The following is a 144179-nucleotide window of genomic DNA, read 5'->3' as shown; positions in this document are numbered from 1 at the left end:
ATGAGGTGAGTTATGTACAAAGTACTTACTCTGTTTAAGGTTGCATATCTTTTTTTCCCCTCTTATACTTTTTAAATGAAGAACCCAAAGCTCAGACAAGTCTTGAGAAAATGCATTAGCCTTATTACAGAACTAAACCTTGAGATTGTGATTTTGACTTTAAATCCATGTTCTTTCTTTGGGGTGGAACAGATGGGCATATTTGGTGTTATGATGACTACAAATAAACTGCTTGAGAAATGGACTTTGAAACACTCACCTCATCACTTGAGGCCTGCACCTCAAGAGATGGTTGGATTAAGAGTTGGTGTTTGCTGGACTGGTTAAAGAGGCAAAGTTCCCAGTAACACTAAGACTTTTCGTTATATGAAGTGCTGTATACAGGTTTAAGATCATGGCTGTATTATTCACCCTAACAAAGGAGCTTCAGAGGTGAGGACAAACAAGCACAACCTAGTTTCTGATGGTTAGAGGAATTTTGGTTGAAAACAAATGAGATGAAGACATCATATTGAACTGTTCTGTTGAGAGGCATGAGATGGAAGTGTGCTTTGCAGAACAACTCTGAAAAACACTGGTTACTTCTTTCTTGGTCAGTGGTCCATGAAAGCTTCCTTGGGGTGGGGTGGGGTGGGGGAGGAATTTGTGGAGTCTCAAGTTGCCTTTGCACCAAGGCTATGGTAGAGCTGGACTAGAGGTTGCCCCCTGGAGGGCAGCCAGACTGGGCTACAGAACCACTAACGGGAAAAGGTTCACACTGAGCTCCATAAATATCAGCAATTGTGTTACTGTAATCAGCCATCGCCTGAATTGACAGGGAGCCAGCGAGGGAAGGAGTGGCTGTGTGATGATATATGGTCTTTCAACTCCTCACCATAGCAACAGTATCTATTTAAAGCAACACAGATAAATGAGGGATAGATCCAATGTGCTGTCATTCATTATTACATTTTCCTTTCTTCTGGACTTTTTGCCCAGGTGTAATGCATTCTACCGTAGAACTAACCTTATAAAACACCCTTCTCTCTCATTAGAGATCCTCCAACCTCAACTAGGTGCGTCTTTCTTTGAAAACTATGCAGCTGTGATGTTAGCTTAAAATTATTTAAATTATTATTTATCAAATATTATTTATTATGTATTAAATTATTATTAAAATTATTTGTAAACAAACAGTTCCGTGGGACTCATAAAAGACTTAATTTTATGCATTTGTACTTAAACATAAATTTAAATTCTTGTCTACCACACTGGAATTGTTGCTTCCTAATATTCCTGATAAGAAGTGTCAGGCCATACGATATGCGTGGTTCACGCGAGGCATCTTACATGCACCTTTAAGAGGATAGGTATTGATTTAATGCATCTTTCTATTATGTCTACAGCCCATAAGCAAAGGCAAGCAGCTTCTTAGTTTTCATTTACAATATGATTTGAGGGGCTGGGCATATAGGATGTGTACAGGAGATGCTTACGCATCATACAATGTAATGGATAGTCCTATGCACAAAGAGTTGACCTCTTCAAATACCATCATGCCCTCATTAGGAGATTGGATGTGCTCAACCAGTGAACATGATAGAGGCTCACAGGCCTGTGTGAAGAGCATTCCAATAGTGTCTCCTTTGACTTTATGCATGTAGAGCTGTTAGAGTAAGTCTGGTATTGAGCAATTTCACACACTTTCTACTCTGTTACAGCCACTCACATGATCATAGGTCACAGTACGGTTCACTCTTTAGGGCAACCAAATGCACTAAGATGTGTGTGAATCACCACCAAGTGCATCACCTACCAGGCAGGTGGTGCACTGCTCTTAAGGCACAGGCTGCATTTCTATTTTCTCCTATTAAACCACTTAATACAGAGTCAAAGAAATTATCATTTTACATTAAAATGTTAAAGATAATGAAAATATTTTAGAATTATCGTTGCATTTGAGTACTCACTGTAAACGTATCTGACAATGATTCTTTTTTAAAGTTCATTTGGACTTGGACTACAAACTAATAAATTTTACTTTGACATTTTCGTCTGCATATATCATTACACTTTCTTGTTTTGCCCCTGACAAAAATTCTTAGATGACATCAGAGGTGAAAGTTAAACAAGTTTCACCAACTATCCATGGTGCTTTAGATGAAGGAGGGGTGCTCATACCACAAACCTGCCCTTTGTTATGTTTTAAAGGCCTCTACATTTCTTTAGAAACATCAGTTTTATGGTGGATCAATAAACACGATCTCTGGAATACTGTAAAATATGATTGTGTTTTTTTGTGATACAGGAGGAATCCATTGTCGGAGGAATTTTAATGCTTAGTAAGCACATTCATTGGTGATAAAAATAAAACTAGAAGGGACAAACTTGGGGCTAACAGAAAGAAGGCCAGAATAAAAGAAAGTGATTTATGTATTTAATCCATTTAATTACAGTCGCTTGGGCAGCACAATACTCAAACAACAAAGACTATTCTTCTCAATCTGTGATCCATGGCTCCTCTTACATGAAAACAAAAAGCAAACTTAGTCCGCAGGCCTCATTTTTATTGATTCTTATCCTCTCTTTTCATTGACGTTATTTTTACAAAGCTACCCTAATGGTTTTATTTTTTTAACTTTCTTTTAAAATGCAGAATAAATTAAGATTTCCAATTAATTGAACTATCTTTTGATTTGAAGAAGTTGAGAAAAGCAGGCACTCCTGATACTTCCAGACTATTGTTCAGACCAGTTAAAACCTGAAATTGTACTTGCTTTTCTCACAACTCCAGAAAATACCTGATCAGAATAGAGATCTTGATAATAAGTACCTAAAAGTTTCTCAGTGGACCTCTCTAATATGAGTGAATTTATAGCTGTGCAGATTGTTTGATCATGGGCACATATATGTAAAAGCTACTTGAGAATACACAGGAGGAGATGCACCAAGAAGCGTACAATCTGTTGCCAAGTCAACATTTACGATCTATAAATAAATAAATTTGATAATTAACAAAAGAAGAAAGAATATTCTGAAAAGAAGAAAATAAGTTTGCTATTGCCAAAGTTGGCATTGTGTTTGGACTTACCATGACTTAAGAATAATTATCATTCAACCAGTCAAATAGTGTGGTGAAAACAGCCACTATCTCACTATAGAACACTGGTCACATGCTACCCATTCTTTTGAACTACCTCTCTTCATTCTCACATAGGGTTTGTATTCTACTTCAGCAGACACAGCTTGACTTATTGAAGATAAAACCATTAGTCCTTCGAACCCATAAAATAGTATTTTATTAATACATTTTGTTTATTAATAAGTTGTATTAAATCTTATAGTGTAAGTAATAAGTCAGAGCCCCATTAGTATGGCTAATTTAGAAAAAAAAAGATATAAAAATAGTTTTTCCTGGTACTGAAACTAGCTTTTTCATACAATACATTCTAATTAATGGTTTTCATCCTCCTAGTCCCCTCATTCCTCCCGACTCCCTCCCATCTGGGTCTATTCCTTTTCATTACTCATTAGAAACCAAACAAGCTTCTAAGGGGCAATAATAGTTTGTGAGAGAGCCACATACTATGGCTTAGGAATTCTTTTAGAATAAGTAGTAAAACAAAATTAAACAATGTTTCTGGAAACTTTTTAACGTAAAAATTATGAAAATTCAAAGATTGTAAAGGGAATCGATTGTTTTAACTGAAAGAATATTTTTAAATGCAACTTGGGAAAAGTATGGACATGAACCAGACTATGCACTCAGTTCTGAGCATTAAGCTCTGCTCTCTCCATTTTCTAAATTGATTTTTTAGTTTGTCAGAATGATGACAGCCTCTACTTATTATACATGGTTTGTTAAACTATCACTCTTTACCAGAAATGTTTTGAAGTTTCTTGCTTATGGGTTTTGTTTGTTTGTTTCTTGTTTTTCTTTTTGTTGTTGTTGTTTTTCATTCACCAAATGAAACCAGTTTTTTCTTTTCTTTTATCCTTTTCTTTTCTAAACACGCAAAGAACTCATGCAATATATCTCTGTTTTACTTACCTAAAATTAAAAAAATAAAATAGTTTATACTGTCTATGGATTAATTAAGCAATAAATCTGAAAGTTTGGGTGCTGTGGTTTGAATGTGTAATGTCCTCTATAGGCTGGAGTGTTTTAATGCTTGGTCTCCAACAGGTGGTGCTGTTTGGGAAAATTCCAGAGCCTTTAGGGGTGGAGCCTTGCTGAAGAAATACATCACTAGGTGTGGACTTTGAGGTTCTATAACTTTCCCCCACTTCCTCTGCTTTCTTTGCTTCCTTAGAGTAGATTCGATGTTAACAGACAAGTTCTCGGTCTTGCAACCACTCCTTCTCAGACTGTTGTCCTTCCCCACCATGATGGAGTATAACCTCTGGAGCTGTAAGCCAGAACCAACCCTTCATTCCATAACATTTTTAGTCAGAATATTCTATCAGAATTACAAAAAGTAATGAATACACTGTCCTATGCTGTACTACATGCAGAGTGGCAAAGCAATGTCCCAGGGAAGGTGTTCAGTGCTGCCATACAGAACCACAGTATATAGAGTTTTGCTAACTGACAGGCGACTGATTCTCAGCTCCAATCCCATTGGTAGTTACCTTCCCACAAAGCAAAAGAAAACAAATGAAAACAAAAACAAAAAAGCAAACAAACAACAAGAAAAAAACCCTACTTGGGTAAAATATAGAATGCTAATCAAGAGGGACACAATGGCACTGCTGTCAACAAAAGCTACATGGAAAAAGCAGAAAAGGGCCATTTGTGAGGGACTAATGCCAGACAGGTAGGTTAGAGAAAACTGATTAAAGCAAAACTGCATGCTACCGATAAAACATGGTTCTAAATAAACTCTGAGTTATGGCAGAAGCTAGAAATAAAATGACTTTTAACAAGTGAGTTCTATAACAAAACATGATCATCCCAGACTATGTAGTTGAGGGCTTTCCATCTGGGCTTATATACTACAGTTGATACAAGGCCCCACGACTAATGGGAGAGACAAGCAGTCCAGGAAGAAAAGGGTTAGCAGAACCCAAACAAGAGAGTAAACTAAAAATATAGGTGAAAGAACATAGCAAAGTAAGAGGACTTGGGAAGAAAATGGACCTTAGTTTAGAGGACAAGGCAGAGGAATTGGAGAAGAAAAAATGTCTAAAATTCATTATACTCATGAATGAAGTCAAAGAATTTAAAAATGGAAAAAATAAAAATATACATGTATGCCCCACCCCCTGCAGAGAACAGGCATCCAAGTTCCTCATGAACTGGGGTAGATCTCTAGTCTTCATTTTGGCTACTAGCTGCACATGGCTGCTACTGGGAATTTGAAATATGTTAAGATCTGAATTCAGAAGTGTCCCTAAATATAGGATAGCTAGCTTTCAAACTGAAGACCACAGTTATAAACACATATGTGCATGCATGCACACACACACACACACACACACACACACACACACACACACACACACCCCAGGTAGATCAATACTTGTTCCAACAGATACAATTACTTCAGTTAGGCACAGCTAACCTCATGATGCTGTTCTTGAAGAAGCAAAGACACCTGGTCTTGCACATCTCTCATGGGCTTGTTTATCTCGCAACACTTCCTAACCAGCACCTACTAACGTGTTCTCATCAGTGTTGGGTCACTCCTTCTTAATACTCTTTTTTCTTTTTCATAAAATTCATTTTTCCTCAATTTTTGTTTGAAATTGTTTTCTGGGTGACTTGCTCACTATCTATTGGTTGTAGGGATATTTCTGGCTTGCAGATTCAGCCTGAGAAAAAAATTTCCCTATCAGTACAGCTATAAGACATTAAAATCACTTAGAGACAAAATTAAAAACTGTCAAGAAAGGGGCTACAGAGACGACTTAACAGTTAAGAATACTGGCTTCCTTTCCAGAGGATCAGAAATCAGTTCCCAGCACACATGTCTTCAGCTTATAGCCACCTGTAACTCAGCTCCAGAGGAATTTAATGCCCTTTTCTGACCTCCAAAGGCAGCTACAAGGATGTGTATACACACACACAGACACACAGACACACACAAACACACACACACAAACATACACACACACAAACACATACACACACAAAATAAATAAATAGTAAAATAAATCTTAAAAGCAATTAATAAGGACTATTATTTAGGCTTATTCATTCATTGTATTCTTCTATTCTTTTCTGGTAACTCATACATTTTACCCAATTATCAGGTTTTTTTTTTAGATAAATAATCATTAGCTTTATCATGAAGCTTGAAACATAGGCTGAATATATAAATACTGACTAAATACTGAAAATTTCCCGCTAAAATCTAGGTCTGAAAAGAGGAGAGCAAATAGTTTGGCTCTCTGCTGTAGCATGTATACTTACTCAACAGGACACAGTGACCCAGGGCATAGAAGGACAGAAATATTTTAGGAAATTTCTGTTTTGAAAAAATCACCAGACTCGTTTGCAGCCACTGACCGTCTACCATGACTTCATCTGAGTAAGTTACAGGGAAAATGAAGCTTGTAAAATATATTATAAAGGTGTGGGATAATGCTTCGTTGGATGTCATGTGCTAAGATCACAAGGGGTCTTAAGTATCAACTGAAAATACTGCATTTACCACACACCCTAGGACACAGGACTCTCTTCTGATTTCTCTTCAATTTCATTTATCCAAGCCTTTGACCAGCTAGCTGAACTGCTTGTTCCAGGTCATCAAACCCTCTAGTGACTGAAACTTTCTATGTCAGACTGAGAAAGGACACGGCTGGGGCCAGGATGCAACTCAGTTGGTAGACTGTTTACACTGGACATTGTCCTCAGCACTGCATAAACCAGGCACTATGACAAATGCCTGTGGTGCCAGCACTTAGGAGGTGGAGGCAGGAGAATCAGATGTTCAAGACATCTCTGGATTTACAGACAATCTGAGGCCAGCCTGAGATGTAATGAGACCTTATTGGAGAGAAAAAAAAAAAAGGGATACAGCCTCAGACTTCTGTCAGTTTATGTGGCAGAAAAGAATGCCTCATGGACACACGTGACCGCACACACCAACCACTCACATCCAAAATTCTTTAAAAATGCATTCAAGAAGCCTCCGCTTATGTTACGTATACGCAGCAAACACTTGGGACACAGGACTTGGAGGAACAGAGCTGTTACTGACCCGGAAGTCTCCACCCTGAAGACTAGCTCTCATTGTTTGTAAAGATGTAATGCAAGCTTCATAGGGAGGAGCTTCCACCCCTTCCTCTTCAGAAAAGAGAGGAGTCCAAGAGATGATAAACTGGATAAAACAAAGTACAATCCACAGCACTACTCAGCTATAGCCTGTGAACCAAAGTGACCAGCCTCAAAGGTGTAACAGTAACACTGATATCTTGGGATAAGCAAGAGCAGTTCATTAGATTCACTAAATAGGAGGAAAATTAAGCTTTTTGTTGTAAAGCTATAGAGTTCGCTATCTGTGGCTGCTGAGGACCTACTACTGCCACTTTCCCAAACCAGCGCAATCTATATCTACATTCTACAGGTGTTCCATATATCCAAGGTAAGTAAAGCTATCAGTCCTGAGAAGGAGTTTTTTGGACAGCAGACAGAGGCACCTCTAGTTGGTAGTAAAGCAGTTGAGTGGTTAAATCCACATGTCAATAATAACACAGTCTTTTAAAATTGAAAATAGGTTATTCTCTCATGAAACATACCCTGACCAGTGTCTCCTCCCTCTCCTCCTTCCCACCCCACTTCCACCCTTTCTTCCTGATCCAACAGACGACAGCCAAACAGGATAAAACAAAGTACAATAAGACAAGGCGGGAAACTCATATTGAGACTGGACAAGGCAACCAAATAAAAGGAAAAGAGTCCCCAAAGCAGGCGAGATTCAGAGACACACAGGATCCCACTTTTAGGAGTCCCACAAAGCACCAAGCTAACAGCCATAACATGCATGCAGAGGACCAGATGCAGGTCCTGATGGATTCTTGCTTGCTACTTCAGTCTCTGTGACTCTATGTGAGCCTCGTTTAGGTAATTTGGTGGGTCAGGTTCTCCTGGTGTCCTCCATCCCCTCTTACTTCTACAACCTTTCTGCTATGCCTTCCAAGGTTGCCTCATCTTTGAGGAATGGACTCTATGGAGACCTCCAATTTAGACTTTATCTTCACATAATGTCTGTCTGTGCATCTCTACACCCACTCCCATCCTGCAGGAGGAAACTTCTCTGGTGACTACTGGACAAGGCACTGTTCTTTGAATTGAATAGCAGAATTTGATTAAGAACCATTTTATTGTTTGTGTGCATGCCTGTGCATGTGTGTGCACCAGTCATGTTGATTCTACCCTAGGTCTCTAGGCCATCCACAAAACTTATTCTATTTCCATTTCCATGGAGGTTCATGCATCCTCTGTAGCTCCTTCCTCTTTACCTAACCTCTCTGGTTTTGTGGACTACAGCTTGGTTATCATTTGCTTAACATCTAATACCCATTTATAAGTGAATACATGACATATTTGTCATTCTGGGTCTGGGTTACCTCACCCAGGATGATTTTCTCTAGTTGCATCCACTTACCTTCAAATGTCATGTTGCCATTTTTTTTAAAACAGCTGAGTAATACTCCATTGTATAAATACACCGCATTTTTCCCATTATTCAGTTGAGGAACATCTAGGTTGTTTCCAGTTTCTGGCTATTATAAATAAAGCCTCTATGAACAAAATCGAGCAAGTGTCCTTCAGATACGATGAAGGGTCCTTTAGGTATATGCCCAAAATCAGTTTAGCTGTGTTTTGAGGTAGATTGAATCCCAGTTTTCTGAGGATACATTATGTTGATTTATGAAGTGGCTGTACAGGTTTGCTCTCCCACCAGCAATGGAAGAGTCTTCCCCTTTCCCCACATCCTTGCCATCATGAGCTGTCACTTGTGTTATTGATCTTAGCCATTCTGACAGGAGTAAGATGAAATCTCAAAGGAGTTTTGATTTGCATTTCCCTGACAGCAAGGGATATTGAACATTTCTTTAAGGGTTTCTCAGCCATTTGAGATTCCTCTATTGAGAATTTTCTGCTTAGTTCCACTTTTAAGTTGTATTATTTGGGCTTTTTAATACCTAATTTCTTGAGTTCTTTATATACTTTGGATATTAGCTCTCTATTGAGTGTGGAGTTGGTGAAAATCATTTCCCATTCTGTATACTACCCCTTTGTCTGGTTGACGGTGTCTTTTGTCTTACAGAACCTCAGTTTTATTTCACTTTCAAATTTGAAATTCTTTACACACTTCTCCATGTCCCGCCACTTTTTTAGAGCTCTCTGAGTCTCTGGATGACACATGGCCCTACATTTCTATTGTCTTTAAATGAGCAACTGGGATAAGGGGTCCCTGGGTGGTGGGGGAAATGGGGTAAGGGAATAAAATCTGAAATGTAAATATAATATCCAATAAAAATTATTTTAAAAATGAGCAACTGGGAAAAAGGATGGTCGGTGGGTACCATAACTACATAGGAGAATAGGATGGACTCTTTGCAGAGGGCTCAATCGAATGACAGACCCCATCTCAAATATGCTTCTAATACAAGTCAGATAACTTCCACCCACAAAGGTGGTTTAAAAATGTTTAGACTCACATGATAAGTCCTATTGTAGAGACTAGAGTGTGTCTCACACAGGCCAGGGGATGGCTTCAAAGATCAGGGAAAGTGATTGATTTGGAGCTATTACAAGGGCGGAGAAGCAAGGGGTCTGACAATTGCTGGTGTGAATAGAATATGGGTCCCATCACTGTATCATCAGAACTCCCCTGCCTCTGGTTTTGCTCTCTTAACTGGATATTTTCTTCATTGGCTGTCTTTAACTTTGGCCTGTATTGTAATGCATTTGCTGAGTCCTACTGAGACTTTGTGTAGGTTAACTGACCTAAGTCAAAAGTTATAATTGGCATTTAAGGTAAAGTATAGTACTAATGGCCTCACTAACATGACCCTGCTTCATGTGTCATCCCAGATCTATCTGTGTATGTGGACTATGTATCTTGATTCCAGCATAAGTCATGTCTGGTAATAAATTCTAGGGACACTTATTCTGGGCTTCTAATTGACTGTATCACCCAATGTTAGCTCTACTCTTTGGAGCACTCAGGAGAAACACTGATGCCCCATGAGATACAATGGCCCATTGGGTAGCCACTGGTGTGGAAGAACAGTTACTATGTGGTATGCAGATATCATACTCCTAACTGCAAATGGCTCATTGTGATCTTATAACATTGCATTGGTGCACCTGTTCTCTGTGCCTCTGCCACCAACACCAAACCAGACCCTCAAGAATATGTGTGAAACACACAAAAAACACTGGTGATAGCCAATGGTTTACACACTTACTAGCAAGAGAAAGGCTGGGACGCAGACTGGTTCTCATTTGAAGTTCCTTTGAAGAAGCGAATTGTTTGAACAGGGTAGAGGCAACCACTGACCACTAAAATAATCCAGTGAGTATCAGAAAGGAGGGAAAGAGGGAAAAACTGAAGGAAAGATGGAAGGAAGGAAGGAAGGAAGGAAGGAAGGATAGAAAAGAGGGAGGAAGGAAAGAAAGAAGGAAAGGGAGAATAGAAGGAAAGAGGAAAAAGAAAAGAAAAAAACTCATGATACAGTAAGTCTAAAACACACAGACCAGCAAATCAGTGATGGCCCCCAAGAATAATCTACAATTGGAACCAACTAGAAATTCAGAATTTACTAAAATAATCTCCCAAAAGATGTCTTGATGCTGATCAGCTTTTGAGTCTCTTTAAAATAAGCTCCAAAAATAACTTTAATACCTGATGAAGTGCACAGACTATTAGAACTCGACCGTCTTCATCCACAATGCAGTTTACATTGCAGTTTCATCTGGAGAGCTCATTAAATGTAGACATGGCACACTGTCCTCTGAGGGAAGCATAATATAGGGAACAGAAGAATGTCCCACCTTAATTGTTGCCAGACTTCCTCATGATCAGAAAAGCTTTTACCTTAAAGCAGTTCATTATAGGTGTAGATGCTTAACCCAGCAAGTAGCAAATGAAAATTAAAGTGTTAACATATACAGTAATATATATCAGAATGGCTAAGATCAAAAATTCAAGGGAAACCAGATGCTGGCGAGGATGTGGAGCAAGGGGAACACTCTTCCATTGCTGTATGTATAAGTTAGACTTATACATTGGGAGTTCTAACTTATATAACCACTCTAAAAATCAATTTGGCAGTTTCTTAGAAATTGGGAATAGCTATACCACTCCAGGGCATATACCCAAACGATGTTCCACCATCCCACAAAGCATAGCAGCTTTATTTGTAACAGATAGAAACTAGAGATATCCTAAATATCCCTCAATTGAAGAATGGAAAAAGAAAACGTGGTTCATTTACAAATGGAATTCTATTCAGCTAAGAGCATAATGAATTTTTCAGGCAAATGGATGGAACTAGAAACTGTCATCTTGAGTGAGATAACCCAAACCCAAAAGCACATGCATGGTATGTACTCACAGATAAGTATGTTTATAAGTATTTGTTACCATGTTACAGATTCAGAGATTCAAAAAAGGAGGCCCCAAGGGAAACTGGTTGAATCTTTCTCAGAGGGTAAATAAAATAGATATTTGGCAGTGGATGAAGGGAGGGATCTGGGTGGGACAGGGGACAGGGAGGAAATGAAGGGTTAATCAGATGTAGGAAGATTGAACAGAAATTGGAGGTGGGTGGAAGGGGACATCTCTAGGACATACCAGAGACCTGGAAGTGGGGAGGCCCCAGGGTGGCTATGGGGGTGACTCTAGCTAAAAATCCTAAAGTTGTAGAATATGGGTTCTGAAGTGGTCACTTCCTGTGGCCAGGAAGGACTCCCAGCAGAAGGATAAGGACAGCAATTCACCCACAAATCCTTCAACCTAAAGTGTGTCCTGCCTGCAACATGTGCAGGGACAAAGATAGAGCAGAGATAGAGGGGGTGGCCCCAAATTGAGAGCCAGTCCCATGGGTAAGAACTAATCCCTGACAATATTAATGGTACTCTGTTATGCTTACAGACAGGATTCTAATATAATTGTCCTCTGTCCACCCAACAACTGGCCAAACAGATGCCAAGACCTATAGCTAAACATTAGGTGGAAGAGCTGAGGGAAGATTAAGGTACCCAAGGACAGGTATTCCACTGGAAGACCAACAGAGTCAATTAACCTACATCTTTGGAGACTCCTCCAGACCGAATCACCAACCAAAGAGTGAGCATAGACTGTACCTAGGCCCCCACACATATGTAGGAAGTGAGAAGCTTTGTCTTCATGCCGGTTCCCCCAACAGCTGTGCCTGCATTTGTTGATTGCCTATGGATTCCATTATCCTACCCGGACCACCTTGTCTAGCCTCAGTGAGAGAATGTGCTTAGTCCTGCAGTGACTGGATGTGCAATGGCAAAGGGACACCCAGGACTCCCCCTTCTCAGAGGAGGATGGGAGGGAGGAATGGGGAGTAAGGCTGTGAAGGGGCAATTGGTAGATCTAGTTGATTTGAACTGATTGGGAAAGGCTTTGCTTCAGTTGTTCACAGGTAGGGAATATGCCTCTTAGCTCACACTTCAGAGCTCTCCTTGGCCTGCGCATCTTAACAGGCAGTCCTTCAATGTAGTAGGAGAGACAGAAAATTCATGATCATGTAACTGTTCCAGATTCTGATTTTTGCATTCTCGGGAATTAACAAGCGGTATACCAACCTGCTAGGCAAAATATGCCCATTGGTACAAGCATGGCTCAGCTGAGGTACAGCCATGATATAGCAGTGGGACAGCAGTGGGACAGCAGTGGGACAACAGTGGTACAGCCATGGGAGAGCCAGCCGTGGGACAGCCATGGGACAGCCATGCAACATCCATGGGACAGCAGTGTGGTAGCAGTGGTTCAGCAGTGGTACAGCATAGTATAGTCATGATACAGCAGTGGGACAGCTGGGGGACAGCACAGTGGTGGTATAGTGGTGGTACAGCCATGTGGCAGTGGTGGTATGACTTTTATCAGGGTAAACAACTAGTTTTTACTAGAAGGATATCATTCATTTTTATGTGTTGCACTCATCTCTTGTTCACTTTGTGCTACTTTTTGTTTTGTTTTTAGAGCAGTTAATGCTATTCTTCCAAAATGTCCCAGAGTACTTGTAAAATTACCATAACAGATGCCCTTTCAAAACCATTTGTGTTTTCATTCTGATAAACTGAACACAGTTTAAACACAGCCTGCTTTCCATTGGAGGGAGAAAGTGATGTTTGGCTTGCTGTTAATTGTTACAGTTTCAGTCAGCATTGCATCATGCTGGGATAAAGCTTTCAATTATGTAATTATGGCACCAAGCTTCTCGTGGCTGTATGGTTGTTTGTCTTGTAACCACTAAGCTCCCAGTTAAAAGAGCAAAATGGGCAAAATTATCTTAGTAGTAACAATTCAAAGAGCCACTCTGAAGAAAGCAGGTAATGGTCTGGAGTAGAATAAATTGAAAACGATTCAAAGCACACTTACTGATATCTACTCTGAGGGTGACATTGTACCTGTTTCTTTGTTTGTCATGCTCTATCCATGGGGATAAAAGGTTACAAAGCAAAGTACTACATGAAATTATCCAGAAATGTTAAACAGGAAATGCCAAGGTGACCTCTTCATACTAGTAATCTCTCAGAACACATCTCCTAAGAAGGACAAATTTATTACTACCTTTTAGGAGTGGAAAAAATGAAAAAAAAATCAATTTATGTGATTAATTCAACCAATGTCCTGGTCAAATGGCTAAACCTCATTTCTATCCCACTCAGGAATTTAAAATAAGCTCAACAGCTGGAATAGAATCACCTGGAACGTCATATTCATTCATATGCCTTGTGATTGAAACCATAAGGACTCAGACTGCTGAGGTCTGGGACAGCCTGAGACCCTTCAGTGCCTTAGCCTCTGTGTGGTTTCTGAATGACAAATTAGGATCTATTGGGAGGCTAAATTGTCAACTTGACACAATGTAGAATCATTTGTGTCTGGATAGATGACGCAATAGTTAATAGTACACCCTGTTCTAGAAGGCCTGAGTTTGGATCCCAGAAGCCATGTGGGGCTGCTCAAAATCATATGTTAACTTCAGGTCTAGGAGATCTAACACCCTCGTTTCGTCTCTATGAGCACCTACACATAGGTGGCTATACTCAGACATATACATGGAAAAAAATTAAATAAATAAATCGTTAGAATTAGCCTGAAAAGAGAGTCTCGATGGGAGATTGTCTAGTTAGCCAATGTGGGCTTGTCCTCAATGTGCTAACTGATGTGGAGAAACCCAGGCCCTAGGTGGGTGGTGGCATTCCCTGAGTTATGTCAGACTGTATAAAAAGGGGGACACTGAGCTTGGCACAGGCACACATGCATCCTGCTCTCCTTTTCTGAGGACCGATGTAATGGGATTACATCACATTCTTTGAAATTCCTGCTGCCTCAGCTTCTCCACAGTGGCAGAGTGTGACCTAGAGTCCATTCTGAATCCCCTAAACCAATGTGATTGGGGTATTTTATCACAACGTCTGGAAGAGTAATGCAGATTACATGCTCAACCTTGACCCTAATAAAATGCCTGAAAGAATGACCTCTTACGACTGTCTTCAGAAAAAAAGCAGGGGGAGGAAGGATGGGATAGGCAGTTTCCGAAGGTGGGGGGAAACTGGGAAAGGGGATAACATTTAAAATGTAAATAAATTTAAAAAATCCAATTAAAAAAAAGGAAAAGGAAAAGGAAACAAATACTGGTAATGAATTGGTATCTATACTTGCTGCACTGTATTCTTAATTTCAATAAACAAACCCAAACCTAAAGGTACAATTCAACACCAAAAAAAAAAAAAAAAAAAAAAAAAAGGATACAAGCATCTTAAAGAGTTTTGAAAATGAGTAAGATATTGGCTTATTTTTGTTGCTATTGTAATACATAAGGCAAAGTACTTAATTAAAAAATAGGTTTATTTGGGCTCACGGTTCTGAAGGCACAAGGTCTAGGTAGCTTATTTGTGGACAGCCTTATAGCTGGCAGGTTCTAATGGCAGTGTGGAACATCATGTGGCAGAAATAGAGTGTGCTTGTGAGTCTCTCTAACTCCTATCTCCCCTTACAAAGCCCCAGGGCCCAGTCTTGCAGACTCTGTTGTCCTGTTTTCATCTAATCGTAAGGACCTCCCACAGGTTCCACCCCCAAACACTCTAGCCATATTGTTTTAATCTTTTTAATATTTTGTATTGCATTTTAACCCATAAAAGTTTGAAAGACATACAAATTGCATCAAACCATAGCTAGCAAGGGCATCAAATTGTTCTTCACTGTAGCTGATGTGGGTGTGAAGGGGAGGGGAGGCAGTGTGTGGGAAAACACTGAAGCACAGCCATGCTATGTAGAAACAGAATGATGCAAATGGTTTGTAAAAATGTAAGCATCCTTTGTGAAGCGATCTCATTCTATAAGGACTTTGTTTGAATAGTTCCACTATTTCTATAAGGATCATTGGAGTGATGATGATGAATTTGTGAGTTTTTATAATTTCAATAAATAGCTTACCCTCCCCCACCCTTGAAACAAGATTTCATGTGGTCCAGGCTGACCTTGGACATAGCTCTAGATGACTGAGCTTCTGGTCCTCCAGCCTCCATCTGAGTCACAGGATTACAGGCATCACAACACTGAGCTGCAAGTGCTAAGAACTTGTTTCAGCTCTCAAGGCAAATAGTAGAGTATCCTCAGGGAGCAGCTGTCAGGAAAACAATACAGAGTGAAGGGAGGGAGGTATGTGGGGAGGATAACGTTTCTGACTTGGAAAAAAAGAAGAGCTACGTATGAAACTGAAGAATGAAAGTATCCAGATAAATAATCAACTAGGAAGTCAAAGATAAGTGACTGAAAGAAAGAGTTATCACTAAAGTTTGATCTTCCTCACCAATGTAAACAGCACAGTCTGGAGGGAAAAAAAGGAGAGATAAGTTACCAGAACAGTTCCTCTGGTAAAGTCTAACTGGAGTTATGTGCTATAAGAACAAAGACCTAGAAAAGGCATTTTCTCCAAAAGGAAAAATTTAAAGACATCAAGCATATTTGTTAAATACTTTAAAATTGCAACTTCTGTCATCAAATTACTTGTGGGATCTACAAGGCCTTTTTACAGTGTGCAGCAGCAGGATTCCCACCAATGACAGTGTGCTAGGAAGCCAGGTGTTATTGGCTAATGAGGCTTATTCAAAGTCCTCTTGTATGAATTAACCTTTAAGTGACATAGCAATACATGCTCCATGCAGCTGGTTTAGATGGATGTGGAAGAGATTCTAGGCAGACTAGACTTCAGAAAGCAGTCTTACAGTGAGGGCTTTATAGTTTTCTCATGAAAGTATCACATAGCTAGCAATGTTAAAACAGTGAATAGCAAATTTGGCAAGATGTGTCTCATGTCACATGTAGAAAACAACTAAGATTTTAAAACATTATTTGTTCTAATTTAATGTTTAATGACTACGTGACAGGAGCATGTGGGCAGTCCACGGCTATTTACACGAGAACATCTTCAGGCCCCAAAGAAGCCTTGCAAGTGTGTACTCTGTCACACTGCCCCTGTTTTCATGTGCTCCATTGCTGCCTTGCCGACTGCTCAAGTGATATAGTGAGTCACAGAGGTTATGTGACATCTGACACTGCATCTCTGTCTCAAAAGTCAGCACACTGCCTAGGCAGTTAGGTAAAATAGGAGGCTAAGAATTTGGTTAGAATTATAGATTCTGAAATGCCTAATCACATATGCAAAAGCACTAGCTCCTAAGAGGGTCAATAATAAAGGCCCAGCTACTCATACAGGAGGAAATACATTAACCCCAGTAACTCAGGAGGTGCTCTTAAGAGCACAAGATAAACTCTTTTTTTTTTGTAATTTATTTTTCTTTCCTCAAAAATTCTTTCAATAGATAATACTGGTCAATATAAAACTCAGATTTATAATTCATACTGCTTTGAAATATTTGTGTTTTTCTCTCATGTGTGTATGTAGGGTATGCATGAAATGCTTCCGTGACACATACATATGTACACATATGTGTATGTATATGTCTCATATACACTACTCTTCTTTCTTATCAGTCTATATAAAGAAATAGATTGTTATATATTTCTTGTTCTTCTCCTCCTACACACACACACACACACACACACACACACACACACACACAAATCTTCCTATAAAAGAAACAGTCAACCTGTTATTACTTTAAAAAAAAATCTATTTAAAACATATCTTTGAATACTGCAGAAATGGGAAGGTGATTAAGAGCACTGGTTACTTTTCCAGACGACTGAGCTTCTTTAAATAGTCATATGACAATTCAGAACCATTTATAGCTCCAGTTCCAGGGCATCTTGCATCCTCCTCTGGCTTCCAGAGGCATCAGGCATGTACACGGTGCACAGACTTACATGGGGGCCACATACCCATACACTGGAGTTAATATATTTAAAAAGTAATAAAATAGTTGGTCCATAATAAATGGCTACAAATTACTCCAAATTCACATTCTGATTATAGGAAAAGTATGATTTTGCAGCCATGTAGTACTAGAGTGTGTTTTAAGTTCCCTTTGAAATCAGTTCTTGGAGTGAATTCAGTTTTTCTTGATAACACATTTTAAATGAACTAATGCATATACAACTGTGTAAGTTCCTGGTGAGATAAAAAGCCTGTGGCATACAGTATGCTGCACTGTGTAGACCTGCGCAGGGCCATTTGCCGAGTTCTAAGAATGCAGATGATCCAGGAACCTATACTGCACTGTTGTGAAAGCCTTCCCTTGTAGAGCACTACTGTCGCTGTCCAGTGTCTCCTCTAACCTCAGCCATCTGGCTCCAGTTTGAAGAGAAGCCACTCAGCAGTTTCCTCCTCTTAATGCTATTTTAAGGAGAGTAAATTGAAGGAAGATTGCAAAGTAATTTTCTTGTTGGTATTTCAATGTTTCCCAAATGTCCCTATGCTTACAAATTTGATAAGATGATACAAAACCAGAAGTCTATTTTTTAAAGTGAACAACTATGTTTAGAAGGAAGAAAATGGAAAGATCTATATATTCTTGGCTGGTTAGACACACACACATAATAAACATACATTCCTTATAATTATATAGGTGTATTATATATTATATATTTCTTATAACTAATCCATAATGCTTCTTTCTCATAGTTTAAAAGAGTATGAAAATCAAGACATAGTTTGGAACCCATTCAGTAAAATGAATCATTATAAGTAAGAAAAATATTCTATCTTGATTATTGTTCCAACATCTAATGGAAAGAGATCTAGAGACTCAGACCCAAACAGGAGATGGAGCTTGGGGAGTCTTATGATAGAGTTAGAAGAAAGATTGAGGGACCTGAAGAGGACAGGGACTCCACAGGGAGACCAACAAAGTCAACTAACCTGGAGTGATGGGGGCTCCCAGAGACTGAATCACCAACCAATGAGCGAGCATGGGCTGGACCTAGGCCCCCTGGTGGAATGGGGGCATGGGGGTTGACATCCAGTGGGGGGCTTCCCCTTCTCAGGGGAATGGGGACACTACTTATGTGAGGGGGGTACTGGGAAGAGAGGAAGGGCTAATATTGGGTTGAATAAATAAAGAAATTTAATTAAAAATCAAAAGAGAGAACAAGGGAGGGAGGGAGGGAGGGAAGGAGGGAGGGAGGGAGGGAAAGAGGGAGGGAAGGAAATAGGAGGGAAGAAGGGAGGGAGAGAAAAAGAACTGGGAGAAATATTCTAGCTTGATTTTCTATGAAGTTATCTAATCCCAGCGTTGGTCAGCATGCTATGATCCCACATCACAGAAGAATATGAAGGGCTTTGGATTTGCAGATACTAGTTTTTATTAGTCATATTGCACTTATACAGGTTTTCAACTTCATAATGCCTAAGCTTTGTAAAGAAAAAAAATGAAACCTTTAGTATTTAAAATATACACTATAAGGAAGACACAATCAGAAAGAAAAGGAAAATAGATTTTGTGGATCTTGGGATGTAGGCCAGCTAGGAAAAAGCTTGCTTAGCACAGCCAAGGCCAAGGCTCTGATTCCGACACCACACAACCAGGCCTGGCAATGCGGGGCTATCATCCTTGCTCCAGATGTCTCAAGGAAAGACTTTTGTTTGTCTATTTTTGTTTTATTAAACTCACTTAAACATTTTCTATAAAAAAATTTTAAAAATTAAGAACACTTATTCAAAAACAATGATGAAGCCTTGATCTTGTTTGCTCCTTACATTTTTAAAATCTTTTTTATAAGTATGTTCAACTCATAATCAATTTAATTTACCTGTTCAAAAAAGGCAATATATACTGTGATGATATATATATATATATATGTATATTTATGTATGTGTATGTATATATATGTGTGTGTGTGTATGTATATTATACGAATGCCTAGTGCCTTTGTGGGGCATGTGATTTCTGTCATCCAGATCAACCCTCTACTTAATGTAAGGGCTGAGGCATGAGTCTTGTGAAATGAATTAATTCAGCTTTCCTTCAACCCTCCCAATGCCTGGTTCTCAGACAGTATGTGTGGCCAAGGCAGGGACCATGCTGAGCTCGTATGTCTGCTTCCTGATGTCTGGTTTGGGGGTCCAAGACTTTTCCATTTGGAGGCCTCTCTTGCCCTCCTGTATTCCTACCTGCCTTCCCCCAGAGTCATCCCGGTTTATCAGTCCTGCTTTGACCACGTTACGACAGGCAGGAGAGGGAGCTGAAGTGTATCTCAGTTCAAGAACATTATTAGTTTTCTCGGTCTCTTAAAAAGTATCCCTTTATTTTGTGTTCACAGAAGGATGAATTAGCGTGTTGAGTGACATGCTTGTATTCACGGCTCGTGTTAAATCCTACTCACAGCAAGCAATACATAGCTCTTGCCTAGGGTGCTTATTTTAGTATCTGGTCAGTGGTATGGAGCTGAGTTACAACAGTAATGTGAGATTCCTCTGCTTCTCAAATTTTGGTATCCCTGATGCAATTCCTAGGCTTCCTCCTCAAAAACAAAACTATAAAACTCTTCAAGAACAGTGTGTAACAGAACGTGGTTAACTCTGCATCATAAATTCCCTCCTAATATCAGTGTAACTTACTTATGTTATCCCTACTTAATCCACCCTTAAGGCCATTAAAATATAAAAGATGATTCAAATGTTTGTTTGGGTGTAATTCATTATTCATTTTTCTCCAAAGATGAAAACAGTTATGTTATTTCCAAACAAAATTCGTACATTCAACCAAGAGTACAATGATCAAGATCTGAAGTTGGTCACTACAGCAAAAGGCAAATGCTTCGGCATGGTTTAAAGCTGTTGATTCATGCTCATGACACAAATCAGGCTCTTGTTTATGCACAGAGAAGAGATAACTCAAATTAGCTAGGGAGATATCTCTAGCTCAACACAGACACCAAGAACTGTATCAAACTCTGTATCAAAGCACATTTATTAATAATACATTACATAGCTTTGATAATGTTAACAAGACTAAGTCTTCACTCCTACTACAGAGACTAATGTCCTAGAAGATATGTATTGGTAATATGTTTATTTTTCACTAATATTTAACCTTGACTTAATGACTCATTTACTAAGATGGAAAATATTTCTTCAACAGTATACTACTTATGTCACATTTTCAAAAAACTAAGTGGCATACAAAAAGTTAGAAATTTTCCTTTTTAAATGAAATAATTCTGATTATAAGTGTATTCTAATTAATATCCTCATATCTTAAAATTTTAAGGCATCACATATTGATTAATGTGATTATTATTTATACTTAAAGACTACTTAATGATTACTCCTAATTTGTTTTTTGGGAAAAATTGATACCTCATGTGAATTTGTAGTGAACTGTAAAAATATGAAAAGTAGAGAGTTTTGGAAATTATGCCATAGTAAAATGAAAAGTTTATGTTATCCAGCACTTACTCTGTATTTGATAAGACTTACATTTTTCCAGTTATGCCTATTATTTGGGGAAATAACTGTACCATTTACACAAGTGGGTTCAGTGCTTAGTAAACAAGAGTAGCTGTTCTTCTTGGATCTGTAGTTTGTGTTACAGCAAGATAAGGACACTGCAGGGAATTAATCTAATTACACTTAAACTGACCTTGTTTGTAAAACAAAACAAAGCAACCCTGAGGAATGATTGCCTTATTGTTTGCAAACCCTGGCTTTACTGATGTGTCTCAGATGAAGCGCTATGATGCACACAGGGCAGCAGCTGCTTATCTTGGCATTCGAGTTTACATGAAAAAACTATTACACACATTGTATCATTATCAGCATGATACTCTGTGCTGACTCAAACTCCAGCTTTTGAAATAGCAATACTCTATACCATCCATCCACACTCTGCGCCCACAGGAATCTCTCCCTACCTGATGCCAGTGCTTTTCTAGTCCACATGATCTACTGCTTGGATTATGTCCACTGACAAAATTTACACTTATTAGACACATAAAATGCTACCTTTATTATCTTCTGGTGGTCCTCAATGCACTTTTTTCAAGCAGGCTAAACTTTATTCCTATAACCTTTCCCATTCAAAAATAGTCCCATGTCTGTATTCACAAGGCTGAGGCAAAAAAAGCTAATAAAAAGGACAAAACTTTCAAAACAAACAAACAAACCAGAGTCACTACTGCTTGTGTTTTTAAACATCCATGTGGGCTACAGGAAGTACTAAAGTTTCATTTGCCATGTAATCCTCTCTCTGTCTTCACCCACATCCTTGGGTTGTCACCAATCCATGTTCAGTCATAAATGATAGGTTCCTTGAGCAATTCTAAACATCAGTTTGAAACCTTGTATCTTGCTCTGGTTTAAGTTTTCATTTAAAAAAAAAATTCATGTACATGGTAAATGTTCCTTGGAAATTATGGCTAATTTAAATAAAAGGATGTAGTAAAAACAGACAAATGAACACAAATGATTATTTCCAAAAACATTACCAGTTTATTTTTTCCAACATCTCTAGTACTAAAATACCGCATATGTCAAACAACTGGGAAAGAGAAAAATATGAAAGTTAGATGACAAACGAAAAATACTTATGATTTTATTTGGATTTAATTGGCTAGTTGGTTATTGGTCCAAAAACAAGCCATGTGATAGAGGAGCAGAGATTCCAAGACTTTCTTTAGTTTCTCTGAAGTTTTCTCACAGGTTCTGCAGAGTGAAAAATTATAAAGACCATTTTATGAAATATGTAGACTTTTTCTTTGCCCTTAGACCTGGGCAGAAAAAGTGCAGGTTCTAGAACACGGAACTGAAAATAAGATTTCAGGCCTTCACTGTCCCAGGACACATTCCAGGTTGAGGACATTATCCCTGAATCAGAGGACACTTGCTGGATTACATTCCTCAAGCCTCAGGGAGTAGACCCCACCTGTGGGTAAGAAAAGCCCAAAAGGCAGGAAGACACATTCCTGACCACAGAGAAAGATGCAAGCCATCTAGGTGGGGCTATAGCCAGAAGAAGTAAAAAATAGTTTACCTGGAATAGTTGGTAATGATCGTTTAGGGTGAGTACCTCTGAAATGTTCCACTATTTTTATCTTTTGTATCCTTGACAACCCCTCACCCCCTTCCCACTCCCCTGGTTTGTGGTTTTTCCCTTTAAAGCCCTCCTCAGACTGGCTGGCGGGGTCGAACTCTACTCCTGTGTGAGTACGTAGTCAGACCACTGGCTGCCAGCTCTCCTCCCTAATAAACCTCTGCTGATTGCATCCAGGTATGGTTTCTTGTGATCTTTGGGTGGTCGTGATTTCATGAGACTCGAGGAAGGGTCTCCCGAGTTTGGGGGTCTTCAGTTCTCAAGAATTCTTCTTACATAGCTTCATTCATGGACCATGTTCTGACAACATGCAAAAACCATGGTGAGTGTATAGAATGACCAGACGTCTGTGGTGTCTCCCAGAAACCCTGACATGACTAAGGGAAGCTGTCAAAACATTTGTGCACACACTTTTATTATTTTATAATAAACACATGGGCTGACAAAATGACACAGTAGGAAAAGCCATTCTCTGCCAAGCCAGAGTGCCTGAGTAAAATCCTCCAAACCTACCTGGTGGCAGAAGAGAAGCAACTGTTTCAAGTTTCAGTCTGACCTCCATATGTCTGTGTGCCATGTATGTGCTCCCCACAAATAATGAAGTAATAAGGTAATAAAAATTATGAGCACACATATAATTTATACAGTTCCAAGATTCACTCACATGACAATGTACACAGTTAGCTTTCCTTGTAGGATTTTTCTTGGATTCCTCATTTTCTACAGTTTGTGTGTTGAAGAACATTTCATTGTATCATAATTTACTTTAGAAATACAATTTTTTTCACTGCTTTGGTTATAATACTTGACAGTTACAAGCAGTGCCAGCGTGTATATATATTAAGCCCCTCATGATGTTAGATGTTTTGAAATAAGTTTCTATTTGGAATGGCCAAGTTAAGCCATTTGACATATGTGTCATTTCATAGACTTGGCATTGAAGAAACATTGCAATCTACTCTCAGTGATTTTTCAAGAATATGAAATATTACTAACTATAGTCACCATGTTACATAATAGAGTCTTTAAACATATTTTTGACTTATTGGAGTTTCATATTGTTTATTTATTTTACTTTACTTTTTGGATTTTCAAGACAGGGTTTCCCTGTGTAATCCTGAATGTCCTGGAACTATCTTTGTAGACCATATTTTCTCTCTCACCTGAGCTCCTAATTACAGATGTTCTCTCAGTTTCTGCCAATTTTTCTTCTATATCTTTGTTAAAATACTTCACATCAGTGGGGTTCTATTTCATCCTCACCAACTGTAGAAGAATAAATATAATAAAAAATTAAACAAAAATTATTCAAAAAAATCTAGTCAGCTTTACTGAATTATTATAGTGGCAAGAAGCTAGATATAGGAAATCCATGGGATATGTAAAGCATGCCGACTGAACCAGCAGTGCATGTGTGACTGCTCATGTTCTAGTGAGTATATGTCATGGAAAGCTCAATGCATGCCATGTGCAAAGCATGTTGACTGAACCAGCATTGCACGTGTGACTGCTCATGTTCTAGTGAGTATATGTCATGGAAAGCTCAATGCATGCCATGTGCAAAGCATGTTGACTGAACCAGCATTGCACGTGTGACTGCTCATGTTCTGGTGAGCACACATCATACAAAGCCAGTACAGTGGGGATGGCAGTCTGTAGACTAGTCATAGGATGTTGCTTTCCTGTCAGTTCAGATTATTTTCTTTCCTAAAGTGCAATCCCATGGTTCCCTAATTTCATATAATGTTTTTATCAAATGCTTACACTATCAAGTTTATGGTGACCTGAATTCTTGATGTTCTTTTTCTTGGCAAAGTTGGTTATGATTAACACTATAAGCTGCATATATGGCTTGTTTTGATTCTCCAGTGTTTGGAGCTTCATCTTTTCTGACATCTTTTTGCCCACATTTGTCTTCTGTTCCCAGCTGAGAATATGGCCCATTTGGATTCTGTTTCAGTATCCTCCATTTTTTCCATGGGTTTTTCTTACTGTCTCACTATTTTCTGCATACATTAATTATGTGACAATGTGATTAGATTGGTTTATCTTTCTCAAGAACAAGATGGTCACAATAAACTAAAGGACTTAGTAAAATTTTCATATAACTATATTAAAACATAAGTTTATAGTGTACTTCAGGAAGGAGTAAAAACAACTAGGGAGTAGCAACTTGAAGTATTGAAAATCTTTGGTAAAGATTTCTTTTTGGATGTTATAAATGTGGAATTGAAGCAATAAAGTCAACTAATCATATCATATATTGAAGATTGGTATTGATTATCAACTTGACTGAATCTAGAGCATCCAGGAAACAAGCCTCTAGGCATGCCCGTGATAGGTGGTGATGGATTATATTGATTGGCTAAATTGAATTGGGAAGACCAGCTTTAACAGCGGGGGCACCATTGGTAGGTTTGGGGTTAGAAAATGGAGAAAGCAAGCTGAGCATTATAGTCATCATTCTTTAGTTCCTGACTGTGGATGCCTTGTAACTAGCTGCCTCAAGCTCCTCATGCCAGGATTTCCCTGCTACGATTTACCCTTGAACCGTAAGCCAAAATAAACACTTTCTCCTTTAAGTTCTTTTTGTTAAAGTATTTTATGACATTAGCAGGAACAGCTCAAAACAAACATCAAATTAAAAACTCACAGAGGAGCTATTATGTTCCCTATGGATATACCTAGGCATACATAAATCAACTGATAATGTTACATCTGATATTAAAAGACTGACAACATAATTAAACTTTATATTTTGTGGTCACCTCTTATCTATAAGCAACATGCTCTAAAATACTCTAGTGGCCACCTGAAACTAAAAGTAGCACCAGGATATACGTGTGTGTGTGTGTGTGTGTGTGTGTGTGTGTGTGTGTGTGTGTGTGATTTTAATTATAGATCTCCAGCTCCACATACATTCTTTGTCTCATTTAAGCCTACAGCTTTTGTCTTTTCACTTACTTAAAAAATTCACTTTATGCCTTTTTTTAACATCTCTAAATTTATAGCATCCTGCACTTTAATGTCATAATTTAGTAAAAATAAGAGCCACTAAAACATAAGTACTCCGCTACTGCAACAGTGAATTGGACAACTAAGAGACCTTTGTAGTGATTGCACTTGGGTAGTATACACAGAGGTAATATACTGAACACACACACACACACACACACACAGAGAGAGAGAGAGAGAGAGAGAGAGAGAGAGAGAGAGAGAGAGAGAGAGAGAGAGAGAGGAATCATGTCCTGGACAAGACAGAGAATGTAATTTCACTATGCTCTTAGAACGGAACACAATTTAAAACTTATTAGGTTTTTTATTTTTGGAACTTTCTGGCTAGTATTTTTGGATTATTGTTGACTGAAGATACCCAAAGTCATAGATAAATGGAGATAGTTCTAGCCACAACTTATTTGCATAGATGAGATCTAAGCTATACACAAACTCTTTGATGAATCAAAACCAAGGATTATCAGTGCTAGCTTTGTGTCTTATTCTGCCTTAAAGAACTGTTGTGAATCACTTTATCTTGATCTTATGCATCCAACAAGGGATTCTTAAGGATGTTTTAAGCTTCCTATCTTGCTTCAAGGATGAATTAAACATTGGTTTCATCTTTAAAAGAACTGTGATTATATAGACATAAATTTAAACACATTTATGTTTTCCTGTGACTTGTTCTGTGCTTAAAGATCCAATTGTCCATTGACCATTATTTCAAAATCTAAACAAATCAATTCTTATATTAGCAAAAAAAAGTACAGAATACTCAGAATTCAATCCACAGAACTCAAGGTTAACAAGCCAAAGGGCCCAACTGAGGATGCCTCAATTCCACTTGGGAGAGAGAAGAAAGAAATCATGGGGCGGGGGGAGCATATGGAGGAAGAGACATGGATGAGAGAGGGGATGGAGGGGGGAGGAAAAGGGGAACATGATCAGATATTGTGGGAAGGAAACAGGAGGACCAGCAGAATAAATGAAAATATGCAACCTCGAGAGGTGCTGGGACCCTCCAGAATGTACCAGAGACCTGGGTGATGAAATACATATCAGGACTCAAGGGGGGGGGGCATCTGAGATGAAATTCCCAACAGTGGAGAAGGGAAACTTGTAGAGTTCGCCTCCAGTAGAAAGACAGGGCATGAAGTGGAGGGATGGGGTTGCCATCGCACAGTCAAAAACTCTGACCTAGAATTGTTCCTGTCTAAAAGAACTACAGGGACAAAAATAAAGAAAAGCCTGAGGAAAAGGAAGTACAGTGACAGGTACAAGTTGGGATCCATTTCAAAAGGAGGCTCCAGGCCTGACACCATTACTGATGCTATGGTATACTTACAGACAGGAGCCTAGCATGGTTGCCCTCTGAGAGGCCCAACAAGCAACTATCTGAAAGAGATGCAGATACTTACACTCAACCATTGGACTGAAGTTGTGGACCTCTGTGGTTGCATTAGGGAAAGAATGGAAGAAGCTTAGAAGGAGGGTGACCCCAGTAAAAGACCAGTAGTCTCAACTAACCCAGACCTCTGAGATTTCCCAAAGACTGAGACACCAGCCAGGTAGTATACACAAGCTTGTCTAAGTTCCTCAATACATAGACAGCAGAAGACTTCCTTGTCTGGCCTCAATGGTAGAAGATGTGCATAATCTTCATGAAACTTGAGGCCCAGGGAGTGGTATGGTCTGGTGGGTTGGGGAGGGATAAGGAGGTAGGAAGGGGTGAGGATGGGGAGGGGTGGAGAGGAACAACCTCTTGAAGACAGGGGAGGAGGAATGGGATGAGGAACTGTTGGCGGGCAGACCGAGAGGAGGATAATGACTGGGCTGTAAAATAAATAAAAAAGATTAAAGATAATTTAAAAAAATTCACCTAGAGGGGTTTAGCAGGTAAAGCCATCACCAACCTTGCTCTTGAAGAGAACCTACACTCATTTCTTAGCACCCACATGGTGGATTGCAACTGTCTGTAACTTTAGTTCTAGGGGGTCAGATGCCCTCTACTACCTCCTCAGACACTGGGAATAATGCATAAAATGAAAATAAGTAAGTCTTTATGCAAATAACTAAGCTCTAACTCATTCCTTATTGAATCAGTACAACAGTATAATAAGTAAGAAAGTAAATACTCATCTTCAGAATTTTAATGATCAGTCAAAAGACTCAGAAAATCTTTCGGACTAAGACTTTGGAGGACGAGTCATCACCTTGTTGGTTCTATTAAATCAGAGCACACACTTCACTTGCACATCCCTTGCCTGTTCAGTACAAAGCAGAATGGATGGCACAAAGAAGAAACGTAGTGAATGGTTGTTGAATGACTAAGTAAATCATATACTTAGCTACACGGCTTAACACAAAAGCATCTTCACACGGCATCATGCTTGTAGTTCAAGCGAACAATTTGCTGTGTTTACAACTTTTAAATTGCTAGAAACTATCTAAATAGTATAGAAAAGAGGTACTATATACCTGAGCATAGCAGGAGTAAGAAGAACCTATGAAATAACTACTTAGGACATAAGCCCTTGATAATAGTTTAGATGCAAGTGGGAGAAAGGGTGTGTTCTAGTTTCACATCGCTCGACAAAAAACCAACTTGGTGAGGAAAAGAGTTTATTTGACTTACAATTTTAAGTTATAGTTCCTCATTGTAGAAAAGCCAAAGCAGGAGCTGGTCACATGACAACAAAGATCAAGAGCAGAGAAGAACAGATGAACATAGACTCATTTGCTTGGTTTGGGGACTTAGTTTGAGCTAGGTTTCTCTGCTCATATAGTTGAGGACTTCTTGGCTAGAGAATGGTGCTGTGCACAATGGGAAATCTTCCCACATCAACTAACTTAATAAGATAATTTCCCCACAGACCTAGCCCATAGGCCAATTGAATGTAGACAACACTTTATTGAGGCTCAATTCCCAGGTGATTCTAGGTGCTGTTAAGTTTATAATTAAAGATAACAACCATAAAGGGTATTATAATTAATTAGTTTCAGTACTTACTGATTATCTCCCACATATGCTTAGTGCTGTGCTCAGCAGTATATAATGGTGATCATGCATTTTAACCTTGACCCTGAGAAAGAGTAATGTTGAGTTACATGAGTTAGTTGAGAGCATCTGGGTCTCTGGCGTATATTCTTATGCTCACTCCTTGTCAACTGGTTACTTGCACTAACTCTTGACTTATAGTTGACTTTTACTTCTTTAGCCTTTGTATACAGAAAGCTCTTGCATTAAAGGTGTGTGCTAGGGCTGAGCCACACCACAATAAGTAACAAGTTTTTCCACTTCAGAATCTCAGGGTTCACAATGTGATCAAATATCCTGCAACAGGCATAGATCCCTGAATAGAGGACAATGTTGCTCGCAGAGTTACAAAATGCATAAGCCAACGGGCAGACAAGATAAGAATATGAAATATTCCTCATCTAAATATAGAAAATCCTGAGCCAGAACGCAGAAATGTTTTTACTGACTTAGAGGTTATAAACACAAGAACTCCTTAAGCCACATTGGTCCCAAGGATCAAACTCATCATCAGACTATGCAGCCCTTTCACTAGTGGCCAAAGCAATGTCTCCTTTCATTTTAAGCCAAAGAAGAATTCATCAGTGTATAATTTAGAGAACATTACTCATAGACTGCCTTAAAGTTATCCCATCCCACAATCCTGTAGCTTCTGAATGAGCTCTACACTGATCGATCTGATGTCTATGTCTGTTGGGGTCATTCTCTCAGAGCGTCCTCATTGTGCAGAAGAAGCAAGACACTCAAGACATTCTTCATAGCTTTTTTTTTATAAAGTCTCATTATCTAATTAATCCAATGCCCCACCTCTTACCATCACAGAGGTTTCAACACTTAATATTTGGGGAACACTAATATTTACAACACAGCTCCAAATAGCATGTAAATAGCTCATAATAAAACTGAAATAACTAATTTAACTTCTTTAAATGAATGTTTAAGGTAAAGTGTCCTTTAAGATAACTTTTTGGTGATAATTTAATCTTTATTAGCCTGCAAAAACTCAGAACAAATGCTTCAAATTAATGGGGAAAATATTTTTTTTCCATTTCCAAAAATATTTCTTCTCTTATTATATTTTATTTTTATTATTAATTGTTTTATTGATTTGCATTTCAAATATTGTCCCCCTACCAGTCCTCCCTGAATAGTTTTCCCCCGTCTCCTCTCCCCTTTACCTCCAAGAGGGTGCTCCCCTCCCTGGGTATGCCCTAACCATGAGGCACCTCTACAGGATTAGGCCCATCCTCTCCCACTTAGGCCAGACAAGGTAACCGTCTTCTTCACATGTGCCCAGGGGGTGGGATGGGGAGTATTTTAAAAACTTCAATTTCTTATTGGACTTTTGAGTTCTTAAAGGGAATAATTTCTACTGAGGTGGGTTCAAGTTTTGAATTCCCTGGAGTGGATTTGAAATATGTTCTGCCTTGCTAATTTTTGAGAGTCACAAATATCTTCAAAAATCCAGCTCTCCCTGAACTAGTGCTAAATTCCAAGGCATAGCAGGGGGAGTGATTAAAATGGGACGTACTGAAGTGACTTACCTATGGAAAGAGACCAAAGTACGGAGCCTAAAGGAAAATTGGAATGACCGAGAAGCAAGAGTCACATAGATCTATAAAAAATGGTGAAACAGGTTAACTTGAGGTTGCCTATCACTAAAGTTGTCTAAAATACAGAACGTTTTATTCAGTAGGAAAAGACACATACCTTAGGCTGCAAGATGACTCCGCATATAACACACTTCCTGCCAAAACTGACTATGTTACCTGAGTTCAGTCTATGGCTGGGACTCCAAAAATTTGTCTTCTGACATCCGTGCATGCAGCCATGGTATACATGTACACAAACACACACACACACACACACACACATGCGCACAGACAAATCATGTAAGAATAGTATTTAAACAAGGCATTTCTGTGTAGGTGCTAAAGGTCTGCCCTAAAGGTGTGTTTGAGGGAACTGTCATGACAATTGTGCAGAGAAGGAAGTATAAATAGGGAGACTATAGGCAGGGATGCTGATGCTAGGATACAGGCTCTAAGAATCAAGATCTGAGCAGGCAGTCTAGCATGGAGAAAAGCAGAGCCTGTGGTGGGATTGAAGTGAAGCATTCCATAAGATTGTGCTCATTTTATAGGGCTCCCAAGGGACTAATAGGAAGATATCATTCTTGAGTGCTTCTCCTCCACACAGACTGCATAGCAAAGCATCAGGATGCTGAAATCATCATAAAAAAGCCTCAGAGATCTGAGCCCTGTGAAGCAGCACACTGGCAGAAGGAAAAGTGGTAAATCTCAGGTGTTATCACACTGTGTGTATATGAGACCCTTTTAATATCACAGTAAAAGATATCATATTAGCTAAAATGTGGTACAGTCATAGAATGCTATGATTGAATTATCCATGCATAGCCATTATTGCCTCAAAAAAAAATTAGCTTTTACAGATTACTAAGAGAGGAAATGGGAACTTTAAAAACAAACATATAACGTGGCCTAGAAATAATAACATTCTCTCATGGCCAAGTGTCAACCTTCTGACGTTTATGAGATTACAGTTAAGCCAAGGTTCTCATTTAATCAAGCTATGCTTGTTCAAGGGGTCACAGGGATCTGACAGACTATGGTGTTTAATTTTAACATAAATATGACTATGGTAATAAGTGTTAGAACTACTCTAGTCAGGAAAATGCCTTCCTTCATATAAATATTATCTCCACAAGTGGTCAGCTCTAGAGAAATACACACACAAGTAATGCTAAATAGAAAGAAATAGGTTCTACGTGTGTGTGTGTGTGTGTGTGTGTGTGTGTGTGTGTGTGTGTGTGTGTAATAATAGTGAAAGAGGCATGAGCTTGAAGGGACACAGGAGGTGTTGCAAGGGGAGAGGAAGGGGTAACAATGATGTAAATATAGTACTCACGTTTAAAATCTTCAAACATTTTTTTCTAAAAAAAATAAAATATTTAAACTTTTTGTTATTAGCAAAGAAACAATGTAGACAAATAATTGTGAGTGCTTTTGGAACAAGATCAAATGAATCCATGTTTACATGAGCTGTGTTGTTTAAACACATACAGGGCAGAAGTGACACCATTTTGTTGTCTTTAACATAAATGGGCTTCGTGCTGGCCAAGTTTATGATGTGCATAGCAGATGAGAAAAAAAAAAGAAAAAAATTTAAAAATATTTGACATAGCAATATGATCATACAAAAATATATATCTTACCAAAAAATATCTGCCTAATGTGGCTACTTTTAGAGATCCCACTGAGTGTTCAAAGTGCAATGTGCATGCTCTTGAAATAAACCTATGTAACTAAAATTGAAGATGTGAGACAGGAAAAATATTCTTCAGTGGCTATTGACAAGCACATAGAATCACACTGTTGGATGCCTGCCGTTATGTCAGAAAAAATAATTGTCAAGAAATTCCTAAGTGAAACTATTAATCCCTTGTTAAGTGTCACAGTTTGGAAACATTGTTGCCATCTTCTTAGCTGCCTCTTGACACATTTGATTATGTATTTCTTAAATTACATAGCAATTTCATGGGCTAACAGAGTCATTTGTTTTGTAACTGATGTCTGTATTTTATGAATCTTTGATAAAAATTTATTTTTCATAGTTGTATCTTAAAGCACATAATTTCTTCCTGATGCTTTGCCAGTTCATATCTTTTGTATAGGTCTTTTGCCCATTTGGAGTTGATATTTTTGTAAGACGAGGGAGGAAAGAGCAAAGTTTATGTCATTTATTCAACAGACCTACACTTTTTAATTAGGGCATTTATTCTGTTTATGTTCAATGATTTTATTTACATAACATCACCTGTCAGCTTCTGTCTGTACTGTTCACATGCCTCTCACCCTTATCATGCTTGTCTTGGTGGTTTAGTGGCATTCTGGGTAATGTTTGTTTCCTGTTTTTCTTCTTCATGTTCATATTCTGGGACATTCTTATGCTGGGTTTTCATGACTCCTTGTTTCTAGATACATCGTAACGCTAGTCCAACGGGAATGAATTCTTCAATTTGCTTACCTTGGGAAGACTTGCTTTACTGGGTTTATAAAGGGGGAGCTTTGCTGAGCTCAGTACCCATTACTGCCACGATGTTTCCTTCTTCCTTTTAGCGTTTTGAGAGTGCCATCCTCTTGTCTCCTGAAAACTCCACTGTGGTTTTAGTGGGGATCTTTGTAGGAAGCTGGACTTGGTATTGTTCTTTTGCTTAGCACTCTTTCTCTGTCTTGGACTTTGGACAGTGAGAAGGACCTTTTGTCGTCCAGAGGCTGTTCTATTACTATTTTCTGTCAAGTCTGAGGTCTTCTGAGCCTGAAAAACCTAAATGTTCCTATCTTTCTCGTAAGCGGGGAAGTTTGGAGATATTCCATTGCCTAAGATGTGAAGGCCTATTTCATCTGTTCTAGACTGCCCACGACGTCAGTCTTTGTTGAATACATCATATAGGGTTGGGGCTTTCTTCGTTTTTTTGCTTGTCTTTGCATTTTGTGCAACTTGATGTATTTTAGGAGATTGCTTTCTAGTTCAGGAAGTCTCTCTTCCACTTGAGCTGCTCTGTACTTAAGGTCCTGGGCTCCATTTTTAAATCTTAGCAGTGGAGTTCTTCCACTTGAGGACTCCCATTTGGCTGTTTTCAGTGATCTCGATCTCACAGCTGGATTTCTTATTTGGATCATGAATCACCTTCCTGATTTACATGAAATGGCTTTCTTCTCAATGCAGCACGTTATGTTTCCTTAGAATTATTGCTTTGATTTTTATCATATAGTTGTTCCATTTTCTCCTGCTTTGGGGTCTGGGCGATGGTGACCCTTGAGAAGCTTTTAATTAAAAAAAAAAAATCCTTGTTTTAAAATTTCATATTTTTGTGGTCCTTTAGTGATATTTGCACATCATGATCTATTGTTTCTATCAACTTTATAGTACGACTTTTGTAGTAAAGACTACTACAACCTGTTTTAAAATGACACACTTGTACAATGTGTTGGTCTACTTGCAATTGGGCTCAGTGGTACCATCTCCATTCGCCTTCCACACACCGCAGCCAGTGGCTTTGGATGAATGAATATGCAGTAGCTTTCCGAGAGTGTGAAAGAATGACCACATAGAATGCACCTCAGCATCTTATGTAAATGTAGCATGGCCCATACTTAGTAGAACATACTACACTAAACCATCCCTAAATTCCAATTCTGTGGACTTGAAGATTTAGAGAAGCCTAGAGAACTGGAGCCAAGGGTCGGGGAAGCTTAGGGAACTGAAACTTTCTGGGGCTGAAATCCACATCTTCACATCACAGAAGTCCCGATCGTTTCAATCATCCTTTGAAGTGCCTTCTTCAAAACGCAGGCCATAGTTATGTTGTATGTCTGATCCCACATTCCCTGAGCTGCCTCTTCTTGCAATAATGACCTCTTCATGTTGCAGAGGAAACCTACTGGTTTGTTCCCTGGATTTCAGAGAACTATATATTGGTCTCAGTCTTTCCTTGTTGCCAGTGTTGAAGGAATTTGGCAAGAGCCATTTATTTTTAATGCCCTTGTAATCCCTTTTTTCTTTTTGTATTTTATTTTACAGTTACTGGTATGCAGAACAAGCTTCTTATTCTCTTCTACAAATTCACAAGCCTAAGATCACATGAGCAGGAGTTTTAACTAGCCGACAGGACTACCACACACCCAGAATCCCTGGCAATCAGGCCCTGAAAGGAGAGTGCTAATTCACACTCTCCTTTCAGGAGACAAAAATTCACCTGTGATGTACATTAAACACCAAGGACCAAGAAGATAAAGACGCTTATCATGTAATTCTAGACAGACTCCAGATAAGAATGCTCACCACACTTCACAATTGTCCATGATGAAGACATGGTCAAAGCATGTAATATACATCATTGAATATCTGTTTATTTAATATACTGTTAAAATAAAAGGAGTGAAAAACCATTCTTAAAAGAAGAAAAGAAAAAAAAAGTCACAGAGTCATGGGCATTTACAAGCTGTTCACCAAACTTACGACTTATTTTTCTTGTGCATTTAATTCTACCACTTTCCCCAGCCTGCACTACCATTTGATATGGATAATTAAATAAACTCTGAATGGTGTAAGGTCAGCATAAAGGAGAATTCCTAGATACAGATTTGGTCCATGTAAAACTGCCCATATTCCTTACGAACACTGGAGGTTAAATCCAGAGGACTCAGAGGCTCCAGAGTCCAGAATGCACCCCAAGGTATAAGGAGACGGTGTACAGAAAGCCTGTGAGGCACCCTGTCCACCAGTAACAGACTTCTGGTGAGAGTGAGGTTTAGTTGGAGACACTCTAGAATGTGGTGACTTGTTCGCAACGATAGCATTTTCCTGATATTTTGAAGGTCATGTGTACTGTAAAGTGATTTTTTTTCCCTCTCTGGGGAAAACATACATATAGATGAATAGAACAAAACTCATCAGGAAGAAAAGAAAAGAAGAAAAAAGCAGTATATCTCTAAAGCAAGAGTGAGTCATATTTAAGTTAGTTTGAAATCATCAGGGGAAGACCCTTTAAGTAAAATGAATCCGTAGAAATGTATTCAAGGTGAGTGAAGGTGCCTACTGAAATGCATTAAGCAGAGACAATTGTGAAGAATTTGACAAAACTTATCTTCAGTGAGACACTTTCCCAAGATGAGAACAGAGTGGCAAGGGGACACCGGGACTGAAGTTCTCTGTGAACTGTACTGTAGACGTTTCATTTAACTCTGGGGCAGGATCACTTTAAAGCACTTTGCCTAGTCAGTATATTGCCAGAGTTTCCTATACTGTGCAGGATTTTTTTTTTAAGAAAAAAAAAAAACTCTATAAATTTTCCATGCAAATAAATGTAAATGTGCTTCTTATTACCTCAGTGAAGCCAAAGGATGTGCTCATATCAGTACTAAATCATAAGATGAAGTAGATGTTCTAAGACAATATCAGATTTACAGTAATTGTGTCTTCTTCCAATTTCATTACCAAATCTATTATTTACAAAGACATTTTGAATTTATTATTTACTAGTTTTTGGAAAAATTAGTTAACCTTCATTTTTTATGAGTTTATTTATTTATTCACTTTATATCCGAATCACTGCCACCTTTCTTCCCCTCTTCCCAGTCCACCCTTATAAATCCCTACCTTCATCATCCTCTCCACTTCTCCTTGGAGAAGGGGAAGCCCCCTTGGGTACCACCCTGCTCTGACAGTCTTGTTAGAGGAAGGAAATTCAATGGCAGGAAAGAGTCAGAGACAGCACTTGCTCCATTTTTAGGAGACCCACATGAAGACCAAGCTGCACATCTGCTGCAAATGTGTCGAGAGCAGGGAGCTAGATCTGGACCCTGCATACTGTTTGGGTGGTGACTGAGTCTGTGTGAGCTCTGTACATCCAGGTTAGTTGACTCCATGGGTTTTGTAGTATCCTTGACTCCTCTGTCTCCCTCAATTTTCCCCCTACTCTTCAACAAGACTCCCCAAGCTCCATGTAATATTTGACTTTGGGTCTCTTCACCTGTTTCCATGAGCTGCTAGGTGAAGCCTCTCAGGAGACAGTTATGTTAGGGTCCTGTCTGCAAACATAGCAGAATATCATTAAGTGTCAGGGGTTATCTCTCTCAGATGGATGGGTCTCAAGTTGGGCCAGTCATTGCTTGGCATTTCCTCAATCTCTGCTCTATCTTTATTCCTGAGCATCTCCTAGGCAGGACAAATTTTGGCTTGAAGGTTTTTGTGGGTGGGTTGGTGTTTTTCTCTCATCACTGATGTCCCATTTGGCCACTTCACTCTACATATCCTTTGCTGGTAGGAGTCTCATCTAGGGCCATCCCCATAAACTCCTGGGAGCCTCCCTTGTCCTACCAAGATCTCCTGCTAATCCCATCCACCAACTTCTATCCTCACTCCCAGTCCTCTCAGCTCCCCCACCTGATCCCCATAAACTCCTGGGGGCCTCCCTTGTCCTACCAAGGTCTCCTGCTAGTCTCATCCACCAACATCTATCCTCACTCCCAGCCCTCTCAGCTCCCCCACCTGATCCCCATCCCTGTTCCCCTCCTCATCTCTCTCATCCAGTTTCCTCCCTCCATCCACCTTGTTGTCTATTTTATTTCCCCTTCTGAGTGAGAGTCACACACCCTCTCTTGGGCCTTCCTTATTACTCAGTTTCAATGAGTCTGTGGATTTTAGCATGGTTAGCTATACTTTTGGTTAATGTATACTTATAATTGAGTACATACCATGGCTGTCTTTCTAGGTCTGTCTTATTTCACTCAGTATGATAGTTCCCAGTTCTATCCATTTGCTTGCAAATTTCATCATATCTTTGTTTTTAGTAGCTGAGTAGTATTCTGTTGTGTAGATGTACCACATTTTCTTTAGCCATTATTCAGTTGAGGGACATCTGGCTTGTTTCCTAGGTATTGGATATTATGAGTGGGAATAGGAAAAACTAGCTAACTTTTAAATATGGGTATTTGTGAATTGGGAATGTGTCATTATCTTTTTGAAATACCCTTAATTATGAAAATCTAGAACCTTTATAGAAAAGAAATACCTTCACATTTCTTATTACAAATTGCTCCTCCCTACTGATGCCAAATTCTCCTGACAGAAGCAACCCACAGGGGAGAAAGCTGTAAGCCCTTGAAGGAAGGTACATGTTTTACAGAGCTCATGGAAATTCATCTACTCTCCCTGCCTTATACAATAGCTGCTTCTTAGTTGGGGCTATATTTGGGGTTGTCAAAACAGGTATTCTAGTCTGTCAGCCAAGCAGCTAGAGGTTTGATTTCTCTCTGTGTTTTCATTCAGAAACTCTACTTGAGTTTTCCTCTATACATATGTCTTATTGTTCATCTAAAAGTCTTGAGTTTCCTTGGTTTAAAAAAAAAAAATAGGAATCAGATTATTAAGAAACTGAAGGAATAAAAGAAAAACTATATTATCAGAGACTGCTTAATAAAAGAGGTATGGTATTAGGAAGTGCCTTAGTTAGGGTTTCCATTGCTGTGAAGAGACACTATGACCAGCTCTTACAGAGAAAGAATTTAATTGGGGCTGGCTTACAGGTTCAGAGATTCATTCCATTATTCTCATGGCAGCATCCAAGTAAACACGGTGCTGGAGAAGCTAAAAGTTGTAGAGCATTTAAAGTGAACAGAGAACACTAACATTAGAATAACTTTGGTTAGAATTTATTTATTTATTTATTTATTTATTTATTTATTTATTTATCTCTCTTTCAGTGTGTGTGTGTGTGTGTGTGTGTGTGTGTGTACTCTGGAGTGTGAGTGGAGCTCACAGAGGAGCTGGCATGAGTCAGTTCTCTCTGTTCACCAAGTGGGTCCCAAGGACTGAACTTTTGTTGCAGGTTTGGTAGCAGGCACCTTTACCTGCTGAGTCATCCTCCCTAGAATATCTTGTGCATCATTTAAATAATTGACTATTTTTCTAGGCAAGAAAATAGTTACTATTCACTTAATCTCACTTATATTGTCATCCAGGGGCAAGCCCCTCTGCATAAACAGGAAGCTGTGGAGTTGAATATACAGGTTGTCTGAGGTGGTGTGGTTGGCAACACATCACTTTTCTTACTTTGCTTTGGCAATGATGCAATTTTATTTCAAAATCTAACAGTAGAAGAAAACAGATGCCTAGTGAGATTGGTACAGGAAAAAAAGTATGTTAATATATGATATTAGAATGGTATCTGTAGCCGAGCCCAGCAGAAAAACGGAAGCTCAGTCCTAACCCCTTCTAGAAATCTTCTGTTTGAGTGATCCCTGATACAGAGGTCTCTGCTAACATCCCTGTCTCTAAAGCTTCCTGGAAATAGCCAAAGCTAGAAAGTAACATGTTAATTATCAAACCAGGCAAGGAATAAAGCAGAAGCAACAGGATTACAATCTGTGTGTCCCAGCAGAAGGAAAGGGTTACTCATCACGGAGTGAAGGCTCCACTTGAAACTTACAAAGTGAACAAGTGAAAATGGAAGTCCTGCCATGCAAAAATCCTGGAGGGTATGGGACCAAGATGGAGTTGCAACCAAAAACAGAGAGGGAGATCTACAAGGGGAAGTGAGGGAGGCAGAAAAACCATTGCTAAGAGTTCAGCGCTTGTTTTTACTGCACACAACATGGGCTGATGGCTTCACTGGATTCCAAGTAGGTGGATGAGAATAATAAGAATGCAAAGGAAAACCAAACACTGTTCACAATAACTACAGGCTACAAGCAGGGGGAAATCTTGCCTTCTTATTGTGTTGGGAGTAGGATAGTCTTGTGAATATAAGACCTTAGGTGAGTTTAATAAGGCTGAGTTTGAAAAAAAAAAAAAAAAACTGAGTGTAAACTGATATTCAGTTTGCAAACTCTGATTGTAATATCATCTTATTCTCAGATCTGGCAGGGGTTAACTTTTCTTTCTCTTATGTTTTCAGTTTCTTATCTCCATAGGCCTCTTTGCTTTACACATTTTCAAGTGTCTCTATTCTTTAAATAAAAATAACACAGAACCTTTTCCATTATTAGTATCTTCTTTTCTCAATCAAAACTCTCCAAGTGATAATCTTGGTCCCCTTTGTTTCTTCTGGATTGGATGTTAAGTGCCTGCTGGGTGCTTGACTGTGTCTTCTGTTATGATTTTCTAGAACAGGACCTGTTTGTATATTTTTCCTTCTATGAAAAAACAACAACAACAACAACAGGGTATTAAACAGAGACGCAGAATTAAATATTTGCAAGGCAGTCCCAGAGTTGAGGAACATGTTTTCCACACATTCTCATCTGGCTTTCAGCTCTAAACCTGGTAATATTCAAGCCAGTTCACCTTAATTTCATATAGTCAGCCTTACCAATGTCTTAGAGCATCCTGCAAACACCAAATTTAGTGAAAAAATTCAGCCTTTGTGTGTGTGTGTGTGTCTGTATGTGTGTGTCTGTATGTGTGTGTGGTTGTGCGCACACGGGTTTTTTGTTTATTTGTTTTGTTTTTTGTTTTTGTTTGCTTCCTTTGACATTATTGTCTGTAAACACCTGTCATTTATATCAGTGGCATAAGTTCAGAAAGTGATATGACAAACAGTATTTGGACATTTGCTGTGAAATATGTACATGTTCTCTCTCTCTCTCTCTCTCTCTCTCTCTCTCTCTCTCTCTCTCTCTCTCCTTCTCTCCCTCCCTTCCTCTCTCTGTGAGTGAGTGTCTGTAATTGGCTGCCAGGAAACGCAGGGTTCCTCCAGGCTGGAAGTTAGGCACAGAGGCTGTGGCTCAGTAAAGGCCTCTTCACGGCTTCTCACGGCATAGTCCCAATGACACAAGAAAGTACATGGGTTTTTACAGGCTTTAATGTCATGGCAGATGGAGGATCGATCTGGATGCATCCCCCCCCAAAAAAAAAAATCCAGGGCAGACCTGAGTTAAATAGGGAGGGAGAGAGGGGAGAGGGGCTGGGGAAGAATGCTTAATTAGTTCCACCTTCTGGCCTTCAGGTACCTCATTAGTATATAAATCTCTCTAGGGCCTGAGGCCAGTTCCTCCTGACTGTTGGCCATAGACCTCTCTGTGGGAGGGGTTGTTGGAGGGCTGAAGCTAAATGAAAAGAACCAGGGCCTGGGAGAAGAGCTGAACTCCTGCCTCCAGTAAGGTTCCAGGGTTCTAAGCTTGTGCTTGACCAAGCACCCAACTGATCCTCACAGCCTACCTCCCCACGTATAAGTGAAAGGGGAGAGAGAACAGAGAAACTGTGATTTTGCCAGAGAGAAGGAGAGAAAGAGAGAGAGAGAGAGAGAGAGAGAGAGAGAGAGAGAGAGATTCAGTTACATTGTGGGTGAGTGATTCAACCTAGAACTTGGTTGGAGGGGACACATTAGGGAAGCACCTACCGTTTTACTAATTTTTACCAGGTATTACATCAATTCCAGGCTCTCAGTGTGGTCTTAAAGCATCTTAACAGGTATTTACTAATCTACTTTGACAATAAGTGAAGCCTGGCACAACATATTTAAATAACCACGGAATAAGGAAATGAAAGGTTTTAAATGAAGTTCTAATTCCCATCAAAATGTTTATTTCAACATAGCTAGGAATCATGCCACTAGTTCAGAAGATAATGTAGAAGGAAATAAAGATGATGGAATAACAATGGAAGATAGTTTTCAAGAAAGACAGAAGACAGAGAAACTATCTTCGAGGTACAAAGTTTGCACATATGTGTTAAAAGCAGAGCTAGTGGGAAAGCTTTGCAGAAAACCTGGCATGTTCGAAGTCCACAGCAAATTATAGGCTTGTGGAGTGACCCCTAAGTCATATAATACATAAGCATGCCTACAAGAAAATCCTGCTGTAAATGATAGTGCTTGCCCCAGACTGCTTCTCTGTTGTCATAAAACACTGATGAAAAGCCATGCTGGAAAGGAAAGGGCTTGTCACATCTTAAGGGCTGTGATCCATCACTGAGGGTAACCAAGGCAGGAACTGAATCAGCAACCGCAGACCAGTGTTCATTACTGGCTTGTAGCATGCTCCTGCTCAGATACTTTTCTTATACAACCCTGGCTCAACTGCTCAAGATAATGCCCAACAGACATGCCCACAAGCCATTCTGATAGAGGCAATTCTTCAGTTGAGGTTCTTCTTCCTGGGTAACTCCAGATTGTGTCAATTGACAAAAACTCGATAGCCACACACACAAAAGATGGGCATTTCCTCAATGGGTAGCTTAGATACACCAGATCAGAGCTACCTTGCCCAGATCAGAGCATCATCCGAGTGGCAGATTCAATTTCTGGTGAGAGTTTTCTCTTTGGTTCATAGATGGTACTTCTTACCATCTTACCATGGGGCAGGAGCCACTAAGCAACTGTCTGCTATACATCACCCTCTCAACAGCCCGACCTCGGAGGATGGTTATGCTCGCAATGCAGAGGCAGTGTATGAAGTCCATGGAGATCACAAGCAGGCCACAGAAGACATAAATATATCTTTTTCACTTCTGAATACTTATCTAAGAAAAATTAAAATATATGTATATAAAGACAGGCATACATATAGTAAATTTCTAGCAAAGTATAAACCATACAACTGTCAACTGTTTGTCAGCACAGGCAAAGACAACATGCTATATTCATTCACTGTATTTCTAATTTGCCAATAGAGTAAACTGTTGATGTATGGTACAATAGAGTTGAAACTCAAAGTATTATACAAAAAAAGAAGTACATATTATATAAACTGGAATGGAAATCTCCATTTCTATTACAATTTTTTTTTTTCAAATAAGTTAACTCAACTCCAAGGAGAAATGGCTGATTCTAGGAGGGTAGAGGTAGCACGCAAATCGTCTCCAAAGAATCTTTGGAGAACCAAAGAGAACTTTTTTTTTCTGGCTCCAGAGAATCAAAGACAGGGTTCAAAATCCTTTACTCCTTGCCCGTGCATCGTTGCCACACATAATAGTGAAGCATGTCAACTGGCACAGAGGATAGCAAAGGAGCCTCCAATTCTCAAAGCTAAAAAACACTTAGGAGCAAAGCGTATCCATAGTGGTATACACGAAAGACAGAATAAAGTGGTAACAGGGCTGAAGTGTGTTTTCCCATGCAGAGATACAGATAAAGCTTTCAGTTAATCACTCCATCTTGGAGTAGAAAGTGTTACTTCCTGCCCCCATACATTCCCACTCATAATGACTCTTATTGCTCATGGTGACTTCCTTCCAAAGGGTGGAGCTAATTAATACCCATGTGAAGGACCCTGAGAAACACTGCTTCACACACAAGGCCAACATCATACCATAAGCCCTGTTTAGTGTGAATCCTTTATACTAGGTAGCGAAAACAGAACTTGCTAAGTTTAACTTTCTTTCCCAATCCCATGAGCCATGACTACATATAGAATGTCACCCTACAAGAGTCCTCAGGAGTATCAAGATCATGGAAAACAAGGGATGTCTGAGAGCCATCATAACCCAGAGGATTCTGGGAAGCCATGATAACAATGAAACAAGAAGTCTCTAGTGGAATGTTATCAAAGAAAACAGATATTGAAAGGAAACTGTATACACTCTGGGCATTAGTTAGCAACCATGCACCAGCCTGAGCTCACTAATAGAAACATACAGGAAGCTGCATAGAGAGCATTTGGTTCTTCTTTTCACTGGTAGATTTTGCTGTCAATCTAATAATATTTAAAAGGGATGCCTGTCTAAGACATAGAGCATAACTTGACAGAACACCTAGTAAAGCAGCCAGGAACCTTTCGAGTCCTAGTGTACAGTGATAGAACGCAGATCGCTGGTTAATGTGTGGGTAGTAATGCTTCAAGGAAGAGGGGGAAGGGACAGTATGTAAAGGAATGAACACACTTTTGGAGGCAAACATTCTATGTCTCACGCTGTCGTTAGTCAAGGTTCCCCATATACATTATACATGCATATGCTTGTATAGGGGGCTACCTGCTAGCCTTGTTTCTTTGCTTTCCACACTTATTCTATGCACTGTCTGAATACCCACCCCCCTGCAGTTCCCACACTCCATTTTTACCATTTGATGCTGTAAGGACATACAATAACTGCTTCCTTGAATTCTCTTCTACCTCCCTAATTCTCACACATCTAAAATTAGTCAGCGATAACTCCTTGCTGGAGTAGCCCACACCCAAACCCAATGGTCTAATGTAACAGAGGCTCACGTCTCCTATGTAGTACCTCCCTGGTGAGTCAGGCATCCAGGCACCTTGCCTCCAGCAGCCCCACCTACTCTGCAGTTTTAGAGTCTTCCACGGATCTCAGACCTGGCTGAGAATAAGTGCAAGGCATCAGCATAAAAAGGACCTGGGTTCAAAGACACTTCCCAAATGACTAAACTCAGTTTTGAATAGGGCATGCCTAAGACAGTGTCAAGACATCTGCTGATCTTGAATTGAGCATGGATATTAGCTTATGACTGTATATAAAATATATCATATTACTTTCTCCCCTTCACAGTGTCCTCATGAATTTAAAGGTGATTTATTTTTTTTTAAAAGCTCAATGGTAATTATTCTAAGAGTAGAGAAACATTCAGGGGAAGAAAATGCTGTTCAGCTTTCCCAGTCTTAAGATGTGATGCAGGATATTTAGTAAGGACTGAAGGGAACCTCATGAAAATATAGAGATTTATTCATTAAGACAAACAATGGCATTCAGCGTCCAAACTCCCCATGCAGGCAGAGATGTGTTACCAACTGTCTTCTGTCCTTAACTGCCAAGTCACATTGGTGGCCCACTTGTCAAAAGAATAGTTTGAACAAGTTAGAGGCAGGATGGACAGAAGGTCAGTCAGGGTGCTCAGTGCTGAACTCAGGATGAGTTCTATCTCTAGAATCTGCATGGTTCAAAGAGGAAATCCACTCCCTGGGGCTGGTCTTGAACTACCATATTCACACTGTCACATGCAGGTGCTCACGTGTATACACACAAGAGCGCTTGCTGCTCCGTTAGAGAACCCCGGTTAGGATCTCAGCTCCCACATCAGACTAGTCAAAACCACCTGTAACTTCACCTCTGGGGGCTCTCACCCTCTCTGCTGTCCTCTAAGCAACTCTGCAACCATGTGACATACACCCACAGAGACATATACACATAATAAAAATGAACATAGTTGGAATCATTTTTATACCTTTTATAAATAAAAAATAATGGCACCATATGTCATTGTCAGTGTTGAATCTTTACAAATTTCAAATCTTGAAATATTTACAACAATTTTACTTTTTATTGGCTATAGTTTTTCTCCTCAGTGGGACTGGTGTACTTAATTGGCTGTATAAAGTCTGATATGTTTAGAAGATTTCTTCTCAAAGCATCTGATATTCCAGGTAGAATCAGACTAGCAAGTAGCAGGAATGCCCACTCCAGAGTTTTGGGTCTAGCCGGTGATTGGCTAGGGAGGGGCTTTGGGCGGGCCTTCCTAGAGCGCGGAGGCTTGCTAGAAAGCTATGGAGCCAGTCTAGACTGTCACTATCAGGCTTTGTCCTATTTACTGGTGTGAGGATTCTGCCATTCGGCTAGCTTCTCTTAGCTTTACCAGAGCAACCTACAACCAGAACTCGCTGGGATTGTAGAGAGCCCAGGGAGCTGCAGCAGGCGAATGACTGAGAATGGGCTACGTCTTGGCCCCAGGGTTTTGGTGAGGATTGTAATGCAAACTTCCTATGATGTCTAGGTTTCAGTCCGGAGATATCGAGAGCCCTTTTTGCAGCACCGGCCACTCCAGCACCGGGTCTCCCATTCAAGGAGAAACACGAAAAAAGTCTCCCGAATAACTCTCAGTTCTGAGACCAGCTTGCTCCAGCTACTTCTTCCTGTCCTCACCCCACCGCCACCGGGACAGCGCGACTACCACCCTTCCTCTGCGTCTGGGTGGAGAGGGTAAGGACAGGAGCTGACCAATACCGCCCCTCCCGAACAGGAGGTGGAGATCCCACGGGTCCTGCGACTCAACACCCACTTCCCCCTCCCTCTGCCCCTATATCACCGGCACCCCCTCCTCCTTTTCTTTTCCCTCCTCCCAGGAGACAGGGGAGGAGAAAAGGGGAGCTCCGGTCGTCATGACTGAGCTGCAGGCAAAGGATCCGCGGGCTCTCCACACGTCTGGCGCCGCGCCCTCCCCCAACCACGTCGGGTCCCCCTTGCTTGCACGCTTGGACCCGGGTCCCTTCCAGGGAAGCCAACACTCGGACGCGTCGTCTGTAGTCTCGCCTATATCGATCTCCCTGGACGGGCTGCTTTTCCCTCGGTCCTGCCAGGGTCCGGAGCTCCCAGACGGAAAGACACAGGACCAGCAGTCGCTGTCCGACGTGGAGGGAGCTTTCTCTGGAGTCGAAGCCACTCGCGGGGAAGGAGGTAGACATCCCAGAGCCCCGGAGAAGGACAGCAGACTCTTAGATAGTGTCTTAGACACGTTGTTGGCGCCCTCGGGGACTGAGCGGAGCCACGCCAGCCCTCCAGCCTGCGAGGCCATTACTTCTTGGTGTCTCTTTGGGCCAGAGCTCCCCGAAGACCCCCACAGTGTCCCTGCTACCAAGGGGTTGTTGTCCCCGCTCATGAGCCGGCCAGAGAGCAAGGCTGGCAACAGCTCCGGGACAGGAGCGGGGCAGAAGGTGCTGCCCAAAGGGCTGTCACCACCCAGGCAGCTGTTGCTCCCGACCTCAGGGAGTGCTCACTGGCCCGGGACAGGGGTGAAACCGTCCCCGCAGCCAAATGCGGTGGAGGTGGAGGAAGACGGTGGCCTTGAGACCGAGGGCTCTGCGGGCCCGCTACTGAAGAGCAAACCTCGAGCACTGGAAGGCACGGGCAGCGGAGGAGGAGTCGCAGCCAACGCGCCCGCGGCGGCCTCAGGAGGCGTCACCCTGGTCCCCAAGGAAGATTCCCGGTTTTCTGCTCCCAGGGTCTCCTCTGAGCAAGATGCTCCGGTTGCCCCCGGGCGCTCCCCACTGCCCACCACAGTGGTGGATTTCATTCACGTGCCCATCCTGCCTCTGAACCACGCGCTCCTAGCCGCCCGCACCCGGCAGCTGTTGGAGGGGGACAGCTACGACGGCGGGGCCGCAGCGCAGGGCCCTTTTGCCCCATCTCGAGGCTCGCCCTCTGCGCCATCCCCGCCGGTGCCCTGCGGTGACTTCCCAGACTGCACCTACCCTCCGGAAGGTGATCCCAAAGAGGACACATTCCCTCTTTATGGTGACTTCCAGCCGCCTGGCTTGAAGATCAAGGAGGAGGAGGAGGGTACGGAGGCTGCTGCGCGCTCGCCGCGCCCCTACCTGTTGGCCGGAGCCAGCGCCGCCACCTTCCCAGACTTCCCGCTGGCGCCGGCGCCGTCACGAGCGTCATCCTCCAGGCCCGGAGAAGCGGCAGTGGCCGGCGGCCCCGGCAGCGCCGCGGTGTCGCCTGCATCCTCCTCGGGCTCCGCGCTGGAGTGCATCCTGTACAAAGCGGAGGGCGCGCCGCCCACGCAGGGTTCGTTCGCGCCACTGCCCTGCAAGCCCCCGGCCTCCGGCTCCTGCCTGCTACCCCGGGACAGCCTGCCCGCCGCCCCGGCCGCCGCCGCAGCACCCACCATCTACCCGCCGCTCGGCATCAATGGGCTCCCGCAGCTGGGCTACCAGGCCGCGGTGCTCAAGGACAGCTTGCCCCAGGTCTACCCGCCATACCTCAACTACCTGAGGTGAGCGCCTGCAGGCCCTGCCCTGCTCCATTCCCCCAGCATCTCGGTGTAGCAGGGTGGCACAGGAGGTGGGGGCTGGGGGGAGCTGGGCTTTGGAGACCCGACACCCACTGTCCAGTGCCTCCCTTCTTCTTACATTTTTTTTTTTTTTTTTTTTTTTTTGGGGGGGATGGTGGTAAAGTGGGTACAGATATACCATTTACCATTTTGTTCTGTACCTTTCTCCCAAACATTGCCCGCAAACTTCCTGAAGCTGAAGCACTCAGGTTCAAAACCTGAGGTGTCACTCTCATATCTTTGATTGTGCTGAGGATTTGTTGGGGGTTTCATTAAATACTTTGTGAGAAGGACATTGCCCCGGGGTGGTGTGTGTGTGTGTGTGTGTGTGTGTGTGTGTGTGTGTGTGTTGGAGAGGCTGAGGTGCAAAAGCCCAGTTTTTCTGGGAGGGGTGGGGCTTCAGAACTGAAATCAGAGACACCTTAGGGATCTGGCCCAGTTTTCCTGGGAACGTGAAGAGTGAGGTAAACTGCAGGAGGGAACTTGTGTTTAAACACCAAGTGCAGGGCAGACGGAGTGTAGACTCCTCACACACTGGTGCAGACACCTTTTCTTTTCTCATAGTGTTTTCAAGAATGTTACCCCACATACTGAAGTATTGGACGTGAAAGGGAAAAAAATGGTCAGGGTTTGGAGTCTCAAATGCAGTGACTAGGCAAAATAATGTCAGCGTGTTAACAATGCCTAAAAATAACATCTGTATTTATATGTTGGAGCAGTCAACCATTCCAGGGTTGAGTTTTCAAACCGGAATCGGTGCTAATTCCAGTTAAACTCCTAAAGCTCAGCCGTATTTGTTGTGACCCAGCATTCAGGAAGGAGGTCATATTTCACCCACCAAAGGCAAACTTCTGTTTAAGGAGCTCTTTTTAAAGGAGAGTTTCTCGCTTTTGTGAACATGAAAGGAAGCACTGGCTCTCCTTTTATTAAGCTCATGAATGTTAATGATTTGCATGTCCAAGGAATCCATTATAGGGAGTTTATGAAATCAAGCACCAAGTTTAGTCCACTGACGTTCAAATATGTGTGTATACGTTTGTATATGTATATGCATGCGTATATGTTTGTGTATGTGTGTTTATGATCCTAGGACTGTGGGTCAGTTTCTAGAAACATTGCTTACCTATCATACACTGAGCCCAGAGCTCTATCCCCGGCATCTTATAGCATCTTATAAACTGCGAATGGTGGCAAATGCCTCTGCTCCCAGTACTTGGAAGCTAAAAGTCCATGAGTTCAAGGCCAGGCTTTCGTATGAAACAAGTTTCAAGCCAACCCAATTACATGAGACATTTAGCACAAAACTAAAACACAAACAAAAAGCCTCATAAATAAACACTATGGTTCTATTTAAAAAAAAAAAAAAAACTCTGTTCTCATTGATAACAGTTTAAGAAAGCTTTCTTTATCAGGTAGCAGTGTACCTAAAACTAAACAGAATCTGTTTGCATTTCAAGGCCAGATTCAGAAGCCAGCCAGAGCCCGCAGTATGGCTTTGACTCCTTACCTCAGAAGATCTGTTTAATCTGTGGTGATGAAGCATCTGGCTGTCACTATGGCGTGCTTACCTGTGGGAGCTGCAAGGTCTTCTTTAAGAGGGCGATGGAAGGTAGGAAGCTTTCTCCTCCTTCTTCCTCTCCATCCCATTGTCATGGAGACCACCTGATACTTTATGTGTTTTAGTTATGCTTGTTTCTAAGAAATGGTCACATGTCTTTACACCTTAAACTATGATGCTATTTTAACCGTATGTGTTGCCTATAATAACCAAGGGGGAATTTGGTTGGCTATTATAAATTTACACTGTGACTCATCCTTTCGATAGTACGCAAGTCATGACATTGGCCAGAGATTCTTTTCCTCTCTCACGATACAACTTTAGTGATGTATTTCCTGTATAAACAAGGCACTGAAATTTTAGTAATTAAAGCCACATATGTGTGCATATTTGTATATTTGTGCATACATAATTATGCATGTTACATGTTCACAGTATATGTGCTGTGAACATATGACATATATAACATATAATGCAATTGCAAATTATCTGCATGTCTGTCCTTTCCATAAATGCATTTTGATATAATAATGACATAATAATTCTAAACAAAAGTTTAGTTGGTCTTTTTGTTTAGCATAGCTTCATGTGTATTTGAGGACAAGAATAATTGCTTGGAATAAATGATCAATCTGAATTTCACAGTAACACAATTTCCCCAGAACTGTCTTGCTCTCGGTAAAACCTGCACATTTTTAAAGAACATTTCATTTGCATACTTAGCCAATGATTTCGTAATAGTTTATAGGGTATCTTTCAGACTTTACTTTCCAGAGAAACATTTTAAGATTCCATTCACCTCAGTAAACGCCAAGCCAAACATGCTTGTCTTTGAAGATAAGAGTGCATTTACAGATCAAGTCACAGTTTGATGCTGGAGATAAATATATTTTCTAAGAAGCTGACATGGAATGCAGAGATGGTGTGTGGGTTGAATGTCAGTGGTAGGCTCTCATGATTCCCAGGGTTCTGAGTTCTAACAGCCTGTAAGGGGCTGGAGCATTCATACTTGAGAGGCTTCCAGTGAGGCTCTTCTGGAAATTCTTGTGCTTTGTTCACTTTTAGAGGCTTATTTTGGTTTTGGTTTTGTGTTCTGATTAAGTAACAAAATATTTAATTCATATTGAATGCATGCAGCTTCAAGGACCTGAGTTCACTGTGCACTATCCAAGAGCTTATGTGAGAATTGGGGCAAGTGAGAGGACTTTAACTTTCTAGACTCATAAGTGGAGTCTTGACTCCTTTCATGTTAAGATTCCTTGTATTATATAGTAACCCTAGAACATTATAAGCTTATAATTGAGCAGCCCCTTTAGAATTCTCCAAAGGCCAATTCATCTATTCTACTTTTGGTTTACTGTTAAGCAAGTCTAAAAGTCATAAATATGGGTAACTGGCAGCTGATTCTTAGTGGTTATATATTAAGTGGATACATATTAAGTTGATATATATATATTATACATATTAAGTGGATATATATTAAGTGGATACACATTAGATAAATACATATTAAATGGCTATATATTAAGTAGATACATATTAAGTGGATATATTAAATAAATACATAGTAAATGGATATATTAAATGGATATATGTTAAATGGATATATATTAAATGGATACATATTAAGTGGATATATTAAATAAATACATAGTAAGTGGATATATTAAATGGATATATGTTAAATGGATATATATTAAATGGATACATATTAAGTGGATACATATTAAATGAATTATATTAAGAGGATACATATTAAGTGCCTTTAACTGCAATGCCCTAAGTTAGACGGTGTCCACAATGTATGCTGTTACTTTTCAGAAGTTACTTACTCCCTCAAGTGCATACTCAGAATGAGGATCGCCTAACTGTAATTGTCATGGGAATAGCATCCCAGTTTATTGTCATGGAAATAGCATCCCAGTTTACTTTCAAAAGACATTATTAATAAGACCCTATTTTAAAATGAAGTAGTAGAAACGAAGTACCATTATTTAGCAATACATACAAGGAACAACTAAATGTAGATATTTATAAATAATTCATTAAGTTAGAGCAAAGTTGTAGTACTCTGTAGGCAAATCCATCCCTGTAGCAATTACTTGTGTGCTTTCTATATTTAGAGAAAGGTACTCTTCTGTAACTTCCTCTCCCTCCCTCTTGAACAGAAAATGAGGGTAATAATGGCAGATACGTTTTCGAGTACAGATTAAATGAATTCATACCTACGGTATTCAAAGACTACCCTCAGTGATGGTTTCACCACTAAGAAGCATATAATACAGCTGAAGGGTTACCATATGCAAGAATGAAAACTTACACTAGAGATTGTCATTAAGTACCCAGATAAACAGTCATGAAATTTAGGAGATTTATATGGTTTCCTGTGGGAGCAGAGGGGAGTGTGTGTGTGTGTGTGTGTGTGTATGTGTGTGTATAGATCAGAGGACTACTTGTGTAGTCAGCTTTCTGCTCCCACTTTTGCATAGGTTCTGGAGATCAGACTCATGCTCTCAGGAGTGCATGGTCAGCACTTATACTCCTGAGACATGTTGCTGGACTGTGAGCTGGGATTTGTAGGTTCTAGTACAATAACGGAGGCCTCTGTAAGGTCTGAAACTCAGTTTGCTCAAGGACAAATGAGGTGTCTAAGCATTGAGGAAAGGTGTCTAATCACACACTAGGGGAAGAGAGAGAGTTAGGGTGCTAGGGTTTGGATGAGTTTGGAATCAGTGAGCAAATGCAAGTGAATAGAGTAGACAGAGCCTTCTAGGAGTTCCCAGGAATGAGAGATAATCAGAGGACTTTAGTGGCTGGGAAGAAGCTGTAACAGAGCTAGGTTGTGAGTTAGTTCAAAGGAGAGGACTGTGTATAAGCCAGGAGGACCAGAAGGGAGTACAGGTGAGCTAACTGAATCAATGATGTGACTGCCAACCTTGGCATTACAAAGTGCTTCCTACAATCTAGTGTCCATTTCCTAGGCCCCACTGGACTCATCCTAGCCCCACAACAGAGGCAAGTTATTACTCACTCTTTACCCAGGAGGAAATCAAGCCGCCTTCATGACAGTTAGGAAGTGGTAAAGTCAGGATTCAAACCCAGATGGTGCGCTCCAGGTCTCAGCCCTCAACCACAGTGCTTCCTTTCTCATAATAGGAAATACAGTCACACATGTTTGCCAAGTGAGGAAACATCTAGAATGCTAAATATGAATATCAAGAAAGAATGTAAATAACTGAAATGTGTGATATAAAAATATACACCACATTAACTTCACATTTGGTGAAGTACCCCAAGAAATGGCTTATCCAAGTGCCAAGCAAGTGTTCTGAGTGTGCCTTTCCCAGGTGAGAAAAGTGGGAGACAGAGTCAACAAGGACAACTGGTTTTAATTGGTTTTACCTGTTTTACTAGGAAGAGAAAAGAGAGGGGAAAAAAAAAAACCATAACACTCAGGAAATAGAGAATATAAATGGGGAGAAATGTCTTCCCGTAAGTAAATGAATCCAGTTGGTTGAAAAGCCTATTTCACTCCTTGGACAAGACATTGACAGAGTCAGTATGAACCAAGACATTGTCAGGACTTACACAATGTCTAGCAGAGATGAAAATATCACTTGCAAGTTCTAATTCAGTCCAGCAACTTGGTCTTGTGGGGGACAGAGACATTTTACTTAGCTGACTTTAACATGCCCAATGATCAGAAAACTATTAAACACTCAGTAAATAAATATTTTGCTCTGTAAACTGATCATCATAACTACTTAGGCTGTATTGTTTGGATGAGTCACCATATGGCATCGTTGGTAGGGTAGACATTGTATGCAATATGATTAAACAAATATTATAACATAATAGAAATGCATTATTTACAATACTCAAGACTGTAACATGGATGCATTTGTAATTGTTTTGTAATAATTCTTTTATTTGGGTATTAATTATTTACAAATTAATTGCGTGAAGTACCTTAGCTCATGCACTAACTTATTGACTACCTGTCATACCCAGGTCCTAGGCTAGGTACAGGTGGGAGACTAACGAAGCAGAATACACACCACAGGCCACTGTTTGAGTGGTGACATGCAGAAAAGGACATGCCACCAATAGATGGCCACAATTAATCACATCTGTGCTAAGTGATGGAGATGCAGTAATGCAGTGCCTGAAGCACTGACCCTTTGTCAGAAACAAGGAGGTTTAGAAAACTGTTACAGGAAAATTGTCATGGATAGACCACAGTGAAAATAGGACTGAAAGGAAATTGCTTTTATTAAGAATGTGTTTCTTGTAATTGGTGATAACTGAGCATCTAAACAAGACTGACTTAGAGTCAGACTTTCCCACAACACCATTTCATGAAGAGAAATGAAAATAGGCTGCCCATTAACAGCTGCGTAAGATGGATCGTCTCTGCCTCTAAAGTTCAGGAATGCTTTATCATCTGCAGTCCACAAAATTACCCAACAATCTCCTCCACTGTAATTTGTGGAATTAGCACTTAGGCTCTTGAGAAGATAATTCACCAATCATCGTGTTTGGTTTAATGTGCTCACCAAAAGTTTACCCTGGGTAGTTTTCCCATTATCCTAAAAATAAATGTGTAGTAATTCACTGGTCTTTCATTTCAAAACTCTACAGCTAATTTCTTCTCAAGCTGGAGGTCTTTCTGTGTAATGCCGAATAGAAATAAACACAGGTAGCACTACGACACATTGAAGGAAAGAGGAAGTAGGAAGATGCATTGTGTGGCACATGGTTGACAGTTTCTAATGGCCCTTTGACCTGTATGTCAACACCACTGTACTGAGGAGAGCAGAAGTAGCAGAAATCCATGTTTACCATGGCAGCTGTACTCCTACTGAGCCCACTGACATCTCAATTTTCTTCTAACTGCCCAAGGCATATTTCAGTACATTGTACTTTAAAAAAAAATCATTATTGATAAAGCTTAAGTCCTCGTGCTCAACACCTAATGTTCCCCTATCACCGATTCTTCAGCCTCTACGTTAATGCTTTACAATATGTGCGTATAATATCAGGAACTGTTAAAGCATATGCACCATCATTGACTAGATTGTATGTGTTATTCAATCATCATTCATAGTGCTTTCTTTCATCTAATGGTGTGTGTGCACTTGCATATGCATGTGTACATCTGGACATGTGTGCGTGTTTCTGTATGAATGTGTGTGTGCATATGTGTACCTGTATGGGGGTGGGAGGCTCATGTGTGTATGCCTACATATGTATGTGCTTGTGTTTGTGCATGTATAGGTATCCATGTATGTTTTAGTCATGTTCTATGGCTGAGAAAAGACACAATGACCATGGCAACTATGATAAAGGAAAGCACTTAATTTGGGTTTGTTCATAGTTTCAGAGGTTTAGTCCATTGTTGGCATGATGGGGAGCATGGCAGCACACAGGCAGTCATGGAAGCTGAGAGTTCAATATCTGGATCTGAAGGCATCAGGAAGAGACATTGCACCTGGCTTGAGCATTTCAAGCCTTAAGTCCCTGCCACAACAAGGCCACACCTACTCCAACAAGGACACACCTCCTAATTCCTTCCAAGCGGTGGTATCCTTGGTGACTAAGCATTCAAAGATATGAGCCTCTGGAGGCTCGAACATTCATATTCATGCTACCACAGTGTGTGTGCATGCTTGTATTCATCCATATATGCATGGCATTGTGCATATATTGCTTATACGTGTATATTTGTATGCACATGTATATGAATGCACAAGTATGCATGCTTATATGTACCTGTGTGTGTTCATAGACGTGTATGGCTTGAGGTACATGAGTGTGCAAACACATACATTTGTATGTATGCTTGTGTGTACTATATGTATGTATATTTTCATGTGGGGGTCCATTGTGAGTGGATTGGTGTAGTTCTAGCTCGCTCTTTGAAGCTTTTTATAATGATTTATAGAATGAAAATTCTTCTCTCCAGGCACTGCTGGAGTTAGCATTTCTTGTGCTTGGTAAATGCCTGCTCCATTCTCTGGGATTTAAGTCCTTTGATGATGCTTCTAACACACCAAATCCTCCCGCTGACAACATGACTTCATTCACTTTAAAGGTGTCTCTTTATGTTACATTTAAGAATAAATTATGTTGTGAATACGGAGATAAATATGTATGTAGGGCCTGCCTTCAACCACTGCAAATGTAGGGAGAGGAAACTCAAATGCAAATCTAGTCTGCTAAATGTACACACACGTGCCATGCACGTATGAATGAACACACACAAGACTACATACTCATGCACAAACACAAGCACATATACACGTATGCATACACACATGAACCTCCACTTCCATATAGACACACATACGTACACACACATTCACACAGAAGCATTCACAGATATGTATACATGCACATGCATACACATGTGCATACACACAGCATTATATGAAAAGAACATGAGAATGTTCTGGTGTGGAGTGTCTTGGAACTAGAGGAGACAATACTACATTGTAGAGGTCCAGGATGGATGTAGGATGCCCCACTCAAATAGCTGATGCTACACAAGGGATCACTCATCTGACAGACCCTGACTGGACTTGACTATCTCCTGGGCACTGGTCTAACACATGTAACTCCTTTATGAATACTATAAAGTAGAGATACTACATTGTATCTAAATTTTACCAAGAAATTACACAGAATTACCACTACCCTTTAAGACTGACTGTGATGTTTCTGTCTTTTAGCAGATTATTCTACATTTGAATGAATATTAATTATGTTTTTAGAAGTAAGCATGGTTTCTCTGTCCTAATCCTTTCTCTGTTCAGAGTGGCTCTGCATTGTCCTGTTTATTTGATTTATGTTTCCACTCCAAAGTTTATTTAAACAAACTATTATAAGCCAACACACACACACACACACACACACACACACACACACACACACATCTTCTATGACAGGAAATCCTTAGGTCTCAGTTGAGTGATTATGGTGCCAGAGCAAATCCTTGGCAGGTTTTTTTTTTTTTTTTTTTTTTTTTTGTGGGGACATATTTGACATCTGAGAAAAGATAGGTGAACACCATTTGGTGAAGATTTAGCACCATGCCTTAGACATACATCTGCCACTTTTTTCCCCCAGCAAAATGGTGTCTTCAATGAGCTTAAGACAGACTTTAAAGTGGATACATGGGCACATGGGTCACTTTTCTTTTCTTTTTTCTTTCTTTTTCTTTTTATACCCTGTTGTCATTTAAAGAATTTGAAACTCACCTATGGAAGTGGTCATTTATCCCTGTAATCTCAGCCTTAGGAGACTGACGCAAAAAACCATGCGTTAATGCCATCCTAATCTTCACGAAAAGGGCCTGTTTTCTAAAAGAAGTAAATCATATATTCTGTATTTGTAGCCACATCTACCTAACAGCATATGCACGGGAAGATGAATGCATTTCCCACTGTTGCTGGAAATGTTCGTGCATTTAAATATAGATGCCTCCTCCATTTAATTTCTCTTTGGGAAGTTTGTCCCTTTTCAGTGGACTATTCTGTTACTTTACACTGTGATGGTCCTTACAATGTCTTTCTTGTTTCTTCTTCTTTTCACTTTAACTTCTACAGAGAAAAACACAAAGAGTTTTGGCATATTATTAAGTTAGCTGTAAATTCATTTCATCTGAGCTGCTGCTACATCTTCTGTTATTTCTTTGACTCATTTTCAATACTAAGCACTTTTCTGGAGGCACGTTATGCAATGTAATCCTATCTTCTACAGAAAACATACGTAGACTTACCATATTCTTTATTGTTTCACTACCAAGGGACTTATTTATACAACTGGCCGAACACTTAGTGAATATGGATCACCAACCCGAAGCTGTTCTCAAATGTTTGTAGACAATATAAAAGAAAGACTAGAATGCCTATCACTAATTTATAAATAAAGGGACTCTCCAGATCTCTCTCCATGGATTAATGTGCGGTTAGCCATCACAACCAGATTCTGAGGCAGGTTTTCTTGTCGTTCATATAAAGATGACAATAAGGAACACCTGAGCTGATCCCCTCTATGAGGCCTGGGATTGTATACCTGCTAAATACTGCCTCTGTAGCAGAAGACACGATCCTTGGTTCTAAGGACTATGGGGGAGTGGCTGTTAAAACTCAGTACAGCAGTGTGGTGGAATGGAGACTTGGAGAGCTGCAGTCAGTAGAAGCACTGATGTCTTTCTATGGTAGAAATCATGCTATATACTTTGGATTTGTGTCTTTTATCCTTCACAACAACCTTCAATAGAATTTACCGTTCCCACTTCAGAGGTCAGTAGGCCAGGGCTCAGATGTCAATCGAGTTCCCCAAATAAGAGAGAGCACACATTTCATCTTACAGTACTTTATGTCTTTAATGAAGCAGAACTTAGGAGCCACGTGACATGGAATAACATGACTGGAATGACAATAATATGAATAACATTTTCCTTCACTGAAGTGAACCATTGTGGCAGGCAGCATGGGCCTTCCAGGAGCCATTGTGGTTAATTTTAAACAGAAGACACACAAGAACCATTAGAATGTTGATGAGTGTGATGCTAGACACGCTTTCACCACACTCATATTTGCAAGGTGCTTAAAATAGTTTTACATTTTAAAGCCAAGCTTTGGGTGTCCCACATAGAAGGATAGATGGTCTAAAATGGTGATGTTTTCCACAATGACAACCTTCCCAGGAGACTGTTGCCTGGAAGATACTGAGCTAACCTCACATAAAATATGGCTTTGAGATAAATATTATATTTTTGATAGGAAAAAAAAAACCTCCCCATCGGGAGCCATCTTTGCTGCATAGAGAAGGTTTTAAAAAGTGAAATTGACTGGCCTCGAATCCCCGAAATAGAGTCACTCCAAAATGTCAAGTGTCTCCGAGTTACATGCTTAAACACTTGTAAACAGGCATTCTAGATGGTTAATCTGCCTAAGAGTTTCACCATTTAGGTTATGGACAGCTTTAACAAGAGTGGCATTTATTAAATACTTCCAGGAACTTTCCCAGGCAAGCAATGTAGACATGGCAGAGCTGAGACAGGAAGGAGCTGGAGCCTTCTCTCCTGACCGTGATGCTGTCTTGTTCATCGGCAGTCTCTAGTGCTCATGAGCACTTATGATAAAAACTCATTGACATCATGGAAGGTCCAAATTAGATACCTGAATTTTTGAGAAGAAGAATTCATTTTGAGGAGAGGAGATATGAAAAATTAATATCTTAACTAAGGATCTTTCCCTGTGAGCAGACAATTAAGTTTTCACATTGTCTGAAAGATTCTCTTCCTCTCCCTTCCCTACTCCTCTCTGCCCCACCCTCCCCTCCCCTCTCCTCTCTTTCCCTTTTCACTTTCCTTTCCCTTGCTCCTTCCCTTTCCCTTTTCCTTTTCTTTTTCTTTCCCTTTCCTCTCCTTCCCTCCCTTCCCCTTCTCTTCCCTCCCAACTCTTTCTCCACAGAGAAGGCTAACTGCTAAATACAATGTGAAATTCTGGGATATGTTCCCAAGTAGATTTCTGTAAATGACTTGACCCCACATTTAGCACGTGTCTAAAATGGTCTCATCCGTTCTAACCACCTGACTGACCACATTGCTGTAATCCCCAGAGATTACACTTAGGGTTTATTGTAACATCTGGAAATGGTTTCATCTCTACCCTTGCTTCCAGTTTCTGTTCCCATCTTAGATGCCAAAGTCATGTTATTTAAATATAACTCAGAACACACCACTGCTCTCCTCAACCCCATCCCACTTCCATGCACTCTGCTTCTGCTGAGAGCAGAGAGCAGTCACAGCTCTGATGGTGGCCTCCAGTTGGTCTGAGTGTCTCTTTTGTACATTCTGCCTCTTTTGCCTGGCAGCCTCACAGGCAGCCACAGACCAACCCTGCATGAGTCTCAGTCTCTTGACAGTTAGCTCACTCTTTCCTCTAGTTTCTCTTCCTATCAGTGCCTTCTCACTCAGACTCATTCAGAATACCAGCTCAGATGCATGAACTGAAGCATGTCAGGTTTTGGTGACGACCAATCTCTCGTTCCATGTTCTCTGTGGCATGCTAATAGGTTATATATTTTAACACTGTTTCCATCAAACAGCACAGCAGACGTTTAAAAGGTATACTTAATATGCATTTACTGGGAGAAACAGAAGGAAAACGTGAAGGATAAACCTCAGATTACTATAAATGAGAACAGCATCTGAGAACCAAGAATTAATGTCAACTGGACCAGGTTAAAAAGGGGTTGTAGATAAGAGAAATTCAACAGTAAGGCCCAGTGATGAAATTTAAATCTATATGGAAGCCAGAAAGATAACAAGACGGCTCCAACAAGGCAGCACTCATAGTAAAGGTGTTACCTCAGAATGGTGAGAAAATAGCAAAGTGATGGAAATTATGTGATAAATTATTGCTTATGCTCCATATCAGTCATTGTGATAGCCTCTTAGCTCCTTTCTTCAATACAGAGGCCATGTATAACGTTTATGTTCATCTCTAATTGGATATGCAAAATAGACTGAACAGATCATTTTTCCCATAGGATAGATACTGTTCGAACTGAATTAGAGTAAAACTCTTGGGCTGTAATGAACGCGGTGTGTTCACTTTGTAGTTAGATCAAAAACCTGATGAAGTAGTGGAGATTTAACTCAATAGAAAAAGGTGTCTGAAGGAGATAATAAAAGAGCAACTCTAGTAAAAGCATTCAATGGGTATGGAAAATAAACTTCTGGGGCATTTTCATATAAAGTTATACAGGCACATAGTAGATAGCCAATCACTATTTGCTTATTGTGCCATCAGAATTACTTTCCAGTGAGCATCTAGACTGTGTCTGCTGAGGTGTGGAAGGCTTGACTTACATCACTGTACACTGAAATGCTAGTATATAGATGAGGAAATGAAAGCACCGGGAGGTTAATGGATTGTTCAAGGCCAAGGACTTAACAGGTGGGAACTTGGATAGCGAAAGTCAGTTTAATAGCTATATAAAAGTTGTTTGTACTAGATCAAAGAGACTCAGGTCATCCTAGGAACCTTAAAATTACTGGGACCTCCAAAGATCATGTGTATATATGGATTATACATACCCACCATATTAGAAACTAAAACTGATATGACAGAAATTGGAAAGATAGATCAGTGGTTATGAGCACCTGCTAGGGCAGGAGTTTAGCCCCAAGCACCCTCATGCCTGAGAAGTCACATAGTGTGTGTGTGTGTGTGTGTGTGTGTGTGTGTGTGTGTATGTATGTATGTATGTATGTATGTATGTATGTATTACTGCATGCTAAGTTCCTATGGAGGTCAGAAGAGGGCACTCACTCCCCTGGAGCTAGACTTATTGCTGTGGGTGCTGGGAACCCACCTCTGATCCTCTGAAAGAGCAGGAATCACTCTTTCTTAACCACTGAGCCATCATGAGTTTGTATATTTTGAAACTATGCTTTCCTCATTTAAAACATAATAACCTATCAGATATTATTTTTTTTCTGAACAAAGAATCCAATGACAAGTAAAATTGAGCTTACAAGCGTCTGTCTGATTATTAGCATGATTGCTTTGTTCACATTTCATGAATCTCTGACAGGATACATGCACAACAAACCCCTATTTCATTTTAAAGTGAAATTATGATACGCTTACAAGCTGAAAGAAGAATGGCATTGTTTTATAAGTTTGTAAGTCACTTTAATATTGGCCTTTGTAGAAGACAGATGGAGTCTCCTTCTGCAACCACATCCAATCTGCTGTTTTGGTTGAAGTCTATGAAGAAGTGGTCCCACAAAGACATACAGTTGTGAAATGGATGTGTTTTTTGATGGCTTCTTTAGGCATCACAAGGGGTGGTTATTTCTTTGGAGACAGCTAAAGGACGCCTTTCTACTTTTATTGTCCTTTCTGATTTTTATCTCCTACAAATCACTCTCCTGTTTCTTTCTTCCAAAAGGAAATTTTCTATTTTTAAAGTATAATTTATAATGGAAGCCTTGAGCTAGGCAGTTTTTTAAATTTAATTATCAAATTCCAAAGTGAGTAGTTTGTATCCTAAAATCTTCTAGAACTTTCCATCGAGTTTTGTGTCTTTCTCCATTTGTTCCTTTTTACATTATCATGATGTTTATACATTCAATGTGCTTTAATCACTTGAATTTATTTAAATTATGTTTAGCCATGGTCTTAGTTCATTTCTTGTTGCTAACAACATAATACCACAGGCAGAATGAAGTACAAGGAAAGTGATCTGTTTCTAGATCATGGTTCTGGTTGAAGTTGAGGGGACACACCTAGGTCCTTCTTGGTTTCTGAGTCCTGAGACAGAGAAGGATACATGTTGAGACAAAGAGCTAAACTGAGACTCAGAAAACTGGATGTTATGGCAGCTCCTCTCCTGAAGTAATCCATGAAATAACTATTCTCTTAAGCCTAGAATGGCATACAGAGGTTAACCCGCTGCTATGACAAAGCTTTAATCAATCATCCTGTCTACTCCCACCTTTTCATGTCTCTCTATGGTATTAAACAGCATGAGCTCTGGAGAACACAAATAGTCTTTAAGCCATAGCACCAACATGACATTGGCACAGTGTTCTCAGCCTTCCATAAAATTGAATTCTTTGCCACAAAGAGCATCCCATTTTCTTGCCTATTATTTCATCAATAATTTCTCCAAGGACTGCAGGTTATTTTGAATGAAAAGACCAGATTTAAATAATCTGATTCCTATGATCTGTTGCAGCCAACACAACACTGGATAGAAGTAGAAAATACATCTTTTGAAAAGTGATGGGGCCAAGAATTTATACCATAAAAATCACAAAACAGTTGTAAAGATATTTAGAGACCACATACTTCTTCATTGTGAGTGATGTTCTATCCATTGTACGATGCTTGGCAGAGTGTCAGGACTCTTCTCCATAAGCACCTACTGAAGGGTACCAATCAAAATTCTGTTCATCCATTGTGGAATACCTTCCAGAGGGTTGAGGAAAATTGACTCGAGCTGTTCCTGTTTCTCTTAAGAGTGTATAAAGCTTTTAAATTCTACAAAATATCTTTTAGTTAAAAATAATTGGTACATCTATTTCTAGTAGCATTGAACTAAGCTGCATTGTTCTGACTTTGTACAGTTGTGACCAAATGACCGACAGAATGACTTAAAGAGAGAATGGATTGCTGTGGCTCACAGTTTTGGAGGACTCAGTATATGGAAATTGGGTCCAAGTTGGGCCCTAAGTCATCCCAGAAGAGAAAGCCATTCTCCTTACAGAAACAAAGTAGAGAAGGACAAGAAAAGTCCAGCCCAGCCTTCCAAGGAGGCCTCCTGCCTCTCACCATATACAGCAGCATCACTCTATAGCCAAGGATTTATTTTGTCTTGGTTTTAGTCCTAGACAATTCTTCTTCTCATTTAAAGTTTGATTTCCTTGGCCTGTCTGTGCTGTGTCTTCTCCTGTTTCCATGGCCACTGTAGCTTTGTAGAAGCTACTCTTTGAGCAGAGCTCAGTTTTTAGTGCTCTCCTTTAAGCCTGCTTAGGTTAGCTGTAGTTGTTTATTTTTTCATTAGAAATTGTACTCATACAATATGTATTTAATCATGCCTTTTCTCCCTTCTTCAGCTCTTCTCAGATCCTCCTCATCTTCCTACCTATTCAACCTTATGCTCTCCCCGCCTCTCTTGCTTTCTCTTGATTTTTCAAACACACACACACGAAAAACAAAATAAATAAGTAAAAAATACAGTAAAATAAAAAAGGATACCCAAATACCAACAACAACAAAATCCCACAGGAAAAAAAAAAATGGAATTCACTTTGTGTTGGTCAACTGTTCCTGGGCATGGATACTGTTTTGGGGTGATGTTGATATACCCAGTGACACCTCAGTTCTTAGATCCTAGGCTCTATATTTGCCTTTTGAAATTATATCTCAGCAGACCATGCTGGGTTGCTGCTGCTGCTGCCATCATGCCAGCCCCACAGGTCTCACTGAGGTGGGTGACTCTCCAGGATGGGAGACAAGCCAATTTGGGAGCAGGTTGGATCCAGCTTTACTCAGCATTACTATCCGTTATTTGATGATGACAGAACCCAAATGGGCACAATTTACACTGATGTATCATGCCTTACAGGGGAAGGACAGCAGTTCCAGGGGAAAGCTGCCATTGTGGAGAAGTTATCTAGCCTTCCATTCCAGAAAATTCAGCATAGTATCATGGCACAGGACCATGATACTATGGCCTACACCAGATAGCTGCATAATCAGCATGGTCGTAAGTCAGCTCAAGGCTGTTGAAGATCTCATCATGGGTTTTCACCAGATGTTTCTATTAAAGAACATCAATGATGTTTGGGTTTGCACCAATGACATGTTCAGGCTTGCCCTGCATGACTTCAACTGACCTCCTCCTGGCCAGATAGTCATGCTGTTTTCTCCTCCTTCTTCCCAATCCTATCTCACTCCTCCAGATGCTCCAAATATCATACATAAACGAGCAGGGCTGAGGTGGGAGTAGGTGTAGTGTGCTTCTGTCACTACAGTGTTGTGCTTGATGTTTGGATGCTAGACTAGTTGCATCTGACAGGAAAAGTTTGTGTTGTACCAGCACATGCCTTGGAAAGACTTAAGTAATACAAAAGATTGTCAGTTTTTGTTTGTTTGTTTGTTTGTTTGTTTGTTTGTTTTAATCACCTGACAAATTGCTCTAGTGAAGGAGAATGCAGCTGCCTCACCAACAACCCAGATATTGATTTGTTCAGATGTTTCAATGCCTCATGATACAACAAAACCACAATTTTTTTTAACAGTTAAAAAAAAAAAGAAATTATACCTCTGTCTTTTTCTTTTTTCACTCCCATGTTACAGGAATTGAATCTTTATTTAAAAAGTAGCCCAAATTAAATAAGCAATGTGCTTCTATTGAATTTTATCCAGGACTTCTATGTCACTGTGGTGGGAAGACTTTCTCCAGGTACACCAATTCTCACCACCTTTGTCTCCACTTCCTGGGTCGTAGTTCCTGAGACATGCCACACTTACTCATAGATTCATTTCTGTGTAGTTCCTTCTGATTTAAAAAAGAAAAACATGAAATACTGTGACTTCTCTCATACACAAATGGCAATTGTTCACTTGTGCTCTTACTAAAAGGCAGCTCAAAGGCTAGAGAAATGGCTCAGTGTTCAGTACCATGCACTCTTCTTACAAAGGACATAAGTTTGCTTCCCAGCATCCATGTCAGGCAGCTCACAACTGCCTATCACTCCAGCTCCAGGAGCCTGGCACTCACAGCTTCTGAGGGCACTTTTCCTATGGGCGCCCCTCTTCCATACTCATATAATACTAACTTAAGAAGAAGAAAAACTCCTCAACAATGACCAATACAATACAGATATTTTATTTTGTAGGAAACTCTTATTCTAGTTTACAGTGCAAAAGTTTCCTTGCAGTTAACATGGAACCATGTAACATAATTAAGATATTACAAACCACTAGGGAATGGAGTTACCTAGTCACATTTTTTTATAATATGAATGTTTTAAATAATTGCAACAGCAGGAAATTTAATACGGAGAGAAGTTAGAAACAATATGTAAGTACAGTTACTTAGCAAAACACATACACACACAGAGAGAGAGGACCTAGTGCAGTTGCTAAGTCTCTGGACTTAGAGGGCCTTATTTCCCTCCAGCTCTTATACTCTTTCTGCCTCCTGTTCCATTGGTTTCCCTGAGTTCTAAGGGGAGAGATTTGATGGGGACATACCATTTAAGTCTGAGTGTCCCAAGGTCTCTCATTCTCTGTGTAATGTCTGGCTGTGGGTCTCTGTATTTGTCTTAGTCTGCTTTAAGAGGAGGCTTCTCTGATGATAGTTGAACAAGGTACTGATCTATGAGTACAGAGGAATAACATTAGGAGACATTTTACCTCTACTCTCCCTCCCCCGCCCCATTTAGACCAGTATTATTTGGCTTTTCCATAATCCTTGGCTTGTTTAGTCTTAGGTTCTTGATCACCCAAGCAGTGTCACATACGGGCTGCATCTGGTAGAGTGGGCCTTAAATCAAATCAGTTCTTGGTTGGTTACTTCCACAAGCTTTTGTGCCACCGTTGCCCCAGCGTATCTTATAGGCAGTGTAGTATACCCTTGTATAGTATAGTATAGTAAAGGGGTTTGTGGTTGCCTTGGTATTTGTGTTACTCTTTTGATAGCATGCAGATTACTTTCTTGTACCAAAGAAGCCTGGGGTGATGGCTCTATGTAGACACCAGCTCACCACCATGTTCAATATTCATATTCTCATCAGCAACAGGTCCTTGCTATCAGTTTGTGGAGAGCAACCCGATAGTACCGGCAACAGACTGTGTTGTTTGGGGATTCCCACTCACCCCTTTGGCCAACAACTTAATTAGCTGATTATGTCTCCCCCATTATTTGGAGACTTCATTTAGATCACCTTCATGTATGTGTATATTTTTAAAAAGTTTCTACTGCATTAGGTTTCCATACTACCCTTCAAATGCCCCTTTTATGTCTTTTCCCATAGTCCCTCCCACAACCCCCCAAGACCTCCCACTCCCCACTTGTGTGAAATGAGTGTGTCTCTGATTCTACTGTCTTCTTTGAGGATCATTTCCATCTGTTGGTTTGTCTTGTACAACTATGATGAAATAGTTTTTATTTTATCTTACTATATTTTATTTTGTTAGTTTTTAAAAATGAATGAATGAATGAAAACCTAGCTACAAGGGACAACTTAACTGTCATTCATACATGTTGGGAGAGGAAAATCAGTTTTCTCTATTAGTGTGGACACTGGTTATATCAATCACTCCAAGGTGTTTGAGAAAGAACTCAAATCTTAGTGTGTTGGGAGGGGCATAAGAGAATTTGGAAGGGGTTGGGGGATGGGAAAATATCAAAATATATTTAAATTTAGAAGTTGTTTTAAACAATAAAAATATAATTTAAAAATTACCATGGTAAAAAACCAAAAGAATGTTTTAGACATCTACTATGATCTATCCTGATAGAATGAATGATTTTAAAAATGTGGAAGTAAATACATAATCAATTGTGAAAAATAAAAACCAAAAAGATACTTGAAAAAAGCAAAGTTGCTATCTCGCTTCCATGTGCATGTACTCATCCAGCACCAATGGACACACACATAGATGCATACACACATACAAGTATACACACACGTATGTGTGCACACATGCAAAAGGGAAAGAGAAACTTACTATATTATATATTTAATTCATGGTGGAGTACAATAAAAGGCAATGGATTATATATAAAACTGATATATAATAAAAATGCTTGGAGAGGATAAAATGACTGTCTTAATTGACTATGCATAACAATACATAAAATTGTATAGGTCATATCACTGTGTATGACTATATTTAAATGGCCATATGTGAACAATAAGTATTAAAATGCATATATTTATCCAACAGATGTTTATTAAAATTTTATTACACAATCATGTTAAAGCATTAAAGTTCAGCTTCCACTAGTAAAAATAGGCATGCAGATTGTATGAAACAAGTATTTGGTCCACAGAAAAGCCCAAAGGGTTTTCTGGGATCATCTAGGTTAGACTAGATGGGAAAGGATACTCAGATCCTTGAAGGATGAGTCAGAGGAGGAGAGGGAGTCAAGGAGTGTGGGAATCAATGGTAAGACAGGATACTTAGAATGTTAGACTCTGAAGATCATGAAAAGGTATACATAATTTAAAAGGAAAAGGGGGCTGGGATAGCTAACTTGAAAAAGTGCATAAGCATAAGGACCCAGTCATGCATGGTGGTGTGAGCCTTTAATCACAGTGTTGAAGAGGCAGAGACAAGAGGCTCCCAGGAACTTACTGAGAAGCCAGCCTAGTCTAATTTACAAGCCTTAGGTCTCCCTGAGAGATCTTTTGTAAGACTTTAAGGTTGACTTCTAGCCTTCAAATGCACACACACGCACACACGCACGCGCGCGCGCGCACACACACACACACACACACAAATACAAATAAAAACATAATATAATATAATATAATATAATATAATATAATATAATAGTTGCTATTGCTTTCCTTCTTTTTCCATTCAAAAATAGCTGATAAATTTCCCCAGGAGAAAAAAATATCATCATGTTGTGTCTTACAGTTCGGGAAATTCTTCCTCGAGTTTCAACACAGACAGGTGCTGTAAACATTAATTGGGGGCTAGAGAGCATCTCCTATTGGGGTTGTCATTGCGACATGCCTGTGGTTAACTCCTGTTACAGAATATATGGGCAGACAGATAAGTAGTTTAATAGATTGCTTTGTTATAGACTTGCAGAGTGAATGTGTTATTTTGGACCAAGGAGAAGTTATAATGCACAAGGAACAAGCAAATAGGCCTGAGCATGCTACATCTTAAAACCTGAATACACTCTGGGAAAGATTATTATTAGAAAAGTGGAGGTAACAGATGTTTTACTAGGTTGTCACCCCCACAGTTTAAGACTATATAGATTTCCATAATAACACTGGGACAAAGCCAGTCCATTTGTTCTTGACTCTTTAAACCTAAACATGCACCTAGGTATCTAAAAGAATGGTACCTATAATGAAGTCCCTTACATTCTTAATGGCTGGAAGTTCTGGGCAGGCACTGAGTTAGAAGTAGTATCTGGGATCCATGCTACAGTCATAGACAACTCTTATTGGGACTGCATGATTGCCATGTTTCTTTGGCCAAACAGACTACATGGAGACATACCTTGGGTGACGGTGTGTTTGCTTCCCAGGTCTGATGGTCCAGCATTTAGTCCCAAAGATGCTCATCGTTTAGCATGAACTGAGCTTCCAGCTCCTATATATCCATTATTATCATTTGGGCATCTATTTCAGTTTTCTGTAGGTGTCCATTGGAGTGACACATAACAGAGGGTGTGGGTTATGTCTACGCAGCAAGACGGTAACTTTATGTCAGTATGCTCAACTATCAGAATGCCCCTTGCCACTTAAATTTAAATGCTGAACTACCAAGCTCTTTGCCTGCCATGACATAAAAAAAAAAAAATGTATTCAATTTAATAGTCACGACTCCCTTATTTAGATGTCAACTGTTGTTTAAATGTTCTGAGCATTCACTATCATCTTATTTAGGCCCTGAATTCAAAGGTGAGGTACCAAGTGGGTCTGTCTCATTTCCAGCATACAGTGGTGGCCAGCAAAAGGCAGGCTGCAAGGGCCATGAGCCTGATGCTCTGTGTAGACCTTTTGACTTAGAGTCTTTAGGACTTGTAAATAACTTGTGCTTTTTTTTTTTTCATTTTTAGGGCAGCATAACTATTTATGTGCCGGAAGAAATGACTGCATTGTTGATAAAATCCGCAGAAAAAACTGCCCGGCATGTCGTCTGAGAAAGTGCTGTCAGGCTGGTATGGTCCTTGGAGGTAACGTTGATGTTTTCATCCATAGTATAGCGCACCTTGCACTTCTAGTCTAACACTGAGTCAGAAGGATCACAATATTTTCATTTATTTATTTATTTATTTATTTATTTATTTATTCACTTTACATCTTAATCACAGTGCCCCTCTTTCCCTTCGTCCCAGAAGTACCCTTAAAATCCATCCTCCATTACCACCTTTCCTTCTCCTCAGAGAAGGGGAAGTCCCCCTCGGGTACCACCCTGGCCTGTAACAGCCAGTCTCAGAAGAACTAAGCACATCCTCTCTCACTGAGGGCCAACCAGATAGTCCATTTAGGGGGAGTGGATCCAATAGAAGGAAATAGAGTCAGAGACAGCCCCCCACTCTGCTTCATTTCTTAGAGGACCCTCATAGGGACCAAACTGCACATCTGCTCCAAATGAGTAAAGGGCTTAGATCTAGCCACTGCCCCGAGCTCTGACTGATGTTTTGGCAATGGTATATGGGATTTATTTCTGGGAAGCAGCTCTGCATCTGTTTCCATCAGCTGCTGGATGAAGCCTCTCAGGAGATGCTTATGCTAGGCTCCTGTCTGTAAGCATAGCCGAGCATCATTAAGTGTCAGGGGTTGGCTGTTTCCCATGGGATGGGTCTCAAGTTGGGCCAGTCAATAGTTGGCCTTTCCTCAGTCTCTGCTCCACGGTACCCCTGTGCATCTTGTAGGCAAGACAAATTCTGAGGCAAAGGTTTTGTGGGTGGGTTGATGCCCCCTCCCTCCACTGGAAGTCTCACTTGGCTACAGGAGGTGATCACTTCAGTCTTCATCTCCCTCACTGGTAGGGTCATCTCCATAGACCCCTGGGAGCCTTCCTCACACCTTTCCTGCCTCCTGACCACACCTGATTCCAATCCTCATTCTCCTCCTCACACCCCCTCTCCCATCGGATCCCTCCCTTCATCCACTTCTGATGCCCTTTTAGTTGCCCCTCCTGAGTGAGATTCACACGTCCTCCCTTGGGCCTTCTTTATTATTCAGTTTCTTCGGGTCTGTCAATTGTAGCATGGCTATCCTGTATTTTATGGCTAATGTCTACTTAGATGTAAGTACATACCTTGCCTGTCTTTCTGGGTCTGGGTTACCTCACTCAAGATATTTTTTAGTTGCATTCATTTATCTGAAAATTTCATGATATCTTTGCTTTTAATAGCTGAGTAGTATTCCATTGTGTAAATATACCACATTTTTCTTTATCCATTCTTCAGTGGATGGACATGTAGGTTGTTTCCCTACATGTCTTGCTATTATGAAGAAAGCTGCTATGAACATAGCTGAGCACGTGTCCTTGTGATAGAGTAGAGCATCTGTTGGGTGTATACCCAGGAGTGATATAGCTGGATCTTGGGATAGAACTAGTCCCAACTTTCATAGAAACCACCAAATTGGTATCCAAAGTTTGCACTCCCACCAGCAATGGAGGAGTATTCCCCTCCCTCCACAATCTCACCAGCATGTGCTATCACTTGAGTTTTGATCTTAGCCATTGTAACGGGTATAAGACGACCTGTTAGAGTAGTTTTGATTTCCCGATGACCAAAGAAGTTGAACATTTCTTTAAGTGTTTCTCGGTCATTAGAGGATCCTCTATTTTAGAAATCTCCTTTTAGCTGTGTACCTCAGTTTTTAATTGAGTTATCTAGTTTGTTGGTGTCTAATTTCATGTGTTCTTCATATATTTTGGATATTCACCCTCTGTCAGATGTAGTCTTGATGAAGTTCTTTTCCCATTCTGTAGGCTGCCATTTTGTCCTATTGCTGGTATCCTCAGCTTTGCAAAAGCTTTTCTATTTCAAGAAGTCCCAGTTATTGTTGATCTTAGTACCTGAGCTATTAGTATTCTGTTCATGAATTTATCTCCCATCTCAATATGTTTAAGGCAGTTCTCCACTTTGTCTTCATTATATTTAGTGTCTGGTTTTGTATTTGCATTTTTCTACATGGAGACATCCAGTTAGACTAGCACCATTTGTTGAAGATGCTTCTCCTGTTCCATTTTATTGGTTTGGCTTCTTTGTTAAAATTCAAGTGTCCATATGTGTTTGAGTTTATTTCTGGGTCTTCAATTCTAGTCTATTGATCAAGCTGTCTGTTTTTATGCCAATACTATGCAGTTTTTATTACAATTGCTCTGTAGTATAACTAAAACTCAGGAATGGTCATACCTACAGACGTTCTTTTATTGTTCATGATTGTTTGAGCTTTCCTGCATTTTTTTCTTTTTCCACGTGAAATTGAGAATTTCTTTTTCAATGTCTGTAAAGAATTGAGTTAAAATTTCGACCAGAATTGCATTGTAGATTGTAGATTGTAGATTGTAGATTGTAGATTGTAGATTGTAGATTGTAGATTGTAGTTGTAGATTGCTTTTGGTAAGATGTGCAAGTTTACTATGTTATAATCCATGAGCATGAGAAGAATCCCAATTTTTCCCTATTAATAGATTATTTATTGTTTCAGGTACTTTTCATTCTTTTTAAAAAAATTATTGGTTATTTTATTTATTTACATTTTAAAAGTTATCACCCTTCCTGGTTTTCCCTCTGCAAACCCTCTATACCATCTCCCTCCCCCTGCTTCTATGAGGGTGCTCCCCAACACCTACTCCCACCTCACCACCTTAGCATTCACCTACAATGTGACATCGAGCCTTTATAGGACCAAGGGCCTCCCCCCGCCCCATTGATGCCAGATAAGGCCATCCCCTGCTACATATACATCTAGAGCCATGGAACCCTCCATTTGTACTCTGTGGTTAGTGGTCTAGTACCTGGGAGCTTGGGGTGGGGGGAGAGTCTGGTTGGTGTTGCAAACCCCTTCAGCTCCATTAGTCTTTCCCCTAGGTCCTCCACTGGGGTCCTCGTGCTCAGCCTGATGGTTGGCTGCAAGTGTCGGCATCTGTATTGGTAAGGCTCTGGAGAGCTTCTCAGGACAGGCTCTTGTCCTCAAGCACTTCTTGAGCAATAGCTCATCAGCAATAGTGTCTGGGTTTGACTGCTACATACAGGATGGACCCCAGGAGGGACAGCCTCTGGATGCCTTTCTCTTCAGTCTTTGCTCCACTCTTTGTCCCTGCATTTCTTTTAGACAGGAGCATTTCTGGGCTAATATTTTTGAGATGAGTGGGTGCCCCATCCCTCAACTAGGGGTTGTGCCTAACCTCTAGATACAGTCTCTACAGGTTCTCTCTCTCTCTCCTTTGTCGGGTGTTTTAGCTAAAGTCATCCCCATTAGATCCTGGGAGCCTCTTGCTTTCCTGGCATCTGGGACTTTCTGGTGGCTACTCCCAGTTCCACATCCCCTCTGCTACACTGTTTGATTTCCTGACCCTCTGTGCATCTCCCCCATTTCCTCCCACACCTAATCCTGCCCCCCTTTTTTTCTCTTCCCCCTCCTCTCTTTCTCCTAAATCCCTCCCACCCTCTACTTCCGGTGATTATTTTTGTTCCTCCTCCTAAGTAGTGCTAAAGCATCCACACTTTGGTCTTCTTACTTCTTGAGCTTCATATGGTCTGAGAGTTTTATGGTGGGTATTCTGAGCTTTTTCCCTAATATTCACTTATCAGTGAGTACATACGATGGATGTTCTTTTGTGACTGGGTTACCTCACTCAGGATGATATTTTCTAGTTCTATCCATTTGCCTGAGAATTTCACGAAGTCATTGCTTTCCCAATTTTTTATTCATCTTTTTTCTTGTTTTTTCTTGTTTGTTGATGGTGACCAATCATATTCCAATTTGAAGCAACCAACGGTACAATCTTGTAATTCGGTCGATTTCCAGCATGCTAAGTTCTTTTGTACATCAGTAGACTTTATGATAGTGTGCGGCTCTGTCTTTAGGTAGTATAGGTTGTAGGCTAGTCCCTGCTGCTTACCACTTGTGTGATTTTAAATGATTCTCAAGCCCATTGGTGGCATTAGGCTCCTTGCCTATAAAGTAAGAGATCAGAGGTATCTTTGAGCTTAGAATTCAATCCTGAAGGTTTGTCAGATGCAGATTAAACAGTGACAAACTAAATGACCGTCACCACCATTGGACTGAGAATCTACCTGATGGATATGTAGTTGCTCCTTGTATGTGTTTTTGTTATGAGACTCCCTATGACTTTTAATAATATGATAATAAGTACATTAAAGTTGGACCTGGCAGATGACTGTGTAGGTAAGGATATTTGCCACTAAGCCTAATGACTCAAGTTCAAACTCGGGTTTCATGTGGTGAAAGGGGAAAACCAACATTCCATAGTAGTACTCTGTTATTCATATAAACATACAGCATGGCATGTGGATATGCCATTCAATCAGACATATGGAAGTCATGAGCTGTAAAGATAGTAAAATGCGTGTCTTGCAAACCTGAGTTTGACCTCCGGAATCTACCTTTTTAAAAAGGCTGGGTATGGGAGCTCTGACTTATGACCCAAGTTCTGGGAAACAAAGACCATAATGTCACTGAGACTTGGTGGCTAACCAGTGTAGCCTACTTGGCAAATTCCAAGGGCTGTAAGTAAACACCATTTCACAAAAGAAGAGAAACACCCACGGTTATCATTTGACATCCACAAACACATGCACAAGAATGCATGTACACTCTTACACACACACACACACACACACACACATACACACACACATACACATGCTCTCAGACACATACACACAAAAATATTAGAGTCAGACTTCAAAATAATGGTTTGTTTATTCTTTGGGTATTTCATATATTTTGATCATATTCATTCCCTCCATAATATTTCACAGATTTCCACAGCTTCCCTACCCAGACAGCTTCTACCTGTTTCTCCCTTCCTCTTTCTCTCTCTCTTAAAAATAAAAAGATGTGGAATCTAGAGCCTGGGCTGGCTTGTGGTTGGTAGACCCAAATGACATTCCATTGGGAGGTGACAGTCATATCCTACATAAGAATGCCTAAGATTAAGTTCTGTATGTGGATAAAACCTGTAAAAAGCATAATGAAACATGCATCATATGTTGACATTAAAAGCTTTCTTCTTCCTGGTGCTGCCTAAGGCAAGCTCACTTGTGTTCCCTCAATGTTCCATATTTCTTCCTTCAGGAGCTGTTATTTTTAGACCAATGTTCTTCAGATTTAAAACCTCACCCAAGTGCTATTTCCTCCCTAAAATTTTTGCCAGTGTTCTTGGGCAAAATTAACACCCGCTCAACATGCTGGCCACTTCGCAGTAACTCACTGAGTTAGAGCATTCCTGGTATTTTATGGTCTCATGATTACTGACTATTTTCCCCAAGTCAACGCCCAGGTCTCAAATGTGCTCATACAATGCCAAGCTGGGGAGGTACTCAGAAGGCAGTGACTATATCAGTACACCCACTTTTCAAGTCCTGCACCTCAATTTCTTCCTCCCTTTGTGTCAATGTTATCTCCAGAAGTCTGTGACCTTCCATGTTTTAGAAAGCCGACCTTTCTCACAAGTCATGCATCTTGTCAGTGCATAAGAAAGACGTGGAGATGCTGCGGCATCATTATATTATATTATATTATATTATATTATATTATATTAATTATACTATACTATATTATATTCCTCTATCAGGATTATAACAATTTATCAATTCTTTGACAATTTCATAATGGATTTTGATGATACTTAACTCTTGCTTCTCTCCCAACTCCTCCTAGTGCTATCCTACTCAACTTTGTACTCTCTCTCTCTTTTTCTCTCTCTCTCTCCTTAAATTAATAATCTATATATCTGCAGAGTTTCCTTTGACTGCCCACATACTTCTCATACTTCTGGGTATGAGGTCACCCACAGAAGCTTGGCTGGCCCATCTATCAGAAACTTTAATCATATTCTTCCTTAAATCCCTTTAAAACATTCTTCCCTTTAACCACAGATTAGAAATATAGGCCTGAACAGAATCTACAGGGTCTGTCTGATGATGATACAGGGTCTTACCTAGAGAGTCTCCTGATGTCTCATGTTCATGGACTCTGCCCTGCCATGCAAGCTTGTACAACCTTTCATTTCTCTCTCTATACAAGCTTCTTGTCCATTTACCTCATTATTCGAGTATTCTCATCCAAGCTCTAACACCTCCATTAATTACCAACATGTTTCCACAATTCTACATTATCACTTTTAACTAAGATTTATCCCTCTTCTGAGTTTTTTCTCTAATTCACTTCTCTTTCTTTCTTATTTGCTTTCTTCCTGCCTGCCTCTCTTAACACCTCTTTTCCCTCTTTTTTAAACATCAGCAGAGAATTAAATTTTTCATTGTACCCAATGCTTGTCTTTCAAGCATGAGGACATTTTGCTTGATATCAAGAACTTACTCTTTAGAATGTCTGGGCTTAGTGAACCTCGTTTTAGGCAGTAAAGACCAACACACCACTTGGGATTAATGGCCAGCTATTCTAGCTAACTTGGCACCCTCCAGGGTTGTAACAGATGGTCTCACAAACTCCAGCCCTCACGGGGCTTGCACTCTGCAGGGCAGGAGGTGACACGCATGTCAAAGGACAACAGGTTCTGTGAACAATGTCAATCAGTGCATAGATGCATGAGTGTCAGGGACACAGCTGGTCCCTGAGCACATTCCAGCTCCTACCTTTCATTCCATAAGCAGAGCTATTTCTGAGACAACAGGTTTGATAGCGGTGAGTTTCCTAAAGCAGTGTGAATACATTTCTAACAGATTAAATGTACAGCCAATGTACTGTTCAAAAACAGTTTACACAATGGCTTGCACTCCTCCATGGGAAGAATGGGTTAGACTAATATGGTTTCTGTTTAGTGTGTTACACACTCTGCTTAGACCTGTCCTTGCTGCTCTTACCCACAGAACAGTCGAATCTCTACTAAGGTACTTACATTGTAAAAGGTGTGGGTCTGAGTCTGGACAGCAAGGGCAGATTTTTCCAGGGGAAGATATAGAGGATCCAGGAAGTATGCTATATCTTACCTGTGGCCTAGTTTCACAGGGGATAAAAGTGGGGAAAGAAGAGAAGCAGGTCCACCTGGACCTTCTGTGTGCCACTTTCATAGTGCCCTGTCTCTTTCATGTTCATACAATTGGCCTTTCAGAGCCCTTCTAGTCAGTGAAGCTGAGGTACTTAAGGGCTTCCTTTGCAAACTGGTTTCCTCCACATGCTGATCTTTATGTAACTTTCTCTACCTCGAACACTCCCACCACTCCAGGAGGGCAGCACACAAGACCCAAAATCCCCACAGTGTTATGCCAAAAATAAGGGAAGAACAACTTCTGAGAGATATGACTAACATTTTCAAGGAGAACCCCAGAGTGTGAACCCTCTAGGAGAAAAGGGAGAGTGGTGTTTATACAGTAGTAGTGCATGTCCAAAGTAGTACTATATCATACAACTTGGTGAAGATTTTTGTAGGAAGTACGTCAGTGGAACCAGAAGAAGTTAGCTTGAAGCAGGATGAATCTGGAGTTTGAAGTCCACTCATTAGAGCATAGCATTGGTCTTTTAAAGCAATTATTCTTGATCTGTCTGTGAATAAACCCCATTTTCACATGCAACACGTCTTCCATCCCTGAAATTATCTTTCTCTTGTCCTCAGCCATCTCCACCACTGCTTCTGAAGCCCATGCTCCGGGTCACCCCCTTCTGTACCTATAGGTGGTTGGCCTCTGCTTGCCTTCTCTCTTTACTACTCATGAACTCTGACCTGCACCTTATTCTAAGTTCAGATTTGACGTTCAACAATAATTTTTATTGTCGTCCTGTGGCCCAGATCTTCTCAAATCATAGAGACTGTAATGCCTTTGCATAGCATGCTTCCATCAGTGAACCTCTTTTTATGTGTAATGGCGTTTGAGAATGGAGAGACACTAGCAATATTTAAAATGTGATAAGGAATACACATGAGAACTTTTATAAGCTAGCTGACCTGAGGGTGTGTCCTTCAGTTTCCTAATGTAAACTGGCCAAAAAAATATATATCCTCTTGGGAATATAAATGAAATATTAAGTGTTTTGTTATATAATGTCTAATTCATAAAGTCAACTAAATGAGAACACGTAGATTAAATACAGGAATTAATTCTTTAAAGTGGCATTTAAAGTATATTCTACTAAGTGGTCTCTCCTGCTTACTTCATACATGAGTTCTTGCCCCTAGAAATAATTAAAGATATATTATTTTTCCTCTTTAGAAGCCAGATATTTTTAACAATGTTCCAAACCACCACTGAAGTTGTTTGTCATTTTTAGTTTGTCTTTTCAAACAACATGCTGTCTTCAAAACAATTGAGTTTCGCAGTGTGGATAGCTCATAAAGATTATACTAGTGGAGCTTGTTTGTTTAGTTTTTTAGTTTGTATTTTAGTTACTATGTTTTTCCTTTCCCCTTTCCCCCCTCAAAGAGTCCTCCCTGCTTTCCTTCAAATTCATGGGTCTCTTTTTTTAATTAATTGTTATTGCATGCTTATATGTATTTGTATATACATATATATTCCTAAATATAACCTGTAGATTCCAAATAGTGTTACTTAGATGGCCATTTGGCACTGCACCCATTCTTTCCTGGAGAAGACCCTCTCTCCCACTCCAAGATTTCTTCAGTTGCTTAGAGCTCTTTGTCTAGGGTTGAGTTCTCTTGGGCTTTTTCCAATCCAACTTGTGTTTGTTGATATCAACTTTGTCCATATGTGTTGCTAGGAGACATAATCTTGCAGCGAACTCCCTGGTCCTTTGGTTGTCACACTCTTTCTGCCTCGTTGTCCACAGTGCTCCATGAGCCTTAGGTGTTGGAATGTTTAATAGATGTATCCATTGAATCTGGCCTCCACAACTCTGCATCTTGGTTGGTTGTGGATTTCTGTAATGCTCTCTGTCTATTGCAAAGAAAAGTTTCTTTGATTGAGAGGTGAAGACTTCACTTAACTGTGGGTATAAGGACAACTGTTTATAGATGACTGTGAGGGCTCATGCTGGGTAAGTAAATTGTTGATTCTCTTCCAGAAACCATGGTTTTACTAGCACTGAGTAGTTAGCTTGGTTCCCAGCACCAGTTGTAGAGCAGTTCTTGAGAGATAGTTTGGGGATTAAAAAATTTTAGCATATTTCAGGGCTATATAGTAGAAAGAAACATTGAAATGTATCCTTCTAATACACCGTGGCCCAAGAACTCTGCCAAGAACAGAAAAACAACAGTGGCCTACCTTTTTACACCATAAATGGATTTATACCGAAGTTTATTAGCATAAACTATAAATCTAGTATGCTGAGATTCAAACATAGCTGATTCTTTCTGAGAGTCATTGGCAAGAATCTGCACAATAAATAATCCAACTCATGTCACCCAGGAAGAAGGTCATTAGTGAAAAGAATTAGATTTAAAGTGTCAGCACGGGTTAAGTTCAGTTCAAGTTTCTGCAGTAGAGGAGCTCTCAAGTTTCTGTAAGCTGTAGGAGATGGGTCCTCCTTTGAGTGACATCTGAGTTATTCTGAGCTGGGTCCTCCCACATCAACAGAATACTGTGGAAGTAGTTACAGCTTGCATGCTGCTGAAGGAGCCTAGAACCCTCCTCCTCCTTCTTCCTTCCATCTTTCTTTTCTTCCTCTTTCCTCTTCTTCCCTCCCCTTCGTTCTTCAGTTAGTTCTGCCTTCCGAAGGTTTCTGATTTCATATATAGAGCTAAATAAATGTGAAATATGAGAGGACACTGGAACAATCTTGCCTTGAATTTAATAAAATCCCATAGGGGAATGTCAGAAGAAATATGGTTTTGACATGCCAAGACATAGATTCTGCTAATGGGCTGTTTGTTCCTATCTGCTCCAGTGACTGTGTTCTCATCCTAGGAATGATGTTGAGGTTCTCTGGTCTTCTCAGTGCATGTGATTCTTGTTTTTATGAATCACTTCCCTGGCTTTTCACAGGTCACAGTGAACTTTTACATTTAGTTCATTGCTGTGCATTTCTGAGTAGGAAGATAGTTCCACCCCTAAGGATGGCGATATATCTTCTCAGTAAGGCTTTATATGCCTAAATTCTTGCCTTAAGAAAGAACATTTCTGCATAATGACTCACACACAGAGGGGAGGGGGGGAGAGAAATTCCTTTTACATTTGTAGAAAGAATGCTACAGTACCACGAATGTGACTAGCTCTTTGAAAAATAAGGTGTTTCTGTATAGAGCAATAAGTCAGTGAACATGTCACTAATTAAATGCATGTTCATTGGAATGTTGTTGTAGCTAAGGTTCTTTTCATAGAGAGTCATACACTCAACATTGAGTGAAGAAACCAGTTTCTGCCCTACTCCCCTCACGTCTCCTCTACACACACAGCCTTGCTTCTCTTCACGTAGAGGAGGATGTCTTGGGATGAAGAGGATGTCTTATGAAAAATCCCTCTACACTGCACTACCATCTATGCTTGCTCTGGATAATGCCCAAATATGACCTTCCAGTCCCCAGAATGTGCCTACATATATTCAGCAGTTTAGGAGCTTGTTCTGTCCTTTGTTTTAAAACAACAACAACAACAACAACAAAAAACAAAACTGAAGCCACAATTCCCTTCTTAAGGGAAGTTGCTTTGAGCCAGTGTTTCACTAGGAAATCACTACACCCCTTGCTTGCCCTGAATTCTGTAGCCTCAAGCTGTGTCTAGGCTGCACAGCCTCTCACACATGTGAACCAGAGACAGCTGAGCTGCAGTCTCAGCTTTTAGCTTAACATTCTTCTCTTTTCATAGGGAGCTACTTTTATAGCTGCTTGCAGAACTGTGTGGAGCATCTACCAGAATCCTCTATTCTCCAGGTCCAGATTGAGTAGAGATAAATGGGTTTACATTTCTATTTTTCAGGTGATATTGAGTGATTGAGAGAACATGGATGTTTTTAACTCTTACAAATGATTGCATTGACACCTTTTTTTTCTTTTAATACATGTAGGCACATTTTTGGGACTAGAAATTGTAGGTGGATCCTGACATGAAAATGAGGGCCCAAGTGGTATCAGGACACGAGCTGCTGCTTGAGCTCACTCTGTGGCAGCATCCCTGGCCCAACACAGTGGCCATTGTGTCCTGTTAATCTGAATTCTTACCCTTACCAAAAACATTGTTCCAAAATTTCTTACAAGTACTGAGGAGAGACCTCTAAAAAGTCTGCCAGACTAGAGTGATGTGCATCATGACACTCATAAAGTCAGAGGACTCACAGTGGTCCTTAATGCCTGCTGAGCCTCATTCCCTGGGTCCCCCATCCTTTTCCCAGAGCTTAGTGACCTCATCAAGACTGTGCTTTAGCTTCTGACACCATGCTGGTGCTTCATTTCCTACAACAACATTGAGTGCTGTCACATGAAGGTTTCACACCACACTTTCATGATCAAATGTTTCCTGCAGGAAAAAAAAAAAAAAAAAAAACAGCAAAAGAGAGGCTGTGCTGGTGCACAAGTAAGCAAGAGGCATTCAGAGCTGTCTCCATCACTCATTTGGTTCAATTAGGCACAGCCCAGTAGTGTGAGGACCACACCAGACCAGCATTCTTCTAACAGCTCTTCCCGATTCGCTGCCTCTTTCAGAGAACACTTAGATGCATCATCTCACTGTCATCTCAACCTGTTCATGTTCCAGTTACGCATACCTACTATTGATTGCATATGTAGTCAGTTTAGTATTTTAATTCATGATTCTTCGATAGGTTGTGTAGTTAGGGGTTTTTTTCTATCTTGATGAGGATTTTAAAAATATGGGTGTGTGTGTGTGTGTATGTATGTATGTATGTATGTGTAATGTGTGCGTGTTTGTGTGCATGCATGTTTTCATGTGTCTGTGGAGACCTAGAGTTGATGCATGGTGACATTCTCAAATTCTTTCCACTTAATTTGTTCATCTGATATCTCTAATTGAACCTGAAGCTTTCTAATTCAAGAAGCATGATGAAGTTAAAGTATTTGCTAACTTGACCTACTGAAGACAAGAGATAGGAATCTATGCTACTGGGGGAGAAGTACATAAGGAAAATGGGGGAGGGTGAAATTCAGCTGTGTGTGCATCTTCTTCAACTGCCCAGATCTTGACTAAAGTTTTCTGGGAAGAACATGCACAGCACTTTCCTTCCTCTGTCCCCTAGATCTCATGTTGCCTTTTAAGTTCTAATACTAGTGCACAAACCCCAGGAATCTAGATTGTTTTCTTTCCTTGATGAGCTACTGTGCCTTGTCAAAAATACATACATACATACATATACATGCATAATCATACATGTACATACATGTACATACATATACATACATATGCACACACATATATATGTATATATATATTACACATATATAATATATATATGTATATGTATATATATATATATTCCTTTAAGTTCAGGAAGTGACTTTGTCAAGATTTTGCTCTGTCCAGGCCTGTTTTTCTTGAGCAGTGATAAGCTCCTTTAATCTGAAAGCTGAAGTCTTTGTAGATGCCCTAGTGTCTGCCTTAAAGACAGGCCCACCCATTCTCCTTCTTCTCATGTTCCCTGGTCATATACTGGGAGTTGGCACTTCATCGTTGACTCTGCACCCGTTGTCTTTCCTCTGTTCCCATGAGTCTTAGTCCTTCAACAGACTAATGGGGTAACTTTTCTCCTTTAAAATTCACATGGCTGATACCATTTCCTATCCTGACAAATTCTCATTTGGGTTTTCCAGGTGTGTTCTTAAATCCACGATGGGCCTGATGTTAGTCTGCCACCTCATTGTCCTTTTTCTTGTTTATAGTTATTTTTTATTTGTTTCTCTTCAATTTCTTAACATTTAGATGCCACTGTCTCTTTGCAATGTAGGTAAGGGAAAGATGGCTCCGGTGATTAAACATTGATCACCTCTGACAAAAGATGTCACAGTATGTGTGAATGTTAGAGCCAATTCATGAATAGGAAAATGAAAACCAAACACAAGTAATTTTCCCTCACCTCTCATTTCTTTCCCATCAAGTATCAAACACAATTAAGGGTCCTGGGCAGATAGCCTCAAGGTGCTTGCTGCCTAAGAATGAGGACTGGAGTTCACATGCCCTAAATACATGAAAGTGCTGTCAAGGTAAAGCAACCCTGCTCTAATTCCAGCCTCAAGCTGGCTGGTGAGACTGAGAGAGCCTATGTGAGTGAGCGAGGTGGAGAGCAACTGAGGATGATTCTAAACACCAGCATTGGCTTCCATATGCATGTACACATAGACACACACCTGTACATGTATCCCTGTATATACACTACACACACACACACATACACATGTATCCACATACATACACACCACAAACACATACCCTCCCTATACATATGTCCCCATATATAAACAACACATATACACGCACTCATACACATACATGTAGGCACATTTTTGGGACTAGAAATTGTAGGTGGATCCTGACATGAAAATGAGGGCCCAAGTGGTATCAGGACACGAGCTGCTGCTTGAGCTCACTCTGTGGCAGCATCCCTGGCACACACACTTACACATGTGTTCCCATACATACACAACACACACACACACACACACACACACACACACACGGAAAAGAGGGAAGTAATTGACCACTGTTAGTGACTATCATTGTATATGAGCCATGTAAAATGCATAATTACACTTTATCCCATGGCAAATATATACACTAATTTAAAAATGAGTAGCTTAGTACTGATCCAGTAAAATAATCAACCCTAGAAATCAAGCTTTTATAAAATGGCAGAATTCATATGGAGATATGGCCACTGCAGAGTTCATTCTTTATTATGATATACTACTGCAGATGAGAGAAGAGTCATTACATCTCTTCTAAGCACTTTTGGAAGAACACGCTGACACTTGTGGCAGGAGCTAGATTTTAGAGTTGGGAACATTCTAACAATTCAGCTCTTTAGGAAGAGCTCTCTTAATAACACGATACTTTATTTTGCATCTTAAAAATAAATCTCCTGATGTTAAAAGTCCTCCCTTAGATGAATTGCTTGATTTGTTCCTAAAGAGTTATCAGTCTGAAGATTTCAAAATAAAGACAATTAGGAGAACCTCAGTGGGGTCAAGTGCAAACCTTCCCCTCACTGTATTAGCTGAGGTTGCCATATTCTCTCACTTCACTGTACATTGTGCTACGTCTATTTTGTTTGTAGTGTGTCCAGTGTTTAGCGTGAGTTTCCTCTTTCTTAAGTGCATTTCTTGTTGTTTTTTTACCATCAAAATAAATACCCGTTAAAGAAGGATCTGTGTTATTAAGTGCTGTGAACTCAGATTCTTAATCAAGACTTAGCACAGGGCACCACTAAATATTTTACCAGAAAGTAAAAGGAAAATGACAATAGCCTTTGTGTGTCGCATTGACTCCATTCCATATTGTCCTCATAAAGTTGGCAAATCACTAGATTTCCATAGATCTCATCTCTAAAATACAAACACTAATGTTTGTTCAAAAGTTTGATCACTTAATCAGGACACTAGAATGACCCAGCTCAACACTGGATCACTCTTTGACTCATAAAAAGACTGAACATAACCATGAATGGCTTCCTATATTTATTCAAGTTATATTTTAAATAATCAATATGTCAGGAAGTTGGGGGTTTTACTTGTGGAAGATATTTTTTAAAAAATATCCAATCAGTGTGCAAAATATTTACTCTGGTTTTCAGAAAGACACAAGTATTCCAATGTAGTCAAATACTGATGAACCCAGAACAGGGGAGATAAGAAAAGGAGAAAGAGGGGGGAAAGCGCATTGTAGTAAAAGGCAAAGGATTGTAGTTGTCCTAGGAAACAGGGTAGCTGTCACATGGAGGGGATTAAGGGTTAAAGGGGTTTCTGTGGTGCTGGCCACATTAAGTATTTATCTTTTCATCCGAGTATTTACTTTTCAATGACTTGTTTTGCTCTACATTATTTCTGTGTTTATATCATGAAGTGTAACTAAATACTTACCAAAACTTAAGAAGGTGGTGTGCTGAGTGTGGTTAGAGAAGAGATCACAGTGATTTCCTTCTTTCCTTCTGCTTGTCCATTTTACTGTCTTTTTCTCTCTGTCTTGGTCTCTGTCTGTTTCTCTGTCTCTCTTTATCTCTGTCTCTTTCTCTCTGTGTGTGTTTGTGTTTCTGAGTCAGTCTGTTTGTCCATCGGTTGGTCTTCACACATTCCAGACAAGAACCTTCCCACTGAATTGCATTCCTGATGCCCTTATAATTTATATTATGAGACATCAAAGCATTTACATTTGCTCAATAAGTTGCCAAAGTTGGCTTTGAATTCTAACATTTTATATTATGTGTCAACTTGAAACTGTAGCGGGAAAAGTAGAAAATGTAATCCATGCACTAGCCTGCTCTCATCTTTTGGAGACTAATCAGGAGCTCCAAAATCTCTCCACCCATATCACTAAGTTCCCACTGGTGGGTTGCTACCATGCCAGCCCCAAGCTTCTAACTTCCCACGGCCTTTTGGGGTGTACTTCTTGCAAACCCATGCTTTGCCATCATACCTCTCTCCCTGGAACCCAGTTGAGTCACCACGTGAAGAAAAAAACCACACACACTTAGTTCAGAATCAATAAGTAACTAATCACTGGGTGCGGCAACTAGCATCCTAATTTATAAGCCATTATAAGTAAATCCTTCGGCAGTGGATCCAAATGGATCTGCCACCTGAAACAGGAGCCTCCTCTACCTACATTTTTGCCTCTATATTCCTGTCCATTCTCCTGTCCTCTTCTGCTGTCTCCCTGTCCGACCTGGAAGTCACACCTACCCACGAAGTGATTGGTTTCCTTGAAATCTTTACTAATTAGAAGGGTCACATGAAGTCACCTGAGTACATGACTCATTCCTCATTCCAGGCAGTTTGACTTGGGGAAGCAGAATTAATATCAAAATACAAATAGCACCAGGGCTAGCCACAAGAAAAACTCAGCTGTTCAAGCCATGTGATGAAAATGTTAAGCATATAATTATCATTGTAAGTTAAAATATACTAAAAGAAATAAGAATTCAGGAGGAAGACTACATGGAGTTATCATTAGAGTTGAGTAAGGGTTTGTAATATTAGCTATTAAGTATTGCATTGTTAAAGTGGAACCCAACATTAAAAATGATTGGAATCAAATTCTGTGCTCTTGCCTGCAAATTCTTCCCTAAATATCCTCACAAAATCTCACTCAATGAGGACTTAGCCTACAATAAACCCTAGGGGGAGAGGCAAGGAGCAAGGAGAGTCAGGCTTTACCATCATATACCCTGAGCTTCTGAGGTGAGCTCTGCTCTCCTGCTCCAACACCAGGTGTGAAGCCCCCACTCCTTACATCGTCCCCAACCTACAAATGCAATCATCAGTTTTCACTTTAAGACTGCAGTGAAACTAGATTACACATCTGCAAACTTCACAGTTTACTGTGAGAGAGCTCTGTGAGTCTGACTTTTCTTCTCCTTACTGACATATTCCTTTCCTGGGAACCGTGTCTCCCTTCTGCATGAGATTCTCAATCTTTTTCCTGTTGACTCTGGGAACTCTCCCCCAGAGAGTTTTTGCTGATGTTCTTGGGGTTTCACGGCAGAACTCTCATCCTTTATCGTTATGAAAACACCTGAACCAAGAACTAAGTACACTGGCACTGTTTGTTTCCTGTATATGGTAGGAACTAAGGCATCCATGTCTCTCCACCTACTGCAGTAGCTTCCACTCAGGTCCCCCAGTCTACTGCCTAATTCATGGGGGGTGTTTTCTTAATTCAGCTCAGTGCTGTAGGAACAAATACATGTCTGAGTTACATCAAGTACAAGAGGCAGGATACTGCCACCTCCGTTCCAGGAGCGCCCAACCTTTTGCAGACCTGTGTTGTGTGACATTATTCCCAGAGAGACATGAACAAATGCCTCTTGTCCCAGAAAGGAACTAATGACAGACAAATATAATGACACTTTCAAAGTCCAGTTTGCTGAACCAGTGAGTTTATTGGGGTCATTTATAGAACCATTGACAATCCGGAGGCAGCTACATCACCAAAGGCAACCCTAGCATGGTGATATATCAGGAAAGATGGAACCCTAAAGTTCTCTTCATGGCTTACAGGCAGCTTAATAGGTTGAAGAGTTGCTCTTCAAGGAAGCTAGGAAAAACTTCCTCCCCTGGCAGTTCTAAACCTTGAATCTTTTCAAGGTTTCAGTTCTCCCAAACTTAATAATGTTTTTACCTCCTCAGTATCATGAACCTCCTCCATGGAGAAATGTTTCCACTTACAGGGAATTGCTGTGCGACATCCTGACATCTAGAAATGGGTTTGGATGCAATGATTGCTATCCCAAACACATGTAGCATATTGGCCACAGGTAGGCATGCCTGGACCATTAAAGTCACCAGGCTGCTCTCAGAACCATGGCACAGGCCCTTCACATTGAAAAGGTATGCCTGATGGTTGGAGCCAACCATTGGACTGAACACATGGACCATGGTGAAGTAGCTGGCAGAACTGGAGGAGCTAAGGGCGATTGCAACCCCTTAGGACAAACAACTTCAGCTGGCCGGACCACTCAGTGCTCCCAGGTACTAGACCACCAACCAGGTAGTGTACAGGGAGGGATCCATGGCTCCAGATACATATGTAGCAGAGTATGGCCTTCTCTGACATCAACGGGAAGGGAGGCCATTTGCCCTGTGGAGGTTTGATGCCCCAGCGTAGGGGGATGCTGGAGCAGTGGAGCTGGAGAGGGTGGGAGGGTGGGGGAGCACCCTTATAGAGGCAAAGAGGAGGGAGGAGAGGGCAAATGTGGGATGGGGGATTTGTGGAGGGGTAACAGGGAAGTGAGCTCTTATTTGAGATATAAACAAATGGAATGATAAATAAAATGGAAAAAAGAGAAAAAAGAAAAGGTATGCCTGATTCAGGGTGACTTGAGCTGAAATCTAGCCCATTCCCAGTCACAAAGTCTTTCTCTTATCCACTCCCAACATGTTGCAAAGAAACAGTCTTCCTAAGCATCCAAGTGCCCCTCAATCTGTTCTCCCACCCAAGAATTATTCAGGGCCAACCCTGCTTAGCTTCTGAGATTATATGAGTATAGATGTGTTCAGAGTGGTTTGGCTGCCAGCAACCGATCCATTCTCAAAAGCTAACTCCTTCTGAAGCTTGCTCTCATGCCTTTCTTTTTGAATATACAATCACTCACCAAAATTGGAATTCTATACTTTGACTAGAAATACATATATTCTGAAAGCGCAAGTCACAGGTGAAAACTGTGTCTTCCATTAATTTAGGAAAGATACCCTTAATTTTAGCTATTTAAATCTTGTAGCGGCACATGGATTTATTTCAAGAAACATGAATCTGCTGAAATTGTATGAAAGATGTGAGGTTTACATAATGAACATGAATTATAATAGATCCATAAAGAAAAAAAAACAAAAGAAGACCCAGAATGGTGATGAACCCTGTTTGCCTGAATGTAGCCTGGACTTCCAGCTTTGGAAGACAATTCTGGTACGCAACTAACCAATCCTGATGCTGGTGTCTTCTAAACACTACTCACATTGGCATAATGTCTTTTTACTCAAGGCTTCATAACGTCTGCTTGGTCTTCATGTGACTACAAACAGCTTGCCAACCTAGACAGTACTGTTATTATTTAACCCAAATCTGATGCCTATTGTTTACATTCTTTCTCTGTCTCTCTCTGTATCTCTCTCTGTATCTCTGTATCTCTCTCTCTCTCTCTCTCTCTCTCTCTCTCTCTCTCTCTCTCTCTCTCTCTCTCTCTCCTTTGATACAAAGTCTTATGTAGTCCAAGCTGGCTTTAAACTTACCACATCATTCATTAAGGATGCCTGGAAGTCCTCCAGTTCCTTCTGCCTCCATCTCTCAAGCACTGGGATCACAGGTCTGCATCATCATGCTTGTCTGACTTTGTTTCACTTCCAGATAGAGGATGAGGTCTATACAGTACAGTGATAAGGCTTTAAAAAATACACTGCTGGGTTAACGAATTCCTATGTGCTTACACAAAGTTCTTTCCTCTTTGTCTTCTCTATAGGTCGTAAGTTTAAGAAGTTCAATAAAGTCCGAGTTATGAGAGGCCTCGATGGTGTTGCTCTCCCCCAGTCGGTGGGCCTTCCAAACGAGAGCCAGACTCTGGGCCAGAGAATCACATTTTCACCAAATCAAGAAATTCAACTGGTTCCACCACTCATCAACCTGCTCATGAGTATTGAGCCTGATGTGGTCTATGCAGGGCACGACAACACAAAGCCCGATACTTCCAGCTCTTTGCTGACCAGTCTCAACCAACTAGGCGAGAGGCAGCTGCTTTCAGTAGTCAAATGGTCTAAGTCTCTGCCAGGTAATTTGTACATGGTATCATGCATTAAAAGGTACTATGTTTGTGGCACTATCTGAATGTGAAAACAGTCTGTATGAAAAGTCAACCACCAAGTAAAGAGCACCATATGTTTTAGTGGTTTGAAATGCTAGGCAACTCTCACTTGTGTGCTTGGTTTAGTTGGTAGAGCCCTAGGTTAGCATGCATAAGCCCATGGATCAATCCCCAGCACCACCTGCACACAGGCAAGACTCATACAGACTATGGGAACCCAGAGAAATAGAGAGCACGTTAAGACTGGCTGATTGCTACCTATTCAAACAGTTAAGAACAGCTAAGTGTATGTGATTAATCACAAATATAGCAATTAAGAAAAAGATATGTTAGCCATCTCCTTAGAGTGTCTAGTTCATTCGAAAACCTAACTGAAGCTTTGAGTCTTTTGGAGATAAAATCAAACGTGCCTACTCATGTAACACATTAAAACAACATTCAAAGTACCTATATAATGTCAGTGAAGAATAAAGAACTCCTGAGGTTAATAAGGCGTCTGGAAAGACAGACAGACCTCAATACCTGGTTCTTCTCATCACACCAAGAGGAGGATATGGCCCAGCAATACCGAGAAGCTGTGTTTTTATGGAAGTGCTTCACTGACTTTACCGGCAAGATGTGTGTGTCCCTCAGTGCGGCTCTTCAGCAGCCACGTGGCTGGTCACATTACATGGATGCATTTCTCACTTGGTTGAATCTTAGATGCAGAGACAGGTGAAGACTAGCTGTTTGTGTGGGCCTTAACCTCACAATTAGAAGCAGGATGATTCCTTCAAAAATCATGTGTCCCTCACACCAATCACATCCTTGAAATGTTCACTTTTTAGAAACACGGTCAAAAATTAAACACATTATGTCCCTTTTGTCCTAGAAGAAATTCAATTAATTTTTTTTTTAAGAATCCCTTCCCAATTTTCATGAATACATTTCTTGGCTATTATTCTACCTGAAAGGTTTGAAATATAATAGATGAATTGTGATTGAACATCCAAGGTTATATGAAACAGAAAACAGACTCTTGTTTGTTAGACCTTCAAACGAATATGTATTGAGAAAAGTTAATAAAACTTGCTATTCTAATGGAGATGAAGTAATCCTACAGATGAGTCAGAGTGCCCAGGTCTTCCTTTGCTTTCTGTAGCTGATGGGCCTTGGACAGGTAATGTTTTTCCTCAAAAAAAAAAAAGTTTTGAATATTTAAAACTTACTGTGAAGTGGCTATTAAATTTGATAGATCTTTACTAAGTAAATGTCATAAGAGCACTGATAAAATAATTCTGTTTTTAAAATGAGTGTTTAGCTGTGCTTTTGGTTTTCTATTTCCATTATTTGGAAATGGTAATTTCCTTGGCCGCCATTGCTATGGGTCATTATTTCCCTCGCTTGTATTTTTGGAGGCTCTATTGTTTAAGAAGATGTTACCACCGTCAGCTAGTAAATTAAAAAAAGAAAGAAAGCAATTAAAAAGAACATTTATTAATTTAAGATAAAAGCTGTTTTTAAGTTTAAATGTTTATAGATCAAGATATTTTGACCTCCACACTTCCTTGAAGAAATTTATGTATTGAATTTGGTAGCAACTTTTGAAGTGCGGCAGAATATAATTTATATGTGGCAAATCAAAACAATGGTCACACTTTTATAACTTTCTACTTTTGTATTAATGGCACTCAAGGGCAAAATTGAGATGATAAAATGTTTGTGCAGATTGTGCCCTCTCTAAGTCATATTTGCAAATAGTGACTTAAAAGGGGACACTATAAATTGGTAGAGAGATGCTCAAGGAACCTTGATCACTGTTCCTCTGAGAAGAGCTGAACGGAACGTAAAGTTAATATTGTTCTTGTTGCCTTTCTCATTGCTATGACCTGCTAACAGAAGTAACTTAAGGAAGCAGAGGGTTGTTTTGGCTTATAAGACGGTACAGTCCATCACAAAGGGTAAGGCATGGCGGTAGGAGCAAAGACAACTGGTCACATTGTTGCCACAGGCAAGAGGGAGAAAGTGAGCAATGCTGCTGTGCAGTGAACTTTTACCTTTGTGTCCAGTTGGAAATCTCAGACGTGAATTGTGACACTGTTATTAATCTCCGATTAACACTGTGGAAATGTCTTCGTAGGCAGGCCCAGGATTTTACTCCCTAGTTGGTTTGAAATCCAGGCTAGTTAGTAAGAGTAACCATGATGTTGATCCAAGGTTATTAGATACTCTGAACTAATATTAGCTGCCTTTACACAAAGTTACAGTCCTCATTTAGTGACTAAATGAATGCCCACCACATGCCTGCTGAGTTCAGAATTTAGCAATTAAATAGTGCCGATGGAACAAAAGCCAGAAGGCAGACTCACAGCGTGAATGCACTAGATGCTATGCACCTTTGCATCTGGGCACTGGCTTTGCACAGAAGAGAAATGTATTACTCATTTACAATGATACTATTAATTATGTGGAAAATGGATTTTTGTTAAAGGAGCCTTAACAATAAACCAGATTGTGAACTTGCATATTAACAGTGAAAATGTAGCTGCATTTATCCATGTACATATGCTGCTGAAAAACCTGTTGACAAACCAGCTCATTCTTTTGAGACAGTAAAGTGTACATCAAAGTCTGATGAAAAGCACAAATTCAGAAGCAAGCCAATCAGTGAGGGCTCTCAGCATGATGCTGCAAGGCCAATCAGTGAGGGCTCTCAGCATGATGCTGCAAGGACCTGGGGTCCTTTACTTCCCAGGCGGGGAATCCTCTTTTCTTCTTTGTCTTCATTCTCATTGTCATTGACATGTTACCATAATTACAACTAATTTTACTTCTCTCCAATCATATTTCAGAGATTCTTTTTAATTTAATGGGAACATGTAAGATGCCATAGCCTCAAGGTATTATATTTATATACCATCTCATAGATACTCTCCATTCGACATTTAGCATCTGTGTATGAATGACTTTGTATGGTATGTTTTTATTGTCTTGAGTGAGTACTGTAGTCCTGGTTAAGGTCTCACTTACTAAATTTTAAAACTTAGCAATACACATTTCCTCTATTTCAACCCAGAGAAAGCTGAGACACCTGACAATAGCATCAGACTCAGAAGTTAAGAAGACAGGAACAGATGAATAACTTTAGCATTGGGTTCTAAAGGAATGGACAAGGAGACTCATTAACTGTGTAATGAGAAAGCACATTTGTTAGAAGAATTGGTGAGCCTGAGGGTATAGGAAAGGAAAACTGTGAGTGAAATTTGGTTAGTGATAAATGAAAAAAAACATAGGAGACAGTCAGTGACTCTCCATCTTTCAAATCCGAGGATTCTTAAATAACATCAGAAGTTGAATTATTCAGCTACCCCAGAAAATGCAATAAAAGGTTTTAGTAGTCACTGAGAAAATGCATCTGTGTAGATGAACTCTTTGATACTGTTTGCAGTAAGTGTCGGTCTTCTGAGGGTTTTACCGCCAATTTCCTCAGAAACAAATGGCAATGGCTGTATTTGGGGACTAGCAGTGGAAAGTAATGGCACAGATGAAAATCATAGACTGATCAGTTAGGGTCTTGAAAGTCATAGTAAGACAAAAATTAATCAGTACTCATTCAAAATGCAAGGTCACCTTCTCTCCCCGTGGATTGTACGAGAATGAAAACAATAGAGAGGTGCGGAGCAAACATTTTTTTTGTGATGAATTTGTCTTGCCCTTTCCCCCTTACTTGGTGAAATAGTCACCCCAGGCCATGCTGTGACATTGCAACTATTGCCCATTTGAGTGCATCCCTTCTTGCTTTCAATTACTCTCACTGCTTGCCATGATGAGGACCTGAAGACAGGGACAACCTTTCCTTCATTTTCTAGCTCTGCAGTGTGACTTGGTGGCAGTGTGAAAAGGGACTTTTTTCTTTCTTTCCAAATGCAACGAATAAGGCAAATTATCACATTTGATGCATGAGGAGAGGCGTGAACGTGGCCTGCTGGGAGTAAAGTTAAACCTGACCAGAGCTGCTATGACAACTCTCAAAATCCACTCCCTAATTGTAGTCCACTGAATTTACCTTCGCCAATGTTGACATCTTCAAATTGTCAGGTTGCGTCTATGTTCTCAGCCATGACACACTTCAGTGCTTGTGAAGCTACTGGCAGAGTAACCACTTCCTGGTGAAGCTCACCCTTTGGTGTCCATTTGTTCCTTCCAGATACATGGTTTCTTCCACAAAGTTTTAGTCACTGTATATTTGTTATTCCTCCTACAAACTTGACTGTCCTGAGTTCTGTCCTCTCTTCCACTGACTGGCCTCACGTGTTACACACTTTGAATGAGCAGATGCATAGCACTGATGTTCTCACTCCACTCCAATGACACTTAAATGATGGCATCAGTCCAACTCCTTCCATAATATATTCCAAATGCTCTTAACTCAGCTCCACCCAGATGCCCTCTTAAGTCAATATGACCTTACTGCTCATATCTCAAAACCAGTTTTCTGTATCCTGAAACAAGTCCTCAGCCAGCCTCTTTACAACCACCTTAGGCTCTCTCCTCCTTTGCTTCCTGCCTGGTAACTTGTCACTGTTTTCAATACCTCATATTCAATACACAGCTTACTCCAATGCTACTTCCATGACTACTGATCTTACTACAAATCTTACTACCTCCATAGCTGCTGATCCAACTTAGTTTGGTCACCACCCTTTCCTGTTTACCTAGGTTTCAGCTCCCAAACAATCTAACCCAAGATTCTAACCTATGAATTATCTTTCTAAAATAATTGTAACAGATCATGGGTTTTTTTTTTCCATTTGGATTACATTCTAAACTCTGTGGCCTTACAACTCAAGGCAGTTCTGTAACCCAGTTCCTGAACTGACAGCACTCCTCTTCCCCTCCCTTCAATCCACAGAATCTAAGGAGAATTTGCTGAAAGATTCTTTGCTCCATTTCCCATCTTTCTATCCCATTTTTTTTTTTTTTTTGTATGTAGAGGATCTTCACATGCATATTCTTCTGTCTGGCTCCTAACTACCCTCCAGCATTCACACTAGTCTAATCTGCCCTGCATTTTTCCAGACTGAATCCCAACACTTGAGAGGCAAGAGAGGGTCTTAGGTTCAAGACCAGCCTCTGACACAAGTAAGACATTGCCTCAGAAAAGACAAATAAAAAGGTATAGAAATCTAAAGTGTGGTATTTATAACAAAGAGCTATGTTATCTTAGATGAACTCTGACATTCTTGATTAGACTAAGCCATTGGATGTGTTGGTAATGCATTGCCTATGTCTCCCTTTGATCTGAAAATTTACACACATATTGACATTGATGTCTTGTACCACAAGGTCCTGAGATGTGTAATTCTCCATCTAGGTTGAGGTTCACTGTTTCAACTATATGACACTTTTTAAAAACAGAGGTAGAACTTACACATTTTTCAGAACCTTGGTAGCACAGCAAGTCTCTAGAGTCAACTTTTTTCCTCTCCTTTAATTTTTTAAGCATTGAGAATTGAACAATTCACAGCCATTTTTGAAGGGTTATTAGACTGAGACACTTACAGAAAAGTACATTTTTTACACTACTTGTTAAGCACAATTAGCGATCATCCATCACTTCCTGAGAGTAGGTTTTTCAGTTTGATTATCATCTCGAATGCAGGAAATCTCTCTGATCATTATCACCACAGGAATCTGATCTCCATGTTCCTGGCTTTGTTTCAGTATAAAATGATGGAATGGTGTCACAGTCAGTGGGGAGAAACTTTACATGTGAGCCAGTCATGTTCAAGTCAATTTAACACTGGATTTTTTCCACAGCTATGCCTCCAAAAGGTGAAGGAAGGAGGTTATTTTCTGAGTTCTACTCTGTTAGATGGAAATATATGTTCTGCTATGAATGTTAGTAACTGAGTAAGTTTTGAAATATTTCAATAAAAGTTGCCTTTTATACTACAAAAAGTAAAAGCGTTCCTTTATTTCAAGACACTGACAAGCCTAGACTCCAGGAGTGCAAGAAAAACGAGATAAACACAAGGATAAAGTGAATATAAACACAGACTCTGATTTTCAGGAAACAGAATCATGTATGTATAATGTAAAAAATGTAATGTAAAACTAGTCATAGATTAATATAAAACAATGACATAAAATAAAAAATCTAACATAGCTATGTCAAATATTTAGATGTTTTAAAATATATTAGAAAGGTTAGAAGTTACAACCAAATATACAGAATAATGAGTGAATTACTAGAGATCATAATGAACATTCTGTTAATACTTTAATATGTCTAATTAATTGAATCTCATTTTCCACCAACCTGTCACTTTATATATGATGAAATTCATATATGCATATTATACTAACTGATAAAAAATGCATATGACATGACTATTCTGAAAATATATTAAATATACATTTCATTACTAATGTTTACTTGTACATATATGTGTAATTTGTAAGAATCTATTCATAAATTTATGTCCATGTGCACATAGAAGGGTATGTGTACATGCGTGGAGGTCGCCACTGTTTTCCCAGCTATTCTCCACCTTACTTTTAAGGGCAGAGTTTCTCACTGAGCCTGGGGCTCATGGATTTGTCTAGATTGGCTGGCAGAGAGCTCTGAAGATTCACTTGTTTCTTCTTGCCCTTTGCTCTGGGATTATGCAATGCAACACACCTGCCTTTCCTGCGAGCACTAGGCATGAAAAGCTGGCTCCCCTTGCTTGTGTGAGAATCACTTTGCTGGCTGAGTTGTTTTCCCAAGCCAGTGGTGTCTAATTTGCCTTCTGAATTTATTGCTATTCACAGCATTTGTATTTTAATTATATTTTTGTTTCCTGTAACATAAAGGATAATGCTTTCTAGCTTATAATTTTGATCTCACTTTGTTTGGGGACATATTTTTTTCTTCCTTTTTATTTTTTTTTTATATTGTTATTTTGACACAGGTTCTCAAATAGCCAGGACCGGCCTAGAACTTACTCTGTAGTCAAGGATAAACTTGAACTCTTTGTCTTCCTGCCTCCAGCTCCTCAGTGCTGAGATTATAAGAATACGTTACTACAGTGTGGTTCACTTGTTTTAAATTGGAGATTTTTCTCAGGTTTATTAGTGATTTCCCTATAGCCATTAATTCAACTAGTATTCTGCTACAGGATCCATGGTTGGGATAATGAATATTTGCATATTCCTAAACAAAATATATAGTTATCCTGACTCTTTAATTCAGTTTTATTTAGTTATATTTATCCTCATGGCCTAATTTGTTCAAGGCAGCATTCAATTGCTAGAATCAGGAGTAGAACTGAGGCCTTTCTGCACAACCCTTGAGGTCACACTAACACACAGCTCTTCATGTGCCTTCATCGGATAATCAATTGTCATGTTTTAAAAAGAATTGATTTGTTTATCAGTTGATTCTGAATTTTATAAAAGAATTATCAATTTTTCTCAATATTCACTGACAAGGTATACTTATGCTCTAGATAGATTGTGTTGATTCACACTTTTTCTAAAATGACATACCATGTAGATATGTACTTAAAGGAGTAAAGTCATACAAAAATTTAAAAAAAAAAAAAAAAAACCTAAAAAAATGCAAGCAACATTTTTTTCCTTGACAGGCTGGAGTCTTTCTGCCACAAAGTAAATTAGCTTTGTGGATGCTAACAATATCAAAACAAAGGGGAAAAAAACTATTCTAATCATGAAAAAGAAAACCCTGGACTCTCAAAACAGAAATGAAAGGAAACAAACTCTGGAGGGCACCAGGAATTCACTCAGCTGGAGTGAAGGACAGGTTTGGAATCCAGCACAAACTGAGACATGTGGTGGGTGGGACAATGAACAAGTGTCACAGATATATCTGTTGGATGTCTTGGTGCCCTCTACCCCCTCACAGTAAACAACCACACCTCGTCTTTGCTGATTCAGAGTCAGAGTCCTGGTAGTGAATGTTTCACAGACCATCCCCAGGCACCATGCAGACGGCAACGGGGATTGTATACATTTCCCCTGATAACAGCATCTGCTGTTCTACCAAACTCCAAGCAGAGAGATTCATCAATCAGGAAGAAACAGGAAGGAGTAATGAGAAAGGGCAGTTAGACATTGAAGAGTGTGCCTCAAAAGTCAGGAGGTTGCTGGGCTACCATTAATTAGGGAGGCACACGCGAGTTTTCCTCTTCAAGGAGGCTAAAGAATACAAAGACAAATGCACTTCCCCAGCTGATGGTGGGACCATCAGGAACATGTGCAGAGAACTTCAATGTCTGACAGAAAGAAGTGCCTTCTCTCTCAATAGCTAATGGGTTAAGTGTTACTCTGGCTTTATTTCTGAATTAGGTCATTTATAAATGGGTATTGGTGGACTTTTAAGAAAAATAAGAATTTTCCAAAGAGCTTCAATGGAAAGGGTTTGATGCTCACATTAAAACATTTTTTTTTACTTAATCTTAAAATAATATTAAATACAATTTTATAATTCAAGTGTTGTAATTTACAATGACATTCACATTCATAGTTTTTCCTTGATATATTCCCAGGTTCAAGTCCATAGACCCAACTGCAATCAATATTCTTGAGTTCTCTCAAATATGTCCAAAATGTGCTACTTTTACTCCAGTTTGTTTCTTTGCCCTTTTTTCAGATTCGGGGAAAGTGACTGAAAGAAGTGCTTAAATCCTTCTTACCTCCATAGGAAAGTCAAGTGTCTTATATTTTCTTTTTTTAAGTGTTTGGATGATGCAAACTCAATCTTACTTTTCTGTCTAACTCCTCCCACATCCACTCCCATCTTTCCATGCCCTTTCCAACACTGTGTTCTCTTTTTCTTTTTCTTTTTCTTTTTCATTAATAACCCTCTTGGTCAAATTTGTGTTGCTCATATACTCATTGTTATGAGAGCAACCATTGGAGTATGGTTGACCTATCAGGGGCCACATCTTTAATGAAACCGACTCTTCCTCTCCCAGAAGCCATCAATTGTCTATAAATCGTCAGCTAGGGTTAGGGCTTCTGAGTCCCTCCCTTTCTATGCTGAAATGCCTACAAGCTTGCTCTTGTACAGGTCTTGTATAGGCACCACAGAAACTGTGGTTTATGGTGAGAGAATATCATGTCAAGAAGACTCCGAAAGACTAATAGGGCATGTTCTCACCCATGTGCAGATTCTAGCATCAATTTCAATCATGTTAACATCATGCCTAACATGGAAATGGGTGTTACATGAATCCAGAACAGATAGTTAATTCAATTAATCATTCTCACCAGCCCTAGATTACAGTGAGGATGTTCATGACTTATAAAATGGCTGTCCATTTGTCTCTTTATAGGCTGTGTTATCATGAGCATTTTCTGAATTTTAGGGAAACATATCAGTATCTAGTTTCAACTTCCTACAAATTTTTAACATGGTTTCCATGATTTCTGTGATTGTTTTCTTTCAATTTATTTGTAGGTTTCCGGAACTTACACATCGATGACCAGATAACCCTGATTCAGTACTCCTGGATGAGCCTGATGGTGTTTGGCCTGGGGTGGAGGTCGTACAAGCATGTCAGTGGGCAGATGCTATATTTTGCACCTGATCTAATCCTAAATGAGTAAGTTGTGACTTTTGGTGCTGTCATTGTTACCACGGGTAATGCATAGTATGATTTGAAAAACTGCATTGCAATTGTGAATCATGTGGCAATAGCCAGTGACGTAAGGGTGTCTATAATGTGTTGAGTTGGAGGCCTTTGGGTGAATGCTCAGGAGTGTGTTAGGTGGTAGGTAGATCTATGGTTGGTGCTTTGGAAATCCCCTAAACTGATTTCCATGGTGGCTGGACTGGCTTACATCCCAGCAGCAGTGGAAAAGGGCTCCCTTCTGCCCACATCCCCATCAGCATGATGTTCTCTAGCTGCGGTTCTGACTGTGGTAAGAGGGACTCTCAATGTAGCTGCAGTTAACCTTTCCTGGGTGACTCGGGAGGGCGAATCCTTTTATGTATTTGTACTCCATCATCTGAGAACCGTCTGTTTATTTCACAATAGTAAGTTCATTAACTCATTTATTGCGTTCTTTCATTTCTTGATTTTTTAAGCTTATGATTCTTACATATCCTAGATACTGATTCTCTGTCAAATGTTAGCAAGTATTTTTGCCTATTTTTTTAGGCTTACTCTTCACTCAATTAACTTTTTTCTTTTGCTGTACAGAAGCAAGTTAAATTCAAATAATCCCACTGGCCAACTCTCTTTATTACTTCCTGAGAATTTGGAGACCTTTTCAGAAACTTTTTTTTATCTATGTTTATTTGCTTAAAAATTTTAGTTAAATCCTTTGGGTTGTTTATTTGATATTTGGAGCCCATTCCTCTTGTCTTGAAAAATGTTTTTATTTCAAATTTTTATTAATTTTTAAAAATCTGATATGTACAATTCAATAATATCATGTTATCATATTAAAGGCTTATCATATTAAATTAAATTTTTAGACTTGTACTTGTGATAATGTACTTGGGATAACAAAATCGAATATTTTTGCTGGACAGTAGACTTACTTTCAAAAATTAAACAAAAATCTTCTATGACTATTTCAATTTGGTTTATCATATCTAACTAAATAGCTTTCAGCATGTAGTCTTTAGATGATAAGAATTTTTCCAAGGTAATGTCTACACTGTTCTAATTGTGAATGTCAACTTGTATGTGTCTAAGTTAATAACTGACACTGTCCAATTGTCTTCAATGAAGAAGTTGACAATCTTCATGCTTCATTCGTTCCTTTTTAACTGATAGTCCTTTAACATAGGCATCATCCACCTTAACAGTTCAACAAACTGGGGCTCGGGAGAACTGGATAACCTGGCACAGACCTGAGTGGCCAGGATTAATCTTAATGTTTCAGTGTGGGTATCTTGTCTTCATTCCACTATTCTTCCTAGCTACAGTGATTAATGCTGGCCTTACAAAATAGCACATGTTGAGAGAATCCCTCAAATCAGGGAGCCATCTACAAAGTCTGCACTAATCTTTTTAATTACATTTACTACCATTCTTTTATTTGTTTTTCTGTGTCACCAGACACATCCCCTAGAAAAAGTCACAGCGTTGTAAATTTTTATGATCTGAAGCAATTCTTTAACCTGTGCACAAAATTATATTTCACATACTAGTCAGTCAATAAAGTCAGTTCCTGGCTCCAAATGCTTCAATTCCTTCAACATTGCTCTCAGTAGATTTAGGTATTTAAAGTGTTATAGTAAAAGCAAGAAACAATATGAACTTTGATCAATGTGTATATAATATTACTTTTTAAGTCTAAATTTTCTTTGCCTTAAAAATGTAGTGCTACCATGTAGAAAAGTTGAGAGACATTGAAAATTCCAAATATTAAGCTTGTTTATTAAATGTATCAGTAAATTCAACAATGGGAAAGACAGATCCTGAACTCGAGTTCACTGACAAGTTATGTCACTGCCTGGCCCATGGGTGATGGGTTTTCATGCTTATGCTGGTTTTTCTTTTGTGTGTTATGTGTGGTACAAGGCAGAGGATGAAGGAGCTGTCATTCTACTCGCTGTGCCTTACCATGTGGCAAATCCCACAGGAGTTTGTCAAGCTCCAGGTGACCCATGAGGAGTTCCTCTGTATGAAAGTCTTACTACTTCTTAACACAAGTGAGTACCCACATGTAAGACACTTGGCACCTTACTTTTGAATTCACAAGGTCAAAATATCACCGTATGGTCACATACCAGGTATACCATTTAGATTGTAACTGTAGAGGAGGAATTTCCCATATATTGCCACTGACCTTAAGACAGTGATTTCTCATGTTTTTAATATAGCCACATAAGACTAAAATAGCATATTCAGTTTCTTTATTTTACATGAAATATGATCACAAACTTATTTGCTTATTCAGTTTTACAAGCTAGTTAGTATGAACTCAAGCTATGCGTCCCGTTAGACCTACCATGCATGCACAGAGGTATTCGCTTTGCAACACAGACACTCTTGTTTGAACCTATTTTCAGTGAGAACAGTTTAACTGTTACAGCAGATGTTGTCAGGGATCACTGACTAGGGGCATGAGCAGAGTGTGTGTTACTCAAAGAATCCTGGGGCTCAACAAGAAAGACTCAGCTTCCTCCCACAGAGTGACCACACTGTGTCATGGGGCCTGCAGTCTTCTGTTGCATCTGACTAGAAATGAACAGATAAGAAATGGGTGGAAGTTTGGGTGCAAGATCTGAGAGGTTCAGGACTGCCATGGGGAGAAGGCAGCAAATGAGAGTGGTGTCTGATGGCACATGCATGCACTGAGCCTTTCTCTGCCCTGAACACTGCAGGTTCAGCCTGTAGCTGTATGATTGATTCTTTGATTTGCAAGTGAGTTACTGAAAGCTAAGACCTTAGGATGAGGTCACTGAAGTGTTTTCTCAGCAGCATCTTTACAGACTTCTGCTAGTGGCACAAATCTCAGATGGATGAGAAAGGGAGATTGGTATGGGAAAGAAGAGTCAGTTCCTTAGAATGCAAGGTGCTTTTGTGGAATCCACATGAATGTACCTATATGCCTATGCATCCTAGTGAAAACTTGCATAACATTTTGACCAGTGGGGAGAGCTATACAACATCTCTGGAAAAAGCATCTTTAAATCTAAGAGGATTGAATAAGCATTACAAGACATGAGGAGAACTGGAATGCTATGTACTTCTTACCTTCTAGGAGAAAGATGGTTACATTCAATTGTTAAGCAGAAATTTAAATACTGTGGTAAGCATATCAAAAGTCAATGAGTAAAAAAATAGTGGTGTTAAGAGGAAATAACTTCATATTTAGAAAAACTAGTTTATTTAGCTCAGATGATATCTTCATATACCCAGATAATAAAGTTAAATGCAAACATTCAAACTGTTTAAAAATTATAAACCTTTCAAACCTCATATAAGAACTACCTTTGCAAAAACAAACAAAAACTATGGGTCTAGAGATGGATCTTAGAAATTAAGAGTGCTTGTGCACTTGCAGATGGAGGACCACAGCTTGATTCCCAGCATTCCTGCAGGGTGGCTCACAGCCACTGTAACTCTAGGTACAGAGTAATTCTATTGATCTGTGCAAGCACTCCCACACAGGTGTAAATATACCTTTAGATACACACACACACAGACACACACAAACTAAAAATAACTGAAATAGAAAAATTGTAAGAAAAGTTTGATCATTGAACAAACATAAAGTTCCTGTGTGCCATGAACAAAGCAAACCATTCCGGGAATAGGTAGCAGAGTCACACAGGCTCTCGCAAATTTCCTAAGGAGGAATTACCAAGAAAAATAATTTCCTGTTCTCCTGTCATGATGAGTTAGTTATAGGGATTGGTTTGGAAGCTCTAGAAATACATAGATTTGAAAAACTAGTCTGAAGTAAGTGAAGAGAAGAGACTGTAATTATTGTAGGCATGCATGCTGCATATCTGGAGAGATGTGTAAAAAGAATTACATCTTCATTGAATTTTGCAAGAATTGCTCATGAGAAACCCCTGTATATTTAGAATCTGAGCAGCAGCGAACTGAAAACCGAAACATTGTTTCTTTGATTTCTCTTTGGTTTGTATCCCTCTCAGAGACGTAGAAAGGAGCCGACACAGAGATGCAGGGGAAACTGTGGGTTTTAAAGTTATGTATGAACAGCATCTTTAACCTGAGTGCATGTCTTTATCGAAATAGTGCAGAGTAAACAGCACTAATGTGGAGTGTTATCAATTGAGGAGTCTTTCTATTTTTCTCTTGGATCTATCCATGACTTCAGAAAAAGTTTGCTTGAGGCTAAAGGGTTTGTGTGTAGGAATGCAAAGAAAGAAGAGCTGTGGCCTCTGGAAGCAGGGGCTCTGGAGCGGGAGGGTGGATGATGTTGTTCTTGTATGTGGGATCCACAGCGTTTTTGGAAGCAAAGGAGTTAAAACTTTGCATATAGCTGAGAAGTAACAGCGATGCTCATCTTAGTCCCAACACAAATACACATGAAGGCAAAACAAAGGTCAACATCCAAATTGTTAGCTAAGGTACATGACAAAGTTCATTCTCTGTAAAAGAAATAATCAAGAACACATCTCTCCCATCACTATTGTTAGTTAATATTGTTCTGTAAGTGTTGAACAGTGCAATGAATTGATGGACAAGTGGCAGCTAGAAGAGCCGAGCATGTTGGCTCGTGTCTATAATCCAACATTGGGGACGTGAAGGCGGGAAGATCAAGAACTCAAGGTCATTTACAGTTACATGAGTTCTGAGTGTAGCCAGGACTGAGACTTCCTTCAGGAAGGAAGGAAGGAAGGAAGGAAGGAAGGAAGGGAGGGAGGAAGGAAGGAAGGGAGGAAAGAAGGAAGGAAGGAAAAGGGAGGGGGGAGGGAGGGAGAAAGGAAGGGAAGGAAAGGTATGAAAGCTGACAGCTACAATTTCAGGAAAGAGAAAAATAGAAACCCTCTTAGAAATATACCAAGAAAACAAAGTGTCCAGGTATAAGAGGTCAATGAATATAAAATAAATACTCAAATATGATCAACTTTTCCCAAAGCAGCAGGAAAGCAGTAGTAAATATAACAAAGCAACGCTAAAATTACCACGAAAAGATAAAAGTTTCCAAGATCAATCTTAATAAGAAATATTTGAGATTTACACGAAGAAGTCAAAGCTCTATAAAGAAACACGAATAGTTGTTTAAAAGAGAAAAAATAAAATAAGAAGATACAAAATAAAGCCGTAAATGAAATAAAACTAGATATTTAAAGCCAGACTATATAGTAATGTCAAGACCTCTTTGGAGCAAATGCTACATTAAATGCATAGTTCATAGATAAAAGTCTGAAATGTAAGTTGTTTATATATTCTTTGACAATTAGAAGATTTCTATGTCCTGATTTTGCCTTTCACTATTGTTTTCCTTCTTAAATTGTTTCTATTTAAAATTAAATATGTGTGTGTATGTGTGTGTGTAAAAGTATAAATTATGTATAAAATACGTTAGTTATCTGGCTCAGAAATATATTCATTGCTAATGCAATTTTTTAACAAAACTGCCACTTCTTGTTAATTTTGTACAGTTCCTTTGGAAGGACTGAGGAGTCAAAGCCAGTTTGAAGAGATGAGGTCAAGCTACATCCGGGAACTGATCAAGGCGATTGGCTTAAGACAGAAAGGGGTGGTCCCCAGTTCACAGCGCTTCTATCAACTTACAAAACTTCTTGACAGCTTGCATGATGTAAATATTTTTTGTTTTACAGATTATTGGTGAAAACTATGTGAATTTCTTGTCTTACTTGGGGTTTTACTGCTATGAAGAGACACCATGACCAAGGCAACTTTTATAAAGGAATACATTTAATTGAGGCTGGCTTACAGGTTCAGAGGTTCAGTCCATTATCACCATGGTGGGGAGCATGGCAGTGTCCAGGCAGACACGGTGCTAGAGGAGGAGCTGAGAGTTCTGCATCTTGATAAAAAGGCAGCCAGGAGGAGGCTCTCTTCCACACTGAGAAGAACATGAGCATGGAGACCTCAAAATCCACCCCCACAATGACACACTTCCTCCAATAAGGCCACACTTCCTCCTATAATGCCACTTCCCATGGGCCAAGCATCTCAAACCACCATATTTCTCTAATCTCTAGTTACACCACAAACTCTGGTGGCTTTGTAAGCATTTTCCTTTTTAGACAGTCCAGGCTCCAAGCCTAGGAAATAGTGTCATTAACCTAATCTCTCACAGCACACCTAGAAGCTAATAAAAAGTAGACAATCCCTCTCAGATGTGTCCAAAGGCTCATCTTCTGGGTCATCCTAGATCTTGTTAGCTGATGACCAATGTCATTCATCACAAGGTGGTTTCCCCAAATTCTTCTTTGGATTTTAAAAGACAGTATTATACTGTTGTATTCAGCCGGGCAGTGGTGGCACACGCCTTTAATCCCAGCACTTGGGAGGCAGAGGCAGGCAGATTTCTGAGTTTGAGGCCAGCCTGGTCTACAGAGTGAGTTCCAGGACAGCCAGGACTACACAAAGAAACCCTGTCTCAAAAAACCAAAAAAAAAAAAAAAAAAAAAAAAAACAAAAAAAAAAAACAAAAAAAAAAAAAACAAAAAAAAAAAACAAAAAAAAAAAACAAAAACAAAACCTGTTGTATTCAACATAGACCATATGTTGACCAATGTTGTATACATATATGTATACATATATACATATATGGTCATGTGTGTGTGTGTGTGTGCACGTGTGTGTGTGTGTGTGTGTGTGTATGATGTTATCTGAGACATATTTGATATAAGCTTTTACTGCTGGTATATTAAAAAAAACACAAAACACATAAAATGAGAGTCAAAGTCATAAAAAAGCTACCCACTCACCAGGTCAGCTTGTGAGCTTGAATTATGAATCCACTGCAAAGATGATGAACTACTTGAATTAAACCTTTACAATGAAAGGCAGAAAATAAAATAAGCTTAAAAATAAACTTGAAGAATAAAGCACCAGGGAGGAAGACAGAAGAAAATCTACAGATCCTCAAGAAACACAATGGTACTGTGTCAAACAAAGAACAGAGAGTCTTCAAAAAGGGACAATTAGCAAAACAAACTAAATAAGTAAATAAATGAAACTTTGGGATAATTAAATTCAAAATAGAAGACATTGAAATTCAACAAAAGCCCTGAAATACAAAGGACATTCTCAGTAAAAAATCATTTAAAACCTACAACATAATCATAATAATCTATGATAGAGAGGAATCTTAGGAGATCAGTCATGCAGATTTCATCCTCAGATTCAACTTAATAGGAATTTACAGAAGAAAAACTACAGTCAGGGAAATTATCATAAAAGTTACTGAAACTGAAGGATATGAGAGTTCTCTTTTTCTCATTTTTTAAGACATGGATTTGTTTGTAGCTTATACTGACCTTCAGCTGGTAGCAATCCTCCAGGCTTGTATGCCTTCTGTTTGCTAAAGATGTGAGTTTTCTAACTGTAAGGGAGCAGAATATGGGCATAATTTACTCAAGGTACACTATAAAAGTTTACCATACCAAGAATGAGAAGACTATCCTGCTGAGCATACAAATGAGAAAGGAAACAAGTCATATGTAAATTGCCAGCATTCTGAATGACATTGGATCTATGACAATGACATATGAAAATAAGCAGTGTCTTCAGAATCCTGATGAAAGCAAAACCACCAGTCAAACAATCAAACGATTGCAATGCCACCATAAGAGTCTTTTCATACTTGCAAAATCTTACAGAGTTTATCTCAAATAGAACCTTTTCCTAGAAACTATGTTAGGATGTATTACAATGGAACAAAGAGCTGGAGGCAAAGTGGATTCAGGCCAGAAGGTGTGCATGGTGATGTCCCATAGGAAAGAATCCGTCAGAAGCCCCTACTGGACCAGTAAGACACCACGAGTCTTCAGAGCACCAGCTCTGGAATGAAAATGAAACTAGGGGATTGTTGATATGCACCATCATATTGGGGTGATTTCTCACAGTCTCTCAGAGAAGCTGATTATGACTTTATGACAAATGAGGAAAAAATAGAGAAAATAAGACACAAGGTTATAAAATAAAATGGGTCAAGGAAAGAAATGAAATGCCACGCATCAGGAAGCAATACCAACTTTTCTAGTAAAAACATAGGACATTGATTCCCAAAAATGGAAATATCATAAAGCAAGATGTCTATTGAGGAGCTTCTGTATTTTGCTTCTTCTGTTTCTTTTGTGATCCATCTTAAAGTAGTATGATATTTTTAAAATTGTGAACATAACGAATTTCATTAAAACAGAAGTTGAGCCTGTTGGCATAGGACTGTAGTCCCCAGGAAACTCACATGTTCACGGACTCCTCCGAGCTACAGGGAAAGATTTCAGTGGTCTGGGCCACTTAGCAAATCCCTGTCTCAAAATAAAAAGCCAATATTAAAGAAAGGTTGTGTTGTGCAACAATACACTGCTTGGATAACATGCCTGAGGCCCTAGACTTCATGATTTATGTTGGATTCTTGACATCAAAACAGTACATTGTTATGAAAAAGTCTGATTAACAAATAGGATTTATGAAATAATTGCATTTTGAAAATGTGTAACCTTAGGTATTTAATCCTCGGTATATAACTGCATACATGCATTGAAAAGAAAAACTGTTGAAAATTAAATCAAAAAAAATTAAATCATGTTCACTTTAGACCATGAGAATGTAGCCAGTTTTATTACTTTAAACTGCTGCAGGTTTGGGGCCTGGAGGGATGACTCAGCAGTTAAGGTTCACACACATGGTGACTCACAAGCATCTGTAATTCCAGTTCTAGTGGATCTGATGCCATCTGCTGGGTACTGGGCACTACATGCAAGGGATGCATACACATAAGACAAAAATAAGTGAATACAATATTATCAGCATGCTCCATTATGCATATAAAACATTTTCCATATTACTCTGGAGAATAGAGAGAGAAATTTGCATGGTAAGAGCAAGCATCCAGACATGTATTTACAGCATTAGAAAAATGTTATTGTATTTGAACAGTGTGTGACATTATTGTTTTTCTCATGTTTTCTACCCGTATGTTGAACCCCCAGCTTGTGAAACAGCTCCACCTGTACTGCTTGAATACGTTCATCCAATCCAGGGCACTGGCTGTGGAGTTTCCGGAAATGATGTCTGAAGTTATTGCTGCCCAGTTGCCCAAGATCCTGGCGGGCATGGTGAAGCCTCTCCTCTTTCACAAAAAGTGATGACTTTTCTTTGTTTTTGTTTTTCAAAAATTGAATTTTGTGGTGTGTCATCTTTGTCTCAGTCAGGATGGTCAGGTCTTATGTCTTTATAAAGTCCTTCTGAAAGCCTTACATGTATACATATCACACTGTAAAGTTAGGAGAAAACCAATGAGATTCTGATTTTCCTTTGTAATGTCTAAGCAGAGTTTTTAAAGTGTTTTGCACACCCATATTTTGAGAGTTTACATGGTTAAAAAGAAGGACTAAAATTGATTGTATAAGTAAACTATATCTCACCCATGTTATTTTGAACTTTTCAGATGAAGGTCTTTAACTTTTGCATTTAATAGATCTCCATGAGAAGGGAAGAGAGACCCTACCTTTAATTACCACAGGCTACCACACAGGCTACTGCTACATAGTTCCTGTGGTCTCCCTGCTTATATTTCCAAAAATTACTCTTAAAGTGGCAGCCAAAACTGTGATGTGAAACAGATTTTCAGAGGGTTTTTAATTAAAAACAAAACAAGTAAACAAACAAAAAACAGAGATGAGATGGGTTGATGGTTTTAACACAAGGCAAATTGTGTTCAGGGTGTCTGCTTGGAAGCAGATTTATGACAGACAGAGTTAATGGCAGCCATACAGTTGCTGTGACATTATTGCAGGTGAGTTGAGGGGGATAGCTTTAAATAAGAAATGTGAATAGAAACAAAAATCATGAGGTCTGCTCTCTCATGGGAATCTCTGTGGTTGGCTGACCTTACAAGGTCGGTCTCCCTTGGTAGTTCCGAGTCCTTGCTTTTTAAGAATGATATAACAGCATTTCTTGACAAATGCTTCCTTTGGCCATATAGTCTTATTGACACTTTACCAAAGAAGGGTAGGGGTGGGGGAAGGGAAGGAGGAAGGAAGCCAAGGGTGGGGGATAAATACCATTCCTTTCTTGGGGGTAGTGTTTTTCTCTAGGAAAATGTATAGAGTGAGTCTCAGGTGGAAAGTATTTTTAGTGCCTCTAAATCTGAAAGAGATGCTTGAGAAATAGACAAGTCTCAGGTGAAAAGTTTTGAGTGCCTATGACCTAGTTCTAAGTGAGATGCTTCAGGAAATCCTAGATACTTGCTTAAATCACACAACCAGGTACGGTGATGATAAAACACGCAGTTCATTTTGTCATTTCTACTTAAAATATTCCTTTGAAAGACAGATGTAGTTCTTTTCCAAGACGAGTCACTGGAGATATATTCGTTTAAAAAAACAACTCACGCATATAAACATACACCACTATGGTGTGTCCATAAATAGTGCGTTCTTTAGCACAATTGGAATAGGGATTAAAATGGAGACTAATCAGGACCCTTGCCTTGTGTTTCCCTCATGCATGTGGAAATCATAACAGCTTACATGCATAGCAGTACCTTGGTTAGAGTAGTCAATCAAAGTTTTACCCAAGTACTCCGATGGCCAACATTAGTAAATAGATGCTCTTCTTACTGGTCTTCGTGCCTCCTTCTGCAGTATGTCTGAAATGCATTACATTCTTTACTGGTGCTTGGCTCTTCATTATCTCCATACACACATGCACACTTCACTTTCCAGGCCAAAGTGGGAATCTGATTCCTTGGGCTGTATTTCTAACACTTATTCTTTAATTTGTCACCTTACTCTGCTGCGGTTGTTTCTGCTATGCCAATCTTTATGAAAGAAAACAATTTTCTGCCAGAATTTGACTTCAGAATCATGCATGTGTCAACCTTCAAGAACCCACCTTATAATTCCTGTAACGTCTTTCTCAGTCTCTTATACAGTGATTTGACCCCTCTTCTGTTTCCCAGAAGTTGTTTAAATGATAATAATATGTAGCTGTACCATTCTAATGGTCCGTAGGTCTAGGGATTATGTTAAGGAGAGACCATCGTGTTGCTTGACGAAGAGTTGACTGTGACATTTGTCTTGCTGAAGGTCTCCTGAGTGACATTGATAAACCTCTTCTTGTGTCTTTATCACCCATTTTATCTGCAACTTTGTTTCTCTTCATTTCCAAGCTGTATTTTTCCCTATCCTGAGATAACTTGCTTTTTATTGACTACATCATGGGAGCACATTTCATATGCCATTAGAAGAGAATGGTCTGTTTCCTGTTCTGAACTGAATGAATGGAACATTACTTGCTTTTCTATAAAAGATTCTATAGACAGTTAAGTACTCTGACATGGTTTTATATTGTAAACCTCAATGTAAAAATTTCCCCGCGTTTTTTTTAAATTTTACTCAACGAATACTTTTGAGTGCCTAATGTGAACATAAGAAAATGTGTGAATAAGCTTTAGTAGAACCTGGAGCTAAAGGAAACTGTATATAACTTGAGAAGTTATAGCCCAGGAGCTGTACAAATCTAATGTTCTCTAAGTGCAGGGCCACTAGATATTTTTGGTATATAAACCACATCCATAAAGTTTGATAGGTGCAAGGCATTACTTATGTACAAGTTGGATGAGATAAATGCTAAAAAAGATAGTACTTTAAAATTAATAGTTATTTAATCTAGGCAACTGCCAGCAATTCGTTTGCTTTAAACTTTTGTGTACATTTGTATATTGGGAAAGCTTTTAATGCCATTTTCCAAATATATAATCACAATAAAATATTTTTAAGATATCTCACATAGAATATGTAGGGAATTTTTGTTTTGTGGCAGTTATATTCATTGTGAATGACTGTGGCCAAGAACGATATTATGCGTCCTTTTACTCAAGTAATGGACCCTGAAACACTGGATACAATCATTATTCAATAATTCATTATTCAATCAGTTTTCCTTTGAATTAAAGGACTAAATTTATAGTAGTTATCCTTGTATACCAGCACAGTTTAACTTTCAAAATAATGAAAAGATTCTAATTTTATTCAACAGTGGGGAAATAAAGTATGTTGGCCCCAGACTGGGTTTTACTGTGGTCCTTGTTTTGCCATTGCCTAAAAACATTTGATATTCTTGATTTTGATCTCCATACATAGTTTAAGTGTCTAAACACCAGGTTTTAATATTTAAGGCTAAGCTTAGAAAGAAAAACATTCCCAGAAGAACATGACATGACCAAATGGAAGTTATCTCATCCCCAAATCTTTGACTCTACGAATACCCCATGCCTATGTAGTCATTGTAACCTTTATCTCTGTTCTGCAGATCACGTTCTTTGGGTTGCTCTAAAGTGAAATAAAAGCTTAAGAACACAGGAAATACTTGAAGTTTAGGTGGTTTGGCTTACTGGCATATTTCATTTATAAAAGTTAGAAAAACAATTTGTGTCTAAAGAGATGCTGTGTCCAGTATCATTTTGTGGAACTATTTTGTTTCTGCTGTTTAAAAACATGGCGTGTTATTTAGGCGATGCTTTCTCCTTGTACTTTTCCACACTTTACTTTAAGTTTTGCTATTGTACATGTATGAAATAAAAAATATTTTTAAATAGCCACAGCAAATCAGCTTGTAACTTCTAAATTATTGCCAACTATAGTGATAGAATTGATGTATATAAAGGGCTACCCTATGACTCTGTTCACTTTTTGCTCACTTGCTGGCTACATGAGTGTAATATAGAGCTATTTCATTAAGCCTTACCCAACTGCTTTGCAGATAATAGGCACAGGATATATATCTATATGCATATATGCAAATGTTCAGAAATGGCATTTCCATAATTTCATCTTCATTGTGCCATAATTTTGTTGTAACTTTGTCATGCTGATACAGCTGGTTTCACTAGTGAAATCAGAGATCCAGAGAATCTGGTTGCTCTCCTTTCCCTGCTGTTTACTATGAAATATTTTATTAATTAGATATGTGTTTATTTATTTTTCTGAATAAAATGTAGTCCTTTCAGTTTAGGGCCTGATTCTCATAAGAAATCTACAGAACATATTACCCTTTACTCATAATATCCGATAGCAATAGTATTTTTTTGACCTTTCCCAATAACTCTTAAATATCCAGACAGCTTACACAGAATGCAGCTCTCTCACAAATCTCTGTTTTGTGTTAAAAGTTATTCTTGTCACGGCTCTAACTTCATCTATAACATCTGACAATGGGGTCTAAAACTCATGATGAAATCAACTCCCCAAAGAGCATTGCTGTTCTGTTTATGATAAGAGCTCTCCCTGTCCACTTGATTGATAGCTTTAGTTCCTTTGATAACTGCTACACTTTATGTTTTTGCTGGGAACACCTAGGCAGTTTGCATCATCTCTGTTTGTCCTTGTCAATCAAATTTCAGGCTGGAATATGAACACTTCAAATCTCTTTAAAACTCTGCAGTTTCATGGATAAAAATCACTCAAGACTTAAGGATATGTTTTCAAATTTTTTATTCCATATTCTTAAAATATATCTTAATTTTTTATTGCATAATTCAGCAACCACTCTCTTAAGGATAGAAGGAGTTGGACAAGAGGAAGGCATAACTTTCTCTTTCCTATGATCTGCATTTCAGACAGAAACAAAACATAGTCATCACTTAAATTAAAAAAAAAAATCAAAGGTATTGCTCTAGGAAAAGAGTGCTAACTCCCAAGTTGCTCACACACACTAACCTACGTCATGCCATAATTTTCATTAACAGAAGATTGCCAGGAGTCCATGATGTTGCTCTTGTCTTTATTTGAGGATGGGCAGCAAGTTCAATGTCTGCCTCCACCTTCAGCCTGCCACTTCTATAGCATATCATCATTTCGTACCCTCTGGCCTTTAAAGTAAAAATGTGTAGAAATCCATAGAGCAGCTAACTGTCCATCCACAGGATAGAATACAATTGGATAGAAACTGTGCTCCACATTATGAATGAATTCAAGTTGAACAAGACCTACACAACCAGATTCAGGTTGAAACCTACATTTATTTAGACTCAGGGTTTGGGAGGACCCTTCAGACCGTCAGTTTCTTGGACTACTCTTCTCCAAAGTTAGTTCTTCAAAATTAAAGCTAAATGTTGGTTGTGTGTGATAATGCCTTCCTGGAAACTCAGGACTGTGTAGGCTGCGACAGCGTTGCACAATCTAAACAGGCCTGGGCCACACAGTTAGACTTTGTCTCCATTTTAAAATAAAACACAAAGGGTAGTTTCCTTTCATTAATTACTCTTCTCTTCCCTGGAGGAATTTAGGAGTTTATGGAGCATTAATGACGAGTTAAATAACAGCAAGAGCCTGGTTACTGCAAAGGGAGGGGAGCAGAGGGTTGCTCTCCTCCTAGAGTTGACAGCATTCCAAAGCAGAGCTCTGGCCATGACTGGAGGCTGCTCCCAGGCTCCTTCAAGCTCCGTGCAGCTGGGGAGTCTGGAAAACTCTTGCAGGATGGCTGGATGAGTCCCAGAATCTCGACCTCATTTTCCATTTACTGGCTTTGGTTGCCTCATGTCACGATGACCTTATTGTTAAACACAGGTTTGTTTGCCTTCTTACGACTCGTGGCGAAATGGGGAAAAGCATTCCTTTTAAGCCGGTTGAAAGCTTTTAACTGACAGGGCACTTTCAGAGAAATGTGAAGAGACCAGCCATGAAAAGCCATTCTGCTCATTACTTCCAGGAAACTGCCGTATTAACTCTCGAGGTGACATCAGTGTCATGATCCATATTTAGACATATATGAGTAAAATATGAAAGCCACATTGTAAATAGTTTTCAGGAATATATTGTACTTTATTTTTTATTTGCCTTTTGAAATTGCTCAACCCCCAATGGTAACCAATTTTTCCAAACATTATTGTAAATGCAACCTGTTTAAATATGGTTTTCTTTTACAGGGTACATAAGAAGCTTAATACATGGTTACTTTTTGTTTGAGTTTTCATGCTTAACTATTTTATCCAACCGTGGTTTAAAGTGTTTGGTCACTGAAGGTAACTTTTGCTGTCTTCCTTGCCCCAGGAAGACTGATTTTTAAAGTATCTAGTCATCAAACTGTGTTTCTATAGCATATAGAGCTGTTCTGTTTTCTCAATGTCTTCTTCAAATACATATCAGTTAGAGTTACTGAGCCGTGCAGCAATATACTTGGTATGACTGGAGTTTTTCAAATGTAGACTTAACTCAGTAAACACAATTTTTAACTTTTTAAAATAGGAAAATGGCCAGTGAACTCTTCTCATTGCTTTCTTGGCAACTTGAGATTTGAGGCTGTAGAATATTACAGAGCATTGGTTTTTCTTCCTCTGAGAGCCTTATGATTTATAAGAGAGACAGAAAGAAAAGAGCCTGTGAGTGAACAGCAGTGTACCCTGTATCATTCAAAAAACAGAGACATGCCCTGCTCAGTCTCCACTGGGTAGAAACTCTGCCTAGAATTTCAGATGGTAAGTGGGGATAGATAGAATCCCTCAGGCTGCCTTCTGGGGCCATCATTTTCATTATTATTGTGTCTTCTTTTGATCTAAATATTCTGTGTATTTTAACTTTTCTGGTGTGCTTATAGTCCCAAGAAAAATCAGAGAGGTGTGACATCTAATTTTAAAGTATTTTTAAAAAGCAACAACAATTAAAGAAAGGCAATTTTTCCAAATTGATGCTTTGAAACAGGAAACAGGAAACAAGCTTGGAAAAGGAGGTGTGACATACTAGGTTAGTTGAAAAATTCATTGACACAAAAGTAGATATTGCCTTCTTGAGTACTGAGCAACATCCATGACAGGATGATGCAAACCCCAAAAAGTGATGTCCCAAGTCAACAACCTGCGAAATGTTCGAAGAATTACCAGTCATTATGCAAACATAAAATTCAAATATGCACAGAGCCTGCCTCTGTAGTTTTGAAGGATCTCATTGTTCTAATCTGAGGCTACATAGTTTAGGGGGAAAGTCACTGATTCATAATTTTTGTCTAAATGTCAACTAACTGAGGGTTTTGTTGTTGTTGTTTGTTTATTTTGTTTTTAAGATCTTAACATTTCCAGTTAAACTCACAGAAAAATGTCTAGAAGCAAATTATCTATTCTGACTCCCACAGTAAATCAATGTACCAGTTTTAACACTGAAACTACCTACTTTCTAAAGAGTTTATATCAATGTGTTATGGCCAATTTTGTTACCTACTTAAGAATAGGGAAAACTTGCCACTTGCCCTGGACACAGAAACAAAGTGGTGGTGATGGTAACAATTGAAAAGTCTTAGGCATCATCCTGGTCTCAACTGCAAGATATCACCCTGATGGACTGTGGCAGTACCCAGTTCTCTCTTATCTGAGCTACAGTTGGGTGAAGAGGAAAGATGGATGATTAGAGAGCTAGGTATTGAACAGTGAAAGAGAGTGGAGAACACACAAGAAATTCTTCCAATAGCAGATTCCAAAGTGAGTCAAGGCATCCTGGAAAATGTTCTATGTAAAGTGGTTAAATAATTAGCTTAGCATTCAGTCAAGAAGAAGAGAAGAGTCCTCCAAACTTGTAAACAATAGAGACACAACCCAAAGGAAAGAGCACATGGACATGGTGCTGCCAGAGAACGTGGAGCCAAAACTGACATGACAGAATGAAATCCAAGTCCCAGATATCAACGGCCTTGTGGACCATCATCTTACATGAAGATGTGGCTTGACGTAAAAAGTGTCCTCTGTGATGCTCCAGAAAATGTCCTCCTGTACTGCAGACAGCGAAGATGGGGAGGACTCATCCTGGAGGCAGGGAGCATGTTTTGAAGGAAGTTGCAATATTCTGTGCAAATGATGGGTCATAAACATAAAGAGTTGGGGTGATCGTGACCTCCTTAGTTTTCCAGAAGGCTTTGTGAGACATTACCAAGAGGCACTGACAGAATGACGACAGTAGATGAACACACAGATAACCTGCTGGACACCAGGCCAGATGCCTCATTGTTTGGCTTCTGTGTTGAAACCGAAAATCCTCGTCATAAAGAATATAAAAACTAAGAAACTTTGGCTTTACCGACCACTAAAATCCATATGAGCACCCAAACAAGCTTCCTCCAACATCCCCAGAGTCGCAAGTAACTACAACCTCAAGGTACTGGTGTGAGTACTGTGCTAAGGCCAGAAGAGCTCCAGGCGCAGTCAACGGGAACACTTTTGCCAACAAATACAAAACAAGCACATTCAAAGAATGTTGTATATAGCTGCTCCTTAAGATGCTACTATCCAGTAGTGTGGCAATATAAGGTTGGAATAAAAAGATCAAGTACAGAATCTTGCCTCATGAACCATCTGAGGAGTCCATGTGGTAAGAAGGAAGCTGATGGGGAAAGAAACTTGTTAGTCTGAGGTATGACCAGCTCTCTTAGTTTCCTGACTTCTCTCAGTTCCTCTCAAGGCCTCATCTCTCATCTTATTCACACTAACAAGAGAACAGTAAGGAAAGGGAAAAACTGACTGTGTGCCTGGTACCAGTGGGAAATAGGGCTTCCCAGACACTCTTCTGCCACTTCTTCACTTCCTGGAAATTTGTCAAGCCTTGTCATAAATGCAACAGGATCGTGTCATGTAGAAATCTATGGCTTTTGACTGTCTCAGGTCTCTCTTCAACAGTACTATGGAGCACTTTGGCTACTGGCTTGATGCTTTCTGCTCTTTAATGGCTTGACAGATTTCTGCTATAGGAGCTGGTTTCAACATCTGGCCTCTGCTAAAGGGTCATTTTGTCCTCTCAAGGGAACTGTCACTCTCAGTACCTGCTAAATCCTCAATGCACTGGCAGCAGGCAGAATGTAGGTGTCTCTGAGACACTGTAGACTTTACACCTCCGTAGGACACTAGCTACCATGTTCTTGGATTTCTCCTTTTTATCTAAATTATCTGTGGACCACCTTTTCTTTCTCAAGATTAGTCCCTGAGTGCAGAATTCTGACATCCCTGACACACTGTGGCAGCATCTTTTTCTCTTCCTGCCAGTTACAAGAGTCTGTTTATGAGGTTGAATTCTTGCTATATCTCTTAAGAGCTACCTGTTGTCAAGCTTGACTTTGTTTGTTTTCTTAGAGACAAGATCTCACTATGTAACTCTGGCTTTCCTTGAAGTCACTACGTAGGCAAGGTCGGTCCTGAACTCAAAGAAATCCACCTGCCTGTGGCTCCTGAGTGCTGGGGTTAAAGGTGTATATTATCATGTCCAGTATTCAAGGCCAATTCAAGGTCTGTATGCTTAACATTAAGAGACAACTTGTTTTTATTTTAGAAAGCCTTGCTCTTCAGACTTGCATCGCTCTGGTCCACTCAAAGACCAACCCAGGAAGTCAGAAGATGAATTCTGGCTTTCTTTAAGCATTTCTCCTCCAGTGTCCCTTGGGAAGGACCCATTGCCCAAAAGGGCCAACACATATTGATGCGAGTCAATAAGCATATACTACACAGTTCTTTGGGAATTTCTGTCAAGAGGGCGAAGTGTTCCCTTCATCTGCAATGAAGCTTTAACCCCTTGGGTGCTGAGACATACGGAGCTGTGAAAGGAGGCATGACTTTAGATAATTAACACTGGTCAGACTCCCCTTTGAATCTCATGTTTTATGCTTCTCTCGGAATAACTTCACTGTTTTGAACGCTCCCTTCCACAGTGTATGCTGATGTTGTTGAAAGGTTCATAGTAACAGAATATACTCTATTCTTCGTTGGTGAAACGAGTGTTCACAGTGGCTTGGGAAGAGGAATGCAGCAGTGCTCTGTCATGCCCACACCCTTTCTGAACATTTTGCTACTAGTCTACTCTAAGTAACTAATAGGTCTCTAAGTATATTCAGCACACATAGATATGTAGTCTCCTGTTCTTGGGTCAATGTTTATACCTGTGGTTTCTAATTGCCGATTAGGAAAAACAGTATTTTGAAATGTATTGAAAATTGAGGGGTTTAGCTAGGAAGGTGAAACTGTCTCCCCATTTGTGGAAGCCTGGCTCTGTTTCCCTGGAGATGGCCAGGTGATGACTGAGCAAGGAGCACCAGCACTGTCACATACTTGCTTCCAACCTATTAAGAAGCCCCTCTTGACTTTTCCACTCTGGGTGGATTTCAGAGGAAACGTTTTGTGGTTCCCACAGGAAAGCTGAGTCAGCCTGTCTAGCCTGAATGATTTTCAGACAAATTGTTTTTCAAAAACATTGGGAATTTAAATGACTTCTAGTATAATACCAACTAATGATAAACAATAAAATCTTTGTTTATCAATGAATTAAAATAGCCCCAAACCTTGCTATAACTACATACCAGACACCCATGAATAGTCAAGACCTTGCTCACCCCTTTAATTCTAGTCATTATTTCAGCTTGCTTATGACCATATGCGGTGTAAGGTAGGATGTTAATACTGTTTGGTGTTTTTGATAATCTATGCATTTTAATAAAGCAAGAATTGATTCTCAAGATAATTAAAATAAAGAAAGCTAGTTGTTTAAATCATAAATGTAAGACAAAATACCTTATATCTTGTGAGACATAGTAATATATATTATTGATTATAGTGGTCAGAATGTGGTATTTATTTGACCAATATTAGTTTTTATAAGAAATTGAGTGCTAAACATTAGTACATTAGAGACATGTAATCTAATTGTTAAGTACAGTACTGTAAATAAATAACAGTCAATAAATAAAATATGTGCCTACAGTGTATGTATGTGAACCTTGCAGGAAACTTGAAGACAAAAATATAAAAGCATAGTGGGTTTTTTTTTTTTTTTTTGCTATGTTTCTGCTTGATTGGATGGTAGATATTCCAAAATGTTTGTAATAAACGTATCTATTTAATTTCCATCAGCTAATAAGTTGGAGAAAGTAGGATGTTCTATTTAATTACTTGATCACAGAAATGTTCTTACAGCATAAACCATTTATTTCTGGCTTAGCGTTGCTTTCACATTAAACATGTACCACCCCATCAGTGACATTTTTTCAATAATGTTGAGAAACTTTCTTTTATGTATGAAATTTTATGTTACGTACTTTGTAAATACTTGATTACAGTTATGGACAGTGTGTTTTTGTTTTAAGTTAACTAATATATAAGAGGAAAATGTGCTTCTGGGAGTGTTGCTGATGCATGCTGGCACTCCTAACACTTGGTAAGTAGAGGCAGAAGCACGGCTGCAAATCTGAGGCCAACTGAGGCTACATCATAAACCCTGGGCTAGCCCAAGCTTCAGAATAATACTCAGCCTCAAATTTTAAAAACCGAAAAAAAGAAAAAGTGCAGTCCCAGAGAATGTGTAGACAAGGCTTTAGCACAACTTTCAGAAATGCTACCCTCTGGAGTTGCTTACCAAGCTAGAGTGTTTGCATCTCTCTCTGTACTGCTGATGCACAAGATCAAAATGTCTACGTTTTAAAACGGTGTCTTACCTAAACAGCATGATGTTATTTCATTTGATGAGAAGTAGTGAAATCCCATCTAATAAATGAACTAATCCTACCATTTTTATTTTATAAAGTGCAGAAGCCCACTGTGTGTGAGCAGTTTGGAATTCAAACTGTTTAAACAATATGAACACAGTGAAAAAATAAAGCTTTCATGTGTCCAGCTTATGTCACTTGCATGGGATTGGGCTGTAACAGTGGGAAAATTCTGTGGCACAGCACTGAGGGGACACACTGTGACATAGCACTGAGGGGACATACTGTGGTGGCACAGCCCTGAGGGGACACACTGTGACATAGCCAGGAGGCAACACACTGTGACACAGCACTGAGGGGACATACTGCGACATAGTCATGAGGGGACACAGTGTGGCACAGCACTGAGGGGACACACTGTGACATAGTACTGAGGGGACATATTGTGGCACAGCCCTGAGGGGAAACACTATGACAGAGCCCTGATGGGACACAATTCAAAACAGCACTGAGGAGACATACTGTGGTAGCACAGCCCTGAGGGGACACACTGTGACACGGCCCTGAGGGCACACACTGTGACACAGCACTGAGGGGACACACTGTGGCACAGCACTGAGGGGACACACTGTGACACAGCCCTGAGGGCACACACTCTGGCACAGCACTGAGGGGACACACTGTGACACAGCCCTGAGGGGACATACTGTGACACAGCACTGAGGACACACTGTAGAAAAGCACTGAGGAAACACTGTGAGAAAGCACTGAGGGGACATACTGTGACACAGCCAGGAGGAGACACATTGTGACACAGCACTGAGGGCACACACTGTGACACAGTACTGAAGGGACACACTGTGACACAGCACTGAGGGGACACACTGTGACACAGCACTGAGGGGACATATTGTGGCACAGCCCTGAGGGACACATTGTGGCACAGCACTGAGAAGACTACTGTGGCACAGCCCTGAGGGTGCACACTATGACACAGCCCTGAGGGGACACATTGTGACACAGCCCTGAGGGGACACATTGTGACACAGCACTGAGGGGCCATACTGTAGCACAGCACTGAGGGGACACACTGTGACACATCCCTGAGGACACACTGTGGCACAGCACTGAGGACACACTGGGGAGCCACCTGGAGCCATCTGTGCTGTGTCATTTGCTCATACATCATTAACCTACTTCATCCCTTCTCAATGCTCACTTTATTCTCTATAAGATGGCTGTGTAACAGCATGCTGAAACCAGACATTATCCAGTAAAACCCTGAGTAGCCATACTTTTTGATTCCTGTGCTTGAAATAATCCCAAATGGGGCACATTGGAGGACTACCACATACATCTCGGACTGGCACATCTGCTCCCCTGATACATTGTATAAGTGGTTTTAAAGAAAATATGGACAAAGTGAGGGAATTTGAGTGTCTTAAAGATGTTTAATTAAAAAAAATAATGGCAATATGCTTGTCAAATAGCCAAGATTAAATTACCAATACAAAACTTTATTTTGTTGTCATTAAAGGACTTTAGTATTGTTTATGGGAGACTCACAAACCAAGATTTTTTTTTTTTTACTGTGGGAAGTATTCTTTTATGTATTGCTTGTGTAACATGATAAATATCCTGAACATCAAAATTTTTTTGTAAAATCTGAGTCTCATATGAAATAAATAAATAAATAAATAAATAAATAATAAAGGAGAGAAAAACTCAGCACCAACAGTAACCACTGTTGACCAGTTAACAATAACCACTGATTATTGTTAACTGATTGATCAACAGTGGTTATTATTAATCTAAGGTATGTTTTCATGTTTTGATTTCTCCCCATCAGGAAAGCCATCGCTAACTTCACGATCACTTTCTGGTCTCATGAACTCTACACCAGCTTGCATTTTATAATTCTTACAATCTTAAATGGCACTAGTCAAGAGGAAATCCTGCACATCTGTGCAGAAACCTTTCCTTGTAAGCCAGGCTTTGTAGCTCAGGCCTGCAGTCTCAGCACTTGGGAGGCAAAGGCAGTGAGATGTGTGTTAGTTTGAGGCAACCCTGGTCTGCACAATAAGTTCTAAGCTAACATGGCTGCATAATGAGGTCTTGCCTAGTTGCAACCTGGAAAAATCAGGAGACAACACTGACATCAAAGTACTTGATATTCAGTGAAGATCAATGTGGATATTCATCTTTCAGTTTTCTTGCCGTTCTGTAATAAGAGTTCCCATATATGATAGACCAGTGATAGCATTCAGCCTGGGCACACTGCCAAATTTTGATGTGGGTGTTTGTTGCATTGATTTAGAAAAGACTAGCAATCACTGATAATTTCCTTTAAAATTACAAGACTCTTAAGCTGATTATGGTATAGAAATGTAAACTGAGGACCCCAGAAATACATAGATACTTATGAATCACCCATAGACGGCCTATCCACTTCAGTAAATCAATAACAGCATTCTGCCTAGGGTTCTAGAAGATGGGTGTGTCACTGCTTGAACAATAGTTCCTTGTGATTTCAGTAACCTGACCTAAGCTCCAGGTCTCAGTGTCCCTTAATACTCGGTGACGACACTTCTGCCAAGAGCTCTGTACTTACACGGGAAATCACCTATGAAGCCACTTCATACACTAGAACACTCACAAGCACATGGCCTTTTTCCCCTAAGTAACTGACAAATGCATGGTAAAAAAAATCAGGTTACCACATAATTTCATACATCACAATAAGATCATATTAACAAATTAATACGCTTTGGATTACCAAGTATGTGATATTTTAAGAACCCGAACACTCAACGCTTATGGATATAGATGTTTTTTTTTTTTTTTTTAAAAAGTGAACTATTCAGACGTCAAAAGTATTAGAATGCTAATTTGGAAAAAATATGTTGCACGAGAAAGGACCATTTGCATGGCAGCCTGGGCAAGGGATTTGGAAGCCCTGTGGACCATCCACCTCTCTTCTGCTGTGTGGTTTGAGAGGATGACACTTCTGTAAATTTGTGTTCTGAAGTAGCAGATCTGTGAAGACCTGTGTTTTGGGCAATGTGATGCTTTTTTTTTTTTTTTTTTTTGAGGAAGACAACTGAAAATGCATATTCTCATGAAACTTTATCTCCACTCTCCAAATAGAGAATCACATACACTGTTACATAAGATGTTCTCCCCCCTTTCAGATAAATGTTATGAAAGAGGAACGAGTATTATAGTTAAAGTTCACATATAAGAAATGTATACTGGTATGTTCGGAGAATTCTTTCTGACCAGCACACCTCTGTAAGGAGGAGGCTGGCTTGGGAAGGCGAGGTTAGGCTGTGGTGTCAGACTTGTGTGCTGGTTTGAGGTCTGTTATAGAGTTACACAGTGCAGTTCATGGTGGGCTTACATTCAGGGGCGCATCACACGTAGCATCAGTTTTAGGTTTTAAAAGTTAGATCTGAATTCAGTTACAGGTGACAGGGAGATCTTTTCTCCATTATATTCTTATCCTGAGTTATTTCTACTGAGCCAGGGGTTACTTTGGCAACCTTCTGACTGAGAATGAGTGTGTGCACCCAGCTCATGAATGAACAGTGTCAGTCTAGAGAATGGTTCAAACAATATTACCACACAGCAAACAAAAACATAGAGCCAGGAGTCTAGACACTCAGCGTTCCACACAGTGATCAACAAACCCTATTGAATCGGCTTGAGTTAGTTACCAGTGGAAATCTTAAGTTTCTCTAATCGTTGTTTTCATTTTATCTGTTTAAAAAATGTACAATATGATATTCTCTATATGAAGAATGAGCTGTAATGAAATATCCCCCAAATAATTTGTTTTTGTAAATCACTGAATTAATGTTAACTACATTTTAAACTTTTAATGCTTGATGCTCATATTGAAATCTACACAATAATGACTTAATAAACACATGAGTAGATTTTATTTAATTTCATGCTGTACATGTCTCTTTAAATCTGTGTAATTACATTTATTGGAAAGTGCTAGAAACATTTAATTGCTTCCTAATTCTCTATACATCTACAATCTGAAGTAATTTATAGTACTGAACAATAATTCCTTTAATTAATTTATAATTATTTTCTCCATTATGTTGTAAAATTGGATACTCTCATACTAAGACATAAAACACTTAAAATATTGATATTTTGATTTGTGATGCTTTCAAACCCAAGGCAGTTTTCTTTTCAATTTTTTCTGAATTTTGTTTTGTTTTTAAATTTGAACTATTTTTTAGATAAAAACTGTTTAATCTGAGAAAAATGCCTTTTGTCTTTCTATTCCTCCATCCATCTTCATTGATAAAACCTTAGCTCTGAAAACCAAGTAACATTTCCCTCTACATTTTCCTAAAACTGATTCTGGCATTACAATTCAAAATACCAATCTGCACTTTAATTCTTTCCAGTTATATTTAGAAATTTGCATCTCTTAATTGCTTGGAAAAAAAAGGCAAATTATTTTACACTGTACTTCAAGGATAAACTGTCAAACAGAAATGTGGAAGTTTTATTGATTAAAAATAAGTGTGAAATAATTGCAGCTGAATATTCAACAGTGTGCCTGCCAAATATAATAAACAAGTTATTTAAAACTATGTGCACCTGTCATCCCAGCACTTCGGAGATAGAGACAAAAGAATCGGAAGCATAAAGCCAACCTTAACTACTTAGGTTAGTAGGTAGGAAAGAGCTCGAGGCCAGCCTGGGCTACATGACACCTGCCTAAATGATCAAAATACATATTTTAAATAGATAAAGTCGTCTGTATTGATTTAAAGTACTATATATTATTTTTTATTTAAATTAGTGTTGCTATAAATGAACTTTTGAATGGCATGAGAAAATCACGGGCTGAAATAGTCATGTAATAAATTTCTATCATAATTGCCTGTGCTCTTGTAAAACTGCATTGCTCCCTCTGATATCTTGTCTACAGTCTATTCATTTCTGAAAGGAAACTCATCACTTCCACCAAATTCTAAAACTGCAGTCTAGTATCCAAATTGGCATTTCTTACTCAAATATATGTTACACCTTGTTTATAAATATTGTTCCTATCTTTGTGTGGCTCCTTGGCCTCTCAGTACACTGCTGATGCAGACTTCAAATGATCATATGCTCAGAGAATCACAGGATGGGAGGGCAGCAGGAGCCTAAATATCATGTGGTCCATGGAATCTTTGTGCTGCTTCGTTTGAAGCAGTAGAAATCCTATCTCCCTCTAGTACATATTTAAAGTCTGGGTGACAAATGATGTTTTCCGTTGTTCCCATGAACTTCTTAGAGATCAACAATGACAATTATCTCTATCACCCATGTCACAGAGATTCTGAGATTGAAAAGAGTCCATCACTCATCTAAGGCCAGAGTGGAAGAGGTGAGTTGGATCCAGGCACTGAGTTGTATGTTATGAGGGATAGAGTAAGGTGCTTTTTTTTATTAGCAAAAATGTAAAAGATTTTCTTCCTTTGTCACCTATAAAGTTCATTGTAGACACAAACATGCAGTCCTCTGTTCTTGCCCATGCCTTGCACTGTGATTTTAATTTCATAACCAGTGTCTTCTAGGAAGGACACAGTCAATACATGCAAGACAGTTTCTTTTTCTCAATCCTATCCATTGGCTTTTCTTAAGGCTTTTCAGAAACCCTTAGTTTTGGTTAATTCACTCTCTATGCTCTTCTTTGCCACATTTTTTATGGTATGTATTTTTTATTTCTTGGAAGTTCCGTATATTCATACAATGTGTATTGAGATTGGTATACCACTACCTACCCTACTTACATCTCCTTTTAACACTCCTAAGCCAGCTCCCTGCCAGCTTCATGCCAGAAGGAAGAGCTTCTGAAAGATCCTAAATCCAGTATTTGTTGCATCTGCTCCATAAAACAAAGTTTAGTGTGTAGCAATTACCCACATGACCATGCAGCTGCAAATCAGTCATATGAAATGAGCACAAATCTCTAAATTTAAGAGAAATATGAGCAGCGTAATTAATGATAAAAGTCAAGGCATAGATAACTAACCAGCCACAAACAGTAGTTTTTAAACAACCACAAGGCAATGCCTTACTGTGAGAATAAGATTTTAACTTAGGGTGCTTCTGCCCTCCTTCTCCCTGCTTTCTCTCAAATTATAGCTGAACCACTAATAATTCCTTATCTTTGCATGGATCCCTAACATTTTTCTGGAGACTGAGTCTTACTCATAGCCCAGGCTAGCCTCAAACCCTTGCCCTTGTGGCAACTGACCAATCCTATACCCTTTGCCTCTCTTCCCAGTACTGGGATTCCAGGGTACGCTATCCACAAAGGCCAGCTTGACCTCCAACATGTGACAAACTTCCTGCTCTTGAGTAGACCATCTCACATGCATTCAGTCATGCAGGAAGCAGTTCTGAGGGAATGCAGGCATCTGGCACCCCTACACTTTCCAGGTGGAAAAATGGGGCTCCTTCATCTTTTACACCTATCAAAGGAAACATGGCCCCAGTCTGTCTCCTGGCCCATTCCCCTGAAACCACATCTTCTGACCTGCTTCTTCTCTCTTAGCGCAGCTCAGTTTGGAAATGAGAATAATGTACTATGACTAATTGGGACACTAGCTACCAATCAGGCTGCTTACCGTGGAAATAGAAGCATTGCTATATCCCTAAACTTATTAGCAGCACGACAAAGTTTTAAACAAGTGCAGAGAGTACCATCATCATCCACCAGGATGTGAAGTTTTAAAAGCTGGTGTGTGAAGCCCTCTTTCTTCCTCACTGCTGTCACATGCAGTAGGGATGTAGGAAAGTCTCATCTGTGGCTCCAAGTGCTCCTGGAAACATGCCTGTGGATATATACTGTGAAATGTCTTTCTTAGCCAAATGAGCTGGTGCAGCTAAGAAACAGAGCCACCCACTGGTCTGGTTCGCATCTCATGACCCGCACAGAGATGATCAGCAGTGTTCATGAGAACTAGGAGGAAAGGTTGCTTCACATGTAATGTTCTCAACATTTGATAACATAGTGGTCCCAAGTAGCCCTGCAGTCTAAGTTTCTCCTGACAAACCTCTCATCTGACACTAGATGGATGAGCTTCTAAATGTCCTCAGCTTTCACCCTTATTCCCACGCACCCCCGTCTACCTTTCCTAGCCACCCCCCCAAATCTCCCTTTGACTTTTATGAGCTCTCCTCATGCACCTGAAGCAGAGATGTCCTTCAGAAAGTGGGCGTCTACAACTAGGCACTGAGAGGTCATTTATCCTGTACATTGCACTGAAGGGGACTGATGATGCTGTGGGCTATTTGCTTCCATGAGGAACACTTCAAAAAGACATTTCATAGTCTCCTGTCATTATGTATGAATGTCCTTACTATAAGCAAAACACTTACAATTGTGCTATGCCTTTGAATTTATTATTTTAACCACTGAACATACATATAGAGGGAAACACATGCTGAATAGAGATCAAAAGTACATTGTATAGGTGAATCATATGTCACAAACACAGACTCTCCTGTACCAGAGTTCTAGCTCTTTCTAAAATGGTGGCATTAAGTAGTTCTCAGCCCTTGTGGTACATGTAGCGTTCCACTGATGGTGTGGAATGACTTAATAGATTGATAGAGAAGCATGGCATTGTTTTCCAGACTGGACGAAAATAAACGTTGTTGCAGTAGTTAGCCAAATAAGAGTCTTTTTTTTTTTTCATGAAACTATCAAATTGTAGTTACCCACTCTGGGTTGTGTGGTGACTTGTCCTATGATTTTTCTTGCATTAGTTTCAGGGTCACAGAGTGCTCTGCCTTCAGTCTCTCATCTGTTTTCTAGGAATGACAATGCAAAGGAGAATCACAGGAGGAAAAGGTAGCCCTTCCAAAAAAAAAAAAAAAAAACCAAAAAAACAAAACAACAAAAAAAAAGCAGATTTTCCTGGAGATATGCCATTTATGTTTGCTTGCATCCCATTGGTAGGAAAAGTATCCAGCAACCCTTATTTTGCAAGGGAGGGCAGGAGATGTGGCTTTCAAACAGACCTACAGAAGTTCTAAGATTAATTAAAGAAAAAAGAGCCCAGACAGTGAACAGATAATTCATCCTGCCTACGCTCATTGGATGTAGTTGCATGGAACTCATGGCCTGGAGGACTCAAAACATGTAATGGTTAGATGTGATCCAGGCATGATTACAATAAAGCCACAATGAAGGGTGCCATGCGCAGTCAAGAAGAAGACAAGACTTGGGATCTTTTCCTCAATCTAGCACGTATTGGAACTATATACACACTCTGCTGCAGGGCAGTTTCTCATCACCTGTGGGATCATATGTGCTCATGACTAACTCCCCAAGCTAAGCAGCCAATCACGTATCTTTCCAAGTCTGGTGCAAGACAGAGCAGCACCTGGGATGATACATGTGCCACTTCTCCTGGCCATTACTGCTGCCAAGATGGTGAGACCGTAGGAACCCGAATTTAACAGTTGACATAAGAATTCAATTACGTATAATAGACAAGGGTTCTAAGCAAATACATAAGACATCCCGCTTTCTCTTTCATTTATGAAACCAATGGGCCACTTGTGCCCAAGGATACAAAATACAAATGTTATGAGATTGGGAGTGGGGTGGCTCTATTATAAGGGTCTCAAACACAAACTCTGTAAATGATGACAATATGTCACAATGTCAAAAGCTGGTAAATGCCATTCTCCTCTGTGGAATTGTGTAAAGAACAACAGTCCTTTTTTGTTGCTTTGCCAATCTGAACTCTACATACTGTTGTGACACGAATTTGATCCTTGTCTCAGCAGCAAGCACTTAAGAACCAGCAAGGAAGTTGTGTGTATATTTCCCCATCAACTTGGTCATAGAGCCAAGAGGAAATGTGAACTTTGTTCTCAGCCTTTTTATTTTCTATTAAGAACTGAGGCTTCTATTTGGAGAGAAAAAGAAAAGGGGAGGCCACAAGGAGCACCCGTCACCACTACTGAGAAAATTATTCTAAGTGAGCTTTTGGGTATGTGTATGATATGTGTATGCACTCCTGAATATCTGTGTATATAAGGTGTGTGTGTGTGAACACGCATGCATGCGTGTGTGCTCGTGTGAGTGCACATGTGCATGTGCATTCATGCACACATGTTCACACATACAAAGTTTAGATGTGTGAGTACAGGTATACACATGGTATACAAGTGTGGTCAAAAGCAACCTATGGCTGGTCCTGGGGTTTTTGCCTTCAGTCCTGTTTCAGGCAGGTTCTCCTCATTGTTCAGCACTACATGAACAATGCTCGGTCCCGTGAGTTTCTGAGGATTCTCTTGTCTTTTCCTCCCATCTCACAGGAGCATTGGGGACTACTGCACACAGCTAGAGGTTTCGACTGAGGGCCTTATGTTTGCATGGGCATTTTTCCTTCTTCCCAGCCTGAGCTTAAAGAAATCTAGGGCTCTGGCCTTATGCTGAAACCACTTTTAATTTCTATTGCTTCATAACAAGCCACACTGAATTTAGTTGGCTTACTACAGTAATTTATTATGTTTTGTGACTTTGCCAGGAACTTGAGACAACTTTGCTGAGCAGATTTACAAACGAACTGTTTAGGGGATCTCATTCAGGTGAATTCATTCAGCTGACCCCTGAGCTGAACTTGAAAGGTGTAAGATTGCCATTGCTCTAACACTTGGCTGCTCCTCTACAAGACATTGATACTAGGACACGAACTCAGTTCTTTGGAAAATCAGTATGCACTTGAAACCTAAAGCCATGCCTCCAGCCATATAAGGGCACTTCCTCCATAGTCCACTGGGAGTGCTTGCAAAGATTCGGTATCTTGAAAAAAAAATTTAGGCACAGGCTGTTGTAGAGGAATTTCCCTTAATTATCTGATTGGCTTATAAAGATGACAGCCCATTGCTGGGCAGAAATGAGGAGGTGGACTTTCCAGGCAAGACAGGAAGGAGAGGGGAGAAGGATTGGAGGAGATGGTGAAGGGAGGAGGACAGAGGGAGAGAAGTGGGAAGATGGAGCAGAAGCACATGGCCTGAAGGAACTTCAACTAGCAGGAATTTCATAGCTGGGGAAGAAAGTGGTGTAGAGGCAAATCTGCCTAATATAGGCCTGCAGTTTATAAATATATAACTGAGTTGTGTCTTCCTTGCATGGGCTTATTGGAGTTGACGAGTTACCACAACAGGCTATTATTGTTACTGTGGCCCATTTCTCATCTCTGCTCAGATATGTGAATTATTAATATCATGAGAAATATGCTCCTAACCTCTTGTTCTAGTTTATCAAGAGAAGGTCGCCAAGTACTCATATGATTTCCCACTTAACTAAACCCCAAACAATAGTTTACCAAACTGACTGAAAACCTTGGTCTTCCTCACATGGCGTCCAGAATACTCTCCATTAGAGTGGGTCTTCAAGTGCAAAGACTAAGCTAGAATGGGCTTATATACAGCTTATTTTTAAAGTCACTCGAGACACAGTATAACAGCGAAGCTATTATGCCAACTTAGATTAGGAAAACATGAGTGCAGATGAATACAGAAACACTACAAAACAAGCAAAAAATCTGCACAATAGTTTATTGACTATAATTTTCACCATATTTATTACTTGAAAAGATAGATGTAGCTGTCTGACCATTCTGTTTTAAGCATCACTCAAGTGCTTGATCCACTGTGTCATTCATAAGCCTGTTTTTCCAAAGGTACTACCACTCAAAACAGGAAGGTAAGGATAATGATGGAAGAACATGAAATAGTCAGGAAGTTGATAAATGCCTGTTATTAACTATGAACCAACAAGACAGAGGCTGGCTGGAGTCAGACTGTTCAGAAATGCTAATCTCATTTTTTTTTTTCAAAATGTTTTGATTTTGGAAAGCAAGAAAAAAAATGAAATGAAATTTGACCCTCAGAGGGACATCTACAGTCAAGAGGGAAGTAATTTTTGTATGGAAGTCAAATTTCTGTTTTTCTCTCTACTGAGAGATGATTTTCAAAGTCTCACACAGTGACATGAGGGCATGATAAGAACCATAAGTAAGAAATGTATTGTAAATTCAAAAGAAAAATTCTGTTCCTATGGTGGTGCTTCCAGTATTAGTTAATAAACTAGACAATACATCATATCCAGCTCTAGCTGCAAAGATACTCTTAGCAGAAGCATGGTACACAGGAAAGGATCTCGGTATACAAACCCTAAACCTATTTTGAGGACTTGCATGACTCTACAACTGGAAAATTCCAGTCTGTGAAACTCGCCTCTGTACATACTAAATATATTGCTTGAAAGGACTTTTAAGATATGTAAAACAAATATATGAACCAGAAATGAATTTCCCGATTTGAGCTGGGTCCCATCCATGCAACTACTACATATTTTAGATATCCGTTAGAACATAAGGTATCTTACTTATTCACAATATTCCACAATCTAAAAGACTTAGGTCTTTCTAGATAAAGCATGCTCAGGCCGCACTACCAATTACCGTTCTTAGTTGAGATCTGAGCAACTTTTCTAATTAGCCTCTGTGTAAGAAAAAGATGTAAAGTTGAGAGAGAAGTTAGCAGCAAGGAGTCTTCATAGAAGCACAGAGTGATTTCATGTATTCTCGACATAGATTGTGTTCTGAAGGCAGGCAACATATGGAAGGGTAACCACAAAAGAGAACATGGAGGAAGTCTCATGTATTTTTATTGTCACTACTTGGAGTCTCGATAGTTGGGAATTAGAAAAAATATATAAAGTGTATCTGTCCTCTCTTTAACCCACCATCCCTGACAAAGTCTGTCAGCAATGGGGCTATTGGCGAATATTTCAGTCCTACCTATAACACAATGAACCACATCAGCAAACAAGGAGACAATATTTCTTCACACCGCATGGACCCAGGCAGAGACTGAAAGTTTATTTTACTTTTCAGATACTGACACACAATACATTAAGAAAATCGTTCAGTTGAATGACTAACACGTGATGGAATGCGATGGCAGCACAAGCCACCTGTCAAACATCAGTGTTTCAAACCCAAGGATACTTGCACAGAACACCCAAGGGATCACATCAACCCCCGAGCCATCGTTACATTGATCAAACTATAGGCATTTATTTGGGTGTATATTGTAGCTTTCAGAGTGTGGCTCTGACAGTTCTAACACATCCTATTGTCTCTGAATAGGTAAGGTTCTTCATGGCATCAACAGTATCACAGTTTCAGATGTGACTCTTCCAGCACCGACAATGCTCTCCTGCCCAGAACACCTTCCATTCACTCCAGAACACACGCCTTCATCTTCGCATGCTTTATGTCTGTAGGATACTTACTTCAGCGGGAAATCGCCCTTAGCCTCTCTCCCATATATCATGATTTCCTTACATATGTAATTAACATGAAGAAAAAAAAACTAAAAAGTTACAATTGCAAGCACAAGTGCAACATGAACCAGCATGTTTATGTCTTGTTTCGGGAAAGGAGCCTCAACAAATAATGACACAGAGTAGATCTCACCATCAGAAAGGAGAGCAGAATTCCATACCCATATCCCACAAAGCTCTACGCCCTCAGTAAGCATCTGTGGGCTAGCTCACAGACAATTGGGAGGCAGGAATGTTCGGGTCTACATTAAAATAAAATGAAAAGTTGGGATTTCTTTGTGCAGCAGCAGTGGAGAACCATATTGGATCTTTACTGTCAAGTTGGTCTTTGAGAGCAAAGCAGCTTCCCTTCAGGGGTCCTGATCTAATGTGATGCAAGAGGCTGATGACAAAGGACTTCAACAGAAAGCCCTGGTATAGGTAGCCCTTGTAAAGGATACCTTCTGTCCTAGAAAATGGTTAGAGACAGCAATATCATTAGTATAGTAAAAGCCACCAGGTACCCACCTTGACCAAGGGGTTTAGCAATACCTCGCTGCAGTGAGCAGAGACTAGAATAAGGAGGAAAGAAAAGGAAAGAGCCAAACTTTCACCAGTTTCCTATCACATCATAGTCTTTATGAGATGCTTTCCACTCACTGCCTTCAGTTCACTGGTGTTATTTCTGGATGCATGCCTGCCGACTGTTACTCTCTACTCATTAGCTCTAATCCATTATCTTATTCCATTTAAAAGCATAAATGCAGTGATGCACGGCATCGTGTGTATTCTCTGCTTATTTTCTCTAGAAATACTGATGTAATGCAGAATGAACTGAGACTATAGCCTATAACATGTAACAACAGCTTGGCAGCTCTTTAGACACCCGTGTGTCTATGAACTAAAGAAAATGTCGAAGAAGTCAGTTGGTTAACGAGGCCACCAGCTACCTACCTGGAGAGGCTCTGGGGAAACAACCTTTTAGGCTATGGAAAAGAAAGGCTTTTTGTGATTGTAGATATTCATAGGAATTATATGTTGGAATTGTTGAAATAGGTTACCATAGAAGAAGTGGCTGGTACAGAACCCTTTGTTGATAACCTAATAATGGAGAATAAATACCTCTCTGCTGTATGAGGCCTATAATTCAGTGGAGTTCATAGGAAAGGTATGGCTGAATGCCATTGGAAAAAAAAACCTTGTAAACCCCATTCCTGTTAACAATGATGGCTTGCTATCAAACTCTGTGGTCTGGGGCTGGAGAGATGGCTCAGTGGTTAGGAGCACTTGATGCTCTTCCAGAGGTCCCAATTTCAAGTCCTATTAGTAACTCAGTACCCTCTGTAACTCCAGTTCAAGGCTATCTGCCTCCCCTTCCTGACTTTCCTGGGTAAAAGGCACACATGTAGTACATACACATGTGGACAAAACATTCATATAAATAAATAAATCTTTTTTTAAAAAGCAGACATTGTGGTCTAAGCATCGAATACTTTGGTGTTTGTTTCCTGTTTTCACTAAAAGAGGTTTAGAAGGCACAGTTTCGCAATTCAGATTTGCAAACAATACCTTTATCATTTGCACAAGAGCATCTCAGGCCAAAACTTCCCCATCATTAAAATACTTAGAGGCACTGGCATTTCAAGTGGGCCACCTGCATACTACCCCATACCTTTACAGACCACCCACAATGGTCACTACAATGTCACAATACTGACAGGAAGCAAAAGATATGCACATGTGATTTATTAACACGTGTGTTTTAATGGAAAATTTTATAAAAGTCTCAAGATAGGTTTACATGACTTCTAAAGGAAGGGTTGTTCATCTGTGCTTCACAAGTCAAATCTAGCCTGCAACAAATTATTTACTTACAGGCTTTATAGACTTGTTTCTCTGACTTTTGCTCAGAAGCCAGAGAAGCCATCTAATATTCTGGATGGACTGCTTACGGTAGAATCAGTGTTTGACTTACACTCGGCTTACTTTACAGACTTCATATACATTATTGCTTTCAAATACTATTATTTTAGAAAACAAATAAAATATAGTTATGATAAAACAAGGACTGACTTTCTTGAAATGTTTAGGACCAGCAAAACAATCACACATAAAAGCAGTATATTTAAAAAAAAAAACAAAAATAATAAATGGAGGATTTAAATTACATTTTTAAAGTAATAATTTCAAGGTTCCTCAGAGACTATCAGGCAATAAGGAACAGATCTTAATGTGGGTACAGCAGATTTCTGACTTCCAAATTGAGCTCAGGATCTAGGATTCTGCAACTGTTAGAGAGCAGACTCTGTTGAAAATCACTTCTTATCCAAAGGGGAATAAAAGCAAGCATATTTTAAAGAAAGAAAACAGCCAGAAAGAAGAGCTATAATGCAAATATCTGTGTTTCTCTTTCCATCATGGGAGCTACATAGTCTGCTGGTGAAAAACTTGAGACACATAGATGTTTCGTTTAGTGGCTGGTCCCTCATATCTGTGTCAGATAAAATTATAGCACGTATTATGTGTTACCATGGATACCATGAAGATACTGCCATCCACTAATACTATTAGAGGAAGACAACGTAGTTTTCAGGGACTAGTCCTGTTCTGCCTTCGTAAGTCGCCTTTAGCCACCCTGGCTCCACTGATGGGTGTACTGGTCAAAGAAAGAAACAAATAAATGTTACTCCGATGACACTAGCTTCAAATAATTCCTGCAGACTAAGCAATCACCTAAGATTCTATGCACTTATGTTATCAGTGCCCCTTTTAGCTTGGAAGGTTCTTTGTACTCACACAATCAATTAGATAAACGATATTTGTCTAAAATACCCCCCTTCTATATGCTTTTGTAAATACGATATACTAGTCAGGCTAGCCTTGTAAGACTCATTATGTAGCCTGGCTGTCCTCAGACTAGTGGTCCTACCCTACTTCGGGAGTGCACTACCCTGTCTGTCTTGTGAGTAAAGGCTCCCGTGATGGAGGCTGGGATCCAGAAAGATGTGTTCACTGAGACAGATCTGAGGGCCGGGGTTTGGGATGGAATCTGAACCCTGTGTAACTGTGCTACCATACCTTTATGCTCCCCTAGATGAGTCACTTCAGTAAATGACAAGATACTCACCATTGGAAAAGATCGCCCCCTGGGGGAAGGACAGCTCGTGGCTGTGCTCTGCTTTGCAGGAGTACATGGCTTTGGCTTGGCTGAAAGATGAAGGCAGTTTATAAAAATAACATTCGATTCGAATATAGCTAAAACTACTTTGTAAAACTGCTTTATTTATTTATTTATTTACTTACTTACTTATTTACTTACTTACTTATAGTCCGAGAGCAGCTTCTCCCTTCTTCCTATGTCTCCCTGTCAACTCATCTCTGCTCTGCCCCCCAGTCCTCCCTGTCACCTCAGAAAAGGGGAGGGCATTCTTGATATGCAACCTGGTGATATCAAGTTGCTAAAACTACTCCTAATTAATGTTAATGGTAATTAGAATGTAATAATAAATATGAGTACAAACAGGTCCACGTCAATGTATACTTCACAAACTGTGTGTGATCCTGTTGTCAGCAGATTACACCCTGTGCGTCACTGATGCACAGGGAAGATCTTCTTGTATTTCTATACAGCACATTCTAAGGAGGCAACACAACTGGTAGCCAATAGCATAGGCTGGTTTTAAATATGCCGTGATCTGGCTGGGCAGTGGTGGTGCACGCCTTTATTCCCAGCACTGGGGAAACAGAGGCAGGCAGATCTCTTTGAGATGGAGGTCAGCCTGGACTACAGAACAAGTTCCTCAACACCCAGGGCTACAAAGAAAAATCCAGTCTTCAAAGACATCAACAAAAGTATGCTGTGGTTTGTTAGAAAGCTGATAAGCACGTAGCTTTGTTGTGGTTTTGTTTTTGCGTTTGCTGTGTTTTTTTTTTCTCTACCACTTTAATTTTCAGGTTACCCCAGACCCAGAAGGTACGGTAAATATGTTGAGTAGGTGTGATATTAGAAGGATAACAGTGGACGGTGCACATGAACAGGTGGCATCTGTCACCTCATTGTCTGGGTGATGATGGACACCAATGGAGGCTTTGCAACCCAGAAAGGTATTCAAATCACCTTTTAAAAGCAACAACCGCAAACCCCTACAGCCAGCACCAAGTACTCTGTGCAGCCATAGCCTCTGTCACTAACGATCCGTCAGCCAATGCTGGTCAGGGAGGAAGTCACCAGACAAGTCTCCTTTCCTCTGCCACATTCAATTAGATCCCAAAAGACTTGCCACCCTCCTGACTCCACTCTCCATGTCTTCGACCAGCAGAGCCCAAGACAAGGTCATTCCTGGCGTTATTGACTTGATGGATTCCCTGGCACCCTACAACCTCTCAGCTTCCTGTTCTGGTCCCCTGCTATCCTACTATGTACAGAGCAAACAGAGGGCAATCCCATAGCCATCAGAAAGCTTCAATGGTGTTCTAGAGATCTTGGCATTCTTCCCAACTTCTACTGCTGCAGGCCAGGCTTTCTCCCCACCACTCTCCATGAATCTCTGCCTGGTTCAATAGTGAAACCACTTTGCCAAGACCACTGCTGCTTTTCCCTTTTCACTCTTTAAGCTCTGGCACCTTCCCGTGTGTAGAGCCACTGCTGGCTATAGGTTTCTGTATGCCACAGAATCCCATGTTCTCTCCTCCCAGCGCCCATTTGCAGCTGTCTCACCTGCCTGCATGCTCCTCAAACACGAAGCATAATTTAGGAGCTGAGCTTCCCATTCTCCTGAGCTTAGCCTCAGATGCTTGGCATCCTTCTCTTCCTATCTATTACTTGTGATCTCCAAGCCTGTGTCCATCTTGGTCACAGCCCTGAAAAATCCTACTAAGTTTCGACCCTCCTGAGTCCCAACCATTCCACCAAAAATGATCAACTCTCCTCTCCCTTCCTCAGTCTCTGAAAAGCCACTTGAGTGATCGGTGCACATCTTTATTGATTTTTGTGGTATTCAGAGCTTACATGGTTCTTTGAGGTGAAGCTGATTTTCTGCTTGTTTGTTTGGCTCAAGACCATCCACTAAAATTGTTTCTAGACATCCCTGTCTTTTGCTCACTCTGTCAGCTCTCAGTGTCCACAACAGGGGTCTCTCTGAGCTCCTTAGAAGGAACACCAAGCAGGTATTGGGGCGATCAGTCAGGGAAAGGGCCTCATGTGGAGTTCAGTTTCATTCAGCAGAACAAAAAGGCACCAGAAGAGTCTGGTGTGTTTCAAGCTCAGAGACACGATCATTAGAAGCTTGAATATTTCACACAACTAACTTCAATAATCACAACGATAATAATCATTATTGAAGTAGAGACTCTCTTCAAGGCATCAGCCGTGTATTTCAGAAATGTTATTGAACATATTCACAGCCATTTTGGTAAATGCAGAATTATGATCTTCGTTTTAGCTAGGAAACATGGACATCTAAAATGCATAACTATGTGGCACTAAAAATGGTGGCCCAAAAGTTTGAATGAGAGTCCACCTGACCCTGAGAGTGATGTGTGGTTCACAGTGTCTATGTCTCAGTGAAAATTAAGAATACAGTTCATAGGTACTTTGATTGGCCGACGGAGGGAACCTAGACATCTCTGCTGAAGCCTATTCGAAGTAGATTTCAGTTTTAGGATGGACAGAATTATTACAAATGCAACGGCTGTTTATTAAACATCTAAGTGTGTCTTTATCATAAGACAGCTCTCTGACTTCACTAACAGCTTGCTTTGCTTATGTTCATGGGTTATCTTTGTAATTATAGTCTTGGTCAGCTTCTGTATCTTTAGGCTCCGCCTCAAACACATATTCAACCAGCCACACTGAAGTGTTCAGGAAAAAAAAATGCATCTGACTTGATCGCATACAGATCTTTTTCTCATGAGCATTTCCTAATCCAGACAGATATAATATTGGTTCACAAAGCGTGTATACATTAGGCATTTTAAATATTCTAGTGATGGCTCTATCAAGGCAGATATAATTAGGTATTATGCAAATGCCACATATGGCGTATGAGAGGCCAAACAGCCATGAATTTTGTGCATTGGTTGAAAGGTCTTAGAACCAATCTTTTTGTCGAAAGAGAGGGAGGCTTGCTGTTCAATTTTTACTTAACATGGAGACTACTTAGCATTTCATAATAGCAAGGCTCCATCTAGTGGAGCAATTCCACTATTGGTTCTTAACCTTCCTAATGTTTCAATACAGTTCTTACTGCTGTGTTTTCCTCCAACCATTAAATTATTTCGTTACTACTTCATAACTGCAATTCTGCTATTGTTATGAATCATAATGTGAATACTTGATATGCTGAATATGTGATATGTGACCCCTGTGAAAGGAGTTGCAACCCACAGGCTGAGAACCTCTGCAGGCCAGTCAAGCAGAAGTTCAAGGTTAAGTCTCTCCACTGAGGCCAGAAAGCAACAACAGTCTCAAAGAAACGGAAATGACGTTTGTGGTGGCATGGCAGCTCAGAACCTTGTGCCTTCTCGGGAAGGAAGCACGTGATGAGACCTAGACTGGTTTGTGTGAGCGTTCTGGCGTGGCCTTCATGCAGTGCAACAATCATCCTACTAAAGTAACAGTGTGATTCCACGTAGGAATTCAAACCAGACAAACCCAAAACCAACATGCAAACTATATTTCAGGCTTTGGCCAAGAAGGTCATTGTTTCCCCTAATAACTGGCATGTCCCTATAACCATCCAGGCAGAAAGTATCCTAAGGTGGACATTTGTGTTCCCTTTGGTTGCCAGACTATTGAAACAATGGGGTTCCAAAGTACTGGAGTTCCTCTGGGTGACTCATACTGGACAGTGGAAAAACAGAAGCCTGGTATCCCCAGAGGGGCCCTTCTCCTACTGGGAGAGATTTTACACAGTTCTGCAAACTCAGTAAACCACCTTTTAAGAAATAAGTGACAATGAGGCAGGCCATTCCTTGACCAGGAATGCTTAGTTATACATATCTCTTGCCCTGTATTTAAATGAAATCTTTTGTTGCACCTTAAAAAGGGACTTTATTGGGGGTGTCACCAGGCCTCTTTGTTTCTCTTCCAGAATGTGTGCACATTGAATAAATCTCATGTCTCTGCTTTTCTCTATTTCTTGTCTCTTTAGTTAGCCTACCGAGGACAGGTGAACAGGCCTAGCTTATTTTATTAAAGTTCTGTGCCATAACTTGCAAGAGCCTGAGCTTTGACCGTAACAGTGCTTAAGACAGGCTTGCTCGAAAGTTCACACACTTTTGTAAAACTGGCAAAAAAAACAATAAGCAACAGCATGAGAGTAATCAAAAAACTAACACCAAGAACCTTTGGTTGAGTGACTTCCAGAAGACATATACACATACACATGCACGTGCACATACATATACAGCAACTAGCCAGTTGTGGAAGCTCAGAACTGCTCCAGTGCATCTGAAAGGATGAGGAGGTGAGGCAGGTTTGTTCTAAACGTGAGCATATTTATGTGTTTATATGGAAATACATAATTGTTGGAAACCTATTTATGTGTTTCTAAAGAGAAAACTTTGGTAAACAGGCCTCTTTCAAGCGATTCCATTATTCAAATTAAAACCAAAGTCCTCTGCAGATTAGAGGAATTTGGAGAGAGAAAAAGAGAGAGAAAACTGGAACTTGAGACAGAAGCAGCAAGGAGCAGACCCATGGGGCTGGAAATGGAGCCAAGTACTATTCAGAAGAAACAGAGGCTCCTTAGCTAGTTAGTTCTGCAATACTATCCTTTATTATGCAGCATTTTCTGAAAGATTCTTTCAGAGAAGCAATAACTTTTAAAAGTCAATAATATATTGACAATTGACCCTCCCCTCCCCCCAAATTACTATTGTTAGACAAGTACTAAGAGACAAGCTACGGTAACTTCCATTCTTAGAAAACTTGGTTACAATCCTGGACGAGAGTGGGGGCAGATCTCATGTATCCCAGGCTGGCCTGAAACTTGTCATGTAGCCAAGAATGACCCTCAACTGCTGCTCCTCATGACTTCACGTCCTGTGTGCTAGGATCATAGGTGTGCTACCACATCTAGTTTGTGATGGGCTGTGGGTCAAACCGGGGCCTGGTGTATGCCAGGCAAGCACTCTGTAACTGACTTACAGTACAGCTAAAATTCTTTCCCAAGCAGTTCAGAAGAAAGACATCATGGTAAGAATCTGATACAATGCTGTTTGCTGACATACTCTTCCTGGTAAAGGCCACTGCACACTGGTTTATTTCATTATCTGAAAAACTGAGGTCGCGCCTGTCACAAATTGTGTTGTATCAGCACAACGCAGTGCCCACCCCACCCCCCCGCTAATTTATGTAGTTAATGTGTTAATGCTTTTTAGAACATACCGTCCAGAAGGAACTGGCTTGAGGGACCCAGCATTTTCAAATAGTTGAGCCTTTGCTGCCACTCTGAAAAATATTTTCAAATGTATTGAGTATATTTCTTTAAAAACAATATTAAGAGAATTACAATACTTTCATATTTTTATGAAGTCAATCAGAAAAAAAAAAGGCATTCTGTTCAATGGGATACTCAGGACCATGCGCAAACAAAACAAACAGTTATGAACTGCTATCTAAAATGGAACCACAATGGAACTGCTTTCTGCAGCCTGGGGCTCACAGAGCATGAGACTATAATAGACCGACAGTTTGCTCCCTGGGCTCTTACTGTCCTCATCCTTTTTACCTCTGAAAACAGAGGTTGCAGCAGAGAGAACCTTCTCTCCCACTCGGCTCCCAGCAGGAAGCATACTATTGGCTCCTGTGAATCAGTAAGGAAGAATCATAGTTGACACAATGGGAAGAGCTGTTCTTTCTGACTGCAGAGGGAGATTATTTCCTGTGTCTGTTAGGTGGATATTTTGCTATAACGCAAAAAGGATTTAAAAAAAAAAAAACCTCTGACAACTATGTCTACTAAATGAATGTGCTGGTTTGCATCTTGCTGAATCACAAGGTGTGTGCTGGATGGGGGAAGGGCAAGGTGGAAGTACCAGCTACAGAGCAAAGGAAGAAAGGGCAGTTAAAGCGACCTTGATAAATTCACACGCAGAAATTTAAATTCCATGAAGGAGGCTCTAAATTTGCCTTTAAATAGCCTTCTTTCTAATTAAGTCATTAAATTATTATTAATTAAATAACTTTTTGCATGCACGGCGAGGTCACAGGACAACTTTTAGGAGCTGGTTTTCTCCGTCCACCTTGTATGCCTTGGGATGGAATTCAGGTCCTTAAGGTTTGGTGGCAAGCCCCTTCATTCACTGAGCCATCTCACTGGTCCCAACCTTTAATTAATATTCTTCACAGAACTGTAACAAATAATTCTGAAGACCACTTCCCATCTAACTCAGGAGACTCCCCCAGAGAAAAACCCAGAAGGTTTTCTGTCTCCTAAAGGATAAAATATATATTCTCTCATCTCCCCTGACTAGTCATCTAAATTTTAATTTCTTTTAATAGCTTTAGCTGAATACCAAGAAAATAGATTCATCTAGTTGGACTTCTGGAGACAGGTAGGGGATGTTAGACACACTCTGCAACTAAGGACACAGAAAGACAATTACGGGCAGGACGATTTATGAGCCCATTCCTATGTAGATGAGCTTAGCGAAAAGGCCTTACTAAACCTTCAATAAATAATGAAAATGTCAGGAAGACCCTTATATGACAGATGGAGCACTGCATTGGGAACCTGACTGTCAGGGAACCCAGGGCTCTTAAACATTTAGACATCTGTTCTGGTCTCTGAAGAGGGCTTCCCTCATACTGCCAGTCTTGGTGGCGATGATACTACAGACATTTAGAGGAGACCATTCATGTGAAGACATCCAGTGAGGTCTCAGACACCAGAAACGCTCAGCAACTGACAGAATCATGGAAGCAGAGGAGGAAGAGCTTCTTGGCTGGATTTTAATAACTTGTTTCTTCAGGCTCTCACTCATCCCTCCGTACCCTCTTCTGCTCCCACTTATGTGCTATGTTCTCCAATCTTTCTTCTCCAGCACTGTGTTAATGAGTGCCCATTTCCAATTGCCTCTGTGAACCTTGTTGTCTCTCACCTTGTGGGGGGTAGAAAACCCTCACATGTTGGGAGCAACCATACTGGGGGAGCTCAAAGTTTTAATAAAAAGGTTACTAGAGTTAAAGGCCATAACCACTCTAATATGTTTATGTATATGTATATATATATATATATATATATATATATATATATATATATGTACATATATATATGTATATATCTTATATTAGGGCATGACTCTGAATGAAGCCAGCCTTTGAAGCAATAACTCATGATATTAGTGATACACTAAGCCTACAGTAACTCTTACATTCCTTGTTGAAGTGGACAGACACTTACAGAAATTAAAAGTACCAACTCTATAGATGAGCCATTTAACTATAGAACCCCCAATTTCTTTTAGTACGGACTCAACCCTTCTGCACCGTTAGGAGACACAGTGAATACAAACTCATTCTAACTCACACTGAGCCAGGTCTCTGGTAGCCATTGCTGGAGGCAGTGTCTAGCCTTAACCTCCTGCACATTTTTGGAGGCAGCTCTGGGTTTGGTGTGGATTTGGGTGACTCTTTGGAGCCTATGGAAGTTAAGCTTTGAATGGATCCACTGTAGCTCTTGTTTCCTACAAAGAAAGTCCAAGAAAACAGGCAAGGTGTTATTAGCCAAATTAATAGCAAAAACACAGCACCGCAGCTAACAAAAGGCAGCATTTTCCTCCAAGAAACAGGAAGGTACAGAATGTTCTTTGGGTACAGCAGTCCATCACTTAGGGAGATCAAAATCTATAGCAATTACAAGACATCACCCCCCAAAGATGGAAAGATTCAGGGGCAAAATGTCACAGTGCTAAGAAGTCTGAAAACCCAAGCTCAAGAACAAAGCAGGCAAGCTTGGGTGATTTCCCCATTAACCTTGTCCCTGATTAGTGATCTGGAACGGGCCAGACAGCAACACTGGGACCGTGCCATCCAGCATGGACTCCTGGCTTGCTCACCTTCAGCTGCAGAGATAGATCTGAGAGAGGAGGAAGCAGAGGATCGTTTCAGTCCCAAGAGCCCATAGGGTCCTTTCTTGACTAAGTCTATGGGGGGAGAGACATCCCCTGGGCTGGTGACCGAGGCCACACTCTGGCAATCTGACTCCACATCTGTTTTGGTTGCATCTTCTCGAGAACTTGATTCTGGACTAGTCGTCCAGAGACCCAGACTTTTCTGTCCATTGGAAGATGATGAGGCCGCAATCCAGGGAATCCCACCTGACTTCTCCCTGGGCTGGCAGGAAGTGGACTTTGTGGTGCTGTTTTGTTCAGAGGAGTGGGAGGACAGCGACTCAATGCTGCCCATGGGCGTGCTGTCTGGGCTGCTGCTGTAGGAGTCACCTGATGGGGAGACAAAAGTGAAGGTGACTATGGGTCATTAACATGAAACAGCACTACCAAGCCCTCTCGCAATCTGTCCATCACGCCTTTCATGGCCATCTGTCCCCACTGGCATGGTGAACTTTTTTACCAGGCATAGTAGAGTATTCCTCAGTCCTAGAGAAAGACTTTAAAGTCCACCTCTGATGGTGGCGAAGTGACTTGCATACATCCTCTAGGATGATTTTTTTTTTTTTTACACATCCCTATGAATTAGCTGCCCCTATTGATGAGTGTAGATCTTTGAAGAATATTTGGACTCACTTGAAGTAGAATAAAAACTGCCTGTGGCACAGGACTGAGAAATAAGAGAAATGGGCTTCCTTTGTGGTACTATGTAGTTTTTTAAAATCAATGGAAAAGACCTATTTCTATTAAAGACCTATCTTTGCCTTCTTTTATTTTCCTGATCACAGGTGGCTCTGAGTTACAAGGTACCAGGTCTCTGTCATTCAAAGGCACCATTGAATTTCATCATCAAATTACAAGCTGCTCCCAGCTTTGGAAGGAAAGATTTTTTTTGTTTTTCATTTTCCTACTCTGAATATAGTAACACAAAAGATTAGCTGTTGGGTTGGGGTGTAACTCACGGGTACAATTTTTGTCTAGTCTGCCATTTAACTAGTTTTTATTTTTTTAATGTTTCTAAAAGTAAAAGTATCAAAAGTCGGAGACATTACACTAAGCCTTGCAAATATATCAAAGTCAAAGTTTACTGGGCAATTTTCTATTCAATATGAACCACAGGGAAATGCTTGGGCCCGACAGAAAAGATATCAAATGAGAATCACTATAGTTTAATGTCTGTCGTAGGCTCAAGCAGTGGTCCACCCTTCCTGGAGGCTTGGCTCATAAGTTAGTGATTTCCTGTGTGCTGTTGGCTTTTTTTTTTCCTTATGCTCTTTGGGACAGTCTGACATCCATGAGCTAATTCTTTAAGAACACAATGTGAAAGAAAGCTGGAAATGTCTTTTCAGTCTGACACGCTCTAGCTTCTTCTCTGCTCCTCTGACAACAGGACAAAACCTTCCACAAGTAGCACCCAGTGTCCTTAATCACAGCCACAGAAAAAAAAAAGAGCAGTAAGCAAACTCCTTCTTTCCCCCTTTGTACCAATAATAAATTTGCTTGTCCAAGGAACCTTACCACGAAGCTGACAGGGAGCATCTCGGTACTGGAAGAGAAGTGCTAGGAAAGAAAGCACCCACAAGAACATCTATTTATTCCCAATTACCAAAGGAGTGAAGACAGAATAAATGGAAGAATGAGGAGAGCCACTCCCCGCAACAAACGGGCACACTTACTATCAGGCTCCGCCAGGCACGGTGTGTACCTCCCTCTGGGCTTCCGAGAACCTGTGGACAGGCAAATGGCTCGGGTCCTTCGGGATCCAGATCGAGATTGAGGCTGAGGAAGAGGAATGTTTGGGTCTGGGGCAGTATGAAAAATCTACAGAGAAAAAAAAAATTGACTGAGGTCAAGAAAGAGTGAAACTGCCCTGTGCATCCACATGATAGAAGCTTCAGTGGCTATGAAAAGCCTCCTGGCAGTGCAGGAAAGGCCTGATCCAAAAACTATTGCTTTCTTTGGCATCTACTGAATAACACCTCTGGGGTTTCATCTTTGCTAGTCCCCATAGCTTCCGGTGAAAATGAGATTTGATATCTTTAGGGAACCCATCAAATTTGAGCAATGTCTACATCGGGAACCACCGCTGGTTCACAATGCACTGTTCATTCTTTTTTTGCTTTCATCTCAGGAAAGTATAACCTGGGGGAAGCTTGGTTCTATGTGCCAAGGTAGTAGCCCCTTGCAATTCGGGGGAAGGCCTTGAGATGCTGAGGGCTCTGGGCTGCAAGGAGGCAGGGCTAGCTGTCCGAAACAGAATGGGTACTGCCTTCGGATGTGGCCACTTAAAGGGACTGTGAGCTTGCAGTTTTGAGTAATGACTAAGGACATTATTGTGGTCACTAGGAAATGATGAGCTCATTCTCTTAGAAGAAGGAGATCAGACATAATGGGCAGAATTTGCGATTCAGCTTTCACAAGTTCTCATTTTCATAGTTACTCCAAGAACTTACACTTTGAAAGAAAACACCTTATGGGAGACTCCAATCATCTAAGACTCCACCTTCCAAGCACCCCACCCCCCACCCCTCCTTTTGAGACAGGTTTTTTTCCAAGTATCCCAAATGAGCTTCAAATACAACATCATGATTCTGATTCTCAAGGGCTGAGATCACAGATGTGTATGACCACACCTGACCTCATTTTTTTAAAAATTAAAACTATTGGAATTACTATGCAAATAAGAGTCTAATTCCAGAGGTATAAAGAGAGAAGACTAAATCATACTTAAACACAAGCAATACCTTCCTAATCCGTGCATTGAGCTGAGTACAACTCACTAAAAAAGGGAACTTTAAACAGCCATGGTTGGAGAAGAACTGAGCTATTCGTTGGACTCTGAAACACTGAATAAATAGTTGACAACAAGAATCGAAGTCCTCATAGGGAAGTGATTTAAGGAACTGACAGGATGGGAGCTTTACAGGGACCTCAGATCACAAAGGAAAGCTCAGAGACAATACAGTGTCCTTAAGATAGAGTTGGCAGCATGAGGAGGGTCCCGGCTACCTTCTCATAGTGCTCAATCAGGATTTCCACCACTATGTTCTGAAACTTGATGTTCATCATGGCGGCCACAGTTTCCTCCTGTGCTCTCATCAGGGTTGGACCAAATATGACACCGAGATTCGAGATGGTCATGAGATTTTGTTGGCTATGTAGTGATACTCTGAAAATAAA

The 144179-nt window shown here is 39.9% G+C and overlaps 2 protein-coding genes, 1 long non-coding RNA gene and 1 pseudogene across 4 annotated transcripts in view; 2 read left to right on the top strand and 2 right to left on the bottom strand.

Annotated features, from left to right (window-relative positions):
* Positions 1-40095: 40095 nt before the first annotated feature.
* LOC143439688 (uncharacterized) lies at positions 40096-46573 on the bottom strand. Its single transcript, XR_013107771.1, has 2 exons — positions 46445-46573; positions 40096-41771 (listed from the first exon to the last, which is right to left on the bottom strand). It is a non-coding gene; the product is annotated as an uncharacterized LOC143439688 (long non-coding RNA).
* Positions 45138-109139, top strand: Pgr (progesterone receptor). The gene is made up of 8 exons (XM_076926089.1): positions 45138-46971; positions 48486-48637; positions 67934-68050; positions 87108-87413; positions 96892-97036; positions 98969-99099; positions 102532-102689; positions 106060-109139. Exons 1-8 carry the CDS (start codon positions 45356-45358, stop codon positions 106213-106215), a joined length of 2781 nt encoding a protein of 926 aa, XP_076782204.1. The 5' UTR covers positions 45138-45355; the 3' UTR covers positions 106216-109139.
* Positions 62620-63010, top strand: LOC143439619 (nuclear transport factor 2 pseudogene; annotated as a pseudogene).
* Positions 109140-129418: 20279 nt separating the features above from the next.
* Positions 129419-144179, bottom strand: part of Arhgap42 (Rho GTPase activating protein 42) — a 234571-nt gene continuing 219810 nt past the window's right edge. Inside the window, exons 18-25 of one of the 2 annotated variants that reach the window (XM_076926091.1) lie at positions 144009-144168; positions 142676-142820; positions 140949-141332; positions 140420-140576; positions 138277-138339; positions 133015-133094; positions 132417-132543; positions 129419-130356 (exon numbers count right to left, since the gene is read on the bottom strand). In XM_076926091.1, coding sequence (XP_076782206.1) covers positions 132455-132543; positions 133015-133094; positions 138277-138339; positions 140420-140576; positions 140949-141332; positions 142676-142820; positions 144009-144168 — 1078 coding nt within the window. In that variant the 3' untranslated portion in view covers positions 129419-130356; positions 132417-132454. Of the gene's footprint in view, positions 132544-133014; positions 133095-138276; positions 138340-140419; positions 140577-140948; positions 141333-142675; positions 142821-144008; positions 144169-144179 lie in introns of both variants that reach the window. The other variant, XM_076926090.1, reaches the window with a different exon arrangement.

This window comes from Arvicanthis niloticus, chromosome 27, assembly GCF_011762505.2.
Source record: "Arvicanthis niloticus isolate mArvNil1 chromosome 27, mArvNil1.pat.X, whole genome shotgun sequence".
Lineage (NCBI taxonomy): Eukaryota > Metazoa > Chordata > Mammalia > Rodentia > Muridae > Arvicanthis > Arvicanthis niloticus.
This window is presented reverse-complemented; position numbering and strand designations above follow the sequence as displayed.

What these genes read in the sequence shown, in the direction of transcription:
- Pgr (XM_076926089.1), top strand. Translation starts at nt 45,356, where the DNA reads ATGACTGAGCTGCAGGCAAAGGATCCGCGGGCTCTCCACACGTCTGGC. An exon ending in CCTGATCTAATCCTAAATGA is followed by an intron (nt 97,037 to 98,968) that starts GTAAGTTGTGAC and finishes GTGTGGTACAAG; the next exon opens with GCAGAGGATGAAGGAGCTGT. An exon ending in CTTACTACTTCTTAACACAA is followed by an intron (nt 99,100 to 102,531) that starts GTGAGTACCCAC and finishes AATTTTGTACAG; the next exon opens with TTCCTTTGGAAGGACTGAGG.